At 49.3% G+C, this 141,970-nt stretch overlaps 3 protein-coding genes and 1 pseudogene across 6 annotated transcripts; 3 read left to right on the top strand and 1 right to left on the bottom strand.

Annotated features, from left to right (window-relative positions):
* The window catches only part of LOC101944150 (vitamin D3 hydroxylase-associated protein-like), a 21,598-nt pseudogene extending 5,633 nt beyond the window's left edge, over window positions 1–15,965 (bottom strand).
* Window positions 15,966–38,383: 22,418 nt separating this feature from the next.
* On the top strand, window positions 38,384–66,694 carry LOC101934035 (fatty-acid amide hydrolase 1-like). Of its 2 annotated transcripts, XM_005311746.4 has the most exons (15): window positions 38,388–38,609; window positions 41,340–41,453; window positions 43,293–43,436; window positions 44,704–44,837; window positions 45,348–45,554; window positions 46,939–46,979; window positions 48,318–48,442; window positions 49,581–49,706; window positions 51,309–51,406; window positions 52,034–52,133; window positions 55,187–55,227; window positions 56,500–56,539; window positions 58,964–59,072; window positions 60,408–60,553; window positions 61,153–61,393. In XM_005311746.4, exons 1-15 carry the CDS (start codon window positions 38,436–38,438, stop codon window positions 61,279–61,281), a joined length of 1,728 nt encoding a protein of 575 aa, XP_005311803.2. In that variant the 5' UTR covers window positions 38,388–38,435; the 3' UTR covers window positions 61,282–61,393. The 2 variants fall into 2 exon arrangements, with proteins under 2 accessions (XP_065409839.1, XP_005311803.2); XM_065553767.1 differs by lacking the exons at window positions 60,408–60,553; window positions 61,153–61,393 and adding an exon at window positions 66,462–66,694 and having other exon boundaries at window positions 38,384–38,609.
* Window positions 66,695–66,956: 262 nt separating this feature from the next.
* LOC135972070 (vitamin D3 hydroxylase-associated protein-like) lies at window positions 66,957–92,738 on the top strand. The gene is made up of 15 exons (XM_005311747.4): window positions 66,957–67,565; window positions 69,542–69,655; window positions 71,180–71,323; window positions 73,599–73,732; window positions 74,078–74,284; window positions 75,011–75,051; window positions 75,814–75,938; window positions 76,236–76,361; window positions 77,508–77,605; window positions 79,075–79,174; window positions 82,123–82,166; window positions 85,564–85,603; window positions 87,025–87,133; window positions 91,135–91,280; window positions 92,457–92,738. Exons 1-15 carry the CDS (start codon window positions 67,356–67,358, stop codon window positions 92,640–92,642), a joined length of 1,824 nt encoding a protein of 607 aa, XP_005311804.2. The 5' UTR covers window positions 66,957–67,355; the 3' UTR covers window positions 92,643–92,738.
* Window positions 92,739–104,004: 11,266 nt separating this feature from the next.
* LOC101934580 (vitamin D3 hydroxylase-associated protein-like) lies at window positions 104,005–139,039 on the top strand. Of its 3 annotated transcripts, none has more exons than XM_065553765.1 (16): window positions 104,005–104,360; window positions 106,056–106,169; window positions 109,855–109,998; window positions 112,803–112,936; window positions 115,138–115,344; window positions 118,836–118,876; window positions 120,971–121,095; window positions 123,632–123,757; window positions 125,965–126,062; window positions 127,246–127,345; window positions 129,702–129,745; window positions 131,908–131,947; window positions 134,049–134,157; window positions 135,228–135,373; window positions 135,699–135,841; window positions 138,912–139,039. In XM_065553765.1, the coding sequence occupies exons 1-15, from the start codon at window positions 104,151–104,153 to the stop codon at window positions 135,828–135,830; spliced, it is 1,770 nt and encodes a 589-aa protein (XP_065409837.1). In that variant the 5' UTR covers window positions 104,005–104,150; the 3' UTR covers window positions 135,831–135,841; window positions 138,912–139,039. The 3 variants fall into 3 exon arrangements, with proteins under 3 accessions (XP_065409837.1, XP_065409836.1, XP_023968113.2); XM_065553764.1 differs by lacking the exon at window positions 138,912–139,039 and adding an exon at window positions 136,227–136,337; XM_024112345.3 differs by lacking the exon at window positions 138,912–139,039 and having other exon boundaries at window positions 135,699–135,916.
* The last annotated feature ends 2,931 nt before the right edge of the window (window positions 139,040–141,970 follow it).

The following is a 141,970-nucleotide window of genomic DNA, read 5'->3' as shown; positions in this document are numbered from 1 at the left end:
GAAAAAGTCACATTACCATCAATGCAGCATGCAGCTCCGAGAATTCTTTCGGCGACCTAAAATTAGCCGGAAATAAGAAAATGACAGAGATTATTGAGTGAGCAGGTGACTGGTTCACTACCAAATTCGGACCCAGTGTCTCCATATGGGTGGTGTGTGAATGGATGAAATATCGATACAGCACAATGCAGTCGCCATCTGGTTTCTAACACACTGACACCCCCCTCTAGATACGCCAGCCAACATAACTCTCTTTTAACACAAAACACACTTCAAATATGTGGGAATCTGGAATGGGCCCAGGAGAATAACTGGGGTCCAAATTTCATAGCTGGCCCCTGTTTCTGCAGTGGCCTGAACCAAGACCCTTGATTCAGATAGCCCTGAAATTTGAAGGGGATAAAAAAAATGTGGCTCTGGATCAGAACTGTGTCGCTCCTGCGGAAATCTATTGGGTCCTTTAATTTCCAGGAAACTCAGTAGCACATCGACATTGCAGGGCTACAATTTTAAAATCATCACTCATCATCACCAGGGCCCCGATCCTGCAAGGAGCTCATAGCCTGCCCAGAGCGGCAGTGAAAGCAGAAGGGATCCATATAGGAGCAGGAGTCTACATGCATGGGGATCTGCTTACATATTTTGCTCTTCAACTCTGAGACCCTGAGCCTAGGATCTCTATCTGGCAAAGCACCTATGCACGTTGAACTTCAAGCATGTGCTTCAGGGCAAGTCCACACTACATAATTAAGTCTACCTAAGGCTATGTCTACACTAGAGACACTGGTGCTTCTGTCGGTGAAACTTCTGTCAGTCAGGGGATTGGTTTTTATCACACCCGTGACTGACAAAAGTGCTAGTGGCGACATAGCCTAAGTTACGTTGATGTATAGCCACCGCAGTCACTGAATTGCTTTTGCACGTCCACACTCTGCTTCTTGCGTCGGCAGCGCGCATTTTCACCAGGAGTTGCACTTGCACCGATTTCACTGTCAGTGTGGGGCATTGTGGGACGGCTTCTGAAAGGCAGCACCAGTCGATGTAAGCAACGCAGCGTCTACACTGACGCCGGGTCGACCTCACTGCATCGACCTAAGCACTACGCTTCTCGCGGAGGTGGAGCTATTCAGTCGGTGTAGTGGGCACGTTACATCGGTTGGAGCAGCATTTTAGGCCAACCTAACTCTGTAGCATAGACCAGGCTTTGGTCTCATTGACATAAGCCTGTGCGCAAATGCTTTGTTGAGCTGAAAGTGTCATTGAGACTGACCAGGTGAACACAGCCGCTGCTCACCGATTCTCAGCCAGGGTCTTTCTAGCCCACAGGAAGCTTCAGCCCTTATCAGACTCTTTCACCCAGACGTCATGGCGGCGCGGGGGAGGGGGGGGGGTCCATGTTTTCCCCTCACTGGAGTAGACATTCTGGACTAGTGCCCGCCTAGCTGCACTGACGTCAAGAGAGGTGTGCCTATTTACACAACAGAGCTGTCCTTCTGTCTGCCATGCGCTTTATAACACACACGCCGTACAAGGAACCGGTGTGGCCTTATTCACCAATGGGAGAGCTACACGGGGATAAGATTTGGTCCATTTTCTTTACACTCTTCTACCCCGTGGATTCCTTGGTTTTTAATTAGAAAACACGCCTCAAATCAGAAATGTCCCTATATTTGGCTTTGAGAATTTAATTTTTTTTCTCTCTGTTGAATTCCCCCCACACACCCAACCTTGCCTCAGTTTCTCTTCCAATCAACCCCCATCTTTTCTAGACTGCGTTGTGTGTTATGGCAGCTGCTTTTAACATTAACACGTCAATTCAGAATGAAGCCACAATAGGAACTTTGATGTGACGTAATTAACACCGATCCTAGAGTAATAACTGTTAGTTGTTTATACCGCCTCCCATCATGCCCTTCTGTGATGTTATGCAAATCAGCAATAATTGTTTACAGGACTATTCTTCCCAGCAGCGGATATTAGCAATTTCTATGTTTGCTCTAAGGATCACTTGCAATCTTTCAATTGTACCGACAGGTGGCACTAGCAACTTCTCAACTGGTTAAAAAGTATTTACAATCCATTCATCCATCCCTGTTGATTCTATGAAAGAACATATGTCACAATGCACGTCGATTTCTCAGGAACAATGCGATCAGATGTCTGCACAACAAAGTCATTCTGAAACAGGGAACTTATGCTGGAAAGATCTTTCCACTTCTACATGGCTATAAACTGTACTGTGAAATCACCATTTTCTATAGTTACTTGAACAGAATGCTGTTATTAAAGTTGAAAAAAAACGGCCTCTTACCACACTCCACACAGTGCATTCAAATAACTGGAGAATCGAGGGAACTGAAAAGAAACATAAAAACGTCAATGAGCATCACCATTGGGAAGCCAGAATCAGGTCAGATCGTCGAGAAAGGTTTTCAGAGGAAGGAGTTATGCGCAAACAGCTCCAGAGGCACTGATGTGGCACACGCCAGGATGCACATTTTATCAAGCAAGCACAGACACTGCAAGTGATCCGCTAACAAACTTACCATCGGCACAATCTTTTAGTGACAAAACCGAAGATTATAAATAGGGCCCTACCAAATTCACAGTCCAGTTTGGTCAATTTCCTGGCCATCGGATTTTAAAAATCATAAATTTCATGATTTCAGCTATTTAAATCTAAAATTTCACAGTGTTGTAATTATAGGGGTCCTGACCCAAAAAGGAGTTGTGGGAGGAAGGGGGGATCGCAAGGTTATTGTAGGGGGGGTTCTGCTACCCTCACTTCTGTGCTGCTGCTGGTGGAGGCACTGCCTTCAGAGCTGGGCAGCTGGAGAGCGGCAGCTGCTGGCCGGGAGACCAGATTTCACGGACCGTGATGTATTTTTCATGGCTGTGAATTTAATAGGGCCCTAATTATGAATGATCTAACTCCATGTATCTTTCCCAAACATTTAATTCTGCAAAATCAAAATACTAACACTGACATTCTGCTGTGCTTGCACAGCGTGTTACAGCTGAGGATCTCAATGTCAGCATGTATCGTTATCCCCACTTTGCTGATGGGGAAACTGAGGCACAGTGATCAGCTGCAGAACTGGGAATAATACTCAGGAATCCTGACTCCTACGTGCCTGCTCTAGCCACTAGAGAGACTCTCTTCCCTTAAGGCTGTGGCTTAGAAGAGAATGGGAAGCAGTTTACATCCTGCCTGATGGGTGAAATTCACCTTGTGCATAAGGCCAGCACAAACCCTATTACTCACATAAGTCGCACTTTAGCCCCGGGATAGCTTAGTGCGAGGCCTCTGCCCAAGGGCAGATTTGACCGTCTGAGTATTTAAACCAACCAGAAAAACAACATTAATGTTTAAAGAGCCTCACAAAGAGAGGAAGGCTAGCCCAGGGGCTTGGGATGTTGGAAGAGCTAAGTTCAAATCCCAGCTTGGTCACCAACTTGTAGCGTGTCCTTGAGCAAGTCACTTGTCTCAGCTGACCTACAATGGGGATCCCTGCTCTGCCTCCCAGGGGGTTGTGGGGAACTCAGATCTGAAGGTTATGGAGGCTATGCACAGTCCTATATGGGGAGAGGACCACTCCCAATGTTTAGATTTTCCAAGGAGTGTTCACTGGACTCCAAGGCCCCATGGATCCACCCCCGTGTCTCTCCCTAGTGTCCATGTGCTGACTTGCTCACCAACACTTTTGAGTTATTAGTTTGTTCCTAGGCGTCTCCTGCACTCAGTGTCTGGTGTGATGGTTCGTGGTTCACACTGATATTCAGGACTAACGCTGCAGTGAGCTAACTCGGGATGTAAGGTTACAAGCTGGGCTCTAAGCCGGGTTACCATGTTGACCCTTTCCTCAAGCAACTATCCCAAACTGTATCAATACACTACGTCTTACCCAGAAGGAGATGGTTATATTCTGGGGGCCTGCTTGCTTTTCACTCGCCCTGTGTAAATCAGGAGTAACTGCACTGAAGCCAGTGGAGTTGCACTGGTATAGAGCTAGTGGGAGTGGGAGCAGAACCAGACCTCAAAGGAATTTACATGCCTGACTCCCATTGATGTCAATGAGAATTAGGTGCCTAGCCCTTCTGAGGATCGGGGCCTAAGTCCCCCCCGAGCCAGCTGTGAGTGTGAAACGTGCCCTCTCTCCGGCACTGAAGGGAAGAAGATGTAACTTACCAGCGGTTTGGTGAGGAAAGCCAGAATCTTCTTCAGGAGAAAGGGGAGTCTGTAGCAATTGATCTGGGAGCAGGAGTTGGGATCCACAGTGTCCAGTTCACTGGGAAGGGAGACAGAAAGGAGGCAGTCAGGATGAGCCAGCTGTGCTGGGCCTACCCAGTGCTGATTCCCAGCCAGAAGATGTCTGACATTCATTACAGAGTACGGACCTCAGCTAGCCCCTTTCAGCCAAGGAGAGCAAACAAATAAATCTAAGACAGAGATCCCCTGGAGACCAGACCACGCTCCCCCAAAGAGGCAGTCACCAGATCAGCTGATTTGCAGTCCTGTGCGCTAGCCACTGCATAAGGCGCAAGAAATAACCCCTCCCCTGTTATAAAGCAAGAGGCTGGAAAAGCCTGCCTCCTAGCCTAGGTTGTCGTGTTACTCTTCTTCATGGCATCACTCAGTGGAACGAGCTGGCTTATGGGCTAGCCCCTTGCCTGGATAAATGCCTGGGTATCCCCACCAGGAACTGGCCTAGAGGCACCAGGCCAGTGGCAGCTGGTGCCCAGAACAAGAGGTGGGGCTCGAGCAGCAGAGGAAATGAGATTCGGCCCCATGCTCTGTGGCTGAACCCCAATAGCCCAGCTGAAGGCCGTATTCCCAGTTCAGTGCTTCCTTCCTCTGCCACTGGCAGACTAAGAGTGTGTCTACACTGCACACTAAGCCCAGGATCTGACTCCGGTTTGAGCACAAGCCCCACCTCCGGGCCTGGCCACTCAGAGCTCTGGCACCTCCGGGCCTGGCCACTCAGAGCCCCGGGACCTCCGGGCCTGGCCGCTCAGAGCCCCGGCACCTCCGGGCCTGGCAGCTCAGAGCTCTGGCACCTCCGGGCCCAAGTTCACCACGGCTATAAGCAGGCACGACTCCACGGAAGACAGCGCAGTCAGGCCCGCAGCACTGCTAGGCAATGATCCTGTTTCCCCGTAGCTCCTTCACTTCGCTGTGGAGACCCAGCCTGCTGTCGCTAGTTACACCCACCCCTCTGCGCCTGGCCGGCCTCGGTCACACTTACAATTTCTCAAGTAAAGCAGCGCCGCCATCGGCAAAGAGGCCCTTCATGAAGAGCTCGTTCATGACGTAGTCGATCCGCGGGGGGATGAACGGGATCAGCTGGGTGAAAGACGAGGTGGTTCAAAAACCAGGGGACAATACTTCATTGTGATTTCTTATATTCTGGTAGAATCCAGAGGCCCCACCTGAAATCGGCGCCCCGCTGTGCTCGGCGCTGTACGTACACTTGGTAAGAGCCAGTCCCTGCCCCAAAGGACTTGCAATCTAAAAGGTCCTAAGAGATTTAGGCAACCCAATCCTGTTGCAATGCAGCCCTTGCCCTTACAATCAAACTACACTCATTACTACAAACTAATGCGGGGAAGGAAGAGATCAGGTGATTTGCCTGGCAGAGCCAGGAATTAAACCCAGATCTCCGGAGTGTCACTGCAGTGCTTTCTTCACAAGACCATCCTACCTCCCTATAGCCAAGATCTGCAGGATAAACAGGACTCTCGCCCAACACCCATCTGCACCCGGGACTCTTCTGAGCGTGCAAGCTGCATAGTAGCCCATAATATTATCATCATTTAACTCCTGCTTAGGGTCATTTGTTGGAGACTGAGTGGCATGAACACACCAAGGAGTGTAATAACGCTCATCAGTGGTAGTGGGTTGGTTTTTTTTTTGAAGAGTTCCTGCATAATATGAATGTAAAGATACTTAGATCGGGGTAGGCAACCTATGGCACGGGTGCTGAAGGCTGCACGCGAGCTGATTTTCAGAGGCACTCACACTGCCCGGGTCCTGGCCACCAGTCCAGGGGGCTCTGCATTTTAATTTAATTTTAAATGAAGCTTCTTAAACATTTTAAAAACCTTATTTACTTGACATACAACAATAGTTTAGTTCTATATTATAGACTTATTGACAGAGACCTTCTAAAAACGTTAAAATGTATGTCGGGCACGCGAAACCTTAAATCAGAGTGAATAAATGAAGACTCGGCACACCACTTCTGAAAGGTTGCCGATCCCTGACTTAGATTTTAAAAGAAAGTTGAGAGGAGAGGGGAGAAAGCTTTTCCTGTTTTCTTGTATTCAATTTATCCTTTTCCTTTGACATTGACTTACTAAAAATAATACCATACAGTCATACTGTACAGCATCTTCTACAAAAGATCCAAAAGCACCCTCTAAAGGTATGATTAGCCTCTTTTTACAGCCGAGGCCCAAAAAACATAAGTGATTTGCCCGAAGTCACCTGGGAAGTCCACAGAGAATCAGGACTAGAACCAAAGTATCTGCACTCCCAGTTTCTTAGCCACTAAAACCATTTTGCCAAAGGGTAAAAGCAACACCAAACCACATAGGATCAGGTCCTTTGCTGGTGAAAATAAAACCAGCGTAGCTCCACGGAGGTCACCAGTTTACTTCACCTGGCCCACAGGTCCTACATAAATACTGCGTTTGTTTTTGTTTTTAAAATTAAGAGCAAAAGATACTGCAGACTTTAGTGGAGCCAGTTAACACAGAAGAATTACCGAGAGTGTCTATCTGTCCCCCAGAACAACTCATCTGGTTGTCTGAAACTGGATGAATAATTTACATGGGATAGAGAGACTACAAGACACAGATACGAGTACAGTAGAAATACCTAGACAGAGTCTTAAATACTAATGTGCAAGAGGCAGGCGGAGTGCTACCTCTGAATGGAAAGGAGACCAATTAGAGCAGACTGAAGATGTCTTTTTCCATCGGAAAAGGCCGTTTTATCGCAACTGAAATTCCCCAGGAACATGCCGATTTCAACCAAATTTTGCTTTTAAAACTATCAAAATGAAGCATTTCAATAATGCTGAAGTGTATTTTAAAATTAAAAAAAACACAAATACCAAAATGGAAACGAAACCGAAATTGAAAATTAAACAAAACACCAGTTGAGCTGAAGCAAAGTGTTCAAGAGTTTTGTTTCATGGAGATGTTGAAATTTTGGTTTTTCATTTTGATTCGGGACAAAATATTTTTCTGAAATGTTGGAATTTCCCATGGAACAAAAATTCCAGTTCCCAACGATCTCTAGTTGCAAGATCTTCTCGTTAGCTGATCCTCCTGTATTTGTGAAAGGCATTTTAATCATTATATGTTTCACCCCAGTCACAATCAAGGTAGTGTAATAACTAGGTACAAATATCTGGTTCTCTGTTGCTATCTGGCATGAGACCTGGTAGGCTTCAGAGGGTGAATGAACCTCTACCTTGCAGTCAGTCAGATTGCTTCTCCTTATCGCTTTGATTCATGTAGTCAGATCGCCCATGTGAATGAAGCTGGCTATGAACAAACACTGAACGTACCATGTGTCCAGCCTCCTGCAACAACGTCCTGGTTTCATGCACAGCCCGTCTCATGCAAGGAGGTAGCAGGAAATAGCCGTCTGTGTCGTAGTACCCGATCCGAAGGGGAGTGGAACTGGAGTACACCTGAAAGGAGACATATCTGCCCTTAATGTCTCTAGAACTGTGGGAATAATGGGATTAAACCACTATCAACCAGACTCTTCCCAGCTGGGACTAATGATGGGCAAACCTCCACCCTCAGCCCAACCCTATGAGGTCCTGATTCTGCTCCCTCCCATCTCCCAGCTCAAAGATTGTGCCCCCAGCCCTGTCCCCAGTGGCCTCTCTCTCCCAACAAGCCCTGTGGCTGTGATTCCATCATGGGAGCTCAGCTCTGTTATTTGCTCTGTCTCCGAGGTTCTAGCCAACAGCCTCCTTCAAGCCCCACACATTCCAGGGCCTCCCCATGTCAGAGGGATCCCAGAGGGTGTCCTCCCACGCCCTGACCTCAAGGATACCAGGTAGTGGGATGTGAAGACGTCGGCCAGCTCAGCCAACATCGTCATGGCTTTTTAGACCACAATGTACATTTCAGCAAAAGAAGGAGCCTAACCACTGTGACCATCTAACGTTCAGTGACCTACCTCCTCGTTGAAGGGCAGGGGTGGCACGGTGGGGTCCAGGTAGAACATGTCGTCACACAGGAGCGCTCTCATGCAGAGAGCCAGGCTATCCACGTCCCTCGCCATTGGCCCGACCATTCCTGTAACTGGAGTAAAAGAACACACATGTAGCTAACCACTAAGCCAAATGTTTGTGCTTCACCCTAGGTAGCCAGATGTATCAAGGCCAGGTATGCTTGTAGCATACACAACAGTCTCCATATCTGTCTACAGTTGTGATAATAGAGGGATAAACTCTTTTATTCTGAAGATCTAGAATGAACTGTGTAGCTCATGGAATAAGAAACTCCATTTATTTCTAAGTTTGACCTCCTCATCTGCACTCTGCCCATATACCATCTCTGATGGAACCACACACACACACACACACACACACACACACACACACACACACAAGCACTTCCTTTTTCCCCCCACCCCAAATGTGGATAAGGTCCAAGTTCAAGGTCCCAGAAGGCAGAGCTATCAGTAGTTAGCCTGGCATGAATAAAGGGCTTTCTTTGGTCTAATAAGGGGCTGTCACAAAACATGTCTGCCTGAGTGAGGACTGGAGAAATTGACCCACTGAGTCCGTCCCAGAGCTGAGGCAGGTTGGACACAGCAAGAAATCCCTGGGTCGGGGGGCAGAAAAGAGAGTGTATGGGAAGAGAAAGCCCTTCTTGAAGGGCTACGGCGCATGGATGGGAAGAGAGACTATTCCTAGGGACAGCAGAAGTTTTGGTGGATCCGATTCCCAGTCACTATATCCCGCCTTTGGCTGAAACTTGCATTTAAATGAGCATTTCCCAAATTTCACATCCAACTGAGTGGCTCACCATCGAGGTAGGACAGTTTCCATTATAACTAGTATTTCTTTGTATTACAGTAGAACCCAGAGCCTCAAGCAGAGCTCGGCTTTGTACAAGACGGACTGTAAACTCTTTGGGGCAGGGACTAAGAAGGCACGAGACAAAGGAAGGGTTATTACCTCCACTTTACAGATGGGGAACTGGGACACAGGGAGGTGAAGTGTCCTGCCCAAAGTCACCCAGGGATGGAACCCAAAACACCTGTGTCCCAGTCTAGTTCCTCTCTGAGACCCTCACCGTGGTTAATATCTGTTGCCAGAGGTTCAGACCGAAAAGGTTGTTGAAGAAAAGGCTCACCTGTTTGGACGTAACTGACAGGGCCGCTAACTCCGAAGGGACCGTGGGAGATAGAAATAAACAAACACATAAATACCGTGGATAACAATAGGAGGCATTTGAAGGGGGCAGAGGGGACAGGCAAGGGAAGTAGATTTAAGATTGGTCAACAGATCAACTGCCAGGTTTAGTGAGTGATAAGGGAGAAACCCGCCCAGGTGGGGGATGAATCAGCTTGCGGCTGACCCCGCACCTACTGAAATCAAGGGAAAGGCTCCCATGGATTTCACTGCTCACTGGATCACCTTTCATGAGGAAAGGCCATTCCCCTTTCTGCACAATCTGGAAACAGACGGTGCCCCTCTCAGCGAGGTAACCACTGAGAACGGAAGGGGAGGAGCTCAGCACCAGCCCCTCCCCCTAATCTGCAAGGGTCCTATTCTCCACCACAGGATACACATCTGAGTCCCAAATGAAGCCACTGGCAGTTACTCATACCCTGCAGGGCGGAATTAAGCCCCAGGGAGTTTAAAACAAGACCTGTCCATGCAGGCCCCAATCCAAAGCTCATTGAGATCACTTGGAGTCCTCCCAATGATTTCAATGGCATTTGGACACAGCCTTTCAAGATCTGTGATGATACTCAGAGAAGGGGCTGGGGTTTCAATGGGCTTGGATTTGATTCACAAGGCTGGGGACCAGGCTGGCTTTGGGCAATGGGTTTTCACCCCCGGCGGCAGCGATTCAGGGTGGTGGGTACTTGGTCTCAGCACATGCTGTGCCATGCAAGCTCCTTGTTACCTGTGAGGGGCTCTGGAGAAATCAACAAACAATCAATCCTTTGTCAGTGCTGCAGAAACCGACGCGGCCCTTGGGCAGGCTCGGCACCTACCTTAGCCTGTTGCCCGTCGGCTTGAGCCCGCACAACCCGCAGAAGCTGGACGGCAGGCGGATGCTCCCACCTATATCTGTCCCAAAGCCCAGGACGGACCCTCCTCCGGCGATCAGCGCCCCCTCCCCTCCGGAGGAGCCGCCGGGGCTTTTCTGGTGGTTCAGCGGATTCACCGTCTGGCCGAAGATCAAGTTGCTGCAGTCGTAGCTGAGTGAGACGGAAAGCAGCAATCAGTTAATGGAAGTGAGCTGCGTTCCCTACATCACATTCCCTTCCGTGTCCTTCAGCACCGTGGAGGCCTGCTTAACCTTTCACCTTACCGGGACACCTCACCTCACCTTATTATGGCACCCAAATCTCCACTCAAAAGACCAGTGAAGCCAACGGGCAGCAGAGCCCAGCAGATCAGCCAAGACCAAATGTGCTGACTCCTGCTTCAACAGTGATCTCAATAAAGGGGACAAGCATAGGCCGCTCGCTGCTAGTGAATAAGGCACAACACAGCTCACAACTGGAGAACAACGGCGGGCGGAGGAGGGGGGGGGTAGAAGGTTGGGTCTCCATGATGCCCCTGATTCACCTACAATAGAGTCCTTTACTGGTAGGGCCCTACCAAATTCATGGTCCATTCTGGTCAATTTCGCTACCATAGGATTTGAAAAATTAGTCCATTTCACATTTTCAGATGTTTACATCTGAAATGTCACAGTGTTGTAACCGACCCAAAAGGGGGGTTGCAAAGCTGTTGTAGAGGGTCACAGGATTGCCACTCTCATTTCTTGCAGCCCCGGAGCTTCCTGCAGCTGGAGGAGGTTCCCGGAGGTGGAGGTGGGTCTGATCTCCCCCTTGCTGCTGGGAGTGCCCCAGCCAGGGTCTCCTAGCTACTAGTCTTGGCCAGTGGTGGATTAACTGTGCCCAGGAGCTCTGGACAATTTGGGGGCGCCCCGAGCCCAGCTCCGGGGTTGCTGCAGCACAGAAGTGAGGGTGTACCACCCTCACTTCTGCACTGTCTCTGGAGGTGGGTCTGATCTCCCCACCGAGAGCAGTAGTGCAGGGGAAGGACAAGTCATGTCCCACCCCAGCTCGCCTGGACTAGCAGCTACGAGCCCCCAGCTGGGGCACTCCCAGCAGCACGGGGGAGATCGGATTTCATTGGGCAGGACTTATTTCACGGTCCGTGGCACGTTTATCACGGCGGTGAAATTGGTAGGGCCCTATTTATTGGAGAGCAGTAGACTCGGCATATTTCTCCTGCATAGGTGCCTGGACTACTGCGGCTCACGGAAAAGCAAGAGGACTGCATGGAAACTGCCTCCCAGTGGGAGCTGCCGGCGCCCTTGCTGCTGTCCTGTGTGAGCATTTCTGAGGTAAACGCAGGAAGGGGGAGCAGGACCTGAGCCGCCCCAAGTGCACAGAGTGACTCAGAGCCGCGTGGCTCTCGCTCACCCCTTTCCATCAGAGTTCCCAGCAGTGCTGGGAAGGCCCTCTCTGGTGGGGTGGGGAGCACCCTACACTGAGCACAGAAAGAAGGCTACATTAACTGCCACTGGATCTTGAATCGTCACGGTCCAGTTGGGACCGCCTTGCTGCTCAAAGTAATCCCGGTGAAGGTAATGGCCCAGGTCCTCAGAGATTATTAGGCGCCTAACTCCCATTGATTTCGACTGACGTTAGGTGCCTAAATACCTTTGGATCTGAGCCAACATGATTAGTCACACAGGCAAGGCGATGACAGTCTGGCCTCTGGTGTTTCTCTCTCTCACTAAGCACTGAGGGCCAGATTTGAAGGCTACCCAAGTCAATGGCTGTCTTTCCACCCTCCCACACTGATCGCCAGGGCAGGGGGTACGGAAAAGTAGCAATCCTTGTCACAAGGAGAACCGGCCAATTACTTGATCAAGCACTGGGAGATGTTGGTTTTCACAAACGGAATGGCCCCCTGCTTCTTCAGCACCTTCACTAAGACGCTGTCCTCTTGCTCCGGGTAGCCGAGGTACTGTCCCAAGCCACAGGTGGAGACATGACCCTTGGAATGGGGGCAGACATAGAGCATGTTAGATACATGGGACTGACGCCATGGTCACCACGGATGGAACCTCTGAGCCCTAACGTGAGGGGTGGAAACGGACAGGCAGCTGCCTCCCAGTGTCCTCTGGTACGTGGCCACTAATGATAATACAAGGGCTGGCAGCTCCATTGAAGGCCCTCCTCTCTCTCCTGGGGGTTATATTGCTGAGCGATTTCCGCCCCCATATCCTAACTGCTCTCCAGTCCCAGCCATGAGACGCCTTCTTACAGTCTGACACCCCCTTTTGCCCCAGCAGCCCTCTGCAAGCCACCCCCTTGATCTCTCCAAACCCCTCAAGGGAGCTGACTCAGTAGATCACAGGGATCTTTCTGCCAACCTGGCCATGACGCTGTTTCAGTGCAGCCTCATTGCACTCACACTCTGATGGCAGAGCCATAATCAAGCTCACCGATATTTCAGGGCTGAGCCAATACTTTTAATTAAGTTTAATGACACTGTAATGAATCCACAGCCACCTGGAACTTCACGGCATCAGTAGGGATAGAACTCAGACCCCCTGCTCCAAAAGCACAGCCCCCTATCAGTTGACTAAAGGAGAATCTCTGTTCACTGTCCGCAACATAGAGCTTTTGTCACATATGGACAGTTCCACTTCTATCCAGCAGAGGGCAGTGGTGCACAGACACACCAACTAGCACTTTTACCGTATCAATTCCTCTTTATACCTGTCAATACAGTGGTCCGTGTATTTTATTACCAACCCCAACGTATTGCACTCCCTTATCTCAACATTACATGCTTCTTTTAAAAAAAAGGAAATACAGAAACACCTCGTATCCAATGGGATCCTTGATACTGACGGGAACTCCATACAACAACCCTTTCTCCTTTTGTGTCCTCACTTCCTGGAGCAGGTGCACACACTCCTGAATAAAATCCGTCACACAGTTCACGTCCCGGTTCACTTCTAAGGCCTTGCCGAGGAAACACAGGAGGGAAAGAAAAGGTCATTCACCTCTTTAGACCTTTAATTCACCCTGCATCTGAGTTTATGCTTTATAACTAAGGAAGAAAAGCAAAACCTTTTACCCAGGTCTACACTTGAAAGTTGTTTCCGATTAAGGTAGGGTGTGAAGTTAAAGTGCAATAGCTATTCCTGATTAACTCCATGTGTGGACACACTTATTCTGAAACAAGAATGCCTTATTGTGTTTCATGGCATAGAAACAATGGAGTTAGATAAAAAAAAACATAAAATACTATTGCTGCAAGGTTACAATGTAACACAACTTTACTTCTCAGAATTCAGACCCATAACACACACACACACAAGAATGCAAAAAAAAAAAAAAAAACAGAGAGAGACAAAACAGGCTGCTCCCTAAGATATAAAGGCACAACTCACCCCACCTTACTCTAGCTGGCTAGCTGCAGACTGACTGCTGCTGCGTGCTAGGCAGGTCTTATGCTTCCCTACAGAGCACCCTGGTGTGCAAGGAGGATGAGGAAAACCTGAGAACTTAAAGTGATAGATCACAATTTTCACAGTTTTCAATACACGACAGAACAAGACATTATCTCTCCGCAATAAACATTTCCACCCAGGGACCTAATCAGGAACAACTTTCGTGTGTAGACAGACAAGCCCTAAGTGGCATTGCTCCAGGAAAAACTCCTAACAACTTTATGGGGGAAATTTGCCCTAGTGCAGAGGGCCAGCCCTAGATCTAAGCAACTCTGATAATTTACTTCAAAGAGAAATTTTAAGCAAACCATCCCAGTTTATCCTAAATCTAGCACCAGTTATTATTACTGTATCTGTTAGAGCAGGCCTGGAGGACCCAACCAAAATCAGGGCCACTCATTGTGCTAGGCGCTGTTCAGACACATAATGCATCAGTCCCTATCTGGAAGAGCTTACAAATAGCAAGTTAAAGGGAGCGTTATAATCCCCACTTTACAGTTGGTTAGCTGAGATCAAGGCAGATTAATTCACTTGCCCAAGGTCACACAGGGAGGTATGTGTCAGAGTCTACAATTGAAGCCAGATCACCTGAGTCCCAACCCAGTGCTTTAACCACATCCTTGCTGTCTTGAAGAAGGAATGACTTCCTCACCTTGTCCATGTACGTGTAGAGGACGCTCTCTGGTGACAGGGAACCTTCCTTCTGTTTCTTGACCAGCTCAACAAGCGGCAGAGAGAGGATGAGATTGGCCTGTACCTCCGGGTTCTGCAAGGTGTAGTAGATACATGGCAATTATTGTGTAGAGCACAGAGCTGGTTGGAAACTCTTGTGTGTATAATTAAAAAAAATCAGGTGAAAACTTTCAATCAGTTGTTTTCCTCCATAAATATTTCCCCCCGTTTTCTGACCAGCTCTCGCAAAGAATTGCCCCACAGTTACGGGGTCATCTTTTCTCCCTATCTTGTCTCTGGGTTTGCAAGACCTGGGTGAATGATTCCCATCGACATCTCAAGACCTGTGAATTCAAGACAGTTGCATTTCGTTGCAAAGATGGTCAAATTCCACCCCAGCCAAAAATAATAATAATAATCTGCAAGATTTACTGTTTTCGCTCCCAAACGGTTCTAATTTCTGAGCAAACAGCTGCTTCCCCCCCCCCTTCCCCCAAACTTGTCCAGGGAAATTTGGCTGAAAACACAAACCAAATCAGTTTTTACATCAATGCAGTATAGTGTTTATGACACATAGAAGATTATTTGCACGTCTCCATGCTGAATGTGGTCTGGACTCATTCCTAAGGATCTCCTGCTGCTACATTATTTGTAGCAGTCCTCTGCGTAGCTCTGAACTGTTAACTTGACATGCAGTCTGGTCTATGACACCATGCATTACATCAAATTCAGCCTGCTCCGCCCGTGCCATCTGCTACCGGCAGGATGCACGGTAAAGCCGAATTTCATGCAACACATATGACAAAAAAATGAGCTCACGGCCTCACCACGTGGTAGGTCACTGCGTAGACAGAGGATGGGGCTGTAGCTCAGACAACGTTCAAATGAATTCACTGATTCTGACGTACCAGGTTGCAACTCAGCTAAACAGTCTGGGGTTATGTGGGAGACTTGCAAATAATTTAGGGCCTGATCCTGTTGCCCTTAAGCTGAGCGGTTCCTTATTTCGTGAGTGGGGCTAGCAAACTTGGAGCCCTCCTGGGGTCCTGGATGATCAGGGACAAAGCAGATCTCACGTTGGGAGACAGGTCTGTGTGCTGGGGGGCGAGGTTGACAGCTAAGGCTCCGGTATACAGAGATTATAAAGGAAACTTTTGGCAGAAGTCACAAGACTTCAGGGATCATTCATTCTCCCAGCTCTGAGGGGACTTCTTTTTGCAGCTGGACCCATGACATATTTATTTGAGACTGTTAATGAGATGAGCGTGCACGATCCTTTCTGAGGACGAGAGGAATACCCGGGCGTGTCACCTCTTGTTTGAACTGCTGGACAGCTTCTTCCATCTGTCCCAGGGCGCGCACTCGGTTCCTCCTGGCCTCCCGCATCCTCTGCTGCACCAGCTTCTTCACCATCCACTTGAGCACCAGGAAGGCCACGGTGGAGCTGCAGAGCACGACGGAGATAACGCTGGGATCCAGCTCCACCTCCGGCAGCAGCTGCCGCATCTTCTCGGGGATCATAGTGAGACGGGCCTGGCCGGCTGCTAGGGCGCCCTGAAATCGACAGGGCAAGTAAGGAGGGGCCACTTCTGAGCCCTTCGAATACCAACCACGATCAGCCTCCACTACCGCTGGAGCTAAAGGAGGGTCAGAAAATGGAAGTGCTGGTTGTTGGTGCTTCTCCAGGGGTCTCGTTTTAAGGCCCTGATTTCCCAGAGGGTCTAGGTCCCGGCTATAGCGAGTGCATTGACATGCCTGCATGCTTGGTTTGCAGGCTGTGGGAGTGGGGACGTTTCGCAAGGCCCAGTGCCTGCTCCCTTCCTGCCAGGAGGAGCTCTGCAAGGTCCAGCCACGCGGCCGGTAGGATCCGTTCTCCTCACCCCACGCCCTGGTCTCCGGTCACTGCAGGATCTGAGCAGCCTCCATTGACACGGGCGGGAGCTACTGGTGGGAGAAGTAGGCCCCAGGCTGAGCAGCAAAGCAAAGGTCAGCCCATTGCATCAGGCTGGCTCATGTGGGTTGCTGGGGCAGACCCTAGGGGCCCAATCCCCTGGGGGTTTAACTCCCAGCGACGTCAGACAAAGACGAAGCAGGCGGGTATTCAAACCCTGCACCTTCCCATTCTTGCTCCTGCCCCGCACTCCCCCGTACATCCCCACCCCCATCCTTGTTCCTTCCCTGCATCCCATCCCCCCACACTGCACCCCACCCCTTCCTTCCCCACAGCCCCCCACACCCCACCTCCACCCTGTCTTCGCTCCTTCCCCAAACTCCCTCACACCCCATCCCCCTTCCTTCTCCCACCTCATCCTTCCCTGCACCCCATTCCCCACAGCCCCCCACACCCCACCTCCACCCCATCTTCACTCCTTCCCCAAACTCCCTCACACCCCATCCCCCTTCCTTCCCCCACCCCATCTTTCCCTGCACCCCATTCCCCACAGACCCCCACACCCACCCCATTCGATCCCCCCTCCTTCCCTGCACCCCCACACCATCCCCCTCCTTCCCTACAGCCCCCCACATCCCAACTCATCCCCCCTCCTTCCCCGCACCCCCCACTCCTCCAACCCATCTTCACTCCTTCCCCAAACTCCCTCACACCCCATTCCCCTTCCTTCCCTGCACAGCATTCCCCCACCGCCTCTCCTTCCCCATAGCCCCCCCACACCCCACACCCCTCCTTCCCCACACCCCCCACACCATCCCCCCTCCTTTCCCACAGCCCCCCACATCCCAACCCATCCCATCCCCCCTCCTTCCCCACAGGCCCCCACTCCTCCAACCCATTTTCACTCCTTCCCCAAACTCCCTCACACCCCATCCCCCTTCCTTCCCCGCACACCATTCCCCCACCCCCTCTCCTTCCCCACAGCCCCCCACACCCTACCCCATCCCATCCCCCCTCCTTCCCCACAGCCTCCACCTCCACCCCATCTTCGTTCCTTCCCCAAACTCCCTCACATCTCATCCCCCTTCCTTCCCCCACCCCATCCTTCCCTGCACCCCATTCCCCCACCCCCTCTCCTTCTCCACAGCCTCCCATCCCCCCACCCCATCCCCCTCCTTCCCCACAGCCCCCACACCCAACCCCATCCCATCCCTCTTCCTTCCCCACATCCCCCACACCATCCCCCTCCTTCCCCACAGCTCCCCACATCCCAACCCATCCCATCCCCCTTCCTTCCCCGCATCCCATTACCCAACCCCCTCCTTCCCCACAGCCCTCCACACCTCACCCCATCCCATCCCCCCTCCTTCTCCACATCCCCACACACCCAACCCCTTCCTCCTTCCTTCCCTTCACCCTCCATCCCCCCTCCCTGTGCCCCCATCTCAGAGCCAGGAGCAGCACATTGACCTCTCTGTTGGGGGGCGTTCCAGGCTCTCTCCCTATTTCGCCTCAGGCTAAGCCTTGCTTCTCTCTCTTCAGCTCATTTCCCCGCCCGCGCTCCCCAGACCCCGTCCCTCCCAAGCGCATCGCTCTGCTCCCTCATCGCTGCCTGGCCCCCCGTCCGTAGCGCAGGGGGACCCCGCCGCGCTGGGCGTTGTCTTCAGCCTCCCGCCAACTGCCCACTTCCAACTGCCATTCCCCTCGGGCGCGGAACCTCCCGCTGCCAGCCTCCTGCCCCTCGGCCAGGGGACCCGCTCGCACCATATCTATCCACTTACATCCAGCACACGGAGCAGCACTGGCTGGGGTGGAGAGACACGGGCTACGTCTACACTGGAAAAATAACAACCCCGTGGAAGTGAGTCTCGGAGCCCAGTCAACTGACTCCAGCTCGCACTACCCGGTTGAAAATAGCAGTGTAGGTATTCCCACTGAGGCGGGAGCCCGGGCTACAAGACCCACCCGCCTCACCAGGTTTCACAGGCCAGGCTCCAGGCCAAGCAGGAACACCAACACTGCTATTTGCAGCCCTGTAGCACAAGCCCGAGGTCTGATTCGCGGCTGTGGTTTGGTTTGGTTTTGCAGTGTAGACGTACCCTGTGAGATCAGTGACAAAGAGTCCTGTGGCACCTTATAGACCAACAGACGTATTGGAGCATAAGCTTTCGTGGGTGAATACCCCCTTCGTCAGACGCATGCGAGATCAGTGATTCAGCGCCAGGATGAAAGGAGCGGGGTGTGTTAATGAGGAAAGGCTGCTGGTTTTAAAACTTTAAATTGCTAAGAATAAGCCATCAGTCTATCGTCAGGAGCAAGTTTATTCCAGCAAGGATCTAAATCCACCATGGACAAGGCCCATATACAAGGCAACATCCTGCTTAAAACACTGCTTTGAATTTATTTATTTGGCTAACAGTGGTGTGTATCCAGTGTTAAACCATTACAGACAAAGCCAATGGAATGGGAGGAAAAAATGGAAGTTCAGACTTAGCCAGAATTGTAGGAACTCATTACTCAAAAATGTTGTGTTAGTGTCTCTCTTTCAACAGCTTCAATTTCCAGTTTGGGTGTTCCCCCCTTTAAAATTTGACAACCTTTAAAAATTTAGGGATTTTAAACTGAGCTGGATGGAAAATCGTCTCCCCCGCCCCACAGTTAATTATTTTTCATTTTTGTCAAAATTTTCCACTAAAATTGACGTTTTGGTGAAATTTCATCCAGAATAGATACTTTTTTTGACAAAATATTAGAATTTTCAGGCAAAAGCAGACAATTTTCATGATAAATTTTATTTCATCGGAAAAATTTCAACTAGGTCTATTTTTAAACCTCTAACAGCCACAGGTAGTCTTCATCTTATTAGCCTACTAACACCCATTGTGAACGAGTATTTGAAGATTAAAATAGTTGCTATCAAAATTGTCAAGCACAAAACCCTCACCTTACATTTGTTTTGTTCTAATTTCTAATATGGCCAGAGAGCTGCAATACAAATAAAACTGTAGCTTCTGTGCAGGGCCGGCTCTAACTTTTTTGCCGCCCCAGGCAAAAAAGAAGAGCGCCTCCCTGCCAAACCCCCCCGATGGCTGCTCTGGGCCGCCGAAACCCCCAGAACGCCATGCCGCCCAAACCCCCACCCCACCCCGAGCGCCGCACAGGCCCGCCCAAACCCCCCAGAGCACCTCGCCGGGCCGGCCAAACCCCCGCAATGCCTTGCCAGGCCGGCCAAACCTCCAGAGCACCACCCCCCCCAAGCACCGTGCCTCGCTGCGCCACCCAAACCCCCGGAGCTCCGGGCCGCGCCGCCGAATCCCCCACTCCCCCCAGCGCTGCGCCGCCGAAACACCCCCCGCGCTGCCCGGCCGAAACAAACACACAAAAAAAGCCCCTCGAACGCCGCCCCACCGAACAAAAACAAAAAAACCCACCGCGAGCGCCCCCCGTCACCCCAACATTGGCCGCCCCTTCTAAGGTGCCGCCCCAAGCACGTGCTTGGTCAGCTGGTGCCTGGAGCCGGCCCTGCTTCTGTGTTCCCAGCTATGTAAATTACCAGCAACTTAATAGGGTTTCAAGTATCAGAGGGGTAGCCGTGTTAGTCTGGATCTGTTAAAAGCAACAGAGGGTCCTGTGGCACCTTTAAGACTAACAGAAGTATTGGAGCATAAGCTTTCGTGGGTGAATGCCCACTTCGTCAGATGCATGTCATGGAAATTTCCAGAGGCAGGTATAAATATGCAGGCAGGAATCAGTCTGGCGGTGACGAGGTTAGTTCACCCATGAAAGCTCATGCTCCCATACATCTGTTAGTCTTAAAGGTGCCACAGGACCCTCTGTTGCTTAATAGGGTTTGGTTGGTTTCACAGTGGGGGAACCTCACTGTTAGTGCAGACTGGGCCGTCTCTTCCACAGAACCACTGTCCCACAGCAGGTCTCAGCACTTAGACCTGATTAGCCGTGATTTCAGCTGCAGTGGTCACTTCACAAAACAAAAGACTCTCTATGGAGCTTAATCAGCTCTGTCTTTAAACAGGGGAGAGGGGCAGGTCAAATAGTACCTCTGACTCAAGCAGACCATTAAGCAAAACACCTGTCCCCACCCTCGCTCTTGATCCCTCAATCAGCACAGGCTAAGGACAGTTCTACTGCCCTTTACTCACACAATAAGAATAACAACATTTCATTACCCCTCTCCCCCGCCGCCATATTCAAGTGATTTGTAACCCAACCCCAGCCAAAATCTATCACTTGGGCAACACCGCTCTGTTTGCTGGGTAGATTAGGTGTGAATGGAAATACAATCTGGTCCTGAAGCCTTCCCCAGCCCATCACTAGCTGTCAGGGAGAGCTCATTTAGACTTTGCTTACAAATCATCATTTGAAATTCTTAGGTTGGCCAACGTCACCGAAATGAATGCACTATGAATGTCATCAAAAACAACCGCTGTATAAGGAAGCCAGTCTATGTTCATACTTTTCAAATCTGTTATACCTTTTCAGATACATCTATATTATCATACACTTTATATGCTTTTAAAATGTGTATTAATGTTTCAATTTCAATTCAAAATTCAAGCATTAAATTGGCAACACTACACATAACTAGTTCACAAAACTGGGGGGGGGGCAATTCAAGGGGGTGTAGGGAAATCCCTGCCTCTTTCCAATTTAAGATCATTTTGAGGGGGATCAAAGTGTGGGACTCCCTGGAAATTCCGGGCGCTTGGTGCAACCTGGGCTTGTCAGCAGCGTTTTGCTCAGCTCCAGAGAGGCCGGAGGTAGTTGTCAGAGGAAACACCCCGTCCCTCCCTCTGGGGCTGCATTGCACAAGGACACACACACACACACACACACACACACATACACTTGATATATGCCCTCATGTGCCAGCAATGCCCCTCTGCCATGTACATTGGCCAAACCAGACAGTCTCGACGCAAAAGAATAAATCGACACAAATCAGACATCAGGAATCATAACATTCAAAAACCAGTCAGAGAACACGTCAATCTCCCAGGTGACCCAATAACAGACCTCAACGTGGCAATTCTTCAACAACAAAAAACTTGAAAAACAGCCTCCAATGTGAAGCTGCCGAACTGGAATTAATTTGCAAACTAGATTCCATTAGATTAGGCCTGAATAAAGCCTGGGAGTGGATGGGTAATTACAAACCTTAAGTATCAGGGGGTAGCCGTGTTAGCCGCATCCCCCACTCCTCCAACCCATCTTCACTCCTTCCCCAAACTCCCTCACACCCCATCCCCCTTCCTTCTCCCACCTCATCCTTCCCTACACCCCATTCCCCACACAACCCCACACCCACCCCATCCGATCCCCCCTCCTTCCCTGCACCCCCACACCATCCCCCCTCCTTCCCTACAGCCCCCCACATCCCAACCCATCCCCCCTCCTCCTCGCACCCCCCACTCCTCCAACCCATCTTCACTCCTTCCCCAAACTCCCTCAAACCCCATCCCCCTTCCTTTCCCCACCCCATCTTTCCCTGCACCCCATTCCCCACAGCCCGCCACACCCACCCATCCGATCCCCCCTCCTTCCCTGCACCCCCAACCCATCCCCCCTCCTCCGCGCACCCCCCACTCCTCCAACCCATCTTCACTCCTTCCCAAAACTCCATCACACCCCATCCCCCTTCCTTCCCCGCACAGCATTCTCCCACCCCCTCTCCTTCCCCACAGCCCCCCACACCTCACCCCATCCCATCCCCCCTCCTTCCCCATAGCCCCCACCTCCACCCCGTCTTCACTCCTTCCCCAAACTCCCTTACATCCCATCCCCCTTCCTTTCCCCACCTCATCCTTCCCTGCACCCCATTCCCCCACCCCCTCTCCTTCCCCACAGCCCCCCACAACCCACACCCCTCCTTCCCCACACCCCCCACACCATCCCCCCTCCTTCCCCACAGCTCCCCACATCCCAACCCATCCCATCCCCCTTCCTTCCCCGCACCCCATTACCCCACCCCCTCTCCTTCCCCACAGCCCCCCACACCTCACCCCATCCCATCCCCCCTCCTTCTCCACATCCCCACACACCCAACCCCTTCCTCCTTCCTTCCCTTCACCCTCCATCCCCCCTCCCTGTGCCCCCATCTCAGAGCCAGGAGCAGCACATTGACCTCTCTGTTGGGGGGCGTTCCAGGCTCTCTCCCTATTTCGCCTCAGGCTAAGCCTTGCTTCTCTCTCTTCAGTTCATTTCCCCGCCCGCGCTCCCCAGACCCCGTCCCTCCCAAGCGCATTGCTCTGCTCCCTCATCGCTGCCTGGCCCCCCGTCCGTAGCGCAGGGGGACCCCGCCGCGCTGGGCGTTGTCTTCAGCCTCCCGCCAACTGCCCACTACCAACTGCCATTCCCCTCGGGTGCGGAACCTCCCGCTGCCAGCCTCCTGCCCCTCGGCCAGGGGACCCGCTCGCACCATATCTATCCACTTACATCCAGCACACGGAGCAGCACTGGCTGGGGTGGAGAGACACGGGCTACGTCTACACTGGAAAAATAACAACCCCGTGGAAGTGAGTCTCGGAGCCCAGTCAACTGACTCCAGCTCGCACTACCGGGCTGAAAATAGCAGTGTAGGTATTCCCACTGAGGCGGGAGCCCGGGCTACAAGACCCACCCGCCTCACCAGGTTTCACAGGCCAGGCTCCAGGCCAAGCAGGAACACCAACACTGCTATTTTCAGCCCTGTAGCACAAACCCGAGGTCTGACTCGCGGCTGTGGTTTGGTTTGGTTTTGCAGTGTAGACGTACCCTGTGAGATCGTGTTGTCCCACAAACTTATACAGGATCGTTTTAGGGGTCAAGGCAAAGATGCCACATTTATTATTAATCTGTAACTATTAACAAATACCTCAATGCTTATACACATACAGTCACACACACACACACACACACCCCAAAATGTTCTGCAGCTGCTGGATAGTTACCAGTCCTGAGTGTAGTTTGAGTTCGCAGCTTGGGATCGTATCTCGTGACAGCTAACTGGCCAGGAGAGCTGAGCACGAGGGGGAGCCGGGTCTCTGTCGGGCGCGCACCGATGCTCCTTGATGTTGATAGCAGAACGTTACCCAAAGTCTCTCATCTTACCCTTCCTTTTTTATAGGAGTTTTTGGATTCAAAGTCTCTAGGTCTCGCTGTGTCACGCTGCCTCTGGGTTTGACTTGATCATCCATCAATTGCAGGCGTGACTGTCAGCCTGGGACCTGGCTTTGATCTTCCTTCTGTTGTTTCTTTTTAAGGTGGATGCTTCTTGCTTGAGTTAGGGCTGTTGTCTAGTTCTTCAGCCGTTGGTATTTGAACTTTATCTCATTAGGACGGGCTGGTGCTGGAGGTTGATTCTATCACCCATACATCCCTCATTCACACATCTTAACTAGACTAATAAAATTACAGCAGGGTTTGCAAAAATGAAGGTTGCAGCAAGCCCTTACAAAATGGAGTAAGCGTTTGAAAATGGGGTTTGAATTACAATATGGCACAAAGAAGAACAGGAGGACTTGTGGCACCTTAGAGACTAACAAATTTATTAGAGCATAAGCTTTCGTGGACTACAGCCCACTTCTTCGGATGCATATAGAATGGAACATATATTGAGGAGATATATATACACACATACAGAGAGCATAAACAGGTGGGAGTTGTCTTACCACCTCTGAGAGGCCAATTAATTAAGAGAAAACAAACTTTTGAAGTGATAATCAAGCTAGCTCAGTACAGACAGTTAGATAACAAGTGTGAGAATACTTACAAGGGGAGATTAGATTCAATGTTTGTAATGGCTCAGCCAGACTGGGAATGGCTGAGCCATTACAAACATTGAATCTATCTCCCCTTGTAAGTATTCTCACACTTGTTATCTAACTGTCTGTACTGGGCTAGCTTGATTATCACTTCAAAAGTTTGTTTTCTCTTAATTAATTGGCCTCTCAGAGGTGGTAAGACAACTCCCACCTGTTTATGCTCTCTGTATGTGTGTATATATATCTCCTCAATATATGTTCCATTCTATATGCATCCGAAGAAGTGGGCTGTAGTCCACGAAAGCTTATGCTCTAATAAATTTGTTAGTCTCTAAGGTGCCACAAGTCCTCCTGTTCTTCTTTTTGCGGATACAGACTAACACGGCTGCTACTCTGAAACTTTTCAATATGGCACAGAAGTTACAATGTAGGCAAAATGGCAAGTGTAATGAAAGTTACAATGTAGCAAAATGGCAAGTGTAATGAAAGTTACAATGTAGTAACAGAAGTTACAATGGTACAGTGGATAACTTAAAAACAATTTCATTCACATTGGTTCTGCATTGTCCCCCTTTTGACCCTTCAATCCAGGGGTATTGAATGGGTCACACTTTATGCAATTGTTTTAAGGCTATATATTGGGAAACAATGTGAGATTGTGGTTTTAGCTTAAAGTACAGTTTTTTCATTCAGCAGCACATACCACACATTATGATTAACATTAAGCTTATCAGAATAAAGAAAACAACAATTGGATGTAACATAATTGTTAAAGTTGAAGACCAGGATGGGGACCATCCTTTTAAAATATTATACCAATGGTGCATCATGATTTGCTTTGCTTGTGCAGATACTTTTAATATTTTAGATTTTTGATATAAAATAGCCAAACTGCGTGTTTGAACCTGGGTCCGTGTGGCTTTAGTTAGTTGGCTAATTTGTTTATTTTTCTGTATTAGTTTGTACAGACTTGTTTAATTGACTTCCAAAGTGAAGTTAAAGTTTAGAATATTACTGGTATTTAGCGTGTTAGTTTCTTTATCCTCATGAGTTGGGAAGTAATAGGTTAGGGTGGGAGTTTTTAACATAGTGATATTACACATACACTGTTTTACAGGCGGTTTTGAGATGTATTTGTTTTGCCATACAAGCCTCTTTAATTCAATGGCACAGGCACAACTTTTTTTATTAAAATACACTTTTGTGGTACCGTTATTAATTTATTCCAGTAACAAGTTGCCAAGCTTTTATGTTGTAAGGAGCAGGGCTCTTCTAATTTTGGTAAGGTGGGACATACCCATTGTTGTGCAGTCCACCTGGAACACAAGCGATGGTTTATGATTTTCCCTTGTTTATTTAAATACATTTCCACCAATTGAGGAGCCCAAAGATGTCTGCCCTGAAGAACTGGGAGGGCTATGAAGGGCCACAGAGTAACTTTATATTTGTGTGGTTGGACCCGTATTACTTGTATAGTGATGTGCCCCATGACGGTTGATGTATACACGTTTGATTTCAGGGCCTTGTACCATCCAGAAACATAAGGGAGGAAAAGGTTATTTTTATGTTTTGTTAGCAGAGGAGTTAAGACTGTCATATCTTTAGCTTGTACCCAGTCCATTTTCCTTTCTGTCAGCATAATAGCTAATATTTATTGTTTAGAACACCACAATGCTAATGCTGTTTTGTTTGTTATGTCCCTCATGGTGGCATATTGAGCCCAGAACGCCTGATTAACATGTTTCCAAGTATGCCATTGCAAGTTTATTGTGTTTACCCCAGTTTGCACCAATTCAGCAATTTGGTGCTCTTGTCCCTGGGCAATAGTACGATGCAATGTTTCCACCACACTGGCCTTATTTTTTAGTGCTTCTAGATCTACCGAATTTAGAATTCCGGTCCCTGCTCCTATACCTCCTAACAAGGTATCTGTTATCCCTCGTCGCTGACGAGGGAGGGGATGTTTTGGTTGTAAGGATTTGAACCATGCTTCAAAGAGGGGGGAGCTATAGCGTGCACATTCTGGCCGACTTAGAGTTAAATTATTTTTGGTCCAGTTTATTGAAAGGTGTAGGGTTACAATTAATGGCGCCACTTGTGCCTCTATGGGAGGCTGCATTTTAAGCAAATGAGGGCAGGGTATTTTTATGGGTTGTGGACCATTTAAAAACAGTACTGTTGTACTTTCTACTAATTTGGTTTTATTTACCCATACTGTTATTGTCCGGGTCTCTAGGGGTCCTGGTTTAAAGGGTGGGAATGTATGGTATCCAGGGAGGACGGGGTGACAATGATGATTGTGGTCCACTATAGGCTGGGTAGGTGAGCTAACCTCAAATATACAATTATGGTTATAAGGTGTGATATTTACCCAGACATGTAATGTAAGTAGTTCAAAGGGTCCATGTAACGTATGGTTAGATATTGGTACAATTTGGATTTGGTTTTCAGCGGTAAAATTGAACCACTGGATCCCCCAATGTGCATTGGATATCCCCAAAGTGAATAATTGTGTCAGAAATTCCCAAAATAGTAACATTTTTGCTTCCAGCGGAGTTTTTCTGTAAACGCTTGCGCAGTTTGTGAGAGGGAAATAAAATTGTTGATTAGTTTATAATACCAGTATTCCAGTTGGAGGCAATCAACTGAAGCACTCTAGATTTCTTATAAGGGATTCGATGCCAGTGATACCTACAAAGGGATGAAGCACATACTATTAAGAAAAGTTTTATCTGGGATACATGGACCCATTTAAGTTTACCATTTTTTTTAATGCGATATACCAGAGGACTGAGACGGTTAATTATGGAATATGGACCCACCCATTTAGACTTTAAGGTGTGATCCTTTTTACCCAATTTTAAATACATTACTTGATTTCCAACTTTCCATAAAGAGGGTTTATTGGTTTTTGTTTTTGCATTTTCTTATTTATATGTTTAATAGCCTGATTGATTCTGTACTGCAATGTGGTTTTATTCTCTTGTAATTGTTTTAGCCATTGGAAATAATTATTCTGGTTGGCTGTAGGATGATCCTCTGGGTGTACAGTAAAATGTTCAGGATCAATTATTAACTTTATTGGTTGCCCAAAAAGAATTTGGTATGGCTGGATTTTAGTTCTCAGCCTGTCACTACTGCGAATGGCAGCTAAGATCAGAGGTAGTTTCTCAGGCCAGGCCTTACCAGTATGGTTTACTACTTTTCGCAGCGCCTCTTTAATTGTGCGATTCATTCTTTCCACCTGGCCAGAGGACTGGGGTCGGTATGGAATGTGGAATTTTTGGGTGATTCCTAGGGCTTGTAACATTATTGTGAAAATTTGTCCCACAAATGCACTTTCATTATTTGAGTTTATGACCTCAGGGGTTTTATATTTGCACACCACTTCAGTGAAGAGCTTTTTAGCTGCAGTTTTAGCACTGTTATTCCTAGTGGGGAATGCTTCCACCCATTCTGAAAATGAATCTATAATAACCAGCAAATATTGGAATCCTTCTTTACTTTTAGGCAACTTATTAATAAAATTCATTTGTATTTTGTGCCATGGTCCCAACCGTCTCTGGTGCATTATTGGTTGCCAGTGCGGGGGACGGGCTTTGTCCTTTGCACAGCGCACACAATTTTGCACCCACGTTTTTACATCATTCTTCACCCCTTTTCAGTTTGCTACCTGCCTTAGCCTCCTTAAGGTCCCTTCTGTCCCCTCATGCATGAACTGATGTGCCACGCTGATTAGCTTCTGCCGTTCCGTCTTTCCCGGAGTCCGGCTGCAATAATTATCCACATCGCTAGATGGCAGCAGAGTGTCCGACATGCGCTCTCTAGCGCGGTTCTGACTCCTAGTTACAACTGCCACGTTTTGCTGCCGGGCGATGGCATCGGCTCGGCTGTTTCACGTGGCTTCAGCACTGAGCTTTCTGCTGTGCGCTTTAACGTGCCGGATTTTTAACTGATTGGGATTCCTTGTCACCCAAGCATGGATTCATTTCCATTTGTCTAGGTACGCTATTTTCTTTCCATCTGCTCCCTGCCAATTATTCCGTTGCCAGTCAAACATCCAATACTGTATGCCTTTCACACAAAAATCACTGTCTGCATAGATATAGATTGGTCTGGGAGAGGTTTTATATAACTTTAACACTTGATATATGGCATGGAGCTCCACATGTTGTGTTGAGCCATGATTTAAATACCCTTGAATCACTTCCTCCTCTAAGTTTATAGCAGCATACTTAATATACCGCTTCCCTTGAATTACTACCGAGCTGCCATTAGTAAACCAGATATGCTTTTTCTGTTCTACTGTGTCTAAATCCCTTAAGGGGGGTGCCTTCACCAGTGCAATTTTCTGTTTTAAAGTAATTTCGGGACATTCATGCTTAGTCCCTTTTTCAATTAAAGCATGAGTCAATAAATTAGGTTTAGATACTGTTTTAGTAACGACCCCTCTATTGACCAGGATGAGGGTCCATTGAGCCATGCGTGTATTGGAAACCTTACTCCCGATCAATTTGCCAGATAAGATATATTTGAGAGGAGTATGGGTACTTTGAATTGTGATAGGTGCTGTGCTTGTGAGAGGTTCAAAGGACTGGATTGCCCAAACGGCTGCTAAACATTCACGCTCACAAGGGTCAAAATTTAGCTCAGCACCTTGAAGTTTTTTAGACTCGTATGCTACAGGCACTAGTTTGCCTTCCTCATTGTTTTGTAAGAGAGTAGCTGCCAATGCAAACTTATTTGCAGCTAGTCTGATAACGAAGGGTTTTGATTTATCAGGGAAGCGTAAAGCCGGGGCTGAGACAGCCTTTTGTTTTAAGAAGAACAGGAATACTTGTGGCACCTTAGAGACTAACAAATTTATTAGAGCATAAGCTTTCGTGGACTACAGCCCACTTCTTCGGATGCATATAGGATGGAACATATATTGAGGAGATATATATACACACATACAGAGAGCATAAACAGGTGGGAGTTGTCTTACCACCTCTGAGAGGCCAATTAATTAAGAGAAAACAAACTTTTGAAGTGGTAATCAAGCTAGCCCAGTACAGACAGTTTGATAATAAGTGTGAGAATACTTACAAGGGGAGATAGAGTCAATGTTTGTAATGGCTCAGCCATTCCCAGTCCTTATTCAAACCGGAGTTGATTGTGTCTAGTTTGCATATCAATTCTAGCTCAGCAGTCTCTCTTTGGAGTCTGTTTTTGAAGTTTTTCTGACTCCAAAGAGAGACTGCTGAGCTAGAATTGATATGCAAACTAGACACAATCAACTCCGGTTTGAATAAGGACTGGGAATGGCTGAGCCATTACAAACATTGACTTTATCTCCCCTTGTAAGTACTCTCACACTTATTATCAAACTGTCTGTACTGGGCTAGCTTGATTACCACTTCAAAAGTTTTTTTTCTCTTAATTAATTGGCCTCTCAGAGTTGGTAAGACAACTCCCACCTGTTTATGCTCTCTGTATGTGTGTATATATATCTCCTCAATATATGTTCCATCCTATATGCATCTGAAGAAGTGGGCTGTAGTCCACGAAAGCTTATGCTCTAATAAATTTGTTAGTCTCTAAGGTGCCACAAGTATTCCTGTTCTTCTTTTTGTGGATACAGACTAACACGGCTGTTACTCTGAAACCTTTTGTTTTAAGGTATTTAAGGCGGACTCTTGTTCTGGTCCCCATTCCCATTGTGTCTTTTTCTTTAATAACTTCCATAAGGGAAGTGTGATCTCTGCATATTTATGGATATGTGGCCGTAGGAAATTGAACCCACCCAGCAGAACTCGTAAAGAGTGCACATCTGTAGGGGCAGGCATATCCAGTAATGCTTTCACCTTGTGCTGATCCACTTGCCTCCCCTCCTTCCCAATCACTATACCTAAGTAAGTGACCTGTGGTTGCACCAATTGTGCTTTTTTTAAGTTTACCTTAAACCCTGTTTCTTGGATTAATGCCAAAACATTTTTAGTAAGTTTTTGTACTTGTTTCCTGGTGTCCCCAAAAATCAGAATATCGTCAACATAGGAGAAGACAAATGATTTTTCGTGCTGGCTTAGATGATTCAACATATCTACCACATGTTTGTGTGCAATAGTGGGGGAATCTTGAAAACCCTGTGGTAGTCGGCAAAACGTAAATTGTTGGTGGTTTATGGTGAATGCAAACCTATCTTGGGACTTTGGGTGTAGGGGTATAGCAAAAAAGCAGTTAGCCAAATCGATCACTGAGAAGTATTTGGAGGTGGCTTGTACTTTTTGTATAACCTGTGTTATGTCTGCTACAATTGGGGCCATGGGTACAGACCCTTTATTAATTCTCCTATAGTCTATAGTTAACCGCCAGGACTTTCCGTCTGCCTTTAGAACTGGCCATACGGGAGAGTTAAAAGGAGAGTTAGTTTTTTTAATAACTTCCTGTTGTTCCAAGTCCTGTACAGTTTGTATCAGTTGGACTTCTGCTTCTTTTGGGTAGGGGTATTGTTTTTGAGGGGGTACTAGTTCACCTACGATCTTAACACAGGCATTGATCTTTCCACAGTCTGTTTTACTTTGAGTCCAGACTGTGGGGAATTTTAAGCGCCACTCCTCGGCTTGCTCTGTAGTGAGAGCAGCAGCGAGTTTACCTCCCCCTTTGGTTACAATGAGATCCTGCTTTTTCTGGTGAGAGCAGTTGGAGGGGATTTCTAATTTTCATAATATACCTTCAGGTAAATCGATTATTATGTTGTTTTGATACAGCCAATTTGCTCCTAAAATAATTTCGTCAGTTATGTTAGGGATCTGAATTAAGTTCCCTTTTGTTTTAAACCCTTGTATTGAGAATGGGACCTGTGCCCATTCCCAGCCTGTGCTTGGCTTTTCCTGAAAAGATTTTAAAGTGACTTGCTTTACTCTCTCCCCTGCCTGTGGAGCGGTTTTAATTAAAGAGACAGCAGCCCCAGTATCAATCAAAGCTAGTGCAGGAGCGCGGTTCTCCTGCTGGACATAAATGTGCGGTCTCCCTCCAGAGTCCCAGAACATTTTACCGATGAGCCCCCATTGCTGCGCTCCTGTATTATGTGGGGTGCTCATGTCCAGCAGGCCCCCCTAGTCCCGGTTGCTCGGGGGGGCATTTGTAGCTATGCTAGTTACATGCTCCTGATTTTCTTGTGCTTGTAGGGCTTTTTGGACTAGAGCTCGAGTTGGGGCTTTGTCCCAGTGCTCCCAATTACCTTCCTGTCACATTACTGCCCGCCAGGCCAATCGGCGGATCGTGGAGTCATAAGTATTTTCTCCCTCACCTTCAGCTCTTTGGAAATTATTTTTTTTTTTTAGAAGGGCGGGGGTTTGAGCCTGAATAATGTTCCCGGGGCTTATGATTTCCCCGTCCGCGGTAGCGACCTCGGGAGCCCCCTATTCCCATATTACCACTTTTATTGGAGTAAGTTATTTGCTCAAGTGCGGCCACAAAGGGAGCCCTTTTTTTTTTTATTTGGAGTGAGGGGCCAGAATGAGTGGTGATCTGTTTGATCAGATCTCGGAGCTCAGTCATGCTCGCGGGCTGGTTAAGTGCCCAGACGCTGAGCTTATTAGCATAGTAAGGGAGAAGAGTCGCAGCACAGTCCCTCAGGGCGTCTGTGCCATATGCTACAGTGTCAGGGTTATTTGCAGGGGCTCCTTGGGCATCTTCAGGGCGGGTGATGCCTGCCATGACCTGCATAAGTCCCCAGCGGGATAGGTACCCTTTGGGGTCTTTATTAGGTTCCTGCATCATGCTGGCCGCCTGTATCATTAGATGTCGGCGACCCATTTGTTCCCCTAGGCTTGCAAACAGGGGTAGGAAGGTATTGTTCTCCCTGTTTTCTCTTATCACCCGATCAATGACTTCCTGTAATTCGGGTGCTGCACAGGCGGTCATGAGGCGTTTAAGCTCAGGGACTGTTAAATCTTCTTTGCCTGCCAATTGCAGCGCACGCAGAGTCCATTTTGAAAATTTTTCCCAGTTAAGGGGTCCAAGCATCTTTGCCATTGCTTGGAGATCAGCTGCTGATACGGGGACGGTTGTAGTAGCTGTGCTAGTCCCTGCAGCTGTGTCTGTTCTTGTTACAGTAATTCTGTTAATGGCTGCAATCGGCCCCTGGGGCTCAGGATTGCTGCTCCGTAGCTCTCTTTCCCACACCTCGCTAGATTCCCTCGGGGCGTTTTCCCAGTCAGGGACGTCACTCTGGGGATTAAAGTCCCACTCTCCTGCCATCACCGCTGCTATCTGGCGGTTTGCGAATCCCAGCCTTTGTTTAAGGTGCTGGATAAGGGACTCGCATCGGCTGTGATTAGCGGGGAGAGCTTTACTTTGTTTTATGGTTAACCTCTTTACCATGCCTTGCAATACTTGATTCTCTTTTTCTATTTTTTCCTTTTCCCCGACCTGTTCCTCTAACTTCTTTTCTCTTTGTTTGCCCTCCCTGATTGCCTCCCAGAGAGGGTCTAACTGGCTTTGCACCCCTGTCGCTACCACTTTCCATCTTTCTGCCTTTTTTTCCATATGAGTGAGTTTTTCATGCAGGGAGGCATTCTCCTCCTGGCAGGATGCCAGGCGGGAGTATAAATCCCTGCATGCGTCCCACAAAAGCCAGATTGCTGCTGAATCCCTTTTAGTTGGAGTAGGCTTGTACAGAATTATATACCTTGCCAGCCTATCCTCCAAATCTGAAATAGTACACACATCTCCCAGCCCCCCTTCAGTCCACGGGCTGTGTCCAAACCTCTGTAGTACTTGTTTAAAGGGTGTGGGCTCTTGGACAAAAGACAGCGTTCCCTGTTTTTCTCTAAAGATGTTTTTAGACTGTGTCTTCCTAAACATTTTCCCTAACAAGTGTGCCATAGCCAAGTACAACACAGGAAACCAAGCTGATAAATATCAGAATACTATAACCTCCAATTCCTAAAGGAGTGACTTACAAATAGCAATTTTCCCTTTTTAACTCCTGAAGGAACAACTTAACCCTTTCTGGGCCAGAGGAAGAGACACCAAGTCTCCCTCTGTATTACTCTGTCTGCTACCACTGAGGGTTCATACACCAATTATACAAATCCTTCCCCGGATTAGATCCTTCCCCGGATCAGAGTGAGAAACACTAAGTTCTCCTCTTTAGCTCAGCCTTCCTACGGCTGAGGGTGTATGTACCTCTGCAACACAATTGAAACCTAAACTCCTATATCCTTCAGAGTTTGGTTAGATCCTTCCCCGGATCAGAGTGAGAAACACAATTTAAACCTAAACTCCTATATCCTTCAGAGTTTGGTTAATCAACTGAAAGTTTACGCTCTTTTTCCTATAGTGCCAGGCTTGCTAAAGCTGGCGGTGTGCACACCAGTTTTATAATAACTGTGGATTCTATGCTTGCTCCCCCTTTTGCATTCTCCACCAATAATGTTGTCCCACAAACTTATACAGGATCGTTTTAGGGGTCAAGGCAAAGATGCCACATTTATTATTAATCTGTAACTATTAACAAATACCTCAATGCTTATACACATACAGTCACACACACACACACACACACACACACACCAAAATGTTCTGCAGCTGCTGGATAGTTACCAGTCCTGAGTGTAGTTTGAGTTCGCAGCTTGGGATCGTATCTCGTGACAGCTAACTGGCCAGGAGAGCTGAGCACGAGGGGGAGCCGGGTCTCTGTCGGGCGCGCACCGATGCTCCTTGATGTTGATAGCAGAACGTTACCCAAAGTCTCTCATCTTACCCTTCCTTTTTTATAGGAGTTTTTGGATTCAAAGTCTCTAGGTCTCGCTGTGTCACGCCGCCTCTGGGTTTGACTTGATCACCCGTCAATTGCAGGCGTGACTGTCAGCCTGGGACCTGGCTTTGATCTTCCTTCTGTTGTTTCTTTTTAAGGTGGATGCTTCTTGCTTGAGTTAGGGCTGTTGTCTAGTTCTTCAGCCATTGGTATTTGAACTTTATCTCATTAGGACGGGCTGGTGCTGGAGGTTGATTCTATCACCCATACATCCCTCATTCACACATCTTAACTAGACTAATAAAATTACAGCAGGGTTTGCAAAAATGAAGGTTGCAGCAAGCCCTTACAAAATGGAGTAAGCGTTTGAAAATGGGGTTTGAATTACAATATGGCACAGAAGTTACAATGTAGGCAAAATGGCAAGTGTAATGAAAGTTACAATGTAGTAACAGAAGTTACAATGGTACAGTGGATAACTTAAAAACAATTTCATTCACATTGGTTCTACAATCGGTGACAAAGAGTCCTGTGGCACCTTATAGACCAACAGACGTATTGGAGCATAAGCTTTCGTAGGTGAATACCCCCTTCATCAGACGCATGCGAGATCAGTGATTCAGCGCCAGGATGAAAGGAGCGGGGTGTGTTAATGAGGAAAGGCTGCTGGTTTTAAATTGCTAAGAATAAGCCATCAGTCTATCGTCAGGAGCAAGTTTATTCCAGCAAGGATCTAAATCCACCACGGACAAGGCCCATATACAAGGCAACATCCTGCTTAAAACACTGCTTTGAACTTATTTATTTGGCTAACAGTGGTGTGTATCCAGTGTTCAACCATTACAGACAAAGCCAATGGAATGGGAGGAAAAAATGGAAGTTCAGACTTAGCCAGAATTGTAGGAACTCATTACTCAAAAATGTTGTGTTAGTATCTCTCTTTCAACAGCTTCAATTTCCAGTTTGGGTGTTCCCCCCTTTAAAATTTGACAACCTTTAAAAATCTAGGGATTTTAAACTGAGCTGGATGGAAAATCGTCTCCCCCGCCCCACAGTTAATTATTTTTCATTTTTGTCAAAATGTTCCACTAAAAAATTGATGTTTTGGTGAAATTTCATCCAGAATAGATACTTTTTTTGACAAAATATTAGAATTTTCAGGCAAAAGCAGACAATTTTCATGATAAATTTTATTTCATCGGAAAAATTTCAACTAGCTCTACTTTTAAACCTCTAACAGCCACAGGTAGTCTTCATCTTATTAGCCTACTAACACCCATTGTGAACGAGTATTTGAAGATTAAAATAGTTGCTATCAAAATTGTCAAGCACAAAACCCTCACCTTACATTTGTTTTGTTCTGATTTCTAATATGGCCAGAGAGCTGCAATACAAATAAAACTGTAGCTTCTGTGCAGGGCCGGCTCTAACTTTTTTGCCGCCTCAAACCCCCCCGAGCGCCGCGCTGGGCCGCCGAAACCCCCCCCCCCCCCCGCAGCGCCTCGCCGAGCCACCCAAACCCCCAGAGCGCTGCGCCGGCCAAACCCTCGCCCCCCCCCCCCCCCCGAGCGCTGCACTGAGCCACCCCCCCCCCCCGAGAGCTGCGCCGGGCCGCCCAAACCCCCGTCTCCCCCCCGAGCGCCTCGCCGGGCCGCCCAAATTCCCAAGTGCCGTGCCTCACCAGGCCACCCAAACCCCCCCGGAGCGCCTCGCCAGGCCACCCAACCCTCTCCCCCCCCCCCCGAGTACCACGCCGGGCCGCCCAAACCCCCATCCCCCCCGAGCGCCTCGCCGGGCCGGCCAAACCCCCGGAGCGCCTCCCCCCCAAGCACCGTGCCTCGCCGCACCACCCAAACCCCCGGAGCTCCGGGCCGCGCCGCCGAATCCCCCGCTCCCCCCAGCGCCGCGCCGAAACACCCCCCGCGCTGCCCGGCCCAAACAAACAAACAAACAAAAAAGCCCCTCGAGCGCCGCCCCACCGAACAAAAACAAAAAAACCTACCGCGAGCGCCCCCCGTCACCCCAACATTGGCCGCCCCTTCTAAGGTGCCGCCCCAAGCACGTGCTTGGTCAGCTGGTGCCTGGAGCCGGCCCTGCTTCTGTGTTCCCAGCTATGTAAATTACCAGCAACTTAATAGGGTTTCAAGTATCAGAGGGGTAGCCGTGTTAGTCTGGATCTGTTAAAAGCAACAGAGAGTCCTGTGGCACCTTTAAGACTAACAGATGTATTGAAGCATAAGCTTTCGTGGGTGAATGCCCACTTCGTCAGATGCATGTCATGGAAATTTCCAGAGGCAGGTATAAATATGCAGGCAGGAATCAGTCTGGCGGTGACGAGGTTAGTTCACCCACGAAAGCTTATGCTCCCATACATCTGTTAGTCTTAAAGGTGCCACAGGACCCTCTGTTGCTTAATAGGGTTTGGTTGGTTTCACAGTGGGGGAACCTCACTGTTAGTGCAGACTGGGCCGTCTCTTCCACAGAACCACTGTCCCACAGCAGGTCTCAGCACTTAGATCTGATTAGCCGTGATTTCAGCTGCAGTGGTCACTTCACAAAACAAAAGACTCTCTATGGAGCTTAATCAGCTCTGTCTTTAAACAGGGGAGAGGGGCAGGTCAAATAGTACCTCTGACTCAAGCAGACCATTAAGCAAAACACCTGTCCCCACCCTCGCTCTTGATCCCTCAATCAGCACAGGCTAAGTACAGTTCTACTGCCCTTTACTCACACAATAAGAATAACAACATTTCATTACCCCTCTCCCCCGCCGCCATATTCAAATGATTTGTAACCCAACCCCAGCCAAAATCTATCACTTGGGCAACACCGCTCTGTTTGCTGGGTACCTAGGTAGATTAGGTGTGAATGGAAATACAATCTGGTCCTGAAGCCTTCCCCAGCCCATCACTAGCTGTCAGGGAGAGCTCATTTAGATTTTGCTTACAAATCATCGTTTGAAATTCTTAGGTTGGCCAACGTCACTGAAATGAATGCACTATGAATGTCAACAAAAACAACCGCTGTATAAGGAAGCTGGTCTATGTTCATACTTTCAAATCTGTTATACCTTTTCAGATACATCTATATTATCATATACTTTATATGCTTTTAAAATATGTATTAATGTTTCAATTCAAAATTCAAGCATTAAATTGGCAACACTACACATAACTAGTTCACAAAACTGGGGTGGGGGGTGGGGAAATTCAAGGGGGTGTAGAGAAATCCCTGCCTCTTTCCAATTTAAGATCATTTTGAGGGGGATCAAAGTGTGGGACTCCCTGGAAATTCCGGGCGCTTGGTGCAACCTGGGCTTGTCAGCAGCGTTTTGCTCAGCTCCAGAGAGGCCAGAGGTAGTTGTCAGAGGAAACACCCCATCCTTCCCTCGGGGGCTGCATTGCACAAGGACACACACACACACACATACACTTGATATATGCCATCATGTGCCAGCAATGCCCCTCTGCCATGTACATTGGCCAAACCGGACAGTCTCTACACAAAAGAATAAATCGACACAAATCAGACATCAGGAATCATAACATTCAAAAACCAGTCGGAGAACACTTCAATCTCCCAGGTGACCCAATAACAGACCTCAACGTGGCAATTCTTCAACAACAAAACACTTGAAAAACAGACTCCAATGTGAAGCTGCCGAACTGGAATTAATTTGCAAACTAGATTCCATCAGATTAGGTGTGAATAAAGCCTGGGAGTGGTTGGGTCATTACAAAACCTAAACTTAATTTCCCCAATACTCATTTCTCCCTACTGTTACTCATACCTTCTTGTCAACTGTCTTTCATGGGCCACTCTCTTACCACATCAAAAGTTATTTCTCCTCCCTTGGTATCCTGCTGTTAATTGATTTATCTCATTAGACTGACCTAACACTTGGTAAAGCAACCCCCAGCCTTTCATGTATTTCTACCTACTCCTGTATTTTTCACTTCATACATCTCATCTTTTTGGGAGGGGGGGGGGGGGGGTTAAGGTCAGGCTTGACAAAGCCCTGGCTGGGATGATTTAGTTGGGGATTGGTCCTGCGTTGAGCAGGGAGTTGGACTAGATGGGGAGGGATAGCTCAGTGGTTTGAGCATTAGCCTGCTAAACCTAGGGTTATGAGTTCAATCCTTGAGGGGCCACTTAAGGATATGGGGCAAAAATCAGTAGTTGGTCCTGCTAGTGAAGGCAGGGGGCTCGACTCAATGACCTTTCAAGGTCCCTTCTAGCTCTAGGAGATGGGATATCTCCATTTATTTATTATCTCCTGAGGTCCCTTCCACCCCTGATAGTCTATGATTAGCCCAGAAAGCTTCTGCCCAGATACATTTGTTAGTCCCTAAGGTGCCACAAGGACGCCTGGCTATTTGTACTGCTTTCCTGCCCACCGCTGAAGTGACACGTTTTTCAGGCCAAGCAGTTACAGCCCGTCTCGCTGTCTGCCCCGGGGACACCCCGGCACCGACCGGTCGGGAATCCAGCCCTGGTTTTCCAGCCGGGGCGTTCACACGCGGGGCTGGGCTACGCCTGACGTGGCGGAGCGGCGCCCGCCCAGCTGCGCCTGGCGCTCCGGAGCGCTGCGGGAGCCGCTCACTCGCCCGCCGCGATGGGAGCCGGCGCCTCGGCGATCTCCGCCCTGCTGTGCGGCGCGGCCGCGGCCGCCCTGCTGCTGCGCTGGCGCGGGAGGAGCGGGCTCCGCCGGGAGCTGGCCGAGGCTGGCCGGCGGCGGCAGCTGGCGCTGGGGCGGATGGAAAAGGCCGCCGCGCGGTTTCGGGAGCAGGTGGGCGCCCCGATGCTGCTGCTGCTCCGGGCTGAGTTCCAGGCTTGACTCCGCCGGGCCGGACCCCCGGGCTCCAGGCGCCTTCCCCAGCCGCGCTGGAGATGCCCCGGTGCCTGCTGCGTGCGGCCGGCGGACATTCAGAGATCGCGGTGCTTAGCTGCCGCCGGGCGGCGGGGCAGGGATGGGTGGTAGCGACTGTCCGAAAGAGAGACCCCCCCCCCCCCCAGGGCCCTGTCGCAAGGCAATAGGGCAAAGTTAGAGACCCTCTGAGCCGCACACGATAATCTTCAGAAGTTCCAGAGCTGGGCGCGCCGGGGGGGGGTGTCAGCCCTGTGGGGAGGGCGCCCGCTGGGGCTTGGGGCTTCAGCCCTGTTCCTGATCAAGCCCCAAGCCCTGGCAGGTGCCTCCCGTAGGGCTGAAGTTCCGAGTTCCCCCCTGCCCCAGGCTGGTAGGTGGAGAATTGGGGAGGGGGGGGGCTCTGTCAGCTGCACTTTAAGTGTGAAAGAGCTGCATGTGGTTTGCCCACCCCCCTAATAGGGTTTAGTGGAGATGATCCCAAGCCCCTGTGGAACTTGTTCCATAGAGAACTCTACCGCAGGGGAACGGATTCTCTGCTGAGTTCTATGGGACTTTTCCAGATGCGGGGGGTATGGGCAATGCACTAAGAGTGAATTGAACATTAACCGCCAACTCTCTGGCTTTCCAGCATTGTGTCTTTGTTCATATTGTGCTTTGTTCATAATGAGCTGTGGCCAATGTGTGTTTCAATTCCCCCTGCACCAGCAAGACGCAAAGCAAGAAAGGAGAGGCTGGATCACCTTGCAGGCATAATGTCCTGGAATTTGGCTCCTCTGTCCAGTCCCTGTTTGTTTGCCCACGCTGGCCATAGTTTAATCACAAGGCTAATCAGTGATTAGTTTGGTTGGTGAGCAACCCACATGCACAGAGTAATCTGTTGCATCACGTGGTAGCATAAAACTGGAGAGAGCAGATTTCTTCAGGTTCTTTTAAATGCCTGAAGTCTCAAAGGTTGCATCCCAATTGTAGCCACATCTTGCATCACCTCTGCCCACTTTAACTCTGTGATGTGAAAGCACCAGTGCTAGAGTCTCACTAGTATATTTCACCAGGATGAATAGAGTCAGAAATAAAGGCATATAGTTCATCAGGTGTAGTAGGCCCCTGCTGTTTAGGAAGGCAGTGCGGTCTACTAGATAGAGCTATGGGTGGGGAGTCAAGAGACCTAGCCTGCTGGAGGACCGTGGACGAGTTGCTGTGCCGGTGTGCCTCAGTTTCCCCATCTGTAAAATGGCGATAAATATTCTACCCTCCTTTGTAAAGCTCTCTGAGATCTACTGATGAAGAGTGCTGTGTAAGAGTTACGTCTCCTTATTACCTGGATAATATTCGGGCTGCAGCATGTAGTTAGAGAAATGAGATTTGGATCGATTCAGATTTCAGTGCTAGTGATATATGGCAAGGGAAAAGAGGGGGTTTCATTGCACATGGACCCAAATGCAGTTCTGGTGTGTTCAGCTCCGGGGGGGTTGCTTCAAAGCCAGTTCTCATTGTGAGATGAACAAGGTTCTACTCTGTAACTTGTGCCACCGGGGAATCTCTGAACCTAGAGAAGGGAAGCGTGGACGAGTTCCAGAGATACCTCGTACCCTGCTCCCATAACCACTCTTGTGTATGTTTGTAAATTAACCTACAGGCGTCAGTGTTGGAGCCAAATGCTCACTCCTGCAGGCTGCTGCGTTCTGTACTTTGTCCCTGGTCCAGTTTTGCACTCAGGCGTGTTATTAAACTAGCGGCTTCAGCTGAGACTACTGAACGTTGAGGTTGCGAGGACATGTTTCAAGTGCTTGGCTGGGTCAGGGTCAGAGGCGCTCAGCTGCCTGCAGGATTGACCCCGAGTTTGTTTCTGGAGGAGGCTGGAAAGTTAAAGGAGGGGCTGGGGAAAGCGGGAAGGTCTGGACTGAAATAAAAGCAGGTCTGTTGAGATGAAAGGGCCTAAGGGCACTTCTGTTTTTATTTGCTTTTTTCCATCGTGCCTGAGAGTTTCTCCTGGTCTTTGAGAGAGGCCTGGGGGCCGTTTAGCTCTCTGACCTCCCCAGAGCTACCCCAGATGTGACCTTTGAGTCAGCTGTTACTTTTCTGTTTTTTACACTTGTTCTGCCCCATCCAAGGAGCATGGCCCCAATCCTGCCATTTGACCCTTACACCACATGGCGTCCCCCGACACCAAATGGCAGAACTGGGGTCTCTCTCAGTGTCAAGATTCACTGTTTGGTCCTTTTTCGCTGTAGCAAGACTTAAAAAAAAGTGGTTTTAGAATTATTATTTTTTTAATACAGGGCAGGAAATGGTGCTGGTTTTGCCCCTTCCATCATCCAAAAACCAGAAGAAATGATTTTGTTTGAACTTTTAAAAAGTCCTTTAGGCAGACAGCAAGCATGGGGAAAGTCAGTCCAGAGGCGGCTGGTTTTGTAAGGTTATGAGCGTATGACAACCAGAGAGTCATCGCTGTTCTGCAGCCTTAACTATGCACTTTTAAGGATCTGGGGGGGGTTTATTTAACACAGGTTATACACAGGGATTGCCTCACCTGTTGCCAAAATAAATCCATCTCTGGGGCAGATTGCAGTAGCCATTTGAGAGCTCAGTAACATTCCCCAGGGCTTCACAAGTATAGACGTGTATGGATTCCATGTGTAATTCCTCCCTCAGAATCCTGATGTAGATGCGGACTCCATCCTCTCTCTCTCCTTGGTGGAGCTCTCCGAGAAACTCCGGGACGGTTCTCTTTCTCCAGACTGGGTCTTCTATACCTACATAGACAAGGTGAGGAACGCATGTGATGTATTTCCAAGGCTTGCTGCTAATCAAACTGTGTGTGATTTTGGGCTTGGAGGTCTGAAAAGAGAGCCTTGCTCAGTGCCCTCAGAAGGGGGGAGGGATAGCTCAGTGGTTTAAGCATTGGTTTGCTAAACCCCAGGTTGTGAGTTCAGTCCTGCAGGGAACCATTTAGGGATCTGGGGCAAAAATCTGTCTGGGGATTGGTCCTACTTTGAGTAGGGGGTTGGACTAGATGACCTCCTCAGGTCCCTTCCAACCCTGATATTCTGTGATCAGCTTAATACTTGTATATCCATGTGCCACAAAATGTTTTTTTGGGGGGGAGGGATAGCTCAGTGGTTTGCACACTGGCATACTAAACCCAGGGTTGAGAGTTCAATCCTTGAAGGGGCTACTTAAGGATCTGGGGCAAAATCAGTACTTGGTCCTGTTAGTGAAGGTAGGGGGCTGGATTCAATGACCTTTCAAGGTCCCTTCCAGTTCTAGGAGATGGGATATCTCCATTAATTATTTTATTTTATTTATTAATATGTGGTTGGGGCCGAAGGCTCAAGCCTTTCCAAACAATTCACAGCGAAACAAAGGGGATGCTCAGAATTCCTCAGAATTCGAGATGACTACAAAGAAAAGCTATTATTGGGGTAGTGTCTAGGCTCTGATCAGTGTCACATTGTGCTGTACACGCATTTCAATGAAAAGACCATCTGTGTCCTAAAAGAGTTTATGAAGCAAGCTAACATTCCTTAAAGTGTGTATCCTTAACCACGTCACGACCTGACTCTGAAAAAGCCGGATTTGCTAACAAAGTCCTGCACTTCCCCAAGCTAGGAAAACCGCTGTGGAGTATTCTGCAACTCGGGTTAAGGGAAATAACAAACAATAAAGCCCCAGTTGCACAAAGGGACTTATATGGGTTGATGCTTGTGTGGCAGTGAAATCAACGAGGCCCCACGCTGTCACTCCATCTGCCTAGGTGGATTCGGGCATGGTAGTTTCTGCCTTCCAAAAATCAATACGTCCATTTGACCAACTTATTTTTATGGGCAAATAAAGCAACAAGCTTTTCATTGTCCTCCGTCACCGTGTCTAAGGTTAAGATTTTGGCACAAGGTCTTTTATTAAAATTCACGGGCAGGACACGGACAATAAACAATGAACCACGGAAGGTCTGCTAAAATCACGGAATCATATCCTTAATCATGACTGGTAAACTTTGACATGTACTTAGAATTGACTTTATTTAAAAAAAAATAGTTAATGACCAACACGTTATTTTTAAAATATAATCACAGAAATATCTCCAAATAAGTTGAAACACTGTTCACTGTACCGGGTCCTCAGCTGGGGTCGATGAGGGTAACCCCTCTGGAATACATCAGTGTAAAAGCTGGTCTGCACTAGAAAATTAGAGTGGCCCATCTACATGGCACAGGGGTGTGAAAAATCAACACCCTGGAGGGACTTAGGTAAGCCGACCTAAGTCACCATGTAGACTGTGCTAGGTTGACAGAAGAATTCTGACATCAACCTAGCTACCACCTCTTGGGGAGGTGAATTGATGGAAGAACCCCATCTAATTGAGGGGTTCTCCCGTCAGTTCATTAATCCACCATCCCCATCTGAGGTTGTGGCTTGGTGTCTTTCCCTAATGCTCATTTTGCACACACCCAGAAATAATTGTCCTCAGACAAAGCTGCCTGAGTGGGGAAAAGAATGGTCAGAACTACTTTCTGCTCTGATGTCGGCAGCTTCAGAACACAGCCTGGTTGTGGGGTTCTCTCTGGAGTGACTGTCTCCCTCACTGGCTTTGTCTGCTTTCCAAAGGCCCTGCAAGTGACCAAGGAAATCAACTGTGTGACTGATTACCTCCAGGAGTCTGAATCCCAGCTTCGACAAGTGAAAAGGCAGGAGAAGAAGGACTTGCTGTATGGGGTCCCAGTCAGTATAAAGGACTCCATTAACTGTCAGGTACAGCACACCTCTGCTAATTGCTTGAGAGCTGCAGGATTATAAGCCTAATGGAAAGTTGTGAGCAAAACACTTCCTTATTCGCTTATCTTCAGCTGTTTATATCTTCATGATTTGTAATGTCAGTAGCAGACTCTGGGTCAGGCATATTCTGTCAATTAATGGCTGGATGGGTTAAGACAGGTGCTCGCAAACATTTCCACAGTGTAGGCAACCTCTTAATAGAGAAATCATTTCACGGACACCTCCCTCTCAGGAACAATTGCAGCCCAGCCCTGTGAATTGCTTACATGGGAAAACAATATTAGGAATAAGAACAGGAGTACTTGTGGCACCTTAGAGACTAACAAATTTATTAGAGCATATTTGTTAGTCTCTAAGGTGCCACAAGTACTCCTGTTCTTTTTGCGGATACAGACTAACACGGCTGCTACTCTGAAACCTAATATTAGGAATGTATTTAGCTGTGAGTAGGCTTGGCAGAATTCAGGTGGTTTTTTTTATCATTTTGATGGATAATATCAGTGTTTGTTGATTTTTTTTTTAAAGCATTTTTTTTTATTTTTATCAAATACAGTTTTCATAGTTGCAGGAAATTATGGGGGGATCAGACAATGTGGGGTTCAGACAGCCATTAATGATAGCAGCTGTTGAGATTCAAAAAGTTAAAGCTTTATAAGCCTTAAAACACAAATTGTCAACATCACGTGTCAAAATATACAAAGCAAATATCCTTAAATCAAACTCTTACGTTCTCAAACCGCGTTGCTTTTGTTTTTTTGTTTTTACTTTGCCTATCTATACATTTCAATTATTGTTGGAATTTTTTTCCCCTAGTTTTGTGTGTGTACAGTGAAATCAACATAACTGAAATTTACCAGTTTAAAAATCGAATCCTTCCAGGTTTAGCTATGAGGTGATGCTAGTATCGCTCCTTGTGACCTGATACTCTCCTGTTAACCCCTCCTCCCCCTCTTTGTATTTGTTTGGGGGCTTCAGTCAGGCATCATTCTGCATGGCCATGGGTCTCCCCAAGCCAGTTTGAAATGTTCTTCTAAAGTAAGTGTGTGTGTGTGTGTGTGTGTGTGTGTGTACACATGAACACGCACACTGTTATTCATGCAGACATACACACACACACGTAGCTTCATAAAGTAAACTGTGCCAAACACTGCTGCTTAATCCTGAGAAAATTGCAATCCTCCATTTGGAAGTTTGAATCTACCGTCTCTTTTCCTTCGATTTTTTTTTTTTTTTTCCCCCTCAGGGCCACGATTCCACCCTGGGGTTTGCGAAGCGTCTCAATCAGCCGGCTGCTGAGGACTGCGTGCTGGTGCAAGTGTTAAAGAGACGGGGGGCGCTTCCATTTGTGAAGACCAACGTTCCCCAGTCCCTGTTAAGGTAACTGGAATCCCTTTATGGGAGCTGACCCATTTTCGTTGCCGTAGCGTGTTTATACGTCACTAGAGTTGGTTGAAATGTCAATGAAAAAACATTGACAGCGTTTCTAATTTGAATGAAAAATGGTGCAGGGGGGCAAAATCTAATGATTCCCTCTCCCAGTTTCCCCCTACGTTTTCTGCCGGTTTTAGAGCGGTTCAAAATAGAATTAATTTAAATTTCTACAAATAAGTGGGCTTTTAAAAAATTTAATATTATTTCCCCTCTCCCCCCCCTCCACTTATTTATAAACGTAACTAGAAAAGATCATGTTAATTACAGTGTATTTAGCTAAGGAGGAGGGGGGAGGAAAATCTACTGTAACAAATGACTACACATTACACTATAAGGCCTGATGCAAAGCCCATTGAAGTTGATGGACAGACTGCCATTGACTTCAATGGACGTTGGATCAGGTTTTAAGTGAGCCCTATGTGTACCCGATGTCCTTTCTCTTCTGATCCCCTTTAGCTACGACTGCAGTAATTTAATCTTTGGCCAGACAGTGAACCCTCTGGACCACACCAAAACGCCTGGCGGCTCCTCCGGAGGAGAAGGGGCGTTGATTAGCAGCGGCGGATCCATCCTGGGCATTGGGACGGACGTAGGAGGAAGCCTCCGTATTCCAGCTGCCTTCTGTGGGATTTGTTCGCTCAAAGCCACTGGGGGCAGACTGAGGTACTGTGTATCGCTGGGTCTTGCTGCCTCGTAGTAACTCATCCTTCAATTAAAACCGTTCCGGGGTGGAAATCCTGACCCACTGACGTCAGTGGGTGTTTTGCCATTGACTTCAGTGGGACCGGGATGTTGCCCATGTGTCTAAAGTATATGACACCGTGTAACAACTTCACCGTGCCAGCATGTTGAGTGGGCACCTCTTCAACCATGCGCAATGATCATGCAAATCTGAGAAAAGGTTTAGAAACCTGACCTACGTGGAAAGGTTACAAAAACGGGACATGTTTAGTCTTGAGACGAGATGACTGTGCGGGGGTCATGATAACAGTCTTCAAATACGTTAAGGGCTGTTATAATGAGGACGGTGATCACTTCTTCTCCATGTCCACTGAAGGCAGGACAAGAAGGTTTCATCTGCAGCAAGGAAGCTTTAGGTTAGATATTAGGAAAAACTTTCTAATGACAAGCTCCGGAACGAGCTACCAACGGAGGTTGTGGAATCCCCATCAGTGGCGGTTTTTAAGAGCAGGTTGGACGAACACCTGTCAGGGTTGGGCTGTGTTACTTAGTCCTTCCTTGGTGCAGCGGGGTGGGCTGGATGGCCTCTCGAGTTCCCTTCCACCCCGACATTTCTACAATTCTATGTTGGCATTTGACAGACAAGTTTTTCACAACTCCACAAACGCCTCCTTTCATCGCAAAAGCAAAACCCATGAGAATCACTCTTACAGCGCAGTCCCTCCCCCGCCACGTGTAGCCCTCCCATAAAGAGAGAGGCTGGGAGTCCAAAGTCACTGAAGGGCATTAGGTACTCCTCTCTCATTTTAGTGGGAGAGGGCTACCTAATTAACACTACCTAACTCTCTTTCATCAGTAGATTCCAAGCACTTTCCTGAAGCGCAGTATCGTTATCCCCATTTTAGAGATGGGGAAGCTGAGGCACAGAGAGTGACTTGCCCCAGGTCGCCCAGCAGACCAGTGGCAGAACTAGAACCCAGGTTTTCTGTGTCCGGGTTTGTCCACATGCAAATTCTCCTTTGGGCAGAGACTTAACTCCGCGAAGCTTCAGCCCAAAGTGTGAATGCTTTGGAAGGTCATGACCGTGGTCGTGAGCGAATGGAATCTTCCATAAGCTTGGCTTCAGCATTCACGACCAAGTGGAAGCGGGAAGAAAGCAAGCAGATCCTTCCAGAATAGACCCGATTCCTTTTATCTCAGGAACTCCTAGTTGTTTTCAAGTGCTGTTGGGGTCCAGCTCATATCAAGGAAGAGCAATTCACAGGAAGGTGGCTGAGAATCTCTGCTGGTTCTCCACGTTGCTTAATATCACCCACGATCTTAAAACAAATCTTCTCCGTTGTCTGTCTTTATATTCTCCCCACAGCAAGAAAGGAGTGCTCTCCAGTATTCCTGGGCAGAAATCAGGTAGGATTTTATCTTTTGATTATTGGGGAATCTTTCTTTCTTGGGTTTTGGCTCCTCTTAAACGAGATCCACATGGTTGGGGATCTGCGAAGCGATGTAGTGTCCCTTTAGGGGCTCAAGAGAAGAACCTAGCCAGAGTGAGAGAACCCCACCCTGAGATGTTCTCTGGAGATGAGCTGGGAGGTTGTATTCAGGTCAAGAGGTTGGGCTTGCTAGACACGTGAACTTGGTGGCCTGCCCGTTAACGCAGCCAGAGGCACATAATCTGCTGCTCTTGCATGGGAGGTGGGGTGTGGAAGGTAACAGAAAGCTGTAGACCCTGGGATAGTATGGTTATGCGGGATTGATAAATGCCTAGATAGAGCATCTTGCATGCAGGACAAGTGGCTGGTGAAGATGTACTTCTGCTTGGACTCTTCTATTTTGCATTCTGCACTTTGGTGCTGAAGGGAGCACCTGACCCATGATTCTGGATAAAGGGTGCTTTGATGTTCTTTTTTCATGGGTTGTTCTGGTAAAGGCCAAATGAAAACCCTGAGTTTTCAGCCACAGCCTGGTCTATCTGGTGTCCATTCTTACTGAAGGACAGATCCCGATTCCTAATCTAGTCACAAGGGCCAGCCATAAAAACATCTGAAGGTTTCCTGAGATTGCTGGCGCTTCCCTTTCCAAAATCCCTTAGCTGTCTTATTAGGCACCAGTTTGCATGTCCTGTTCCAGGTCTGAACTGTGGAGTGTTGCGCCTCTCACTGGAGTGCGGAGGCATAGCAAGAGATTTGGCAGCAGGCCGGAGCTTGGACCAACTCTTCCTGGAATTCTTCAGAGTTCCCTGCCTCTTTTCCAGCGCAGGCCGTCGCCACTTGTGATAGAGCTGTGGGGGTTCTTGTTAAGCCGTAAAAGAAACCCAACAACAAAACTCAACAGTTTGGCAATTTTTTTGATTAGAAATTAAATAAGTATCAGAGATACCTGGATGACTTCTACATTTATACGGCGAATGAGAACATCCAGAGTTGCTATAGTAAGAATTGAAGGAGTGGGAAAGAGTTCTGGCAGGGATATGAACCCTCATGCTTCAGGGCACAAGTCAACCTCTGATTGTTGGGGTCAGGCAGAAACATTCCCTGGGGACAGATTATCCCATCTTCACCTGCTGCAGGATTTCTAGCACGTTCCTCAGCTGCAGCTGGTACTGGCCACTGTCAGAGGCAGGATCCTGGAGTAGGAGGACCCCAATCTAATTCTGTATGGCAATTCCTATGTAAGCTATGCCCCCTGAAAATGCCCACAAGGTCCATATGTTTGACTGCATGAACGTTCTCTCTTTTTTTGTTCCAGCTCTAGTAGGGGTAGGGCCAATGGCGAGGGACGTGGACAGCCTGGCTCTGTGCATGAGAGCGCTCCTGTGTGACGACATGTTCCACCTGGACCCCACCGTGCTGCCGGTGCCCTTCAACGAGGAGGTAAAGAACCAGACAGTTTCCAAGAGCATCCCACTGATGGACAGCTCATTATCCTTTACCTTTGAAAATAGAACAATAACAGTCACTTGCATTCTGCTGGGGGATCTCAAAGCACTTTTAACAAATTCAATCTCCCCAACTCCCTTCCCTCCTGAGGTTAATATAGCATAATCTCCATTTTACCAGTGGGGAAACTGAGGCATGCAGCAGGGGAGTGACTTGCTTGGGGCATGCAGTACAATCAATGGCCGAGTCAGAGGAGACCCAGGTTCTGCAGGTCTCTGGCTTTACCTGCAAGACCATCCGTTATATGAACTTTAACTCATATCCGAACGTGCATGAACTATATCCATCTTCGCATAAGCCTTTGGTGCTGAGACCTCGCCAGGGCCAAGCTCTTCTCGGCCCTGGTGCGGTCTCATCTGGAAAACTGTGTCCAGTTCTGGGCGCCACTCTTTAGGAAGGATGTGAATTCATTGAAGAGAGTCCAGAGGAAATCAACAAAAATGATCAAAGGTTTAGAAAACCTGACCTGGAAAGGTTTAAAAAAACTGGGCCTGTTTAATCTTGAGAACAGAAGACTGAGGGCGGACCTGGTAATAGTTTTCAAATATGTCAAGGGCTGTTATGAAGAGGACGGTGATCAATTGTTCTCCATGTCCACTGAAATTAGACCAAGAAGCAATGGGCTTAATTTGCAGCAAGGGAGATTTAGGTTAGATATTAAGATAACTATCCTGAGAGTTAGAAAATTTAAGCTCTGGAATAAGTTTCCAAGGGAGGTTGTGGAATCCCCGTCATTGGAGGTTTTTAAGAACAGGTTGGACAAACAACTGTCCGGGATGATCTAGGTTTACTTGGTCCCACACCGGTGCAGGGAGCTGGACTTGCTGACATCTCGAGGTCCCTTGCAGCCCTACGTTTCTATGATCTGGACCCATCGGTATACGGGCAGAGGGAGGATGTGAAAGCTGGCACACGGGGACCTACAAGTCTCGCCCAGTGGGATTGATTTAATAGATGTATGTTCCTGGCTTTAAAGCCTCAAATGTGACTGTCGTTCTTGGTAGAAGCTTCACTTTCGTCCTTACTACCACCACCATCACCAACAACCTTCCCTTAAAACCCTTTCTTCCAGGTGTTCTCCAGCTCACGGCCCCTCCGTGTAGGATATTATGACACTGATTCTTTTACGATGCCAGGTCCTTCCATGAGACGGGCAGTTCTGGAGACCAAGCAGCTGCTGGAGAATGCAGGCCATACGGTACTGATAACAATCATACACTTGTGTGTATTGCGGTAGCATTTCTGAGCCCTAGTTGGAGACCAGGCCCAATGTTCCCTCTCCCTTTTTACATCCGTGTGCGGAATGAATTTTGTTATGTGCACCAATATGGAGGTGATGTGTGGCGGGGGTGGGGCCGAGGGGTTCAAAGTGTGGGAGGGAGCTCAGGGCTGGGGCAGAGGGTTGGTGTGTGTGTAGAGGGGGTGAGGGCTCTGGCTGGGGGTGCAGGCTCTGGGGTGGGGCCGAGGATGGGTTTGGAGGCGGGAGGGGGCTCAGGGCTGGGGCAGAGGGTTGGGATGCGGGGGGTGAGTGCTCTGAGGTAGAGCTGGGGATGAGAGATTGGGGGTGCAGGCTGCCCCGGGGTTGCGGCAGGAAGAGAGGACTCCCGCCAGCTCTCTCCGGGGTCAGGGACGGGGGAGAGGCGCTTCTCCCTAGCCGCAGTCCAGGCCCCTGTGGCTGCGCGCCTGCGTGGCCCTTGATAGCCTGCTGCGCGGCCGCACAGCTTAGAGGGAACTTAGACCAGGACCCCATTGTGCTAGGCGCTGTACAAACACAGAACTAAAAGACAGGCCTTGCCTAACTGTTGTCGGTGTACATATCAGCCTTCCCCACTTCTTTCATGCCTCAGCCCGCGTCCCACCCAAAGAGCATGCACCAGGGCTTCCCTGTGCAAAGCCTGCTCTAAACACTTCACATCAAGCCCCCAGTGAAGTCCGTGGGAATTTTGCCATTGACTTAAATGGAGTCAGGACTTCTCCCTTGGGCTCCAGTATATAGCTATCCCGAAAGCAGCCTCCATGACATTAGAGTACACTTACTGCAAGAAATAAATGGTCAGTTGTCCGATAACTTGAGCATCTTGGGTTTTTTATTTTTTTAATTGAGAAATGCAACATTTCAGTAACTTGTTTAAAATTCTCCAATTCCTTGTGAAAGGGGCCTATTGAATGCAATAGAAAATAACAACATTAAAACCACCCTATAGAATTCAATAGACGACTATATCCCTGGACTAGAATTGTATAGAAAGGTTCAAAAAACCTACAGAGAGGCTCTTTCTCTATTCAATTCTGTAGGATTTTAATTTCTTTAGGGACCCTATTAAATTCCTAGGGGTCCCCACTGTTTGGGGGATCCCTTTTGAGCACTGCAGACATAATAGTGTAAGAAATCAGGTCTGTTTCTCCAGTTTCCATCATGATTCGGAACAGGGGCTGTATACAGAGTGAGCAGCGCAGTTGCGGGCCGCAGATCTGCTTTTCATTGGGTCAAACTCTTTGTGGGTGTAAGTTTACACAGCTGCTCCATCACTATGTGCTCAAGTGCTCTAAGCAGACTCGGGCTCACCGCCACCCAGTGCAGGAATAGCAACTTTCTTTGTCCTTCGGGGGGGTTTTAGGTTTGGGGGCTGGAACATCAGCATCAGATATTCCTTGTGAACCCTGGTGAACAGGGTGTGAGTGAATTGTGCTAATGTACAGATGCAGAAGCCCTTAACCGGGCCCCCATCCCAGTTCTGTACCACTCCCTGTATTGCATCACTAAAGCATCTCATACCCCACTGTCGTTTGTCCTTTTTAGCTGGTGCCGTTCAAACCCTGTCGTATTGAATACTTTATGTTTGATATTTCGGTAAGAGGATTGTTTGCAGACGGGTGCGCCACCTTTTTGGACCGCTTGTAAGTATCATCTCGAGCAACTGTTTGTATGTGCATCTGTATTTCTAGGAATTAAAAAATGTGCATCTGGGTCTCATTAAAAAATGCAAATGGGAATGAAGGATAGTCTGTTGGGTAAGGCCAAGTGACAAAGAGGGGTGAAGGACAAACTATTGGTTAAGCTGCTGGACGGGGACTCCGAAGACCTCGGGTCAGTGCTTTGCCACAGACTCTGCGTGAGACCTTGGGCAAGTCACTTAACCTCTCTATGCCTCAGTTTCCTGTTTGTAAATGAGTGATAATTCTTTCCTGTCTCACAGGGCTATTGTGAGGATAAAACCATTAATGATTGTGAGGTGCTCAGATAATGTAATGATGGGGAAGGGGGCGGGGGAGTAGCTAGATAGAAAAGCAGATCTGATGGATATTGAGGGTAGCTGACACCCGCTGATATCAGTAGTGTTGGCAGCCTAAGAACATAAATTTTGAGTTGAATCCTAGGTTGGCTGCTCTGCTCAGGAATGTTAGAATTCCAGCTTTCAGGAGAACCCAGTGGAGTATTTCATGGAGTTCAGCGTTAACATGCCATGCAGGGGAGTTGATGGTATGAGACCTGAGCTACTTAAGGCCTATATTGTTCTCTTTCAGCAAAGGGGAGCAAGAAGATCCCAACATTAAACAATTACTTCTGTTGTGTAAAGCACCAGGCTGGCTAAGAACCCTCTTGTCCTGGATTGTCAAACCAATAGTAAGGTTCATTTATTGCTAACCTCCTTAGAATGTATTGAACAGCTGGTGACTAAGGGGAGCACTGAGGGCCTGATTCTCAAGTTGCACCGAGACCCCCTTACACCGCTCCACAAGTGTAAAGAGGGCCTAACGTCGGCATAAATTATTTGCTGCTTTAAGGCCCCTTTGTGCTGCCAGAGTGGTTTAAGCCAAAACTTGGCCCTGAAAAGTTTAGCAGGGTTTGGGGGAGGAGACAGCTGACAGCCCATGGGCAAGGGAACCCCCTGCATGTGCCTCTTTCTAGCTGCAAAAAATATCGTGCCTAGAATGGTTCAGTGGTTTGAGTGCTGGCGTAAGACTTAGCGGTTCAATTCCCTGTGTGACCTTGGGCAAGTTGCATAGCCTCTCTGGGCCTCAGATCCCCAGCTCTACAATAGGGATAAGAGCATTTCCTAGCTGAGAATAAATACACTGACGATTCTACCGTCGTGGGGGGCCAGCGAAGTCCCTAAGGTAGAAACATTTTTGTCTTTAATCAGCCGTTTCCAGTCCACTGCGTCTCTCTTTAAGCACCACTTCCTTTGATTTTTGCACCGTGCCCGTCCAAGCGACTCCCACGTGCTCCTTTGCAGCCACCTCGGGGCCACCGCTTGCTGTACATATTTATTCAGATAATTTAAATAGGTGGCCCACAGTACACCGCTCATCTTTGTATGGAGATTATTACTGTTTATCTGTATTCCGGCAGTGTCCACAGTCTGCCTGGGCATTTGCCATAGACGTAGGAAGACCCCATTTCTGCCTCAAAGAGCTTGCAGCTTGCTTGACTAGATGGGGAGGGATAGCTCAGTGGTTTGAGCATTGGCCTGCTAAACCCAGGGTTGTGAGTTCAATCCTTGAGGGGGCCACTTGGGGATCTGGAGCAAAATGAGTACTTGGTCCTGCTAGTGAAGGCAGGGGGCTGGACTCAATGACCTTTCAAGGTCCCTTCCAGTTCTAGGAGATAGGATATCTCCATTTAAAAAAAAAAAAAAAAAAAAAAACAGGCAATATACACAGGGGGAGAGAAATTGCAATCATAGAATATCAGGGTTGGAAGGGACCTCAGGAGGTCATCTAGTCCAACCCCCTGCTCAAAGCAAGACCAACACCAACTACCGTATGTACTTATTCATTAGCTCATTTGTTTATAAGCCAACCCCCCCAAGATGGATAAGTAAAAATAGCAAAAACTGTATGACCCTTTCATAAGCCGACCCTATATTTCAGGGGTTGGAAAACTTTGGCTCCCAGCCCGTCAGGGTAAGCCGCAGGCGGGTCGGGACGTTTTGTTTACCTGGAGCGTCTGTAGGCACGGAGCCCCTCAGCTCCCTGTGGCCGCGGTTCGCCTTTCCCAGCCAATGGGAGATGTGGAACGGCGAACCCGCAGCTCCCATTGGCTGGGAACGGCGAACCGCGGCCACAGGGAGCTGAGGGGCTCCGTGCCTGCAGATACTCCAGGTAAACAAAACAGCAATGTATTAGATATTCAATTCAATGATTCCATAGAGTTTAAAATCATCAAATTTTGGTGTAGACCCCGTTTATAAGCCGACCCCCGCTCTTCGATGCATCGCTTTTTTACCAAAAATATTTGGCTTATGAACAAGTATATACGGTAAATCATCCCAGCCAGGGCTTTGTCAAGCCTGACCTTAAAACCTCTAAGGATGGAGATTCCACCACCTCCCTAGGGAACCCATTCCACCCTCCTAGTGAAAAAGTTTTTCCTAATATCCAACCTAAACCTCCCGCAATGATCTGCAGATGGCCGGTTCAGTGTGGAGTTCCTCATGAAAGGCGTTTCAGCCAAGCTGTATCCACAGCAGAGAGGAGCCCACATCACCACATGTGTCATTTGGCTCAGTTGGCAATCTCTGGATGGGAGCCCCCTTCTCACTCCTTAAGAAGCCTGGCTCCATCCGGTCCACACAGCAGCACAGAGGTGCTAAAAGTGGCAGCACGGCCATGGCGTCTCAGACGGCAGTTCGGGATAGGTACATCCTGAGATCGCTAGCCTGTTAGCAACACTAGGTCAAGCCAAGCTAGTGTGTACACGTCTGCCCAGATGGGGAAGTGCACCCCCCAGCCGCAGTGTAGCCGTACCATGAGTGAGAGAAGGGATGTGGTCTGGGGCTTGCCTCTCTTCCAAGTGGGCAGGGAATGGCAGTTTCTCCCACTTTGCCATGACCTTGAACTAGAGCCGAGCGAAATGTTCACTGTTGGAGCTGGTCACACAGGGAGGTGAATGATTTGTTGATAGACGGGTGGGTGGGAATTACGGGTAACTTACTGGACAAATTGTATTCACCCATCTGCAGAGCTGGCTGGATAATGCCCCAGTGTGCTCCCAGGTACTTCGTTTATCACTGGGGGGCGTGGAGGGGGATACTTGGCTGAACTTTTCAGGAATATTATTCACCCAGCGCTGTTTATTCCTAGTCAAATCAGGCTCAATTTATGCAGCGTGGGATTTCCGTACAAAAGCAAAACTCAGTCCAGCTTTGTCAGAACTTGGGTCCAAACCCGGGCCTGGTCACAGATCTGTCGGTTGGTTAGTTGTATTACACTGACATCTGGGGCACATTGCGCTAGGTGCGGTACATACGAATAGTAAGGATGTATTTAAACGTGAGCTGGAAATTACACCTCCATCCTGAGTGTGGATGGACCCGAAGAGAAGTGCTCTAAAGGGACATGGCAGACAAAGGGTGAGAGCAATGAAGTGGTGGTATCCCCGTTTTGAGGGTGACCCGTCCAAGGTCACACAAGCAAGAAGTGACTTCAGGAGTCCTCACCCCCGGTCCCGTCCTCTAAGCATTATCTTACACTATTTCCCAGAGTTGGGAATGGAACCCAGGAGTCCTGACTCCCAGCCCCCTGCTCAAACCACTAGACGTGCACATTTCATCTTTAATTTCCCAAATGTACATTTGTTGTAGCCAGAGTCATCTGAGCCGTTAGACGTATCTTTAAACAAACAAACAACCTGTATTCCATGTCCGTTTTCTTTCCTCCTTTTTTCCCCTCTAGGTGCCTAGATTAGCAAACGTCCTGAGAAACATGAACGAGAGGTAAATAATTCTGAGTCTGAACAAATACATCAGGACTTTGCTCTACTTTTCTGTGTTTTTACCATTTTGAGTTTAAAAATTAACCTCATAATGTTATGCCTCAACAATAAAATGCTCCCTCTGAAGCACCTGCCATTGGCTACAGCCAGAGGACAGGATACTAGACGGACTGTTGGTCTGACTCAATATGGCCGTTCTTATGTTCTAACCTTCCCAGGCTGCCCTGTGGGCCACAGCTCCTGAATCTCTGTAGCACTGCACACTGGGGCCCTGCCTCGGACACACCCTTCCTGCCCCCACGCCCCCGGCTGGCTCCTAACCCAGGACTTTTAGGGACACTTTACACGGCTCCAGCCCTTTTACATGATGCAAAGGGACCAGAGCAGGGTGAGAATCTCGCCCAACATCTGCCCTGAAATGACAGTTCCCTCTGGAAGGAATACGCCTGATCTCCTCTGTAACTAGGCTTGGCAGAATTCAAGCCAGATGGGTGATATCGATGTTTTAAAGAATTTTTCTTTGTCTCGATTTGAAATTTTCATACTTGCCGGAAATTATGGGGTGAGGGGTCAGACAATACTTATTTAATCAGAGTAGACATCGAGATGTAAAAGTTAAAGCTTCAGCCGCATTGTCAACGTCCCATGTCAAAATATGCAAAGTAAATAGCCTTAAATTAAACTCTTAAGTTCTCAAGCAGCGTTTTTCTAGCTTCGCCTATCTGTACATTTCAGATATCACCTATGGAAGTTTTTTTTTTTTCCCCATCAGTTTGTGTGGGTTCGGTGAAATCATTTACCAACATTTACTGATTCAAAATCGAATCTTTCCAAGCCTATGTCTAACACAGGCCATAGAACTTCCCCAAAATCAATCGTGCAGCAGAACGTTTAGAAAACCCTCCAAGCTTGATTTTAAAATGATGGAGAATCCACCTTGCAGGTGTCACCGAACCATTGTCCGGAATGTGCTAGCTGTCTTTTGATGGTGCCTCCCCATGACAGGCTGTGTCCTGCCACGGCCCAATACTGAAATCCTTACTTGTAATATAGAATGGATGAAATTCTGGCCTCACTGAAGTCGATGGCAAAACTCCCATTGACCTGTATTTCACCCTATGTCTTCAGCCAACCTCAGTCAAGTCGTAACCACTCCCCCCACTTTCTCAGTTGCACACTATGACAGCAGATTGTGGGATGCGAAAGCCACTTCTTTTTAATTGTCTCTTGCAATTGAGTTTAATTCTTTCCAATTTCTTTCTGACATCTGTAGGTCGGTGAAAGAACTCTGGAAACTTCATTGTGAGATTGAGGTAAAGCACCAACCGGAACAGTTGGTTCTGCTCTTTAATCCTCTTTTGTCAGGCCTGATTCAGTGCTCATTGACATCAGCAGAAAGGCTACCAGTTACTTGGGTCTGGCCCTAAACATTTGTAGGGTAAACCAGGATAAAGTCCAATATATTTGCTCAGCTCATTTATTTTGGCAGCTCTGAAATATCTCCTTGGAAGCTAGGATTGAATTGGGGGTGTCCTTCCAGGTCGGCTCCACTAAACAAGGAGAAATTCTTTCAAAGACAATAAAAAGCTTGGAAGTCATTGGTATGATAGAACCTAGAGGCCCCAGCCAACATCAGGGGCTTGTCTACACTTAAAATACTACGCGAGAAGTTCTCCCATTGGCGTAGGGATTCCACCTTTCCGAGGAGTGGCAGCTAGGTTAACGGGAGAATTCTCCGTCGGCCTAGCGCAGTCTACAGTGGGGGATAGGTCGGTTTAACTGCGTGGCTCAGGGGTGTGGATTTTTCACACCCCTAAACGATGTAGTTCTACCCACCTAATTTCCTAGTGTAGACCAGGCCTAGGATTCCACTGTGCTCGGTGCTGTACGCACATGGTAAGAAACTATTCATATCCCAAAGAGCTTACTCTCTAGACAATGAATAAGAGGGGAAACTGAGGCACAGAGAGACACGACTTACTTGGGGTCACCTAGCAGGTTGCTGGTAGAGTTTGGAATACTGGATTGAGACCTGGATTCTGTCCTCTAGACCACATTGCCTCTGGATAATTCTGTGAGTTTTGCAGTGTGTAACCTGCTGTCCAGTGTAGGAAAACAAGGCGTTCCCAGGAGCTCCTCTCCTGCGTATTCTAATCAGGGTCTCTGCTCCATAGCTTTACTGTTGGCAAATACAGAGGATACACTCTGCTCCCTGGGCCTTCTAACTGAGAGTGATGGCAAATTAAACAGAGGCGTTGGGATCTGCTCCTTTCCCGAGGAGTGTTTTGGCCGACACTTTCAAATCCCGGTGTCTAAAGCTGGGGACCCTAAATGCATAATTAGGCTCCTAAATAGAAGTGGTGTAATTTTCAGAGATACTGAGCACCTGCAGTTCCTAAAGTGACTTAACTAGGGTTGCAAATTCTCAGCAGCTCTGAAAATCAGGCCACTTTTATTCAGGACCCTAAATAGGCAGTTAAGAGCCTAACTTTAGTTTTGGTAGCTAAAGCTGGTCGGGAATCTTTTTTTGACACTGTTTTCTGGTCAAAACCAGAGAGAGAGACTCTCCCTCTGGGTTGTGAGAAATCCAGGTTTACACAGAGTTACGAACTGACCGGTCAACCGACGCACCTCATTTGAAACAGGAAGTACACAATCAGGCAGCGGCAGAGACTAAAAAAATAAAAGCAAATACAGTACAGTGCTGTGCTAAATGCAAATTACTAAAACCAAAAAAGAATGGGAAAGCTTAAAAAGAGTTTTGACAGGGTAAGGAAACTGTTTCTGCGCTTGTTTCATTCAAATTAAGAGAGTTAAAAGCAGCATTTTTCTTCTGCCTAGTAAAGTTTCAAAGCTGTATTAAATCAATATTCAGTTGTAAACTTTTGAAAGAACCACCGGAACGTTTTGTTCAGAGTTATGAACAACCTCCATTCCCGAGGGGTTCGTAACTCTGAGGTGCTACTGTACCTGGGATCTGAAGCAGGGACTTGAATTCCTGAGTGTTCTCATCACCAGGCTCTTCTGTTGGAGCTGATCCACTTTGTCTAAATAATATCCATTAGCCAGAGAGAGAGAGAGACGCAGAACGAAACCAAATTCTGAATCCTCAAAATGTTTCCCAAAACAGAATTCTTGCTTTCCAGCCAGCCCTGTTAAAACACTGTCTTGTGTGAGAACAGTCATAGGTTGTGTTTTATCTTCAGCAATTCACCAGTGGGAGGAAGTGAATAGGGCAGACAGGGGATCCGGGTTCTAGTCCTGACTCTTCCGTTGGCTTGCTGCATGACCTTGGGCAAGTCATTTGATTGCTGAGTGCCTCAGTTTCCCAGGGGTGTTGGTGTTTACCCATCATTGGAAAGCACTTTGAGTTGGGCGGTTGAAAGGTGCCAAATACTGTGGTTTATTATGTATAGGCTTTGAGAAAAGACTGGAAAACTGTTTGCTCTTCTGAAATCATAACAGCTGGGAGCCTTGTCAGGAGGAGAGATGTCCTGGCAAACTCCCAACGCCAAGAACACTTAAAAAGCTGTTTAATGGTGGAGCCCCACTGTCGATCCTGCTAACCTGGAGCCTGACCCACAGACCATTGAAGCCAGTGGGAAAGGTTTTTTGTTTCATTGACTTCAGCAGGAATTTGGATCTGGCCCCGGGTTTATTATTTTAAGTCTGTTCTTGGTAGGATCATTTTCATGATTTTATCGACGCTGAACTCCAAGTGTGTGTTTGCTCCTTAGGAGTATCGCCGAGAATTCATCGCCGAATGGAGGAAGCTGGACCTAGATGTGATGCTGTGTCCGGTTGTGGGCCCTGCGTTTCAGATTGGATTTCCTGGGAAGCTCTCAGGTAGAACTCCTTGGGAACTTCTAGAGTCGGGCCCATCTCAACTCTTTGGGTTGTTCAAGGAACTCTGACTCGTCCGTTCTTACTCTGCTTAATAGCCCTCGCAGTCTGCTGTGAAATGGCTGGAGGTTAGCCTACCTCAGGATCTCCTGTCCTTCTAGCTTGGATCTATCTAGGACCCAGCTAGGACATTTAGCAACATGGAAAGACCAGGGTGGTCGCAGCCCCCAGGCTCAAAAGCCCTGCACTAGGGTATATCCTAGCACCAAGAGATTTCTCTCCCTGGAAAGCCCTGCCAATGCTCGGAAGTTGAACCATTGCTGAAAATGGGTTAGTTCTAATGTAGATTGGACCAAACCATCTTCAATATTGTTTTGGAAAGCGTGACTGAGGCTTCGTTCCACGCCGAGAGCGGTTTTGTCCTGTCTACGCTGGTAACAACCAGTTTTGATACCAGTTCAGGAGGCACTTGTTAAAAATTCCTTTCAACGTTGGTCCAGTTTCCGAGCATTAATGCCGGAGGGTTTAATGTTGTCTCAGTGCAGTGGTTTCTTTGCAGAATTCTCTGATTTTGATGACACTTGTTCACCTGTAAGTCAGACCACAGCCACAGGACACGTAGCAAAGGATGCCCGATAACATTTTCAAAAGCACCTACATCCCATTTTCAAAAATAACTTAGACCAAGGCTCCTTGAAAGTCAATGAGACCTAGCCACATAGGTCTACATCCTCAAAGATATTTGAGCGCCTAACTCCTTTTGAAGTCAGTGGGACTTAGGCACCTAAATACCTTTGAGGATTTGGGCCTAAGTCACTTCTGAAAATGGCATGGAGGCTCTTAAGTCGCTTGCACACTTTTGAAAATTTTACCCCCAATGTTTTGTTAATATCCTCCCCGGCACAGCCTGAAGTTTTCGCAGGACAGTGGCTCTTACAGAGAGTTGCGTAGTCTGTGTATGGAATAAACTTGGGAGCAGATACCGTGGTGATGGACGTGGGATAAGCCCCTGAATAGAGAAGGGTAGCTGGCAGGCATTTGAGCAATGTCTGCTGGAAAAGAGGTATTCTTGGATGGAGTGACCTCCAAAAGAGAAGACAGACGTAGAGAGGCTGTCAGGCCTTTTATGGTCCAATGTTCCTACCATGCTGCATGTGAGGAACCAGCAGTGAAATCTTCTCTAAGCTAACAATGTTCGTGCCTCCCTCACAAAGGGAGTCGATCACCAATGAAAAATCTTTGCTCTTGGTGTCATAGCTGAAATAGAAGGAGGCTCTTCCGTTAGAACTGGGTACAGTTGGTAACCTGACTGCGACACCTCTTTGTTCTCTCTCGCAGTGGCAGCGAGTTACACTATTTTGTATAACTACTTGGACTTCCCCGCCGGGGTTGTGCCTGTCACCACGGTGACGAAGGAGGATGAGGAAGAGCTGAAGACCTACAGAGGACACTATAACGATTGGTGGGACAAGGTCTTTGTAAAGGTCAGTTGCTAACCGCTCTCAGGAGACTTGTGTAGTAGGAAGAGCGCCTGAGAGAGAAGGCCTTGTATCAGAGGCCTGGTATGAGGCCTGAGCTAAAGTAGTGGGCAAGCTTTGCTGATATAAAGCAAAGTTAGCCAAAGTCAGGCTGCGAGCAAGCGTCAGGCTTTGCCTGCAAGTTCACCGAATCTGGCAAGAACAGGGCTGATATTGCAGAAATACACGTTCCTAAGAAGTGCTAGGCACAAAGCACTCATGCAAACACATCCCGATATCAAGTGGTACCAGAACATCCCGATATCAAGGATGGTATAAAAACATTCCCCATGGATAACAGGAACACACTGACCCCTCCTAAAAGATAAGGTCAGGATCACAGTGTAATAAGTAGAAATGTTTTGATCGAACGGCTCAAGATCTTAACGGATCTGGTGGTCATTGGGCAGTTCGCGCGAGGTCTCCTGTGCCGGCTGTCTGCGCGGAGCTGGGGCAGCACAGAGGGAGAACGCCCACACGCAGCTGAACATCTAACCCCAAGTTGTGTCGCCCTCGGCGGCTTCCCCTGGACTTCGGGCGTCAGTCTGTTTCCCTCTCTCTGTCAGGCTATCCGGGGAGGCGTGGGGCTGCCCATGGCGGTGCAGTGCGTGGCTCTGCCGTGGCAGGAGGAGCTGTGCCTGCGGTTCATGAAGGAGGTGGAGACGCTGACCCAGAGGAAGCAAAGAAACCTTTGAACGACGGGCAGGATAGAACGCTGCTGGGTTACAATGCTGCGCCAGCCAGCCATCTGCATCAAGCAGTGATGTTAATGGCACAACCTTTGTTTAATTAAAGAACTTGATGGTGCTTTCTGTTCTCCGGCTAATCGCTGTATCCTGCCCCTTCCAGGCGGCGGGAGGGGGAGGCGTGCCCAGCTGTGGTGGGGCTTGCATCAGCACTGACATTCCAGTACAATACCTGGCACTGCCATAGTCTCATTCGAGGATCTCTGAGCTCTTTGCAAGCATTCGCTAACTACGGCTATGTCGACGCTACCGCGGCACAGCTGTATGCTTCCTGCGGCAACGCAAGGCGTTTGTTTCCATTCCTGTAGTTGATCCACCTCTCTGAGAGGAATTAGCTACGTTAATGGAAGGATTCTTCTGTCAACCTCGCTGCGGCTATACTGGGGGTTAGGTCGACCTAACCATGGCGACTGGGGGCAAAACGTTTCACCGCCCTGAGCGGCAGAGCTGGGTCGATCTAATCTTTGAGTGTAGACCAGGCCTAAGGCTCACACCACGGTCCTGGGAAGTATTGTTTTCCCCATATTCTAGGCAGAGAAACCGAGGCACAGAGCTGTTCGTAAGTCGGTCCAGGCCTCGTAGGGTCTGTCTTCACTGCAAAGTTAACTGTTACTCAGACGTTGCCTGTAGCCTCCCTCCCGTCCACACGCACAACCCTCTCCCCTGAGTTTGGTACTTCACGCCCAGGCTAGCTGGCCTGGCCCAGGGCGCAGGGTAGAGCGTGGGTACTGCTTTCACTCGGGCTGGTAACCCCCCCACTTTGCAGTGAGGGTGCAGATTACATCACTCCAGTGCTGCTAGTCCTCCAGTGCCATCCCACAGTCCCCCTGCGGGCCCAGACGAGTTCTCCCACAATTCAGCTGAGTGCAGCACAGAGAACCCTGGGATGTGACACCTGCAGTCCCAGCGACACACACACACACTGGGAGGGCGGCACCCGTGAGGACACAGTAACTCGAGTAAGGCTTTGCACTGTGGCCCTCGCACCCGGGCTAGGCTAACCTGGGCGCTCAGATCCGGCTGCCGATCACCTGCCTTAACTCCGCAGCGAAGACTGACCCATAGCATGTGCAGGACGGGCCGTGGTAAGCGCTGCCTGAGGAGCTTCAGACCCTCCATCTGCCCTGGTTGGGGGCCCAGGGGGCGGGACCATGGGCTGGGAGCTGCTCTCAGGCCCCGCCCACCCCAGGCAGATGGAAGGTTCATGGCTCCCCAGTTTGGCCGGGGAGCAGAGCCTTGGGGGGAAGGGGAGGAGCAAGGGGCAGGACCTGTGGTGAAAAGTGGGAGGGTCCTGGCCCCCTCCCCATTCCGGCACCCCACCTCGTGGTTCTCTCTCCCCTTTTGGTCCCAGATGGCCAGTTGTCCTTCAGTTTCCACTCTTTCCCGGTGCCTTGTCACGGATCCTTCCCCTGCGGGCTCGATTTCTTCCTAAGTCTGGTTGTCCAAGACAACTTTGTCTTCTCAAATGCTATTCAGGGTTGAAATCTGCACTTCCAGCCCGCGTATCTTCTCCTCCGGTATGTCCGTCGGCTTGCACCAGGAATCTCTAATGTCCCTTGGCAGAAACGAAAACCTAGCACATCCAAGACAGGTCACGTCACTTGCTCCCTCATCATTCATATCTGCTGTGGAGGTAGTTGTCACGGGGTGCTCCACTCACAGCAGGTATGGCTTCTCCTCCTGGCCGTTCTGGGAATAGCTCACCAGCTCGATGCCCCTTTCTGCAGTTGTGCACTGTCCCGCCGCCTCTCTCTGCAGCCCCTCTCTCACCCCAGGTGTGCGGCGGCCCCCTTGTGACTCAGGTCACTATTGTGGTTTCCCCTTCGCGGGGGGTAGGAAAGTCTCTCCTCACACACAGGCTCCAACAGTTTCCTTACTCACTGTCCCTCTGGTACCACTTCCCCAGTGGCTGGTTGGAGAACCTGGGCCCACCCTCTACTCTGCATTCTGGCTCAGGGACCCTCTAGTCAGCAGTCTAGGCCTGTTCCACTCCAGACCTTGCTGCATTTCCCTGAGCCCTTTCCTAACTTTCTGACCCTTCCTTCTCTGCATGGGCTGCAGGTGAATGTGCCATTGCAGGAGGCTACCCCCAGCGCTTTCCCCTCTGCTCCTCCCCTTCTGTCCCCCCTTGCTCACCGGAGACTGGAGCGCTCGCCCGCACACACACACACACACCCGCATGTCCTCGGCACACTGGGAGAGCAGGGAATTGAACCCACATCTTCCAAGACCCAGACGAGCAATCCAACGACCACTACAATCCTATTTGGCAGTGATGTAAATATACCCGTTTACGATCCACTCACCTGTTCGGACTGTCGGGCGGCGCGTTGAAATTCATGTGACCGTACTAGGAGCAATGTGGAGAGCCCGCTCTTAAGGTAATTACGGAAAAGGGAAATCGTTTCTGCAAAGCCAGTTAGAAAGTTCTTGGGCCTGACTCCGCCCTGGGTGAATCTGGAGTAACTCCTCTGATTTCAGTGGAGTTTCTCCAGGTTTAAGCTTGAGTAACAAAGGGCCTGATGTAAACCCATGGAAAGCTAAGGAAGACTGTTCTCTGGATCTTACACACGTTTTTTCTGGGGGTGGTTGTTTGGACTGTTTGCATTGGCCTGTGATTGTGGAATTTGCTATAAAGTTTTTAAAAAGTTGAATTCTGTAGGGTTTTGAATATGGTGAGAACACTTTGCACATCCCTGCTGCCCTCTGCTGGTCAAAACATTGCAGGGGGAAAGGAGAGAAATTACCCATATAACTATTGATCTGTGATGATCTTAGCCAAGATTTTCTTAGGCAACTATTGAGTTGCCCAGCTTGGGATACTTTAAAGATCCCGATTCACAGATAGGGCCGAGCATCCATCCTCTGAAAATCGGACCACCTTAAGGCACCTAAATTGGGTTCCCAAAAATGGAGGCACCCATAAGCAGAAGTCGTTTTTGAAACTCTTGGCCTGATGATTCTAGCGCCACGTCCTAGAATGGAGATCCATTGCGGTTGAGTATGCTCGGGGCCTTCATGCAGCCGCAGGCGGCTTCTCTCAGATGTGTGCTCTGTGTCCCGTGACGGCTGGACTAAAGACGAGCAGCTGCCGGGAAGGGATCAAGGCAGTTGGTGACAAAAACATAGGCTGGATCTTCACTGCGCAGTTAGCCCAGGTGGTCAGCCCCCTGGTCTGAGTACATAGTTTAGCCTAACTGGTGTGAGCAGCCCCCGGCGAAGTCTCACCTGCGTTTCTGTGCCCTCATGGTTTCTGCATTAACCCCCAGGAGACTCAGGGGGGCACGTTCCTTGGTTCTTCGGGCTGAGATGCTCCGAGTCTTTCCCAGTCCACTGGGTGACTTGCAGGAGAACTCGTCTGTCCTCAGCGGGCCATTGTGGGAAGGCTCTGGGGGACTGTCAGCATTGGAGTGGCTTAGCCTGCGTCCTCACTGCAAACTGAGCGCGTTCCAGCATGAGTGACAGCAGAGCCCGGGCTACCTCCATGCCAGGCTAGCTCATCGGGGCAGAGAGCACCTCGGACCCGAGCAGTGCTCAGTGTGCCAGGAGCCTGAGGGGGGCTTCTCTGATCAGCTGCTTTCCCCATCGCCCTGCCGTCAGAAAGCAGGCAGAGTTCTTTCCCCTTCCCCTCCGGAGCTGACAGCTTTCTCGCTGGGGGGTGCAAAACTGATGGCGGGCAGAACAGACGTGGGTAGAACTGATGGGAGGTCTCGGCTCTAAGCAAGAGGATGGGCACATCTGGGGCTGGTGATAGACCCCATCCTCCACAGACACTTTTTTTTCTCAGACCACTGTAAGCATCGAAACCCAGGTCCAAGGTTTTTGTGTCTGGAAGGTGGGGGGAAAAGTTGGGCTGGAAGGTGGGGGGAAGGGTTGGGCTAGAACCCGGATAGGAGGCCAGGTTAATGGTGTAGTGAAGACACACCAAGAGAGGCAAAAAGAAAAAACCCAAAATCGCTTGCAGAGATCGACGGGTTAAACTTGGTTGCATTGTAACCAGGGTAAGAGAAAACATCTACTCCTGCTGTAACCTTTAGTTAGTGGGGTTAGTTACTATATTAATTATTGCTAGACGTGGGTCTAAGCCACACAGTTCAGAGCTGGATTTTGAGCGCTTTACGCTCAGGGTTGGTCAGAGGTCGGTCTATTATATAAAGAGGAAAGACTGCCCAGTGGTTAGGACACTAAACGTAGGACTTGGGAACCTAGGTTCAAGTCCCTTCTCAGCCAGAGACTTCCCATGTGACCCTTGGGTAAGTCAATCTCTCTGTGCCTCAGTTTCCCATCTGCGCAATGGGGATAATACCCCAGCCCAGCCTCTCAGGGGTGTTAAGGATAAAAGAATCAGAGTGTGAAGTGCTCTGAGACCACAGTGATGAGGTACAGATAAGCGCCTTTGAGATGGGTCAATCGTGAAAGTTACGGGGGGAGGGAAAAGGGTTTTCCCTCTCAACCCATCCTGTCCCCAAAGCTCTGGGATTTTAGATGGGTCCCATCTCGACCGCTCCCTTTTTTGGATTATGAGCTAGTTACCACGAGTGCTGTATTCTGGATCTCTCTATTTGTGACAATCACAGAGTCTGATGGAGACGTCCTTCAGCTTGCCCCAGGTGGAGTGCCACTGCCCTTTGCCCCATCTCTACATCTTGGGATAAGTGTGGGGGTGCTCTTTGATAATGATTGATACTGGTCTCTGGATCTGGCACTAGCCTGGTGTGTCTGTCAGGAGAGTTTTGATTAAATGCTTCTGTCTAGGGTGCTCCAGGCAAGGAGGCCACTTCTAAGTCACCGAGCCACTTCCACGTAAGGGTCAGTAGAAGACCTTGCCAGAGCCAGTGGTCTTAACAGCCCTGGGCCTGTCTCCTGGGCAGCCCCCCAACCTGGCTTGATAGGGTGGGTCAGGACCCACGTACACTTGGGAGAACCCAGGGGACAAGGGGAGAGAAGGTGAGGTTGATGGGCTGGAAGGAGAACTGCAGGGCCTACAGCCAGCTCGGGGTGGGTCCCAGGACGACCCAGGCTGCAGTGTTTAAAGCACCGCCTGGGAGAAAAAACCCTGACTGGCGGCTTTTCTCCTTTGTCCGCGGAGGTCAGCCGCTCATCACTCCTGTGTGCTTCCCAGCAATGCCTGGCAGCGGGAGAGGGGAGCCCGCTGCTGCCCCCGGGCCTCGGAGTGGGGCGTGAAGAACCCCAGGAGGAGCAGAAGTGGGGCTCTGGGGGTAGAATTGATGGGGGGACAGGATTGACTTGGGGGTTGGGTGCAGAATTAACCAGGACGGGCAGACGGGGGAGTGCTGCTTTCTTTCAGGCCCCTTTAAGCACTGCTGGGCTGGCTAGGAGAACGTGACTTGGTTTGGTTCTGCCCGTTAGATAGGGCGAAATAAACACGGAGGGTTTGATATGTTTTCCAAACCCTTTTTCCTCTGATGCTTTGTTCCAGCCACTCAATAAAAACACTTTGTTGCAAGGAAGCGGAGGGTCGCTATATCATGGGCTCCAGGTCCCCGAAGGGAGGAAACGCAGGGGCCCAAACCCAGCTGGAGCTGCAGGGGGATAAGTGGTTGGTACGCAGGGCAGTGTGCCAGGGTCCTGGTCTGAGAGTGGAAGAATTTTGGGGGAATCTCACGAGACAGGGTCAGGCAAGAGGGTGATCCGTGGAGAGGGGGCCTCAGGGAGACCAAACCAGGGACAGAGGTGCTGATTGTCTTGTACTCCTGAGGCTCTCATTGGTTCCCGTTGACGTTCAACATCTCATTCCAAACGGGACGGCCTCTTGGCCTTCTCAGAGGAGAAATGAAGTCCCCGCTCGGCTATCGCTGACGGGGCAAAGGTTCAGTGCCAGAGTGAAGTCCAGGGTTTAGGACGCCCAGCTCTGGAGTTTTATGCTCTCCTGTTTCAGAACTGGTCTCTAGCTGACTGCGCGCTGCAGGCGGTTAAGTAGCACCAGCCTTCGCCTGTCCTTTCCTGCTGCGCGCCCGAGCCCAGCGTATCAGCAGGCGTGAAGGCTGGGAGACGGTCCCGCTATGATCCAGGCAGATTGGAGGCTGCTCCTGCCTGAGGGCAAGGTCGATCCTCGCGCCGTGGTAGCCCTGCTCTGCGCCTCAGCCGCTGCGGTGCTGGCGCTGAGATGGGTGGCGCAGAGACGGATCCAGGAGAAGATGGAACAGGCAAGGAGGATGCGGGATCTCAGTCTAGAACGAATGGAGAAGGTGGCTCGGCGGTTTAAACAGCAGGTAACTTTTACCTTCTGGCCGGGGGTGGATTTGTGTCGCCTTAAACAAGTGGGTGGAGATTGTTCATTCCCTAAACGATCATTTGGGGCAAGATCATGCCGAGCAGCGGCCCACCTCAAGGGGGAGCTCCCTTCCGAATACAGTGATGTACCCCCTTTATCAGGTGCAGCCTGCTGCACCCCCATTCTCCATGGCCTCAGCCCTTCCTTTCCCTTTGGAGAGCCATGGGCCCTTGGTGTAACGCCCAGGCAAAGGGACTTTATTTCTGCTTAACTTTTGCAGACGAATGAGCAGAAGGGGTTTTGGCACACACTGCTGCAGTGTGTGTGTAGCTCTTAGATTGTAAGGTCCTTGGAGCGGAGAGTGTATAAACTGACAGTTATCGCTAGTTGCAAATTGCGGGCAGAAGAATGTGAAAATGTTTGGTTCTTTTTCCATCTAAATATTACCTTTTGAAAATGGTGACTGCGTCTCAGCTGAAAAATCAAGGCACTGACTAGACAAAGAGAAGGCTGTACAGAAAAGTAATGCAAGTATGTCACACGACTCAAAACGCTGAGGTTGCTGCAGCTCCTTGGACAAAGAGGTCATTAGTGGGTTTTCTGCATGAGAAGACGCTGTATTATTAACAGGAACTTGGCTGTCAGTTCTTCCTCCTCCTGCATGGTCTGTTGCATTGCAAGGCTACCTCTTTTAAAGTGCAACAGAGGGTCCTGTGGCACCTTTGAGACTAACAGAAGTATTGGGAGCATAAGCTTTCGTGGGTAAGAACCTCACTTCTTCAGATGCAAGTAATGGAAATCTCCAGAGGCAGGTATAAATCAGTGTGGAGATAACGAAGTTAGTTCAATCGGGGAGGGTGAGGTGCTCTGCTAGACTAACACAGCTACCCCTCTGATACTCTTTTAAAGTGAACATCTTGACAAAGCCCTGGCTGGGATGATTTAGTTGGGATTGGTCCTGCTTTGAGCAGGGGGTTGGACTAGATGACCTCCTGAGGTCCCTTCCAACCCTGAGATTCTATGATCTTTAAAAATCCCCTGTTGGAGGTGATTAGCAGAGCTAGGCAGAAATCATCCAGCAAAGTGATCGCTGATCAAAAATGGCAAAACAATTTCATAGGGAAACTGCTGCAAAGTTGCCTTTTACAAGACTCAAAATGGAACTCTCTTCTGGCTTGTTTCCTGCAAAATTTACCGTGATTCTTCTGTTGTTCCTAAACGTTTTTCTCTGCATCACTTTGTAAATCATTATCAGAATTTGTAAAATAAAATTTCTGCAGCTATTTCCCGCTCCCCTAATTTGCCCCGACACAGCTAACTCGATTATCTTACTCAGGGCCGGCTCCAGGCACCAGCCTGGCAAGCAGGTGCTTGGGGCGGCCGCTCCGGAGAGGGGCGGCACGTCCAGGTATTCGGCGGCAATTCGGCGGACGGTCCCTCACTCCCGCTGGGAGCAAAGGACCTCCCGCCGAATTGCCGCCGCAGATCAAGATCGTGGCTTTTTTTTTTTTTTTTTGGCTGCTTGGGGCGGCCAAAACCCTGGTGCCGGCCCTGATCTTACTAACTTATTTTGGCAGACCACCTGCTTGAGTGCTCTCGCTGAAATCCACCAACGTTGTTCTTTTTCGATAAGTCTCTGCTTTGTCCCATAATGTAACCAGAAGATAAGCGCCAATGCTGTAAGGAGCTTCACCTGGGCGGACTCACACAGAGTCCAGGAGAACGGACTCTACCATGTTGGTTGGGGATATATCTATTGAGGAGGAGGAGGAGCGTGGACTTAGGTAGGAGGAGCATGAAGAAATCAACACCAAGAGGTTTTTAATATTCCTGGGTGGTGTTTATAAGCTCACCCAGGGAGACAAGCTCATCCCTGCTGAAACTCTGAGTTACTCCCGGAGTGTAATTGATCCACTGTGTGTAGTATCTTTTCTGTAAACCTTCCCGGTGTAACAATGCCTCTACACCTTGTAGAACCCAGGGATACAGGCTGGTCACATCCTCTCCTTGCCACTTGTGGAGCTGGCTGAGAAACTGAAGGAAGGTTCCCTCTCTCCAGAGAGCGTCCTCTACACGTACATAGATCAGGTGAGTACAACAAGGTGTATTGGCCCTGTAAAGTTAGGAGGGGAAGCCTCTGTGTTTCTGCTGGGTAATGTAGTCTCGGGTGGAAAGAGAGGGAAATTACCACAGCGATGCTCAGATGTTCTGGTAATGGGGGGCAGTATGAAGCCCTAGGAAATTGCATGCAACGCACTGGAATTTTTAGCAGTGGAGAATGGGTACTGCACATGTCCTCTTAGGTGGGGTGTTTGCAGAAGAGACTGAAGTAGAAAAGCGAGCCGTAAATGTAACGTCGTCAGTAGACCCGCTCAGGAATTTTTTCAGCGAAAGGTTTTTTTTTTTTCATCGGAAAATGCCGATTGGTGGAAACAGAAACTTTTGGTGGGAAAGGGTTGGTTTGGATGAATTTTTTGACTTGACCATAGTTGAATTTTTTTCAATTGGCCAAATAGATGTTTCAATATTTTCTAAATGAAAAATTCTGGTTTCCCAGTTTGAAATGGCTTTTTGTTTCAAAATGTAAGCTAATGGCAGTTTAAAAAAAAATTAAGAAAGGGTTAATATCTAAATAAAATGTTGCAATTGACCCAAATCCCTTTTTTTCCTTTGGATTTTCAGTTCATGAAAATTTCAACTTTGTTCCATTTAGGATGAGAAAAAAATTTATGGGACAAGAAAATCATTCCCCACCCACCACTAGTCATTGGAAGTGGGGATAAAACCCAGGACCTTTGGATCTAAAAGTGGGTGCCACTTTGCATGAGCTAAAACCTCTTTTAGCTCCTCTTACCCAAGCCTGTAGAAGACTCATCATTTATGCATGGCCCAGCCACTAGAGGGTGACAGAGCACCACACAAACATGAGCTACGTTCTCCAGGTGCATTCTGGGAAGTTGGGTATCTTGGCAGAGTGGGGGGGATTTGGTAAGGAGAGATGTAGTCTGGCACCTCTATCTCACCAATTGGAATTTGGCGCAGACTCATAGAACCTCAGTATTGCCAAGTCATGAGTCAAGTGCTAAAAATCAAGAGATTGGCTGGCTTAAAAATCCTAAGAATTAAATAAACATTGGGGTTCATTTTATTTGCCTTCTGGTATCTGAGCCCTTCTGATTGACATGCTCAAGCTTTTCTCTGCAACCACCAGGTATTATTTTTTAAAAATGAAAGTTGAGAGTCTCAAGTCATCACATGACTCCAGGAGCTGGGACTTTAAAAAAAACCCACCCTGTACGTTGCAAGAGTTGGCAACATTGGAGACCAAAAGTCATCACCATCTTAATAGCTGTTCGGTGGCCTATGTCAGATGAATAGGACAAGTGCTCAGAGCACAAAATTGTCCTAACAACTGATCACAATGAGCATACTTCTTAGCATACTCTCTCTATAGAAAGGCCAAGGACTGAATCTAAAGTCTGAACAATGAAGCCCCGAAGGTTTGGCAAGGTCTCTCTTTTCAACCTCAAATATACTGTCTTTATTCATTGTTATACCCCCTTCCCTTCTCGGTGTGTTTGCCCTGCTACTGTTCTCCGTGTCAACGGAAAGGCCTTGGAGGTGACCCGGGAGGTGAACTGTGTGACAGATTTTATGCAAGGCTGCGAGGAGCAACTGCGGGAAGTGCGAAGGCAGAAGGAGAGAGGGTTACTGTATGGGGTTCCCATCAGCCTCAAGGATCACATTGGCTGCAAGGTTGGCACGGTATTTTCTATAAACTGCTGGTCTGTTGACTACCTTGTACCATTCTAAGTAAGCACAGATGTTCATAAAAACCTGAGAGTTTAGACCAGGGGTCGGCAACCTACGGCACGCGGGCCAAACACGGCACGCGGGCCGATTCTGAGTGGCACGCGGCCTGCCCGGTGAGAGGAGGAGGGGCCAGAAAGCGCCACGCTGGGGGAAGAAGGGGGGGGGAGCTTGGCTGCTGCAGGACCAAGCTTCTGCCTCCTGCCCCCGCAGGGGAGAGTGGTGTGGGGGGGTCCCGGCCCCCAGCCCCACTCAGCCCCCCGCCCACCGCTCTCCCCTGTGGGGGCAGGAGGCAGAAGCTTGGTCCTGCAGCAGCCAAGCTTCCCCCCTCCCCCGCTTCTTCCCACAGCGTGGTGCGTTCCGGCCCCTCCCCCTCACGCTCCCCCTCCCTGCCGGCGATGGCCCTAGCGAGGTGACGGGGAAGAGCGGCAGCGTGCACACAGCTCCGTAGAGCGGGCAGAGAGAGGTAGGGACGGAGCCTGGGGGAAGGGGGCGGAACAGGGCATATCCCTCCCAGCCCCCTGCCATGAGCCGCTCAGTGCATAATTCTACATTTGTAAGTTCAACTTTCATGATAAAGAGTTTGCACTACACTACTTGTATTAGGTGAATTGAAAAATACTATTGCTTTTTTACAGTGCAAATATTTGTAATAAAAAGAAATATAAAGTGAGCACTGTACACTTTGTGTTCTGTGTTGTAATTGAAATCAATATATTTGAAAATGTAGAAAACACCCAAAAATATTTAAATAAATGGTATTCTCTTATTGTTTAACAGCGCAATTAATTGCGATAATTTTTTTTAATCGCTTGACAGCCCTACTAATAAGATTTCTAATGCACGGCCTCAACCTTTGAACGGCTTTCGATGAGACTCTTTAACAGACTCCGGGGTATCACCCATCTCTTCGCTCTGTGAAAACTGGCCAAATCCTTAGCTCATGTAAATCAGGCAGTTCCGCTGAACTGGGAGCTTTGCATCAACTGCAGATCTGGCCCTTCATGTCTAGCCCTTTCCGAAGGAAGGGAAGTTTAACTTAAATGCTCGACTGATCCCACCACCATGTCGCCTAATTTATAGCATCAAAGAGATGGGCCGGATGCGTGGGACCTGTGGACATACCTTGCTTTGCAATGGACACTGCAATAAGACACCTGCAGCTGCCCATGTCCGCTGGCTTGGTTTCACAGGGCTCAGGCTGGGGCTAGAGAATTGCATGGTAGGCATCCGGGCGTGGGCTGGAACCTGGACACTGTAGCCTCTCCCCTTGCAGAGAACCAGAGCCTGGGCTCCAGCCCAAGTCCAGATGTCTACACTGCAGTTTTATAGCCCCACAGTCCAAGCCCTGTGAATGGGAGTCACCTGACATGGGCCAGCTGTAGGTGTTCTATTGTAGTGTAGACATACCCTCCGAGACACGGACATAACTGGTGGTTTCTAGCTGCCCTGAACGTATTGTAGAGGCCTCATCATCCAGCTAACAGCACAGAAGCCAGCCACACTCTGGCCTGGTCAATATGGGAGAACAGAACATCAGAAAGAAATGGAAACTCTTTGAGGACAGTGTGTTATCCTGGAACTGGGGAGTCGCAAGCCATGAAAATGAGCCATGGAGAAGAACCAAGGATTGGTGAAGAACCCTTGGGGTGGATAGTATCATGGATAGTATCATGGATGCCACAATGCTCAAAGAAGGTCTTCAGTGCTGTATACACGCAGATGTAATAACAGAATCGAAATATGGACAGGTTCCAAGAAGAGGCTAAAATCTGGACAAATGACACATGGTGAAAATGTGTATGACGCTTGATAGCTCATGAAAATCATCTTGAAGATGGTAAAGCTGCAGAGACCATGTACTGACTGGCCATGTAGCAAGAAGAGGGATGGAGGATGAGCTAGACTTATAGTGAAAAGTTTAGCAGTAGGCAACAGGTGCAACAATATACGCCCTTGGGGAGGAAGGTGAATGCTATCTGGTTACCTTTGCAGGTCCATTTTGTTCAGTTCTGATGATGCTTGGTGGCCGAGTGGGGAGACCACTTTCCTCCAGCTGTTCCTTGTGACAAAGAGCCTCAGAATTAAAGAGTGGGGGGGTCTTCTATTTTCTTTTTACCAATAGGGCTGACATGTCTCGCTCCTGGGGGGGAAAATCTACCAGCTCCCAACCACGTCAGCCCAGCATGTCTAATGAGCTTTGTTTCCCACTCCCCCAAAGGGTCACGTCTCCACCGGTGGCTTGGTGCAATTTCTCGGCCGAGCGGAGGAAGAGGACAGCGTGATAGTCCAGGTTTTGAAGAGGCAGGGGGCGATTCCGTTTGTGAAAACCAACGTCCCGCAGAGCATGATAAAGTAATAGCTTGTTCTCTGTATTACAGCTGTCCCCGGCCCCCCATGCCTCCTTCATTCGGCTCCTTAAAGAAATCGGGCAAGTGAGACGTTGGCTTGGCTCTCTTCTCCCTTTCGGCACTTCTCCTGCAGAATCCATTCCTCCCACCTCCAGCGCAGGAGAAAAGTTACCTGCTCTCCAGCTTCTTATCACCACGCCACCTTCACTCCCCTCCTTCAGTCCAGCATCATCCGCAAACCTTTCCCACATTGATATCCCGCACTGGCCCGTCTCCGCACCCTGAACTCTCGTTATGTGTGAGGAGATAGAAATAATTAACAACCAACCCGCTCCTTTCCTCTCTCCAGCTACGATTGCAGCAACTTGATCTTCGGCCAGACGGTGAATCCGCTGAACCACCAGAAAAGCCCCGGCGGCTCCTCCGGAGGGGAGGGGGCGCTGATTGCCGGAGGAGGCTCCGTCCTGGGCTTTGGGTCAGATGTCGCCGGAAGCATCCGCCTGCCGTCCAGCTTCTGTGGGCTGTGCGGGCTCAAGCCAACGGGCAACAGGCTGAGGTACGCGCTGAAGTAGAAAACGACCATGTGACAACTCGTGAAATCTGTTTTACTAGTCAGTGAAGCCAGGCATCGGGTGTCCCCAAGGCACGGTTGTGCCCTGCATAACCATTGTGTTATGGCTGCTTCCCTGCCCAGAGGCAACAAGCAGTGATGCGTAGGTGCTAACTTGGGAATAATTGAGTCAGGGGAGTTGCTCCATTCATGGCAGCCTGACAGGTGGGGCTGCTAGAAATTGATGTTGGACCTCCTTGTCTCTGGGCCTGGACGGTATTTTGTATTTCCTGATTTTCAAAGGGTGAAGTTTAGCCACCCTTCCCGTCCTGGAAGGGTACAAGGCACCACTGAGCAACTGTAACTCTTTGTTAACTAAATTTGGGGGCGTTTAATAGAGACAAGCATTCACCTGCCCTTTTCAAAGGGTGTGGACTATCCTTTGCAGAGGAAGCTTAGATTATATCCACGAGGGACGATATAGGCCAATTTATCCTGTACCCATCTTTGGATCCACTTACCTCAGCTCTGTCCTCCCACGTTGCTCCTGCTTTAATAAGACCCTTTGCTATAGACCAGATACAGGGCTGCGCATGTTGGTAACACACGTACCAAGTAGCACCTGTAGTCCTGTTTCGGTAGCAAGTGCGGTATCTACAACTCAGGCAGAGCTATCCCTTCCGAATACAGTTAACTGTTGCTCATTTTTCTCCCATTTTATATATTTCATAGCACTCTTGGTCTCACCAGTCCGATAACCGGCATGAAATCAGGTGAGTCCGTCCAGGTTAGAAAATAGAACCCGGTTACCTGGAGGATAACATATGGATGCTAGTTAAAGACACGGTTGGTTGATAACAAGTTCTGAGCAGGGAAAATTGGAAGAGGTGGTTAGCCAGATCCTGGCCCCTGCTGCAGCCCCTTTGTGCTGTCACTTTCCATTTTTATTAGTGGTGAGTAGGTATTTTAAGAAATACGACACTGTCCCTTTAAATTTCACACTTCATGCTGTACAGAAGAGGATCTTGACAGTCCTGATTCTTTTGATGACTAAGCACAAGATTGTCTGCTATGTCCAGCTGTCTCTGGGTGCAGCGCAGAGGGGTGTGTTGTTGGGGAGCTGGGTAATGGCATTCTGATTCTCTGCCTGGCCTGGCCCCAGATACAAGTTAGAGCAGCCTGGGGATTGCCCTAACCTGCGCCAGCTGGCGTGGGGTCCCTAAGACCAGTCGGAGATTGCCAGAGCAGGTTGCACTCTGGCCATCCCTCTGGTCTGGGGAACGGCAGGTGGCTCTGGGGTCTCCTCCCTGCTGGGGCGATCCCCAACAGGGAGATTACAGACATCTTCTGCGCCTTTTGCTCTGCCTGCTGCAAAGGAAACAGAGTAGGATCGAGGATCTGGCCCCAAGCGTTTGACCCACCATGCCCTGTGTTGTGGAACAGCCTTCCCTGCGTTAGCCAAGAGATGGACTATGTAACGGGGCACCTCTGCATTCCATCTTCGGTGACGGGCGTCCTTGCGTTTCTGGTTGCAGTTACAGGAACGGTCGGGCCAATGGCGAGGGACGTGGACAGCCTGGCTCTGTGCATGAGAGCACTCCTATGTGACGACATGTTCCGCCTGGACCCCACCGTGCCACCCCTGCCCTTCAACGAGGAGGTAACAGACCCAGACTGCTCCTCCATGAGGGAGCCTCCATGAGAGATGGTGCCATGGATGAAAACATCCTAGTCTTTGCAAACCTATGATCTGTATTCTGGAAATAGCCCCATTGAACCAACTATGGGCAGACCATCTTAGAACATGGTTTATTGTTGGACAGAACCTCAAGTCACCCACAGCTGAGCCACCTGGCAGTGACCACTGTCCAAGACAGGATACTGGGCTAGATGGACCTTGGGTCTGACCCAGTCTGGCCGTTCCCCCATTCCTAAGCGAAAGCTCCTCTGCTTCCAGGTGTACTCCAGTTCAGCCCCTCTTCGGATCGGGTATTACGACGGAGACGGCTATTTCCAGCCCTCACCCAGCATGAGACGGGCTGTCCAGGAAACCAAAAAGCTTCTCCAGGAGGCAGGGCATACGGTACGTTTCTTGGGCTGAGTGCTGGCCTGAGGGCCAGGGATTGCCAGAGTTCTAATCCCAGTAGTAACATAAAACATGATGCATGTGTAGTTTGATAGCACCTAGGAACCCCAGGCAGAGACTAGGGCCCTATTACGCTAGGTGCTGCACGAACACCGGACAGTAAACAGTCCCTGATCCAAAGAGCGTATCATCTAAATAGACAAGAGAGAGACAGCCTGGAGGGAGGGGTAGAACGTACAAGTTAGCAGGAACAATGTGATGGTGGCAAACATCATGTTAATTCCACAGGGGTTTTTTAGGGAGGTGGATTTACTTAAGTGGTGATCAGTTAAATAGAAAGAAGGGAAGGGAGGGGGACGAGGCAGGGGAGAAAAGCGTTAGAGGGTCAGGTGGCTTTGGACAAATCATGTAGTTCTCCACTTGCCTGGCCCCTCCATCTGCCAAATGGAGATAATGCTTATTCACTAACCTGTTGTGAAGATTAGAAAGTGAAAAGCTTCATTCAATAGTCTTTGTTCCCAGCCTCCACTCTCTCACTAGCCTCGTGGGCCCACTGGTCTGACTTTGACGTCTCAAAATCATCGTCAAGTCGAAATTCTTTCCATATCTCCAACCATGGCTCGGGCTTCCAAACAGCCGTGGGTGCCAGTTCCCCATAATATTGCTTATGCTTCTGTCCCAACGAATATCAAGACATCTGAACCTCTATGGCTCCCTGGTCTCGCTGTCCCTTAATCCAGCTCATGTTTGCCAGGCAAAAGGGCAACTCTCTTCAGGGGACACAAGTCAGAGGTCGGGGCAAGTTTTGATATCATCAGGGAGACCCAGGTTAATGAGAGTTTGAACCTGGGACAATCAGTACCAAAGCCCCTCTACCACTTGAGTAAAGGAGTCATTTCATTAGCTACCGGAAGTAGTAGGCTGTTATCCATTCTGGACCAGCCACTAGAGGGGGCAGTGACACACACTTTGCAGATGTGTTCCACCATTAGTGTTTAGGGAAAATGCATCTGGGCCCCCGCGGCTAATCTGAATTTGGAACAAGCTGAGGCCCCTTGTTTGCTTCTCTAGCAAGGTTTTCACAAACATATATTTTTGTCTGATGTCTTTGCCTCCTCTTGTGCCACGATGGTTTTCATGCAGCTCATCCCTTTTACCCCCCCTCGGATTGATTACGTGGTGGACGAGCTTTTCACCAGAGGCCTCTTTTCTGACGGAGCTGCAAATCTGTTGGACAAATTGTAAGTAAATCCCGTCGTCTTTGAACAGGGCTGGCGGCTGATTGCTTTGGCTCAATGGGTCGTGCAGGCAAGGGGGCGTGAGGAGGAACCGGCAGACAGGTTCCTTCTGCAAGGAGGCCGGGTTTGGTTCGCCTGGAATTAACATGGAGGATGGGTTGTCTCTGCGTGTCCTGTTGTCCTGCTGAGACTCTTCTGAGAAATGCCATTAAGAAACTAAGATTGTGGCTTCCTGGTCCATACTAGTTTGGGATAATTTACAGGATGCTAAACCGAGAGTAAGCTCTGTCGGTCCCATTATTTTCACTTCTAGTGGGTGCTGAGTTTCAATTGTTTAGGCTAATCAACCTGCCTGTTATACTTGTATATCATCGTCTGCCACATCACGCTAACCTGAATTATATTCGTCCACACTCTCAACGGGTCCGGTGCTGTAGCATCAAAGCACCATTGAGACCATTAGGAATCGCATCATTTCTGTGGGGTAGGACTATATTCTCCACTTCTTCATCATCTGCACCGCTGTGGTTGTTCTTGGTCTTCTGTCTCCATGACTGCTGGCCGTTCTGCTCTTGTGGTTCGATGGAGAAGGCTTCTCAAAGAGAAGAGTCTGAAAGGGATTGAAGCTCATTCTAATCCCTGGTGGTAGGGAATTGCATGGCTGAGGGTCCTTCACTGACTGTGTCTAGCCCCAGTGAGTTTCATGGTGGGCTCCATCCGCTGCGGCATCCTGCCTGATCACAGCTGTCAAGATAGGTTTCGGAGAGTGATGTGGTCTCTGAGATATCTGGGCCCCACCCCACTTTACACAGCGGCATCCGAATTCCAAAGCAAAATATGCTGCCGGATGTATGCAGTACTCTGCATCTCAGAGCATCTCCCCAAACCAGCACAATCCATGTACAAACGGGGAAAGGCCAGGAAAGAAGGACAATGGTCTTGTGGCTGAGGCGCTAGACTGGGACTCGTGATTCCTGGTTCTGGCACAGACTCCTCACGTGACCCTACCCATGTCATTTAATCTCCGAGTGCTTCAGTTGCTCCAGCTGCAACAGGGGGAGGATAAGAACAGGATTGCGTGAGGTTACGTTGACTCATGGTGGAAGTGCTCAGAACTAGGGTGCGGGGACATGTAGGTAGAAGGCCAGCAGAGTGAAGGCAAGTCCCAAGGGGTGTAAAAACAAAACAAAAAATCCCGCAAAAATGGAAAATACTCCATAGTCTACCCAAAAATGCAAATAAATATAGGAAATGATGCATTCATGTCATGTTGCAAAGAGTTATTCTGGAGCATCTACCCTTACACACTAAGCAATGACTTCTGTTATGCTCAGGGGTTCAGAATTTGATACCTTGGGTTGGTGCCTGGGTGAGTTGTCGTTTTACTATTTAAAGATGCTAAAATGTCGGTTGGGAAGTGGCACTCTACAACTGGATTGGCCTGACTGCCTCCTTTCTCCCTCACTTCTCAGCAAAGGGGACATTGTGGATCCGACCCTGAAATCGCAGATCAACTGTTACCGTCTTCCCATTCTGGTGAAGAAGATTCTGGCCCTCATCTTAAAGCCTGTGGTAAGTCACCTCGATGTGTATCCTCTTCGCACGCTTATTGCGGTGGGAGATGCTCAAACGTCTACAGGCTGGGAGGGTTCCCACAGATGGAGAAGGAAGACCCTCTACCTTGACACCTTGGGATGCATTAGGCGAGGTATATCTAGTAGGGATAAGGAGGTCCTGCTTCCGTTGTACAAGGCGCTGGTGAGACCTCATTTGGAGTACTGTGTGCAGTTCTGGTCTCCCATGTTTAAAAAAGATGAACTCAAACTGGAACGGGTGCAGAGAAGGGCCACTAGGATGATCAGAGGAATGGAAAACCTGTCGTATGAAAGGAGACTAGAGGAGCTTGGGTTGTTTAGTCTGACAAAGCGAAGGCTGAGAGGGGATATGATTGCTATCTTTAAATATATTAGAGGGATTAATACAAGGGAGGGAGAAGAATTATTCCAGCTTAGTACTAACGTAGATACAAGAACGAATGGATATAAACTGGCCGTGGGGAAGTTCAGGCTTGAAATTAGACGAAGGTTTCTGACCGTCAGAGGGGTGAAATATTGGAACGGCCTTCCGAGGGAAATGGTGGGGGCGAGGGACCTGTCTGGTTTTAAGATTAAGTTAGATAAGTTTATGGAGGGAATGGTTTAATGGTAAAACATAGAAGTCAAGGAAAACCAAGCAATGGTAGGTAAATAGCATAATGGCTAAAAGGGGTCAGGATGGAGACTCTTGCCTATATGCTCGGGGTCTTACTGATCGCCATATTTGGGGTTGGGAAGGAATTTTCCTCCAGGGCAGATTGGCTGAGCCTCTGGAGGTTTTTCGCCTTCCTCCGCAGCATGGGGCAGGGATCTCTAGCAGGAGGGTCTCTGCCGATTGAAGTCACTAATAACAGGATTGGGGACTTCAGCAGCAGAGTCCAGGGAAGGGGTAGGGACGGTTTTATGGCCTGCAGCATGCAGGGGGTCAGACCAGATGATCATAATGGTCCCTTCTGACCTTAAAGTCTATGAGTCTATGAGTCTATGACACTTCTTTTCTGCTTAGTGTTAGTTTTGGGCCTAGATTCTCCAAGGTGGTACCTGGGAGTTAGGCCACTAAATACTTTTGATGATCTGGGTGTTAGTGCCCAGTAGGCGTAAAGGGTGAAATTCAATGACATGCAGAGGTCTACATACTACTAGAGACCTCAAAGACAGGTCGAGGTGGGTCTGAAGTTGCATAAGAGCCTCTTGCTGGCCTTCTGCACCACTTGTGAATGAGCCTATAGTATGTTCCCCTTCCATGGTTCTATGGCCAATATACCTTGTACAGAAAGAGCTCTTTGAAACCAGTTGTGTTGCCCTTAGCCATACGCCGGCAGGGAAGGGATAATATTTTTGATGGAAGGTGTCTCTGTACAGCCCCATTCAGGTAATCTCCCAGAAAGAACTGAGCAGGGATGCATGGCTCCCATTGGCTGTGTACTGAATTCCTGATTGTTTTTCCCCCCCTCCTCATTGGAAAATGAGATTGCGAACAAGTATCCAAAGAGCATCTATACAGCAAGCATTGGTGGTCAAGTCCCGGACCCTATTTGCCGTGTTCCGCTGTTGCGATATAAATCAGTCTGAAGCAATTCTGGAGTCTTGGTGTAAAACCAAAGCTATTTACTCCAATTTGATTTGAATGAGAACTTGTATTTAGGACCATTTCCCTTACGGCAATCATTGTGTCAAGAAGATGGTTCTCCTCCTTCTGTCCTAAACCCTCGCCTAGTGGGTCCAACAGGTGAATCACAATAAAACTATGCGCTTCTTGCTTCATGCAGTGGCCTTATCACAGAGCAGAACAGGTCATTCAGGACAGTAATAATCACAAACCTTACGGAACTGGCGGTAGGTTACCATTTCTTCCTGCTGATGATCAGATTTAGAGCTTAGCTATAAACAGTTAAATCCCAAAGGTGGGAGCAATCCTCAGCATTTTGCTATGAAATTTTTCTCTAGCAACTCATGGTGGACAGTTCTGGATCCCAGTCGCAGATATCCTAAGGCCTTGGGAGTGTTTGGATCTGGGTTTTTCGTTTGGATCGCTCTCTAATAAATATGCATAGCGTTTCATCATTTTAACGATTGCTCGTTACAGTATTTCCTTGCATTGTTTTAAGGGCACCGTCCGGTGTGTCTGCTTATTCAGAGCCACTTCACTTACACTCAGGTCTTGTCTGAATCAACAGTTAGTCCATGACAAACGGGGGTGTGAATCTACCATACAATGAACTGTCCATGTGGATCCTGCTGATGCACACTAACAGTTCCGTAGTGTGCTCTGATCTAATACCCATTCACAGTGGGACTAGATGAACGCACACTAAGGCACTGTTAGTGTGCGTCAGCAGGATCCATGCAGACAGTTAGTGCGTGGCAGGCTAGTGCAGGGTAGATTCACACCCTATCTTGCTGCAGACTCACTGTTCATGTAGGCAAGCCCTTAGTAACTCCAATGATGGGTGCAGATTAAAAAACGTCATTGAATCTGGAAGTTACAAAGCCTGGGGAAATGGGTACATGTGACAGGCAAAGCAATGCAAAAGCACGTTCCTGTTTTCTGGCGTTGATGTGTATTTTAGGGTGTCTCATGAACACTTCTGCTTATACTGTTGTTCTGCAAAGGGCAGCTGTTGGGTTTTATCTTGGGGAAACTGTTCATGAAATACGGTACAGTAAAAAAGGGTACTCTCTGAGAAGCACATATGTTCACTATGGCATTGCTGATTGTTCACAAGCCAATGCACTATTTATATTGCTTTAATGGAAGACTGGAGAGCAGACAGACTTCATTACACAGGCCTGCTTTGGTTGGGCCTTGGCAGCATTTGGTTTTCATGGAAGGCTGAAGCAGACTAGCTGATTTCTTCTGAACAATGCCGCTTTTGACTGCCCTGCCCTGTGACCCACTCATTCCAAATGTTGTTTCTCTCCAAGTATCCACGAATCGCCAGAGATCTGAACGCGCTGTGCGGAGTGGGGTAAGTGGCTCTGTAAAAAGCACCTGTGCACCATCAAATGAAGGTATGTAGAAAGGGGGCCTTTGTCGTGGTATCAGAAGTGGAAAGGAAGCCAGTATCTCCTGAGGAGACTAGATGTATTTTAACACCTTCCTTATACGGATCAAGGCTGGACAGCTCATTTTTATTTATACTGGAGGCCTGATATGACCTCCGGGAATGTAGAGCTCCCTGTTCTTGCTTGGGTTTTGGTCTGTGCTCTGTGCTCTGCTTCTTCTGCGCCAGACTAGACTGCTGTCTCCTAGCGGGGCAAAATACACATCCCTGGCCCGGGGAATCCCTGCTTTAGCTCACAAAGGTACTTGGATAGCAGTCCATGAGGTATGAATTGTAAATCGCAGTTGGATGCTGGTCTGTACCCAGACTGCGCTTCCACTTCCAGCTCGTAGCTGGTGTCTGAGCTTGTGAAACATACTGAAGAGTTTGTGTGTTGTGTTGCATGTGAAAGTCCATTGGGAACATACTTTGCAAGCCAGGAGCTGGACCCAAAGCTCATTGAAGCCAATGGAAAGGGTCCCATTAACTTCAGATCATAGAATATCAGGGTTGGAAGGGACCTCAGGAGGTCATCTAGTCCAACCCCCTGCTCAAAGCAGGACCAATCCCTAGACAGATTTTTGCCCCAAATCCCTAAATGGCCCCCTCAAGGATTGAACTCACAACCCTGGGTTTAGGAGGCCAATGCTCAAACCACTGAGCTATCCATCCTTCCCAGGATTCCAGAATGCTTCCCCGTGTGTAAAGCCTGATGGAGCTCCATTGAACTGTGTTGAGGTCTTTTCCATTTGCCCTAATGTAAATTAGATCATGCCATTAAGCCTTTGCACTTTTATTCTGTATGTGTTGAATGGAACTGCCCCAGCTTGTATATCACATAGAAATAGCAAAAAAAAAAAAAAACAAGGCATCCTTGTGGCACCTTAGAGTCTAACAAATTTATTTGGGCATAAGCTTTCGTGGGCCAGAACCCACTTCATCGGATGTATCAAGTGAAAAATAGCAGGTAACGTTTCTTTTCCCTGAATCCCATTCTGAGGGCAATATGCTAATCTAATAATCTCTAGCTGTTCTCACCCTCAGATCTCCAAGTGCTTTACCAAGGAGGTCAGTGTCATTATCCCCCATTTTACAGTTGGGGAAACTGAGGCAGGGAAGTGCCAAGAGCCAGGAATAGAACCTAGATCTTCTGAGCCTCAAGGGCCATGAAATCATTCAGTAAATAATGGAAATCCTTACATTTGTGTGTATATGACTAATGAGGACGTCTTCTTTTTCAATTTTCTTTCTATTATTCCACTGAAAAACAGTAATTACAAAATTAGCCATGATTCCCAGAAAAAAGATAAATAGGTGGGATTTTATACATATAAAATGATGGGGTCTAAATTAGCTGTTACCACTCAAGAAAGAGAACTTGGAGTCACTATGGATAGTTCTCTGAAAACATCCACTCAATGTGCAGCGGCAGTCAAAAAAAGTGATCAGAATGCTGGGAATCATTAGGAAAGGGGTAGATAACAAGACAGAAAATATCATATTGCCGCTATATAAATCCATGGTACGCCCACATCTTGAATACTGCATGCAGATGTGGTCGCCCCATCTCAGAAAAGATGTATTGGAATTGGAAAAGGTATAGAAAAGGGCAACAAAAATGATGAGGGGTATGGAACGGCTTCTGTATGAGGAGAGATTAATAAGACTGGGACTTTTCAGCTTGGAAAAGAGACGACTAAGGGGGGATATGATAGAGGTCTATAAAATCATGACTGGTGTGGAGAAAGTAAACAAGGAAGTGTTATTTACTCCTCATAACACAAGAACTAGGGGTCAGCTAATGAAATTAATAGGCAGCAGGTTTAAAACAAAGAAAAGGAAGTATTTCTTCACACAGTGCACAGTCATCCTGTGGAACTCCTTGCCAGTGGGTGTTGTGAAGCCAAAAGTCTAACTGGGCTCAAAAAAGTATTAGACAAGTTCATGGAGGATAGGTCCATCAATGGCTATTAGCCAGGATGGGCAGGGACGCAGCCCCATGCTCTGATTGTCCATAGCCTCTAATTGCCAAAAAACTGGGAGTGGACAACAGGGGATAGATAACTCAATAATCGCCCTGTTCTGTTCATTCCCTCTGAAGCACCTGGCATTGGCCACTGTCAGAGGCAGGATACTGGATGGACCATTGGTCTGACCCAGTATGGCCGTTCTTATGATTTCACTACATGTACGTATCTGTGGGAGTATTGACTCACCACAGTCACTCCCCCTTGTGGCTGGGCATGGTAAGGCAGACTTCCTCCTCTGACGCCCCCTGGGGATGGTCACCGCAGTCCCATGGTGGTCTGCCTCTTCTCGTCACTCGGCCCTCCAGCCAGGTCATCTTGTTTCCACCCCTTCCCGGCTCCCTAGGGTCTGTTAACAGATCCAACGGAAATATAAAGACAACTGAGTCTTCAGAACCGACTGGGCTTATCTGGCTGCAACCCAGTGACTTCGCATCAGTGTCTGGCACCTGTGTCTCGTTCCACCACACAGTGTACAGCTGGTGCAATTCTCCGGCTTCCCTTGGGCTTCAGGTTCACCTCAGGAGCAGCCGCTTCCCTGAAAGAGGGAGCTCACTACATCCTCTCCCCTGGGTCTCCTCCCAACAGAATGCAGAAAACTCCAAACAAACCCAGCTAAAGGAACCTCCGCCCATCCAGGCTCGAGCTGTTAGTCCTGGTGGGTTCTCCCCAGCTGTTAGTCCTGTTGTGGAACACTGACCCCTAGGGCTACTTCCCTGGACCCTTGCCCAGCTCCTCTTCTATAACTTCCCTGTGGTTCCTGTCCCAGAGTGAGGGGCCGCTAACCTTCTCCCTCCTGGGATTCTCTGTCCTGTCCTGGGTCTCCTCCTAGCTTTCACTTCCTTCTTTTATAGAGAAGACCCAGCTCCTCCCCAGATGGGTCTGATAACAAACCAAGCCTGACACACACCTCCAGGTGCAATAAAGTGGGCTGATTGTGTGCCGACTCCAGTTAACCTTTTTGCCCACCTGGGTGGGATTCACACCCCAGCACAATATCACAATGAGGCTAGGTGGGAATGGATTTACGTGAATTTATTGTGAATTTTGTCCATATGGCTGAGTGAAAAGAAATGTGATGACACCCTTTTAAAATAAATACTGAAAGGCTCTTTAAATGCATTCCTAGACATATTTAGCTCGTATCTTGTATGATTGCTTGATCTATATCATTGTCATATCGGTGGTCATTTGTGTTCTGTAATAATGACACTCATCATTTTAACGGCACTTTTATCTGCATTTTATTTATGTGATGTACTGACAACGACTAATTAATCCTGTCAATTTTCCAGATCAGCAAAAAACCTTTGGAAGCATCATGCTGCAGTGGCGGTAATGTTATTTTCTCACTAAGACCAATCATCAAGATTTCATATTGATATTTAAATGGTCATTTCAGCTACACAGTCAGTGCAATACTGAAACTGATCACGTGAACATAAATCAGACATACCTCGCTTTGAGAAACACGCATTCTAGAATAGGTGATGAGTGGACAGACAGAGCTTATATGCACAGAGGCTTCTATTCACTCAGGGGAGAGATGATCCTTCAGCCTGCTTTCTCCAAGCAGACATAGCACAAGAAGAACTTGTAATGAACAATTTCATGTATTTCCTCTTGAAGCAAATCCATAGCTTCAAACACTGGATACCCTTATTGCTAGTTAAACCACATGTAGCGGTATTGAGGCTAGAACCCAGAACCTAAGGATTCAAATACACAGATGGTCAGTACTTGAGTTCAGGGAGAATCTGCATGAGAGTTTGTGGCCTCTGTTGTACAGCTGGTTGGGAATTTTTGGACTAACTGTTTTCCCATTGGAAATGCCAATTAGTTGAAACTTCTCACAGCAACGTTATTGGTTTCAATGGAACATTCATCAGTTCCAAGATGGCTAGCCAATAGCCCAGTGGTTAGGTCATTCACCTAGGATGTAGGGTCTCTAGGGTCAAACCTCTGTTGTGCCTAATTTGGAGCAGGGATGTGATCCTGGCTCTCTCTCATATTAGGCAAGTGTCCTAACCACTGGCTATTCTGCAGTGTGTGTTGGTGTCTCACTCGTGATTTTTTTGTGAAAAAATTCTAAAGATCTCGCTTTTATTCCAGTGGGCAACAAAAACAAATGTCAGAACTTCAATTTTTTTTGCAAAACAGAATTCTTGGAGGCTTCAGCCACTAGTTGAAGATATATTCGTGCTTAAGCAAGTCTGATAGTCCACCCAGCAGAAGGCAGTCGTCCACATGTAAACCGGTACATTAGTAGAGGTGGCTGAAATTTTTCAAAACCACCTTTTTTCGAACCGCAAAATATTTTGTGAAAAATTGTCAGCGTCACAGACATGTTTTTTGTTGAGAAACACAACATTTTGAATGACATGGATAGTCAAAAATTTGAGTTTCCCAAACCCCCACTTTTCAGGAAAGAACAAATTTCAACATTTTGAAATTATTATTCCAATAGTTATTGACATGCTTTGTTGACCAAAATCTTGGTTTTCAGTGAACAAAAGATTTTTGATGAAAATAAAGAAAAAATGGGCCCACTTTGAACCCAGTGAATTGGAAATTACTTTGCAGTTCTGAAATTTTGGCCAAATTTTCATCTTTTGATCAGCTCCGTATGTTATGCTGTAGTCTTCCAGGAAGCACAAAGATGGGTGAAACAAAACCCCCAAGTTTTCAAAGAAAAGACAGATTGGCTACAACTGTAGCTTAGTTGCAACTGTCTCTCTCTCTCTCTTTCTTCCTAGGCTTACCGTACAGAATTCATTGCTAAATGGAGGGAGCTGGAGCTGGAGGTTATGTTGTGTCCTGCTTTGGGTCCAGCGTTTAACAAGGGCTATCCTGGGAAGCTATTGGGTAATCCCCGGCTATGTCTAACTCTTGCAATTCAGGCTGGTATGGTTGAGGTACTACCAGAAATGGAAGCAAGCTTTTCAAGGTTGAAAAACCTACTCAAAGAGTAGTTATCAATCATAGATCTGTAGGGCTGGAAGGGACCTTGAGAAGTCAAGTCCAACCCCCTGTGCTGTGCTAGGATCAAGGAAACCTAGACCATCACGACAGGTGTTTGTCCAATTTGTTTTCAATGATGGGGACTCCACAGCCTCCCTTGGAAGCCTGTTCCAGAGCTTAACTACCCCGAGAGTTAGCAAGTTTTCCCTAAGATCTAACCTAAATTTCCCTTGCTGCTGATTAAGCCCATTATTTCTTGTCCTACCTTTTGTGAACATGGAGAACAATTAATCACTGTCCTCTTTATAACAGCCCTTAACATATTTGAAGACTGTTACCAGTCACCCTTCAGTCTTCTTTTCTCAAGACTAAACATGCCCAGTTTTTTCAACCTCATAGGTCAGGTTTTCTAACCCTTTAATCATTTTTGTTGCTCTCCTCTGGACTTTTTCCACTTTAGTCACATCCTTCCTAAATTGTGGTGCCCAGTACTGGACACATTACTCCAGCTGGGGCCTCACCAGTGCCGAGTAGAATGGGACGGTTAACGCCTGTGTCTTACATACAACACTCTCGTTAATACACCCCAGAATCACATGAGCCTCTTTGCAGTTGCCTCACATTGATGACTCGTATTCAGTTTGTGAGTCACTGTAACCCCCAGGCCCTTTTCAGCAGCACTACCACAGATAATTATTCCCCATTTTGTAGTTGTGCATTTAACTTTTCCTGCCTAAGTGACGTCCTTTGCACTTGTCTTTATTTAATGGTTCACTGGCAAACTGGGCGGACGGATCTAGTGTGATCCCGCAGGCAGGGCCGGCTCCAGCATTTCTGCCACCCCAAGCAAAAAAAAAAAAAGCCGCGATTGGCGGCGGCAGTTCGGCGGCGGGTCCTTCGCTCCTAGAGGGAGTGAGGGACCTGCCGCCCCCGAATTGCCACAGGTGCCGCCCCTCTCCCTTGGCCGCCCCAAGCACCTGCTTGTTAAGCTGGTGCCTGGAGCCGGCCCTGCCCGCAGGGGTCTGTCCTAGGGCTGGTGCTACTCAATACTTTCACAAATGACTTGGATAATAGAGTGGAGAGTAGGCTTATAAAAACTTGCAAGATGACACCAAGCTCAGAGGAGTTGCAGGCACTTTGGAGGTAAAAGTGAGTTGGGTAAAAATGCCCTGACAGAAAGGACAGGCGAAGGTTTGTGGCTAGTGGATTATTATTGTGCAACAGTTTATAGAGCATTTGTTCAAAGCACAACTCAAGAGGCTTCCTTAGGGTGACCAGATGTCCCGATTTTATAGGGACAGTCCTGATTTTTGGGTCTTTTTCTTATATAGACTCCTGTTACCCCCCACCCCCTGTCCCGATTTTTCACACTTGCTGTCCGGCCACTGTAGGCTTCCTCAGCATTAGCAGATGAGTTAAGAAAGAAGACAGAAACCAATGAGCAATATCTGAAGTGAGCCTTGACATATTAATTGCACCATTGTGATCTGACTGTAAATCTAGCTACCGAGCAAGTGTTGTAGCTGCAAGGATGATATTGTTCTTCCAAATAGCCCAATCTCATTGTTCTTGCAAAGAGGGCTACAAAGTTTCTGCGGCTAAATACACCATGCAGATGTGGCAATCTCCTTCATGGGTCATCTTCAGAAATTGAACCTGACAGCTTCGGCAAAGATCTCTACCGCTTGAGCTAAAGGAATAACTCCTTTAGCTAGAAACAATAGTAGGCTGTTATCCTCTATGTGGACCAGCCACCTGAGGCAGACGCAGCATACGCTGTGTGTACACGTTACATAGACCGCTTGGCTTAGCAGAGAAGCTTAGTCTATTTAGACATGATTATTTTTAAATGTTTGTCTTCTAGCTTTGGCTAAGGAGGCATATGGCTCTGGTGGGGATAACCTTGGAATAAAGGAGGGATGTCTCCTCGGAGCTAGAAAGATGGTGACTAATTCATGGGCAATTGGATAAGAGAAACAAACATGACTATGGGGTTGGAGGGTTTGAATTAGGAGGAGTAATTGAGAGCCTACTCCAACGGGAAAGAGTCCCGTTGATTTCAATGGACTTGCATCAGTTCCTAAAAGAGCAAATGAGTCAGATCCTCAGCTGGTGCAAACAGATGTAGCTTCATCGATTTCAACAGTACTACGCTGATTTCCACAAGCTGAGAATCCGGTCCAATGTGTTCAGCTTGGCTAAATGTCCAGGAATGAGTCTGCCATTGTGCCGACAAGTGCAATACGTGCAGCATATGCTGGTTGGGGAGAAAGGGGAAAGGTAATGGGATGAAACGGAGCAAAATAAAACTTAGGCTGAATACCAAGAAATATTTGGCTGTGGAATAATGTCTCCAGGGAAATGATGGAGGTCCCAGCACTAGGCTAGCCTGGGCAAAGCTCTGGATGCTAATCTCCAGTATTGAACAATCCCTGGCTGGTAAGTGGATGTGATCTGGGAGGTTTTACCCATCTCCAGTATTCATGGATAACTATCTGAAGTTAATGGAGCGACACCTCCATTTAATACAAGCTGAGCTTTGTTCAGCTCCGTGTGAGAATGAGGAAGAGGTTATTGATTGCTGAGTCTTGAGCTTCTGTGGCATTATTCACAACGTCTGAGTAAATTGCACTGATTCATTGGATGAGGGCAGAATTCATTCAGTTATCAGGAGGGTCGGTGTGGACGCTAAAGCTGAATTGGCAGGAGGCCTCAGCCCAAGGCTGGGAGACTTCTGACTGCCACCGTCTTATAGAAATGTCCTGGAAAAGGTCATTGTCCAATGTCTCGTGGCCGCTGATCATTCATCACGAGTGAAGACTGAACCGTCCAGCAAATCCTCTGAGCGTTCTATTCCTTGGAGTAAGGACTTTGCCCAGAGCTGGGGTTCCAGATGCCAAGTGTGGCTCGACAGACTTCACAAAACTAAGTGATTGGGTAACAAAATGGCAAATTAAATTGAATGTGGATAAATGTAAAGTAATGCACATTGGGAAAAATAACCCCAACTATACATACAATATGATGGGGGCTAATTTAGCTACAACTAATGAGGAAAGAGAACTTGGAGTCATCGTGGATAGTTCTCTGAAGACATCCATGCAGTGTGCAGAGGCGGTCAAAAAAGCAAACAGGATGTTAGGAATCATTTAAAAGGGGATAGAGAATAAGACGGAGAGTATCGTATTGCCCTTATATAAATCCATGGTACGCCCACATCTTGAATACTGTGTACAGATGTGGTCTCCTCATCTCTAAAAAGATATACTGGCATTAGAAAAGGTTCAGAGAAGGGCAACTAAAATGATTAGGGGTTTGGAACGGGTCCCATATGAGGAGAGATTAAAGAGGCTAGGACTTTTCAGCTTGGAATAGAGGAGACTAAGGGGGGATATGATAGAGGTATATAAAATCATGAGTGGTGTGGAGAAAGTGAATAAGGAAAAGTTATTTACTTGTTCCCATAATATAAGAACTAGGGGCCACCAAATGAAATTAATGGGCAGCAGGTTTAAAACAAATAAAAGGAAGTTCTTCTTCACACAGCGCACAGTCAACTTGTGGAACTCTTTGCCTGAGGAGGTTGTGAGGGCCAGGACTATAACAGGGTTTAAAAGAGAACTAGATAAATTCATGGAGGTGAAGTCCATTATTGGCTATTAGCCAGGCTGGGTAAGGAATGGTGTCCCTAGCCTCTGTTTGTCAGAGGGAGGAGATGGATGGCAGGAGAGAGATCACTTGATCATTGCCTGTTAGGTTCACTCCCTGTGGGGCACCTGGCATTGGCCACTGTCGGAAGACAGGATACTGGGCTGGATGGACCTTTGGTCTGACCCAGTATGGCCGTTCTTATGTTCTTAATTGGAGACCTGATGATCAGAGCTCTTTCTGTTGTCTTTTCCCAGCTGCTACCTCCTACACCAATTTATACAACGTCTTGAACTTCCCGGCTGGGGTTGTGCCGGTCACCGCCGTCACGGAGGCTGACGAAGAAGAGCTGAAGAATTACAAAGGGCACTACGGCGACCCCTGGGATAAGAGGCTGAGAGAGGTTAGCTGACGTTACAGAGGGCGATTTCCAGATCAATACTAAGGGAAGCCTACCCTGCCAATCTGATTTCCCTCGGCGTGGTCGGGTGGGGAGAATTTCTCACACTCCTTAGCGATGAGGCTGCATTACAGGACAGGGTGAGGCAGAGGGCTGGGGAAGGGATGGGAGGCAGATAAGGTAACTTCGTTAACACTGAGCACATCGTAAAGCAGAACTCCATTGATTTCAGTGTCGCTCCCCTGATCTCCACCAGCTGAGGATCTGGCACCCCGTATCTCTACGCCTGTCTGCTAGCAGTGCTATTGACTTCAGGATGATTTAGTTGGGGATTGGTCCTGCTTTGAGCCGGGGGTTGGACTAGAGCAGTGGTTCTCAAACTAGGGCCGCTGCTTGTGCAGGGAAAGCCCCTGGCGGGATGGGCAGGTTTGTTTACCTGCCACGTCTGCAGGTTCGGCCGGATGCAGCTCCCAGTGCCCGTGGTTCGCTGCTGCAGGCCAATGGGGGCTGCGGGAAGCAGCGGCCAGTACATCCCTCGGCCTGCACCGCTTCCCGCAGCCTGCATTGGCCTGGAGCGGTGAACCGCGGCCACTGGGAGCTGCGATCGGCCGAACCTGCGGACACAGCAGGGAAACAAACCAGCCCGGCCCGCCAGGGGCTTTCCCTGCACAAGCGACGGCCCTAGTTTGAGAACCACTGGACTAGATGACCTCCTGAGGTCCCTTCCTCCCCTGATATTCTATGATTCTATGACTGCTCTAGATAGGCGACTCGTGGGAGGGACACAAAGGAGGGCACTAACTAAAGGGGGGACACGTGACCACCTCATGTGATGCCCCGCGCTCTCCCCATCCCATGTGGGGTTCTGCCCTCCTGCTGAGCCAGCTCCCCCTGGCATTTTCGGCTGCTCTTCCTCGCAGCCAGGCCCCAGAGCCACTCCCGGATGCTGCCCGGTGCACCAGGCAGCATGGCTGGAAGACCAGAGGCTCTGACCCCACCTCTTCCCTTCTGGCTCTGGCCTTGCCCCTTCTTCTCCCCACCCGGGCCGCTGGGGGCACTTGACCCTGGGGAGGGTCACTTGACCCTTTGTGCCCCTCCCACCCGTTGGTATGTGTTTCTGACTGTGCCGTCAGCGCCCGCGGGCCCTGGGTGACATTAGGACGCTTGTCTCCTCTGCAGGCTGTGGAAGGAGCCGTGGGGCTGCCTGTCGCCGTTCAGTGCGTGGCTCTGGCTTGGCAGGAGGAGCTGTGTCTGCGGTTCATGAAGGAGGTGGAGACGCTCGCCCGAGGGAGGAAGAGGAAAGTGGGACCCACTGATGATGATGACACTGACACGGACACTGACACTGACGATTTGAACTTATAAACCGAGTCACCTTCCTACTAAGACATGAAATAATGTGAGGACACCCCTGTGAATCGGACGGTTTCCCTTAGTGGTTAATAAACCTTTTCAAAAGCCCCTTCTCCTCGTTAACAATTCAGCCAAAGCCTGACTCTGTGCAATCAGTGCTTCATTTGCCTGTGTTCAATTTTTAACCAAAGGGTGGGAGAAGAGCAAAAAAGGATCAAACTCTCTCTGAAGGATCAATGAGCAGCAGGAAAACAAATTAAAAAAAAAAAAAACGTTCTAGGGAACACATCCATTCCCCAGTTTGCTCATTACTGCACCTGGGAGCCTGTGATTTTATATCACTGTCCGCATTTGCGATCAATATCTGCCAATGATTTGTTGCGTCTGGGACCCTCCCTCGCCGTAAACTTGTTGGTGAGAAGCAGGAAGGGGTGTGAGAGCAGCGGAGGCGGCTGAAAGGGGTTGATTAGTTGGTGTTCTTGGAGAATTGTTTGAAGTAGTCACACAGCTCTAATAACCAACCATGGAAAAGAGACGGCTAAGGGGAGATATGACTGAGGTCTATAAAATCATGACTGGTGTAGAGAAGTAGATAAGGAAGTGTTGTTTACTCCTTCTCATAACACAAGAACTAGGGGTCACCAAATGAAATTAGTAGGCAGCAGGTTTAAAACAAATAAAAGGAAGTATTTCTTCACACAACGCACAGTCAACCTGTGGAACTCCTTGCCAAAGGATGTTGTGAAGGACAAGACTATAACAGGGTTCAAAAAAGAACTAGATAAATTCATCGAGGATAGGTCCAGCAATGGCGATTAGCCAGGATGGGCAGGGATGGTGTCCCCAGTCTCTGTTTTCCAGAAGCTGGGAATGGGCAACAGGGGATGGATCACTTGATGATTCCCTGTTCTGTTCATTCCCTCTGGGGCACCTGGCACTAGCCACTGTCGGAAGACAAGATACTGGGCTAGATGGACCCTTGGTCTGACCCAGTAGGGCCATTCTTATGTTTTTATGTTATGTTCATTTCTTCTCCAAGGTCTGAAGACACTTCACCCACATAGAGCAAGGGGTAGAGCAGGAGGAGGGTGTGAAAATGACAAAATACATTTTTTTAAAAATCAGTCAACGCTTGCAGGGGGTCTGCCAGAACATCCTGTCTCATCAGTATCTGCCTTTAGATTATAAGTAATTTGGGGCAGGGACTGTCTATTTGTTCCATGTACACAGCCAAGAACATAGCTGGTGTTTAATAATAAATCTGGCACCGGCCCAAGGGGCAAGAGCAGAGAATAAAGAACCGCCTGGTAAATGTTCTTGCTCCCAAACAAAATGCAACGTTCTCCATTTGGGAGGGCAGGCTCCGCAAAGGGTCTTACATCCTTCAGTTGGTTAGTGGCAAACCCAGGAAGCTACGTGCTGCAGAAGGGTTTGACGGGTGGACTTTGAGATACTGAAGTTCCCTGCTCAGAGGGCCCTTTGATAAATCTGCACTGGAACTCTTCAGAATCATTGCAGTGGAGAACGTGGGGCTATGGGGGGATCTTGGGGCGATGGGGGACAACAATTTCAGTGGAATCTCTGGGAAAGCAGGTTGGCCTCCCAACCTCATTGCTCAGCTGGAGGAGTCGAAGAGACAAGCGATCGACCACTCTGAGATCTGGACATGGAAAGCAGATTAAAACTAAGAGCAACTCGTCCCTGTGCTGGGGCTCCCAGTCCTGGTTGACCAGACTGATCCACAGATTAGCCAATAGCAGCAAAGCTCTTGGTGCCCAGTAACTAGTTCAGTGCAATGGACAGACTTGGCTGTGATACCACTTGGGGTCTGGTGTTCAGCTCTTCATCTACAATAGAATGTGAGCGCTGGAGCTGGTTGGATGTTCTACAGCCACATTTTTTAAAAAAGGGGAATTTTTTTGTCAAAAATGTTCTGTTCTGTTTGATTCAGCCACAGAAAATGGGAAAACAAAAAAACGTTTTGGTTTAAAATGTTTGTTTGGCTTTCAAAAACTGATTTTTTTTTTAAGGAAGACTCCATTTTTTTTAAAACTAAAAATGATCTTAGAAAACCAACCTTTTTTCGGTCTCAGGTTTGCGTTGAAAAAAATTGGAAAAACTTTTGCAGGACATTTTGAAAAAAAAACCCACAACAACATTCCCTTCAATTCCCATCAAAGATATTGGCGCTCTTTGGAGCCGCTCTCGTTGGTACCATCTTATTCCAGCTTCCGCTAGAATTCACCAGTCACGGGGAGCAAAGCAGGCCCAGCTGTTCTGCTGGCCAGACTGGCTGTTGAAGTCAATGGGAATCTTTCTGCTGATTTCACTAGGCCCAGTAAAACCAAAGGCTGCAGCCTAGAGCCAGGGTATGGCTGTAAGGAAAAGTAGTGAGGTTTTGCCTTGTCGGTGGATCCCCCAACTCATTCACCTAGGAGGGTTCCATGCTCTGAGCATTTGCCTACAATCTCTCCCTGGTACTTCTATAATCCAGGGAGGGGGTATTCACCCCCACACTAGCCCTGAGTGGACTAATGTGGGCCAGAAAGGGCCCATTCATCTTATATGTTGCACCTGGAGGGCAGTGAGCGGTTGATAAAGATTAATTGCAGCTGAAGCCAAGATGGGGCAGGAGGGAGGCTAGGATTATAAAGCCAGGAAGTGAGAACTGGAGAAGGGCTCTGCAGTTACTCTCTGGAGGAAAGGGAGTTGGTCAGGGATAAGGAGGACATCCGGGGGCGGAGTAAGTTCTGTGCCTCCTGTCCTGGCCTAGGGAGATTGGCAAGAGGCATGAAGTAGGCATGGGGAATAGACCGTGGTAAACCCAGACATAGACCAGGAGCTCGGAACAGCCCAGGGAACGGGACTGAGCAGGCCTGGGTTGTAGTGATAGGGTCCCTGGGCTGGAACCAGGAGTGGCGGGTGGGCCCGGGTTCCCCTACCACCCACTGGGAAGTGGCACAGGATCCAGAAGTGGGACAGAGACTGTCCAAGGTGGCATCCAGACACCTTGTCCAGTGGCACATTGATACCTCAGACGCTGGAAGGGGGGCCCCAAGTCCCAGTGAGGGAGCACTTTGAGTCATGAAGAGAGAGAGACCACGGCAGGGCAAGATCCAGCCAGGAGGAAGTGCAACTGGCCCTTTACAGACACCATCACCATAATATCTGAGCACCTCCCAATCATTAATGTCGTCATCCTCACGACACCCGTGTGAGACCTGGCAGTGCTATTATTATTATTATTAGGGGGAGGGATAACTCAGTGGTTTGAGCATTAGCCTGCTAAACCCAGGGTTGTGAGCCCAATCCTTGAGGGGGCCACTTAGGGATCTGGGGCAAAAACAGTACTTGGTCCTGCTAGTGAAGGTAGGGGGCTGGACTTGATGACCTTTTAAGGTCCCTTCCAGTTCTAAGAGATAGGATATCTCCATTAATTTACATTTATATTTTAAATGTATCCCCATTGTACAGAGGGGAAACTGAGGCAAACAGAGGCTACGTGACTTGCCCACAGTCACATAGGAAGTCTGTGCCAAGGCAGGGCACTGAATTTGGGCCTCCCACATGCTTAGGGTAGTGTGCTAATCACTGCCCCATCCTTCCTCTCAACCCTGGGAACAGAGGGTGGATGACTTGATCCCTCCACAACAGCTGTGCCCTGTGAAGCAGTGACCCCAAGTTCCCTGACCCAAATCTGTCTCCCCACTTCCCTCCCAGACCATGATACGCACACAGTAAAGCCAGAGGCAGTGTGTGAAAATGATCCCAGCTTTATGCCTTGCCCAACGGGATCTCTCACTGGCCAAATCCTGAGCCCAGCGCCCCGTGGTAGCAGGGCTGCTAGAGCAGGTCCATGAGATCTGGGGCTAGGACGTCCCGGTAGAGTTTCTGCACAGGTAAGGGACTTCCTGTGCCATTAGCTCATGGGATACCCTGGGGGCAGGGGGCAGAGAGTGCTGAGGGACTCCTCCATGTAGCAAGGTTGGACCGAGCTGGGAGGAATCTCTGCCGTGATGTGGTTGGAATCATTGCTATGACTCGCGTGGAACTGGTGTGTTTGCAATGGTGCTGGCAACCCTTGGGTAAGGGTAGGAGCATGTGAGTGTGTGGCTGGGGAGTGAGTGGAAAGGGGAGCAGGCGCTCAAGGTTCCCACCGCCGGTGATGGTCACTGCTGCTTTCTCTGCCACTGAGGGGCCAAAGAAAAGTGCTGGCCAGGACACATCACAGAGATCAAATCGCTTGGTTTCTTTGTCTCTTAAGGTGCAGGATAAAGATGGAGTCTCTCTCTCCTCATTAATTTAACTGGGGTCAATACACCCTTCCCTTCAAACACAGCACTGGATTGGTTTATAGATAAAGGTAGAGATGGTTATAAGCAAATAAAAAGTGAAAACACACGTCTAATAGCCTAAAACTTGTAGCCATCGCTACCTTGGTCTTTTTTACTTGGTGTCACTTTATCCATGTGCTCCTGTGAACAAACCTGTTTAACTTTTATTACAAACCAATCCAGTGCTGTGTTTGAAGGGAAGGATGTATCTCCCCCTCTCCCCACCCCGTCAGTTAAATTAATAAGCTGTGATGCACTGATTCTTTAACAGAGCAGCAAACTGAGTATCTTCTGTGAATGCTGATGGTAGAGGCTGTGCATGGCAGGGAAACATCCCTGAGGAGCTCGGGGGCTGGAGTTCACGGATTGTTACCTGCGAGGCGAGGGCTGGGCCGGGAGAGCCTGGAGGCGTTAGCCGGTGAGGAAGACAGATGGGTGTGGCAGTGTAGTCTGAGGCTTTGGACCACTGCTGGATTGGCTACCAGTCTTGGACGTGTTTTCACTTGTATTTGCTTGCAACCAAAACCGTACTCAGCTTTTGGGGGGCTCTGGACCAGGCCCTCAATTTGAGACAATATACAGAATCTCCTCTTTTTACCTTCAATTGGTTTCATTACTGTGATTGAAAAAAGAGAAGGTAAGCTTAGTTTGTAATGCCCACACCCCGGATGGAATCCCAGCCCTACTGAAGGCAACAGGAGTTTTTGCCATTGACTTCAGTAGGGCCAACATTTCACTCCCCTCTTTGCTACCTCTTGAGCAATCCTTGGGCTTTTCCTCACAGCCGGTACCTTTCACTCCCCCTCCAGTTGATTATGTGGTGAGAAGCCCTTCGCAAAGGCCTGTACTGACGGAACCTTCCCTTTATTGGAGGAGTTGTAAGTCAACAGCGCACTGTGGGATGTGTTCTGGAAAGAACCCTGGGCAGGTGCATTTTGGATCCAAAATGACTGTTCAGATCCCAAGTGAAATAGGCCTCACAGTCCTGCCTTATTTAACTCACAGGAATGGAAGAACCAATGCCCGCGTTTCTAGCCAGGAAGCAGATTCTTTAGCCGGAAGAGCTAAGATCAGCCGGGAATGGCCAGGGAGGATGGATTGAGTCAGCCAGCTTTATCCACCCATCCCACTGAGATGTATTCATGGATCACTGTTAGGACACTGGTTTGGTCTGGCAGGGGATAATAGAAAGGGAATTACACGTAGGTTATGCATTCCCAGTCCCTTCGGACTCAGCGTGCTAAGTACCGAGCACCTGGGCTGTGCAGAGACAGCTGGTCTGAAGAATCCAGCCTGCTGTGGGACATGGTGATTGCATTGAGTGCAATTATTTTTCCATTATCCACATCCAATCAAGGTCTGGATAGGAACCAGCACTGCTTAGTGTAGGTATCAAACAGCTGGATTGCCCGAACTGCCTCCTTTCTCTCTTACCTCCCAGTGAAGGAGATGTTATGGATGCCATGTTGAAATCCAACAGATCCATTGTTCCAGCCTGCCAGTTTCGGTGCGGAGGAGTTGGGCTCTGATCTTAAACCCCATGGTGAGTCATCTAGACGTGCATCTTTCTCATTCCCTCACATTGTCGTGGCAAATGCTCAGAGATCTGCAGTAAGACAAAGGGTCCAGCAGATGGAGATAGGGGAAGAATTGTCTAGTGGTTAAGTTACTGGCCTAGGATTCAACAGGTGTGGACTGAGCTGGGGCAAGTCACTTAATCTCTCTGTGCCTCATTTCCCATCTGTAAAACAGGGATAACAATCCGGCCTTTCTCCCACTCCTATTTTGATTATAAACTCTTCAGGGCAAGGACTGCCTTTTACCATGTGTACAGCACGACGGGGCCCTGAATTTTGGTTTGGACCTCTCCACACTATTGTAACACACCTAATAATAAATTTCTTTGGCTTCATCGTGTTAGCTTTGTCAAGTATTTTAATGCGCCATGGGCATCGAATGTACTTTCTTTACGGGGAGAACCTGAGTGCATCCCTGTATTTTGTTAAAATAAACACTATCTTTCAACGACAGTGAACATGTACAACACGCTGGCTGATTAGCGGGCCAGCTGTTGCATTTTCGTGCTGATTGCTTTAGGGACGCTTTAGGAATGACTGCCAGGAATAAATCAGCGAGGCTGCTTGGGGAAATGTAAAGACCGCGTTTTACATTTGAAAATTTGATCTCTCAATAGTTTCCTAAATACATCTTATACGGCAAGTGTTTGCCTCCGTATTTGCATTGATGGCTGTTGTGAGATGTAAATGGATAAGCACTTCTGGATCTTCAGAAATGCATGCCATTTCCCCCAACCGGTATTACATTATGAATTTATATTTGTGATCATTTCCCTCATGCACCGTCTGAAAATGACTCGTCTGCTCCGAGCCCTACTGGGTCAAGCTCGCTAACTGAAATCAAGCTACAATAGGACAATAATAATCATCATAAACTTTATGGAGTCAGTGTTGGGTTTCCATGTCCTGCCTGTTGATGATCAAATTCTGGGCTCAATAACGCAGCTAAAAACATAGTTAAGGCACAGAGGTGAGAATGTCCTTTGTTGTTTGGAGTGGAATTTTTTCTGTAACAATCTGCATTCCATCTTCATATCCCTGACTGGTTCTCTGTGGTTTGGTATATCAGTGTGTGCCCTTTGTTATCTCTATGCAAAGCAGCTGGCACTCACCCTTGGTGCCGCCCCTAGACAAACAGTTCCCGGTAATGCATCTAGGCCGATAGCTCGAGCTGGGAATGAGATAGACTTAGAAGAAGGGGTACATGTGAGTAGCAAAGAGAGGAGAAACACATCCGTTTTAAATTCTCATTGCGGTAGATCCTCCGCTGGCGTAAATCCACATAACTGCACTGAAATCAAATGAGCTAAGGAGCTGGCCCCTCGTTCTTGAAAATTCAAAAGAGAGCAGTGAACCATCCACCGGGAAAATCATATTGCTGCTGAATAAATGGACCTCGGGTCTGATCCAGAGTCCGGCAATTGCTATGATTGCTCTGTTACCGGGCTAATTTAAAATCGAATTTCCTCTTAGTTTCTCTGAACTACCAGCGATCGGAATGACCTGTGTGGAGTAGAGTAAGAGGCTTTTATTTCAGACTTCAGTGCCAGTCTCACATTCAAACAGCTGTACTGAAATGGGGTATCTGTGTAAGGAATAGTAAGAAAGGGCAGACCGTTCATTAGCTTAGAACATACCACGGTTGGATATATAGCCCTGATCTGGGTAAAGCACCCTTCATTTCAGATGCTGCTTGTTAGGGCAGGATGGGATATGAAATAGGAATTCAGAAGCCAAATGGGACGCTGGGTTTCCATTTGTATATCGGTATCCAGGTTACTGTTGTAGCTCACAGCTCTGCTGGTGTCCCAGCTCCGGGAGCGCACACTAAGTTACGCGTGTATTTTTCAAGGTAGATTTACAGCAGGATTTCCACACTGGTCCTCTAGACCTTTATTCTACACGTGTTTTGACAGGGCCGGCTCTAGCGTTTTTCCCGCCCCAAGCAGCAAAAAAAAAAAAAAGCCGCGATCGCGATCGGCGGCAATTCAGCGGCAGCTCTATCGCCACTTCATTCTACTGCGGCAATTCGGCGGCAGGTCCTTCGCTCCGAGAGGGACTGAGGGACCCGCCACCGAATTGCCACTGAAGAGCCGGACGTGCCGCCCCTCTTCATTGGCTGCCCTAGGCACCTGCTTGCTATGCTGATGCCTGGAGCCGGCCCTGTGTTTTGATTGGCTTTGGCCTGGGGCCAGCAGAGCACCTCTGCAGGTGCTTAACTATAAGCACTTGCTTAGTCCCAGTGACTTCAGTGGGACAACTCAGGTGTTTAAAGTTAAGCGGGTACTTAAGTGTCTGCTGGGCTGAGACCTGCGGGTACTATGTAGAGGTTGCAAATGTCTGCAGGTTTTCACGCCCTTTTAAAATAGGGGTGGAAGAATAACATGGAGATTGTAGTCCCTGGTCTGAAATTTGCCCCATTTAAGTTTGAGGGTGTTAGTGAGACCTGAGTAATGCATAAGCCTTGTGCTACTCTTCTACACAGGGGTAATTTCATCCTGGATGAAGCTCTTGCAACGATCCGTGGCCAGACTCTGCGGCCAACAGATGGCAGCAAAACAAGGACTAGGACTAGAACTCAAGACATGTGGCTTGAAATACATAAGCCTCTGCCCAGGGAGCAAAGGGAGAGCTGTCATTATAGTAAACTGATATATTCCAGCCATCCAATAGAGGTGGGGTTGCCAATTTTGGTTGGATGTATTCCTGGAGGTTTCATCACATGACATATGTTTAATTAAAGATTAATCTTCGATTCCCGGAGACGCCAGGACAATCTTGGAGGGTTGGCATAGAGGGGAGCAATACAGATCAGTTAATTTACACATTGTCTTTATATCAGAGGGGTAGCCATGTTAGTCTGGATCTGTAAAAAGCAACAAAGAGTCCTGTGGCACCTTATAGACTAACAGATGTATTGGAGCATAAGCTTTCGTGGGTGAATACCCACTATAGAAATTAAAGAGCTTAACACACAAACATCTATTCAACTAATGCGTGCTAAGGAGACTAGAGGACAGAAGGCGCTACCATAAAGGTTCATTGTAAATTGTGCCATGGAGAAAGATGAGTGAAAATGTTTACAAAGTGACCCAATCAAGACAAAACATACAGTTGTGTTCCTGGTCCTTGTTACTAACGTCGTGCTAGGTTTCCGAAAGCCAAAAATGTCTGGAAAGAAAAGCTGGTCAGGAATTTTTTTCACAAAATGATTTTTCATCACAAAATGCTAATTCGTCAAAACTGAAACTTATTGGGTCAGTTTAGATGAACATTTGGTCGGGAAAGTTTTTTCAGGGCCGGGCTGGAGTTCCTGAGAGAGACCGAGACCAACCCACTGCTCCCAAGCTTGGTAAGTCACCTGAGATGGGGATACTCAGCGTCAAGTCGCTGGTTTGAAGGAGGCAGAGCAAGGATTTGAACCTGGATCTCCTACACCCCCATTGAGTGCCCTAAGGGCTGGGCTATAAAGTCAGTGTAGGGCTGGCTCTGTCCAATGAATATTTAATTATTTATACCACGTGGAACACCTCCAACACGAGAGATCCTATAGCACAAGGTTTTACACTTGGGTCTCCCACATTGCAGTGGCCATTCTGGGGTAGAGCTCCCTGGTGTCTTCTTCCTGTTTGTGGAGCAAAAACAACTGTCAAACTCCAGTTTTTGGCAGAAGAGAATTCTTGTTTGCTAGCCAGCCCTACGTGAAAGTGTCCTTTCCTTTTCTTTGTTCGTGCTCTTTGTTTACTTTGTGCCTCCGAGGCACCATTCTAGTGAGCACTTGTGCCAGGAAGTAACTTGACATACATGAGTAATCCTACTGAGTTCAATGGGAGGACTCACATGTGTAAAATTATTCACGTGCACGTGTGTGCCGGATCAGTGCTTCCATTTGCACTCCCGTGCTTGAAGTTCGGCATGTGCTTAAGCATCTTGCTGGCTCAGGGCCTTAGGTGCTGATGCAATGTGCTTCGAGGGTTTGATTTAGTTGTGGTTGGTCCTGCTTTGAGCAGGGGGTTGGACTGGATGACCTCCTGAGGTCCCTTCCAACCCTGATATTCTATGATTCTATGAAGGTCAGTGAGAGCCTATCCCTTGACTTGAATGGGCACTGGGTCACCTGGAGGACTGAGCCCAGAGTTGGGGGTCAGGAGGGCGTTGGCTCTTATTCTGACTCTGCTACTGACTTGCTATTTGGCCTTGGGCAAGTCCCTGCACATCTCTGCCTCAGTTTCCCCATCTGTGAAATCAATAAGGATAATAATACTTGCCACTCACTTCCCAGGGATGTTGGGAGGATGAATTAGTTAATGTCTGTCCTGTGCTCTAGGCATGGGAACAGCAGTATAAATTCGAGGTATTACTTGTTTGACTGTGTTCTGTGAACTTTCCGGGTCAGTGAAAAACCTCTGGGAGCAGAACATGGCCCTGACAGCAATTGCATTTTCTCCTTGTGAGGTGGGGGTGGGCAGGGGGAATCAGCAGATAATGAAGACTTTCAATGGGGGTTGATGTTTCACCGCCACTTTGCTTACACAGCCGCTTCTGTGCTGAAATGGATCATATTAAAATAAAGCAGATACGTTTCTCCCTGGGAATTAGGCAGGTCCAGAAAGGCTAATGCATGGGGTGGGGGGAAAGGTTGCATTGTCCTTCATCCTTGGAAGGGAAGCCTTTAAATGTACCTGAATGGGGGGAGGGGGATATTGAGAGGGAAGTGGGGGGTTGTGCTTTGCCTTAGGCTGTATTTTGTAGCTGTTGGCAATTCTGGGTTAGGCAGAGCCGCCTGAGTGACCCAGTTAAGCACCAGCTAATGCTGTGCGCTCCCTCCTCCCCCAGGTGGCGTGTGTGTATTTGGGGAGGGGGCTGAGCGTTAGCCATGAGTGGGGATCCCATGGGAGCAGGGCTCCTGAGGAAGCCGTGGGAGAGAAGTTGGCTCAGGACGTTGGCTGGGGATACTGGGCTCCTATGTGCATAGACTTGCCCTCTGCTTCTGTTCTTCCCTGATCCCCTCCCAACGTGGGGGGAAATCCATGAGTGGGGTCGTACCGTTTCCAGCAGGATCTGATCCTTTCCATGGACTCCTCTAAGGCCACAAAGAGGGACTGGGTGTCAGCACTGGGATGAGAATGCAGAAACTCCTGTTGCCTAGATCCGCGGCCTCAGCCCACTCGACAGCCTCACCCCAGGGATAAAAGTCTCCCCAATGCAACAGGCCAGCACCAACTTATGTGCCACTTACATCCGCCTCTTCAGCAACTAGGTTCATAGGTCCTGTGCGGGACCCTGCCCGGGGGTGAAGTTCATTCTCCATGTCGCGGGCAATCATTTCCTAAGCCACAAGGACTACGCAGATGTCAGCTTTGAACTTTCAACCCGTTTTGGAGCTATGCAAGAGCAGAAAAAGCATCTGAATGAATCTCAACGCTTGGAAACACGGGGGGGGGGGGGTTGCCCTCGCCCTGCCTGTGGGTTTCATTTTCAGCCGCTCCGGGTTGGCGGATGCTGCGTGGGGTTAAAGTGCCCTGCCTCTGCCTTGCTTTGGCATAGCATCTGAGTAGCCTGGAATTATAGCAGCTGCTCCAGGGTCACAGCGCCAAGCGGGTCTCACTATGACCCTAGATACGCTGAGGCAGCTGCTACCTGAGGTGGAGGTGGGTCCTCGCCTAGTCTCAGCCCTGCTCGGCAGCTCGGCTGCAGCCATCCTGGTACTGAAATGGATGGGGCAGAGACGGACGCAGAAGAAGATGGAAGAGGCGAGGAGAAGGAGAGAGCTGGGTTTGGGGCAAATGGAAAAGGCTGTTCAGCAATTTAAACAGCAGGTAACTTTCCCCAAGCAGGGATTCAAGTCAGTCTTGAGGCGTGGGTCTAAACTGGTGGTTCGTAACCTTTACTGCCGCCTGCACCCCTTTGGGTCTCAAAATATGTTCTCGCACCCCTCAAACTTAGATATATTTTTGTTTGTGTATTACAGTCATTGTTTAAAAATGTAGAATGTTAATAAATACACAGGTTTGATGAAACAAAGTAGTTGCACTTTATGGGCCTGTGCTTAGTTTGTGTTTTCAACGATTTACTATCTAAAAAAATCTGGCATGTCTCGCACCCCCAAAAAGGGCACCTCGCACCCGCAGGGGGTGGGTGCACCCCAGTTTAAGAACCACTGGTCTAAATTGTCCCTAAACTCCTTCTAGAGATCAGTATTCCTCCTCTCCAAATGCCCAGAAAAATCCACTCCGTGAGTTATTAATTATTCTTTTATTATGATTTATTATTTGTATGCCTATAGTGCCTAGTAGACCCAGGCACCCCCTTGTGCTAGGCGCTGTGCAAACATAGAACAAAAAAGTCCCTGTCCCAAAGAAATTACAATCAAAGTAGAAGAGAAGATAGAGCTGGGGTAGCAGTCAGGAGATCTGAATTCAATCGCCTGATTTACAATAGACTCCCTATGTGACCTTGGGTAAATCTCATGAGCTTCAGTTCCCATCAGTAAAATGGGAGTAATGAAACTTCCTTTCTGCCACCCTTTGTCTGTCTTGTCTATTAACATTAGAAGGTCTTTGGGCTACTGAATGTCACTCAGTGTTCGTACAGCGCCTAACACAATGGGGCTCTGATTAGACCCGGTTGGGAATTTTTCAGCAAAATGCTTTTCCATCCACAAATGCCCATTTGTCAAAACCAAAAGGTTTAATGGGAAAGAATCTGTTTCAGGGAATTTCCCACTTCCAAAAACTTTTTTGCGGAGTGGGGGGAGAAATGTTTTGAAATTGTTGAAACGTCCTGTTCTGACATTTTCTAAACCAAAGGTTCTGTCTTTCGGGTCAAATCCCATTTTCACTGCAAAATTTAAGTTAATTTATAGTACAAAAATTAAAGAAATTAAGTCAAAAGGTCAAAATGAAATATTTTGATCAACCGGAACGGAAATTCTTTTGGATCATCGGTTGGTGACAATTTTTGCAATTTCAACTTTTTGTCCTGACTCGAGATGGGACATTTTTTGCAAATCTTGCATGTTTTCCTAGGATGGGGAAATTGTTTCTGACCCAATTCTAGCCCTTTTCTCCATAGAGAAATAGTAATAAGTTACCTCCCTGAGCTATTTCTCTGTATTTATTTCACCACCCAGCAACCATTCTCACATATAACTTATCTGGAGAGTAAATAGACCTGGTTTGTATTTGCAGGTCGAGAAATATGTATTTGTGTTTTATTTAAAATCCAGTTAATAAAAACACAACAAAAGTGGGCAGGGCTGCAAAACTGAGGGCTCATCCCGGCTCCGCTGAATCGTCCTGTTGGCCTCAACTGGACTACTTGCAGATGCAAAGGTTGGACCTCGGAATATTTAAACCAGTTTTGGCTGGCCCCTGTACTTGTAGACACTTAACAGCTTATCCCTTCTTAGATGGGCTCAGGACCATTGCTATATGGAAGAGAGGCCACTGGGTGGCTGGAGCATCCCTCTCTCATCCTCTTCATAATGACTATAAGGCTTCTTCCCCTTGCAGAACCCAGGGATACAGGCCAGTCACATCCTCTCCCTGTCGCTTGTGGAGCTGGCTGAGAAACTGAAGGAAGGTTCCCTCTCTCCAGAGAGCGTCCTCTACACGTACATGGACAAGGTGAGCAGCACGGGTAAAGAACTAAGTGTGATTTGCTTGACTTTAATCTTGCGTTCTCTGCCTGAAGTCATCCTCGTAGCCCTGTAGCACCCTGGACCTCAGAAACTGCTCAGACATCACCGGTGATCAGCGTGGTGTGAGACAGATAGAAAGATACCCACCCAAAGCTGTATGCTTTGAGATTCCCATGGGGTTGGGGGGGAACGACTCCATGTAAATCCAAAAGTCCATTATTTACTTGTTTATGGACCACAAAGGATTCAGGACTGTCGAGGAACATTTTAAGGGAGATTCCATAATCAGTCCATTGAAAGAGAACAGAAGACTGATGGCCTGTCGCCCTGTCCCAGGGAATAAAACAGTGCCCTGCCTGAGCCTGCTTCAGGCCCGTTTTCTCAGGGCTTCAACTTTATTTCCTCCACATAACATGAATTCAGCACATCAACCATCCCTTCCACCCTAACCCAAGGTCTTCTGCAGGGGGCCACTTAAACCTTACAGGTCCTTCTCTACTGGTCGCTGGCCTGGGTCACACCTAGCTCAGAGCCTGCTGCAGGAGCCAACCTGCTTCCTGTAGCTCTCCAAATACTTGTATTTAAAGGGGAACAGGCTGGTCCAAAAAAGGAGCAGGCCACCCTCTTACCCAACCCCCGTTTCCTGGGTCTGGAGTGTAGCTGTGGCGCATCACACTTCTCTCCTTCTTACCAGGCAGGGGAGCAGGGCAGAGGACAATTCCAGGGTTCTTCACCCTCCTTTCTCCCTTCCCAAGCCTGGCACTGCTCAGGGGAGGATCAGAGAACAGACTGAGGAATTTGTCACACTGCCTTGATTGCCTGCAGGGGGGATAGAAGCAGAAGTGGGGGGCCGACACAGGCTAACGGGGTTCAGAGGATGTAGGCTGGGTGGGAGGCAGGGAAAGAAAGGTCTTTAACCACTCAGCCCACTGCCTTTCAGACCCTGGAATAGAACCCCTGAGACTTACCATCCCTGTGTGAAGCCCATTGGCAAAGTGTGTGACTCATCCCCCTTTAGTGCTGGTGGACACATCAAGGATGACAACCTACTACTGCTATTAGTTACTCCATTAGCTTAAGTAGCAGACGTCTGAGTGATGGATTTAAAGGGTCTACCTCTGCAGATGACCCATGTGGGTGGCAATCTGATACCACATGATGGAATTTGCTTTGGTTTTTTTTAGTTCGCGGTCTGAAAAACCTAGGAAATTACATACATACATGCACACAAAAACTACCTTAAGAACATGAAGGTTCTTGCCTTAATTTTGGCATTTCCTGACTTTTGAATGCTTCGCTTTGCCACCTTCACGTTCTTTTAGCAGAAGTTTTTTTTAATGTAATAATGTATATTTTTATTATTACTTGTATAATAAAGTGTCTAGGGGCCCCAACTGAGTTTACAAGCTAAGTAGACGCAGGGTGGGAGGGGAAACCGAGATACAGTGAGAGGAAATGACTTGCCCAAGCTTCCTGACATTAAGTGCCCTAACCATTGGTCATACTGTCTCCTCAATAGAGTGATATACACAGGCCATAAGAGATGGGCGTGGGGGAATATAAATTCAGCCTGACCCCTGAGCTGAGTTCCTTCTATTTACTTATTCCCAGTCTCCTGATTTCCTGTCCCTCCTCTAAGTTAACTGAGATCTGTGTGTAGTTGGGGTTACTTCGAACACAGTAAGGTTTAGTGCACTAGCCATGGACTCAGTCCCTTTGGCAGTTTGACATGGCCAAGCCAGATAGCCTTTTATTTCCTCCTCTTAGTCAGCAAGTAACAAGGTGGCTGCCTGGTCAGGGGTTGTGGCCGGTTTACAGATTACGTAGAAATCATAGCGATGTAGGGTTGGATGAGACCTCAAGAGGTCATCTAGTCATCCCCTCGTGCTGAGGCAGATTTAAGTCTACCTAGACCATCCCTGCCAGATGTTCATTCTGCAAGAGGGAAAGGCAGGACAACCTAGCTAAAAAGCAAATATTAACCTACCAATATATTTCCCCCCTATTGGAGTGTATGCAAATATTAGTAAGATGAGACATCAGCTGGGAAGAATCCAGGATTCGTTCCCAAGGCACTGAGCTGGGACTGAAGAGATCAGGGTTCCGTGCCCAGTTCTGCCATAGACTTTGGGCAAACCACTTCATTTCTCTTTCTGCCTTGGTTTCCCCATCTGTAAAATGGGGATAATAACCCTTCCTTTTTCTCACCCTTTGCCTGCCTTTCCTATTTAGATTGTGGGATTTGGAGGCAGGGACCATCTCTGTGTGTACAGTGCCTAGTCCATCAATGGCTATTAGCCAAGATGGTCAGGAACCCAACCCCATGCTCTGGTGTCCCTAGCCTCTGACTGCCAGGAGCTGGGAATGGGTGACATGGGATGGATCACTGGATGATTGCCTGTTCTGTTCATTCCCTCTGAAACACCTGGCATTGGCCACTGTTGGAAGACAGGATACTGGGCTAGATGGACCTTTGGTCTGACCCAGTATGGCTGTTCTTATGTTCTAGCACGGGGTGGGCAAACTTTTTGGCCTGAGGGCCACATCGGGTTTCGTAAATAGTATGGAGGGCCAGTTAGGGAGGGGGTCGTGGCCCGGCCCCCACCTCCTATCTGCCCCCCCCCGGGACTCCTGCCCCATCCACACACCCCCGCTCCCTGTCCCTGACTGCCCCCGGACCCTTGCCGCCCCATCCAACCCCTCCTCTCATTCCTGATGGCCTCCCAGGACCCCTGCCCCATCCAACCATCCCTTCTCCCTGCCCCTGACTGCCTCCAGAACCCCTGCCCCTGACTTCCCCCTGCCACCCCATCCAACCCCTCCTCCTTCCTGACTGCCCCCGGGGACCCCTACCCTATCCAACCACCCCTTCTCCCTGTCCCCTGACTGCTCCCGGACCTCCGCCACCCCATCCAACCCTTCCTCTCATTCCTGACGGTCCCCCACAGGACCCCTGCCCAATCCAACCATCCCTCCTCCCTGTCCCCTGACTGCTCCCGGAACCCCTGCCCCTGACTGCCCCCTGCCACCCCATCCAACCCCCCCTCCTTCCTGACTGCCCCCCGGGACCCCTGCCCCCATTCAACCTCGTTCCCCCCCGACCGCCCTGCCCCCTATCCACACCCTTGCCCTCTGACCCCACCCCGAACTCCCCTGCCCTCTATCCAACCTCCCCTGCTCCCTGCCCCCTTACCGCGCTGCCTGGAGCACCAGTGGCTGGCGGCACTACAGCCGGGCCACGCCGCCGCCACCACCACCACGCAGCACAGAGCACCGGGTCGGGCTGGCTCTGCAGCTGCGCTGCCCCAGGAGCTCACAGCCCCACTGCCCAGAGCATTGCGCCTGCGGCGGGGCGAGCTGAGGCTGCGGGGGAGGGAGAACAACAGAGGAGGGGCTGGGGGCGAGCCTCCCAGGCCAGGAGCTGGGGGGCCGAGCTCCTGCGGGCCGGATGTGGCCCACGGGCCGTAGTTTGCCCACCTCTGTTCTAGCTTGATGACACCTGGCCTCTGTTGAAGGCTCTAGGAGTCTGGAATAGCAATAATTAGGTTTCTTGTTGATTGGTTAGTTACTCTTTGCACAGCCTGTTGAAGGTATAAGGCACTGTGGAAATGCCGTGTATCTAATTTTGCGATTATTCCTTAATGCCCCGTTCCCGGTCTTTCCACGGAAAGGCCTTGGAGGTGACCCGGGAGGTGAACTGCCTGAGACATTTTATTCCGGAGTGTGAGGAGCAGCTACAGGAAGTGCGAAGGCAGAAGGAGAGAGGGTTATTGTATGGCGTTCCTGTCAGCATCAAGGATCACATTGGCTATAAGGTGTGTCCTTTACCATTTATTAAATAGCCCATCACGAGATGGGGGGGGGCCGTTGAGTGAATAAGTAGGTGCAGAGGACAAGGCGTGGGCTCAGTTCACCTCTCACATCGGTGAAAGGATCTCCTCTGAGGTCAGTGGAGTCCAGCTTATAGGCGTAGTTTGACTGCTGTATTGGGGGGGGGGGCAAGGGGCTTAATACTATTAATAATAGGTATAGGTCTGTAATGGTGCGGGACTCGCCCCTGCGGCGCCTCCTGCTGGTCGTTGGGAATTAGCTCTTTTCCAGCCTGGGCGCCCTCTGCAGGCTAGTGTTCCGCTTGTAGCTGGCCCCGTGTCCCTCCCGGACCCCGGTGCCCCTTTACCCTGGGGCTGCCCCCTGGCAATACCCCACCAGTCTCTATGGGTCTCCCCTCTCTGGGAAACCCCCCAACCCTCTAACCCCCACCTTGCCTCAGTCTGGGCTACTGCCCGTCACACCAAGCCCCCGCTCCCTGGGGCAGACTGCAGTGTAAAAGCCGCTCATCATAGGCGAGGGGGTTCGGACCTGCTGCCTTCCTCTGCCTCCCCGTGCCTCTGTGGGCCTTGGACCAGGCCCTGCAGCCTCAGGAGTTGCCAGCCTGGAGCTCCCCTGCTCCCCTGGCTCTCCCCAGCCCTGCTTCACTCCCAGTGCCCTTTCTGCAGGCAAATACAATTTATTAAACAGCAACTAATTTAAAAAAATAAGTTAAAAATGGGGAAGGTGAACGGAAAACCCGTCACCCCGCTCTGTGGCACGTCACAGGAACGTAAGGGAAGTTCATTCTGTTCCTCACACGTCCCAGGCCCCTGCCCCGGCCCTGGCTGTGCTGCAGGGATGCTGCGGGTCAGACACTTGCTCTGGCAGTGGCCACACGCCTCTTCATGCGCTAGGTGGCAGGAACCTTCTTCCCAGCGATCCCCCTCCAAGTCTGCAGGGCCTCTTGGCAGGGGGCATCTCCCTGTGCTGGGCCTGCTGCCCAGGGTCCCCCCTTGTTCTCCTCAGCTGCTCACCGCACCTGGCTCCAGACTGCTCCCATCCCAGCTCCACTTCCGGTTCCGGTCTGTGCCCTGGTCTGTCCGTGTCCCCGGCTCGCCGCCCGGGGCAGGATGTTGGCAGCAGCGCTGGCGCTGGCCCAGGCTGGCCTTAAAGCCGCTGCACACCCTGCAGTGCTGGTGCAAGCTCGTTTTGAGGGGAGCTCCACAACAGAGACCCATCCCACCGTTCAACCAAAGGATGAAGTGGCCCAGAACCAGCTATGTGCTTTTGGAGAGGATGTGGCTGAAATTCTGCCCAAGTACATCCAGCAAGTCCAGGCGACCTGCTTCAGGGAATTGGAGATATTTATCCATCCTGATGGGGTTGTTCCAATTCTGACTTTTCTTCGAGATCACACCAATGCCCAATTTAAATCCTCATCCCTGCGGCTGCTCTGCCTCCAGCTCCCTGGGCTGTTTCTCCGGTTCTCTCTGGCTGGCCCGGCTCTGCTCCCCAGCTCAGCTCGGGCCCCTGCTCTCTCCTTAGCTCGGCCCCACTCTGTTCCAGGCAATTCCAGCTCACACGGAGAAAGGGACCCCCCGGCCTCCTGACTCCCTCATTAGCCTGCCCGCCCTGTCAATCAGGCTGACCTCTCCCCATTGTTCCTGGGGACTGTCAGTCTCAGGGTCCTGATTTCCCATCCACGCTACCTCTTCATTTTGGTACTGGGAGCTAGCCAACCAAAACGCCCGCACGGAGTGTTAGTAAGGGGCCAGCAGTCCCCTTACTCATGGATGCCAGTGGAGTCAGCCGCCAGATCACCTTGCCTTATCCTGGATTGGGGTCATTAGCGTCATCTGAAAGTGGATCCCTCTGTTCTACTCACTCCCTATCTCTAAGGCAGTGGTCCTCAAACTGTGGGGCGCACCCCCTTAGGAGGAGCAGAGGAACATTCAGGGGGGGCGGTGAGACCCAGGAGAGCCGCCACGGGGCGGGAAGGGAGCGTCACCCAGTCCCATTCTGCCCCCAGCTCCGCTCCAGCTCCAGCCCTAGACCCGCCCCCTGGCTGAGGCCCTGGCTTCAGCTCCCAGCCCTGACCGAGGCCTGGCCCTGGCTCTGCTCCTGGGTAGGGTTGCCAGGCAGCCGGTTTTGGACCAGAACGCCCGGTCGAAAAGGGACCCTGGCGGCTCCGGTCGGCACCGCTGACTGGGCTGTTAAAAGTCTGGTCGTGGCGCGGCATGGCCCGGGGTAAGGCAGGCTCCCTGCCTGCCCTAGCGCCACGTGGCTCCCAGAAGCGGCCGCCAGATCCCTGCGGCCCTTAGGCACCTGGGCGGCCAGGGAAGCTCCGTGTGCTTCCCGTGTCCTGAGTGCTGGCTAAGCAGCTCCCATTGGCCAGGAACCGCAACCAATGGGAGTTGCGGGGGCGGCGTCTGCAGACACGGAGGCAGCGCGCGGCGCCTCACTGGCCGCCCGTGCGCATAGAGGCCGCAGGGATCTCGTGGCCGCTTCCGGGAGCCGTGGTAAGTGCCTTAGCCTGGTGATAGTGAGTGAGGGTGGGGGGAGAGCGAGTGATGGAGGGAGGGAGGATGGAGCGAGCGGGGGGCAGGGTCTCAGGGTAGGGGTGTTCGGTTTTGTGCGATTAGAAAGCTGGCAACCCAACTCCCAGGTGCGGGGGGTCATGGACTGATTACATTTCGGGTAACGAGGCTCGTGATATAAAAAGTTTGGGGACCACTGCAATGTTTCTGGCTGACTGGAAAGGTAAGAGTTTGAAATGCGTGAACCCTTTTTGTGTTTCTCCGCCCCTCAGGGCCACCTCTCCACTTGCGGCTTTGTGCAACTCCTCGGCAGGCTGGAGCAAGAGGACAGCGTGATGGTCAAGGTCTTGAAGAGACAGGGGGCCATTCCGTTTGTACTAACCAATGTCCCACAGTCCTTATTCAAGTAATGTATTATTACAAATATTATCTGGGACACTTCTCTCCCTACTCAATAAGATAAAAGCCCGGGTCTAAATTAATCCTGGGAGATAATTGATGGGCTCTGCTGTGCTCCTTGAGCTTTTCCCTAAGCAATTCACGTTCCATCAGCTATGTATGGTCTCTAGACACAAAGCAAAACTACATCTACTCTCTGTCTAAAGTGGCTTCTGTCTGGGATTAAGGGAAGCAGCAAGAAAGAAAATAGAAATAGGTCTCTGGGAGAGAGAGCACTGTGTGAGTGTCTCCTGTAGTACAATCTGCAGCCGCTCTGAGAACAAAATGTCTCCACACACAAGGCCTAGAGGCTCAGATCTTTAAGGTACTCAGGTGCCTATCTGCCTCTTTAAGCATCTAACTCCACCATTTATGGGCTACTGACATTTTCAAAGCCACTGCTCCACTGCCACCTAACCTCGCAGATGCCTACATTTCTGCTCTTCAGCATTTTCAAAGGCACCAAAGCCCGGATGCCACCCCACAGCTAACGAGCTGCTCAGAGCCCTTGCTCAAGCCGAAGCCCCAGGGGAAACATAGGGTGAGTGTGCGAGAGGTATTGAGTGTGAGCAGGAGACGGCGTTTTGGCTGCTGGGGCATGGGCTACCTAAGCACATGTGACCTGGCTGAAGTGCCTAACTCCAGGAGAGGGTTCGCAGTTGAGGATTCTGAGCAGAAGGAGGCACCTATCTCTGGACTGTCAGCTGGGTGCACCAGGTAGCCACTTGGGCACCTGTGATGGACATGTCAATTTCCTGCAATATCTATAGGAGATCGGAATGTATCGGGTTTGTGTATCATTGGGGGCCAGGCATTGTATGTGATTCTGTGTGGGAGGAGCACCACAGTTCCTCCAGGGACTAAGAATGGTGGTGGTGGGGGGTGATTAGGCGGTAGTGCCTCCGGAGAGGTCCCACCACCTGGAGAGGATCGCCTAGACTGGTTCAAAGTGGTTTCTTCAGATACCAGACAAAGAAAGGACTTCTGGATAAATAGCCTGAGTTTAAACTGCCTCAGCACCTGCTTTCTGCTTCAGCCAACGGATAGGGCCTTCTGTCCAAGGAGACCCCAGTCCTTCCTGGGAAGGGTGGGAAGGATTTTTGGCCTATGGAGGCCCCGTAAGACTGATGGGTGACCTCAGGTGAGCGGTTAGCATGCACGTAGGGGCTTTTATATGTTTTCTCTGTAATGCTTTTACCTTAAGAATAAATGGGCTTGCTTAAAAAGAGCTGCGTGGGAACTCATAACTGCCGGCAGTTACGCTGTTCGTAAGCCTTTGAAGAGGCAGCAAAGCGCAGATGGTGGCCAGTTTAAGCAGTCTGGCTTGTGGGGGATATCCCAGTGTAGGCAGGGAATGTCGCCCGACTCTAGAACTTCCTACGGAGATGAGCTTACCTCCGTTCCTACCCATTTGTCTGGAGGGAAGTTCCCTGCTGTTGCTGCTATTATTTATTCCACCTGCGCATCCTGGGGAAAAACCCAGTCAGGAGAGAGAGAGACGCAGGTCTCTGCCCAAGAGAGGGAGTGACTGGGGAGCCTGGAGCCTTGAGTGGGTGCCCTTGGTGGACCACAGAGGAGGGATACACCCGCAGTTGTCCTGAATTGTGACAGCGGCTACACGCCTCTTCTCTTCTCCCCCTCCCCTTGGCTTTTCACGCCTGGCTGGGCTTGGCAGGTCCTTGCTTGGCTGGCCGGCTTCTGAAAATCCCATCTTCAGGCCCCTGGCTCTGCCCAGCTCCATCTTGGAGCTGCAGATTCCCTGGGGCAGCAGACCACCTGGGGGTTAGGCACTGCAACACAGAGCCCAGCAATGCCTAAGCCCCTTTAAAGATCTGGGCCTGAGTGACTTCAGATTGTCAGTGACAGTCCAGTGGTTGGGGTGCTGGCCTGGGGCTTGGGAATCCCGGGGCCAATTCCTTGCTGTGTCCTAGACCTTGGGCAAGTCAGAGAGTCCACCTGGGCTTCAGATTTGTTCTCCGGCATTGTGAGGAGACATACATTAAAAACTGAGGCGCTCGCATTCTAGAGGGATGGGGGCCAGATCATTATGTTGGGCAGAAAGAAAAATGTCCAGCAAACTTCCGGGTTACTCCTCCCTCCTGGCAAGGATGTGAAGTAGAGATGTGACTGTCCCCCCCAGTGTCCGACCCGCTCCTTTCCTCTCTCCAGCTACGACTGCAGCAACTCGATCTTCGGCCAGACGGTGAATCCGCTGAACCACCAGAAAAGCCCCGGCGGCTCCTCCGGAGGGGAGGGGGCGCTGATCGCCGGAGGAGGGTCCATCCTGGGCTTTGGGACAGATATAGGTGGGAGCATCCGCCTGCCGTCCAGCTTCTGCGGGCTGTGCGGGCTCAAGCCAACGGGCAACAGGCTGAGGTAGGTGCAGAGACCTGCCCCCAGCCTGCTGAAGGGCTGCACTCCGTGGTAGGAGACCTGCGAGTGATGGTGGCTTTATTGATTCAGATGGAGCCCCTCTCCGTTTCAAGGCGTATGCGGTTCTGAAATCACATTAGTGATTCAGGGGGGCAAAAAGGCAATGGCTGTCTGGTCACTCCAAAAAGCATTGCCCCTTTAGATCACAGGCCTTGTGCTTTTAGTACCAAATGTCGGGGGTTCCCCCGGGACCTCTTCCACTCGGAACCCCAAGAATTCAGTCCTCTCCTGTCTCATCACCCAGGTTCCGTTCTCTGGCAGACAGCAATGCTACGCTGAGTTGATCAGATTCAAGCGTAAGGGGTGGGTCTGGGGCATGCCACACCTCCAAAGTTACACAGCAAACCTCTTCCTTTATATACACGTACATGTTACATGGCATTTACTCTGCATTGCATCACACGTTTTGGGATTGGCTTGATCACTTCGTAAGAACCAATCCCCGTACAGCACACCCTCTCCATGCGTGACCTAGGCCTGGTCTACACTACAGAGTTAGGTTGATGCAAGGCAGCTTACCTTGGAAGTGGCTACACTTAAATTTCACTCCCAACAAAGTCACCGCCCCACTAGGCCAACTTAATAACTCCGCCTCCCCGAGTGGCGTAGAGTCAAGGTTGAGGTGGGTAGGCCGACGCGGTGTCAGTGTAGACCAGAGGTGGGCAAACTACGGCCTGTGGGCCACATCCGGCCCGTGGGACTGTCCTGCCCGGCCCTTGAGCTCCTGGCTGGGGAGGCTAGCCACGGCCCCTCCCCTGCTGTCCCCCCTCCCCTGCAGCCTCAGCTCACCATGCTGCCAGTGCTCTGGGCAGCGGGGCTGTGAGCTCCTGCTGGGCAGCACGGCTGCGAAAGCCGCCGGCCTGCCCCGGTGCTCTAGACTGCGCGGCAACATGGCTGGCTCCGGCCGGGCGGCGCGGCTGCCAGTCCTACTGCTCTGAGCGGCATGGTTAGGGGGCGGGGAGCGGGGGGGTTGGATAGGGTTACCATATTTCAGCAAGCAAAAAAGAGGACGGGAGGAGCCCCGCCCTAGCCCCGCCCCTGCCCCTCCCACTTCCCGCCCCCCCAAACCCCCAACCCTCCCCCCGTTCCTTGTCCCCTGACTGCCCCCTCCTGGGACCCCTGCCCCTAACTTCCCCCCAGGACTCCACTCCCTATCTAAGCCTCCCTGCCTCTTGTCCCCTGACTGCCCCAACCCTTATCCACCCCCCCACCCCCAGACAGACCCCTGGGACTCCCACGCCCCATCCAACCACTCCCCACCCCCTGACAGCCCCCCCCCAGAACTCCCAACCCATCTAAACCCCTCTGCTCCCTGTCCCCTGACTGCTCCGATCCCTCTCCGCACTCCTGCCCCCTGACAGCCCCCCCAGAACTCCCAACCCATCTAAACCCCTCTGCTCCCTGTCCCCTGACTGCTCCGATCCCTCTCCCCACTCCTGCCCCCTGACAGCTACCCCCCAGAACTCCCAGCCCCCCCACCCCCCCGCTCCTTGTCCCCTGACTGCCCCCTCCTGGGACCCCTGCTCCTAACTGCCCTCCAGAACCCCACCCCCTACCTAAGACTCCCTGTTCCTTGTCCCCTGACTGCCCCCTCCTGGGACCCCTGCTCCTAACTGCCCCCCAGGACCCTACCCCCTACCTGTACCCTGACTGCCCAAAACTTTCTCCACTCCCCTCCAAAAGCCCCCCCCGTTTCTTGACTGCCCCCTCCAGAACCTCCCTGCCCCTTCTCCTGCCCCCTGGCCCCCTTACCCTGCTGCTCAGAACAGGGTGTTGGGCTCTGTGCGAGCCGGACACGTGGCTAAGCTCCCCAGCACAACAAAACCCGGTCCCTGGCCCTGCACAGTGCTGCCGGACCGGGCTGCAGGGGAGAGCTGCCCTTGTATCAGCACAAAGTGCTCTTGCTCCCGTTTTGCTACGCTGCATGGCAGAAACCGCTCCCAGTTGCAAAAGGGGAGGGCTGCACTTTGTGCTGATACACTTGCTCAGAATGCAGGGCGGATCCGGCTCCTCTACAGCTGCTCCGGAGTCCAGCCCGGGACTTTCCTGCAGCCCTCCCAGCCGCTCGCTCTGCTCTGCCGGGGGAGGGGGGAAATCCCGGACATTGTGAGTGCTTTACAAATTCCCCCCGGACGCTATTTTTAGCACAAAAAGGAGGACATGTCCGGGTAAATCCGGACGAATGGTAACCCTAGGGTTGGATAAGGGGCAGGAAGTCCCAGGGGGCAGTCAGGGGACAAGGAGCAGGGGGGGTTGGATAAGCGTGGGAGTCCCATGGGGCCTGTCAGGGGGCAATGGTGTGGATAGGGCGCAGGGCAGTCAGGGGACAGGGAGCGGGGGGGGGTTGGATAGGGGATGAGGTCCCGGGGGGGCGGTTAGGGGCAAGGGTCCCAGGAGGGGGCGGTCGGGAAACAAGGAGCAGTGGGGGTTGGATGGGGCGGGGATTCTGAGGGGGGCAGTCAGGGGGCGGGAAGTGGGAGGGGGCAGATAGAGGGTGGGGTCCAGGCTGTTTGGGGAGGCACAGCCTTCCCTACCTCCGTACAGTTTCGGAACCCCAATGTGGCCTTCGGGCCAAAACGTTTGCCCACCCCTGGTGTAGACACTGCATTGCTTATGTCGACTGTTACTAGATTTCAGGAGCCTTCCCACAATGCCCCACGCTGACAGTACGAACGTTACAAGCGCTCCTGGTGAGGATGCGCACTGTCGGCAGAAGGAGCAAAGTATAGACACACGAGCAATGTAATTACTGCGACAGCTGTGTGCCAACCTGTTCGGTCGCCTAAATTTTCTAGTGCAGATACGTCCTCACTCTTTATCTCTTCTTCGGATCCAGGCTTATTTTATCCATTGTTACCTTGTCCATTGTAAATGGGTCCCTTGGTGTTTGCCTTTATTTTAGCTAGTACAGAGACATTCTGTCTACAGCCTGCTGATCCCTTTACCTCCCTAATCCTGTCTCCTAAGAAATGTAATTACTCATGTCAAGCCAGGCCTACACCAAACACCCAGAATTCAAACCCCACTGATAGTTTTGAAGCAGCCAGATTTTGCTACATTCTTATCTGGGGAGAGATACAATTCATAGAATCATAGAATCTCAGGGTTGGAAGGGACCTCAGGAGGTCATCTAGTCCAATCCCCTGCTCAAAGCAGGACCAATCCCCAACTAATTGATGGATTTCTCAGGATGTATCTTTCTGTGGTAATAATAATAATAATTAATACTAATTAATAATAACAGAACTTCTCTAGCTCAAAAATAAGTTGTGGGCTTGATGGAGGAATTGCAGGGCGAAGTTCTCTGTCTTGTGCTCTGCAGGAATTCAAATTACATGACCCTAAAGCTTGAAATCTATGAAATTCTGAATAATCTTGGGTGAACCGCTCCCTTTTAGCAATGTGACATGTTGTTCTATTTCTTCCTTTCACAGTCTCTCTGGAATTAGCGGCCCTATTGATGGGATCCTATCAGGAACATGAATTTTAAGTAACTTCCTCTTAAATATTGTGATGAACAAGAACATTAGGAATGAATCTTGATTAAACAGAAGACATCCTACTTCCAGGGCAGGGCTCTCAGCTGGAGAGTGCAGTGTGGTGGATGATTGTTTAATGGAATTTCTAACAAGAAGAATTTTTCAGAAGCTGTAAGTTCTTCCTAGAACTGAGTGAATTGGGGATGGTGGGTTTGGGTTGTTTTTTTGTTTGTTTGGTTTTTGGCGGGGGGAGGGCGTTATTTATTTATTTATTTATTTGGGATCAGCACTGAAACACCTGGGAAAAAATAGTTTTTTGGGTCAACCTGAAAGGATAATTTTTCAGTTTTTCTCACCTAAGAACCAGAAGAAAAAAAATCATTGCGGGTCAAACGAAATACTTCTTTTCTGTGTGTTTTTTACACTTTGTTTGTTTTTTTAATTTAAATCAACCTAAATTTCTAAACAAAACGTCAAAACATTTTCTTCTGAAAGGATCGAAACGAAACATTCAGACTTTTTCGGAAACTTGTTTCCCCATTTCTCCCCCCTCCAAATAAAACGATGTGTTGAATAGGACCCAAATTCGGGACCGGTTTCGGTTGACCCCAAACTGCATTTTTCAGCAAATAAACTATGTGCTGAAAAAATGCCACTCAACTTTAGAACTGCCAGCAGAGATGAGCTTGCCTCAATTCCTACGCATTTGGCTGGAGAGACGCTCGCTGCTGTTGTTGCTACACCGCTACCCTAATATAATGCGACTTGATATAACACGAATTCGGATATAACGTGGTAAAGCAGCACTCTGGGGGGGGCAGGACTGCACACTCCGGTGGATCAAAGCAAATTTGATATAACGCGGTTTCACCTATAACGCGGTAAGATTTTTTTGGCTCCCGAGGACAGTGTTCTATCAGGGTAGAGGTGTATTTATTATTTGGATTGAAATAGCCCTAAGGGGCACGTCTACACAGCCTGTGGACGTGAGCCTCCAAGCCTGGGTTGACAGACTCAGGGTGAAGTTGCACTTTGAAATTGCATCTTGGTCTGGAGCCCACCTCCCTCATAGAATCTCAGGGTTGGAAGGGACCTCAGGAAGTCATCTAGTCCAACCCCCTGCTCAAAGCAGGACCAACCCCAACTAAATCATCCCGGCCAGGGCTTTGTCAAGGTGGGCCTTAAAAACCTCTAAGGATGGAGATTCCACCACCTCCTTAGGTAACCCATTCCAGTGCTTCACCACCCTCCTTAGACTTCCTTTCTGTTCTCCCACCTGGCTCGTTTGTTTAGACTGTGTGCCCTCTGTGGGGGGACTCTCTCTTACCACACGTGTATATAGTGCCTAGCGCAACATGATCCCATAATAGTTGGGACTCCTAGATCCTAGAATAGCGTAGCTGAAGTCGACGTATCTTAGATCGATTTACCTCGGGTCCTCACGGTGTGGGATCGACGGCCGCGGCTCCCCGTCGACTCTGCTACCGCCTCTCGCTCTGGTGGAGTTCCAGAGTCGACGGGGAGCGCGTTCTGGGATCAATTTATCGCGTCTAGACGTGACACGATAAATCGATCCCCAATAGATCGATCGTTATCCGCCTATCCGGCGGGTAGTGAAGACGTACCCTAAGTGTGGAGATTCCACCACCTCCCTAGGTAACCCATTCCAGTGCTTCACCACCCTCCCAGTGAAATAGTGTTTCCTAATATCCAACCTAGACCTCCCCCACTGCAACTTGAGACCATTGCTTCTTGTTCTGTCATATACATATATGTTTTTAGTCTCACAGCAAATAAGTTAATAATTTACTTAATTGGTTAATAACATAGTAAAAGCATCCTGACTGGTTAACAACTTAGATTGCAGTATATGATATTAAAACACAGTGTGATTTCATTATTAATCAAGGAGCTGCACTAAAGAGCCACTTGTGGCTCTCGAGTCCCTATCTGAGTATCACTGATTTAGTACATCCCGGGTCGGAGCAGGATTGTTCCCTCCAGAGTTCAATCTCTAGGCGAAAATCGTTTTTTTTGCCACCTCAAATCCCATTGGTTAAATTATACACGTTCTTCCATATTGATGCCAGTTACAGGAGCGGTAGGACCAATGGCGAGGGACGTGGACAGCCTGGCTCTGTGCATGAGAGCGCTCCTGTGTGACGACATGTTCCGCCTGGACCCCACCGTGCCGCCCCTGGCCTTCAACGAGGAGGTAGGTCTTTGGAGAGTGAAGTAGCACTGCTTTCCTCAAGCTGTTGCTGATAGGATCTTCTCAGAGACCCGGCTCTTGAGGGTCTGTTGGAGGCAGGCAGTTGTTCCTATCTTGCAGCCCGGAGCAAGCTTTAAATCCCCGTCTCTGTGCATTGAAACGGGCGCTCACCGTCCAGCACGAGTTCCCTCCTGAACAAAGCTTTCCAGGGAGAGGGACAAAGAACATTGGGGGTGATGGGAAATCTGCCCCAAAGGGCTTCCCGTTCCGGTGCACAAAGGCAAAAGCCGCCTGCAGAGATGGCCTGCAGCGTTCTCTCCTGGCTGTACAAAATGGCTGCACTTTCTCACACTGCCCGCTTTAAACTTCCCCTCCTGGGAGGAAGGATTGGGCTGAAAGGAGGAAGCAGGAACATGGGAAGTGGAGAAGGTGGGGGGGAAGGAATGAAAAGGAGACCTCCACTAAGAAACCCAACTGAACAAACGGGAGTGTTGCCAGCTCTTGGGACTGCATCATGACGAATGCCATTTCGGCCCTGGCTGCAGGCAGTCCGGCGAGGGCATGAAAAATTCCAGCCGTCCTCCGATTTATTGAGAGCGCTTCCACAACACCCTGCCGCTCAGGTGTGACATTGGAGACTGGGAGTTCTCGTCCTGGCTCTTCCATTGACATATTCATCTTTCCAGGCCCCTTGTAACCCTTATTATTAAACAAGCCTCCAAACAGCTCCCTTAGGGGAGGTAACAGCCATTCACCCATTTCACACGTAAGATAACGGAGCACTTGCACAAGGGAACCATGGGTATGTCTCCCCTTCAACATAAGTCAGTGTTTGAGGCTGGGCTCAAGCCTAACCCCCCTTGCATTTAGTCTACACTGCAATTGCACTAACCCAGGGCTTGCACCCAAGCTCCCAGAACCCTGCAGGGCTGGTGGGTCCAAGCTCGAGTTAAGCTATGACCCAGGGTCCTCGTCCTATTGCTTTGCAGTGTGGACACAGCCCCGCTTGACTCCCAGGAGTCAGCCGGATGTATCCCACAATTCCCTGGGACAACTTCCTTAGTCCTCTCTATCCCAGCAATCTGCCATCCACTCCACTCCCACCCTTTGTGTGTCTCCCATTCCACCCTTTGCCCTCCCATTTGCCCCATGCCAAGGGCTCTGTAGGCTCCCCATTCCCCTCTTCCCCCATGCTAAAGGTTTGGTGTGCCCCCATTCTCCCCGGCACCAGCAGTGCTGAGTGCCCCCCAATCCCATCTTCTCCCATGCCAAGGGTTCTGTGTGCCCCCTATGCCCCCCACCAGCAGTGCTGTGTGCTCCCCAATACCCTCTTCCCTCCTGCCACAAGCTCAGTGTGTACCCCATTCCCCTCCCACCCATGCTAAGGGTTCTGAGTGCTAGCCAATCTCCTCTTCTCCCAGGCCATGGACTCTGTGTGCCCCCCATTCCTCTCCCCTTCCCATGCCATGGGCTCTGTGCCCCCCATTGCCCTCTCCCCATGCCACGCCCTTTATGTGCCCCCCATTTGACCCTTTCCCATCCATATCAAGGACCCCCATTCTTCCTTCCTGCCAGGGGCTCTGTGTGCCCCCCCCCATCTCCCCAATCCACTCTGATATCATTTCTTTCTGTCAGGGGGAGGAGGGGATAGGTCCAGGGGTCAACATTTTGTAACTGTCCCAGCTCCATGGGCAATGTGGAGATATTAAGCTTTGTTTTGCTGTTGTGTTTGTCATGTTTGTATGTTGGGGACTGGGAATCGCTCCTTTAAGAACAGGGCCCAGTGGACTGAGAGCGCGTTTGAGATGGAGGCAGGGGGGCGCATTTGGCCTGTGTGGCTAAAGAATGTCAGAGCCTGCCTGCATGAGATTCAGACAGTTGCCTCCTTCTCAAAGGGGCAACGTTAGTATTCTTGGGGGCTGGATGCCTGGGGGTCGCTACTCAGCGACAGACCATTTCACCTGGCCATCACCAGTTTGAATCCTGGCTGGCCTGGCTCAGGAGAGGTTAAAAATTAGCTGTTCCCATCAAATGAGCTGAGTTTGGTGAGACCAGTATCAGCAGCTAGGTCACAGACTAAGGGAAACAGAGGAGTACACAGATTCCCTGGCACAGGGCAAACTGGGGGCAGAGACTTGGCATAGATGGCAAGCAAAGATTGTCTGTTCTGTGTTTGTACAATGAGAGAACTCGTCTATTGAGAGCTTGTGTGGCCAGGGCTGAAATGTCCTTACACTGCACGTTTGCAAGAAATGTTCCCCGCACACACTGGGAATGGGCAGGGGGAGTTTTCAATCAAATGCTAACCCCCCATCCCCCAAATATGATTAAGGGTCTTTATAAAATCTCAGGCTTTGGGGCGAATCTCATGATTTTGGGGGTCTGACTCCTGGTGTTTTTTTTCACGTTTGGGACTGGTAAAAACGTTTCCCCAAAACCTTTTGAGGTCCACCCAAGTCTGGGAAAAGTCTGATCTATGTTCTAATCCCAATACACGCCCAGCTTGAACTGTTTTAAAAGAAGGCTCCCTTCACTTCAGGTGTACTCCAGCTCTGCCCCTCTTCGGATCGGGTACTACGACACAGACGGCTATTTCCTGCTACCTCCCTGCATGAGACGGGCTGTGCATGAAACCAAGGAGATTCTCCAGAAAGCTGGACACACAGTGAGCTCGGCCACTCCAACCTCTTGTTCTGAGCCTGTTTCTTTGACCTGGCCCATAAAAGTGAAATTGCTCTCCAGATGATTCTCTGTGTTTCTATAGCACAAGAAACCATCCAGCAATGGCTGGTGGAGTGGAGCATGGAGGGGGGCAGGACAAATGACTTAGATGGCAGTAGCAGGTCTCTTAGCCTGTGTGTGGAACCAGTCACTGGAGGGCAAAAGATCACTCATTCATATACACCAGTGGTCCCCAAGCTTTTCAGGGTCGTGCCCCCCGTTACCCCTGTCTGCACCCTGCCCACCCGGGGCCTGGAGCAGGGCTGTGGCTCTGAGGGGTGGGACGCAGACAGGAGTAAGGGAGCTGAGTCTGGGGGCAGGGATGGGGCCAGGAGTGAAGTCCTGGCTGGGGGCCAGAGTCTTAGGTGCAGGATCGGCAGCCAAGGATGGGAATGGGAGCAGAGCTGGGTGGCACTCCTTCTCCGCCCCTTATAGGGGATGGCCCGGGTCCCAGCTGTGCCCCCCAAGGGAGGTGCACCCCACAGTTTGTGCGTGGGTGTATATCAGAGGTCCCCAGAGCCAGTATGCTACAGAACTGTTCTGTTCCCTGCCATAGCAGAGGGAGCCCCCTAGTGGAGCAGCAGCACAGGGCAAATACTCTTGCTGCGGGATAACGAAAGGGGCCGGGCGTGGGGAACCGGTCACCCCTCTGTGGCATGTTCTTCTGATTTTAGCAGAAGGGTTGACAGGACGCAAAGGTTGAGCACAGACGGGCCCGTGTGGGGCCAAGTGCTCTTGTTTATTACTGGATCCCAGGTTTAGCAGCACCACTAGGGGGGTCCATAAGCGAGCCAGCAAACGCTCAAACTCTTCCGACGGTGGACACGGCACCTGTCTTGCTCCAGGGAGACGCTTCTCCCCAGAACAAGGGAAGCAGGGCAGAGAGGGCCGGGCCCTTTAATTAGTGCTACAGGGTGACCATGTTCTCTTGGGGACCCACCTCTTAGCAGGTGTCCGTCCTGCTGGGCCGTTCTAAAGGAGTTCTGCTGACTCGCTGTTGGCATTGTGGTTCATCACTAAGGCTACGTTTTAGTCACGGGTATTTTTAGTAAAAGTCACGGACAGGTCACGGGGAGTAAACAAAAATTCATGGCCCGTGACCTGTCCACAACTTGTACTATATACCCCTCACTAAATCTTGGGCCAGGGGATGCTGCAGGTGTTTGTGGGGAGGGGCAGCCTGGGGGTGCTGCAGGTGCTCATGTAGGGGCACCATGGGGGTGCAACCGATGTTTGTGGGGGGCAGCCTGGGAGGCGCCATGGGTGCTTGGGGGGGAGCAGCCCAGGACCCCCGCTGATGCTGGGGGGGTGGCCCGTGGCCCGAAACTCCTGCAGGTGCTGGGGTGGGGGGATTGGCGGCTCCCCGGAAGTGGCGACATGTCCCTCCCTCAGCTCCTAGCTCCATGTGCTGTCCCCGCCCCAAGTGCCAGTTACGCAGCTCCCATTGGCCGTGAACCATGGCCAATGGGAGCTGCGGGGGCGGTGCCTGTGAGCAGAGGCAGCACGTGGAGCGAGGTGCTGAGGGAGGGACATGTCGCCACTTCCAGGGAGCCTCCCAAGGTAAGCACTGCCCAGAGCCCTCACCCCCTCCTGCACCTAGCTGTGGCCGGTGCAGCTGGCCCCGGGGGCTGCCCGAGCTGCTCAGGTAGCCCCCTAGCCAGCCGCCCCGGCTGCTGCAGAAGTCCCTGAAAGTCCCGGAATCCATGACTTCCGTGACAAACTCGCAGCCTTACTCATCAACTCTGCCCAGGACGGAATGGAAGTAGGAATGGCTCTGGGAGGAGAGAGGATCTAAGGTCTGGGCTGAGCAGTCCCGAGGGAGGAGCAGCCACACCTACACAGAAGGCTTGAGCTGGAATCTGCTATATTATTAAATTCTAGGCAAATATAGCCATACCCCAGGAAGGGGGTGAGCTCTGAACCTGTACAGAGAGAGCGTGTCTTGGAGTGGGCTGCAAAAGCCACCAGCTTCTACGTTTATTCCCAAGCACGGTGCTTATTCCTGGGAGAATTCCCATTGAAACGAGGGGGGAAGCCACAGCAGTGAGCGATAAGCCTGGTGATGCGTGTTTGCAGGATCCAGGCCCTGAGCTATTAGTTACATTCCATGGAGCCCGGCTGCTAGTCGAATAACCTTTTGCTCTCATGTAGCTGGTGCCCTTTGCTCCTCCTCGGCCTGACTACGTCATGAATGAGCTTTTTGTGAAAGGTCTTTTTGCTGATGGAGGCTCCACTTTACTGGGCATGTTGTAAGTATAAACCCTCTGTCCTTCTGGTGGGAGTTAAACTGTCCCCGGCGAGCTCGTGTGTGACAGCCCATTAGCACCACCAGCAGCTCTATGTCAGGGCAGCAGGGTGTCTCCATGCGGGGCGGGGACGGAGGATGGGTTGGCAGAGCGGAAAGAGGTGGAACGCGGGTCTGAGACTAGAGACGAAGTGACCTTTCCTCCTAGCCTCGCCGGACTCACAGACATTCAAAGCAGTCGTTGCCCATAATGGAGGGCAGATGACGTGCTGCTTCTAAGAGAGAAGCCACGGGGACTGGAGGGGTTCTGGCCAATAAACGAGTGACTTGACTGGAAATTTACAACGGAGGCTGATAATGTCTGCAAGTGGGCGGGTAAAACTGGCCCCGGTGAGGTGATCAGAGTCAATATGCATCGATGGATAAATGCCAGACAGCACCTGGCACGCAAATCAACACCCTGCCTGCCACGGAGATGCCACTATTTATAGGCCATTAAATCAAAGCAAGACACTACCTGCCCCACAGTGCCTCCCTGAGTCAATCAAGTACAGCCTAAGGGCCAGCAGCTCTCTGCAGAAGTTGTGGACACCACAGGTGGATTGGTACACGTGGTACTGAAGCTTTAGGCCCAAGTTATACCACTTTCCAAACCTGCTCCAGGGAGTGTATCTGGGCCAACAGACGTGGTTGCCCCGAGTTAGGCACCTAAATGCAGTCAGGCCTCCAGACTTACCGTGGCGCGAATCTGGAGAATAAGGGCCAGAACTGGCGCTCGGTGGCTTATGCCAACTCACGCTAGAGGCCAAAACCCTGCAGTGCAATTCCAGAGTGACTCCAAGGAAGGCAACAGAGCTCCCCAGAAATCACACCCTCTGGATCTGCTCTTCCTCTCATTTCCAGGGGCGTCACCCCAGGGTGACTCCACTGATTTCAGCAGAGTTACTCCCAACCTCCGGTGGTGGAAGCTGGAGTAGAATCCGGCCCGTGGGCATTCTGCAGTGCAGTTTGCACCCATGCGTCGGCTGCTGCCTGCATCCCTAGCTGCGGGAGACGAATGCCATGTTTTATAGCAGAGGGAGTTTGTTTCCAGGCATTGAGACAGCAAAATTCTGGTTAGGTGTCAGCCAGCTGTTAGGTGTAAAGCAACTGGCTTCTGCCCACCCTCTCCCTCTGTTCCCTCCCAGTGCAGGGGACGTTGTGGATCCAGGCCTGGAACCCCAGGTGAATTGTTACAGGATTCCAACACTGGTGAAAAAAATGCTGGCTCTTACGGTTCGACCTCTGGTGAGTCTCATCTTCTTATCTCAATGCTGGCTTGCGCCCCAATGGCCCCAGCTCACATTCCGGGGGCTGGTGTCCATGGGAAGCTGGTGGAGTTTGTAGCACAATGACTGAGGTGAGGCCTCTTAAGATGAAGGAAAGTGCTGCTACTTTTCAAACTCTCTTCATCTCACTTGCCTAGTTTTTCCCCTAGACCCACCCCAGTTAGGTTTGTCGATGGCTATTGTTGGAAATTTGGGGAGGATGCAGAAAAGAGCCGCAAAATGATCCAAGGGCTGGAGAAAATGCACTACGCCAGGGGTCCTCAACCTTTTTCTTTCTGAGCTCTCCCTCCCCCCCGCCCCCAACATGCTATAAAAACTCCATGGCCCACCTCTGCCACAACAACTGGTTTTATGCTTATAAAAGCCAGGGCTGGCATTAGGGCGTAGCAAGCAGGGTAATTGTCTGGGGCCCCACGCCACAGGGGCCCCCACGAAGCTAAGTTGCTCGGGCTTTGGCTTCAGCCCCCAGTGGTGGGACTCGGGGCCCTGGGCTTCAGCCTCATGCAGTGGGGCTTCAGCTTTCTGCCCTGGGCTCCAGTGAGTCTAACATTGGCCCTGCTTGGCAGACCCCCTGAAACCCCTTTTGAGGCCCCCCAGGGGGCCCCTGCCCCCTGGTTGAGAACCACTGCCCTACAGTGAGAGACTTAAGGGGCTGTGTTCAGGTTATTAAAAAGCAGATTGAGAGGTGACTTAATAGTGGGTGTATAAGTACCTTCCCCGGGGGTGGGGGACCAGGTACTAAAGAGCTCTTTAATCTAGTGGAGAAAGGCAGAGCGAGAACCAATGGCTAGAAGCTGCAGCTAGCCAAATGCAAATTAGAAAGAAGGCCCCAGTTTTTAACAGTGAGGGTGATGAACCAGTCAACCAAACTCCCAAGGGAAGTGGTGGATCCTCCATCTCCTCATGTCTTCAAATCCAGCCTTGGATGCCTTTCTGGAAGAGATGTGTTAGCCATTGCACTCACGACAAGGGGAGCAGGGCGAAATCAATCCCGTGTTATGCAGGAGGTCAGACTAGATGATCGAAAAGTCCTTTCTGGCCTAAAAATCGATGAATCTCTGATCTCAGTTACAAGCTTTGGTTTGAATTTCCTTTCCCAGTGATTTACTCCATATGTTTATTACTCTCGGCCTGAAGTAATTTTATCTCCTCAGGTTGAACCATTTAATTTCTCTGTGTTCATTTTTCCCATCTGTAAAATGGGGATAGCGCTGACCGACCTGTCAGGGGTATTATGGGGGTGAATGAGGTCCTGTTTGTGCAGTGCTAGCACCGGATGTTATAATGGTAATGTTAAAGAACACACAGGCGTTGTTGTAAAAGGGGGGCAGGGGTGTCCTTGGCCCAGAATCAGTGGGTGGCGTTGTCATGTGCACTGGTTTGTTCCGCACCCTAGAAGTGGCTGCATCTCAGTGCTATGTTTTTCGTTTGTAAAGGGCTTTGTGTCTCTGGGCAGGAGCTAAAGCCCGTCAAAGAAGCCCATTGACTTCACTGGGCTTGGATCATGTGCTATATAAATTATTAATTATTAGTCTCAGCAATCTCTATGAAGTGCCATCCAAAGATAACCAGGGGGCTATTGACTAAAAAGTCAGAGCCTCAGGGATGGTGGGAATCCAACTCCTTCCATTGTGACATAAGAACATAAGAGCGGCCATACTGGGTCAGACCAATGGTCCATCCAGCCACTATCCTGCCTTCCGACAGTGTCCAATGCCAGGTGCTTCAGAGGGAACGAACAGAACAGGCAATCATCCAGTAATCCATGCCCTGTCGCCCATTCCCAGCTTCTGGCAAACAGAGACTAGGGACACCATCCCTGCCCATCCTGGCGAATAGCCCTTGAAGGACCTAGCCTCCATGCATTTATCTAGTTCTTTTTTGAATCCTGTTAGTGCAGTGGTTCTCAAACTTTTGTACTGGTGACCCCTTTCACACAGCAAGCCTCTGAGTGCGACTCCCCTTATGAATTAAAAACACTTTTAAAATATTTAACACTATTATAAATGCTGGAGGCGAAGCGGGGTTTGGGGTGAAGGCTGACAGCTCGCAACCCCCCAGGTCATAACCTCGTGACCCCCTGAAGGGTCCTGACCCCCAGTTTGAGAACCCCTGTGGTAGTGTCTTAGTCTTCACAACATCCTCTGGCAAGGAGTTCCACAGGTTGACTGTGTGTTGTGTGAAGAAATACTTCCTTTTGTTTGTTTTAAACCTGCTGCCTGTTAATTTCATTGGGTGACCATTTCCTGCAGGCTAGACAAGACTCTGGGTGCCCAGTTCTGATCCCAACTGAAATGTAATTTGCCTCTTTTCAGTTTCCGCGCCTGGCGGGTTATTTGGCTGCGCTGTGTGGAGTGAGGTAAGAGAGAGCGTCGCATTCGAATAACCGCATGGACACGGTGCATTTGCACAGCATGAGTTGTAGGGCAAAGGAAAGGTGGGCGTGTCCTGACCCTCTGGCTTTCACTTTCCTTCTGACATCGGCCCAGATCCTCGGTTGCTGCAAATCAGTGTAGCGGTGTTGACATTGGCAGCGCTCTGCTGATTTACATGAGCTGTAGTTCTGTCCCATCAGCTCGAACTTTTGCACGTCCTTTCACGCTGCTACCGGTAAAGTGCCATGAATTGTAACATCTGCTGCTTGCCAGAGTCCCACGAGCAGAGGCGAATGGATTGTAACCATGTAAATGGAATGGACTGTAACTGTGTTTAGGGAGTGGGCTGCAACTGTGTTAATCCATAGAGCGCACACGTTACGTGTGGGGAAATGGAGACCAGGGCTGACCAAGTGACTTACCCAAGGTCTCACGCTGAGTCAGTGGCTGAGCCGGCAATAAAGTCTTGAGTCCCATCCACCTGTTCTCACCACATTAGAGGCCACTTACCTAATGTTTTGGGACAAATCTTGAAGTTCCCAAGATTCTCCCTGTGCCATCAAGAGGAACTTTGACTAATTAAGGACTGAGAAAATACCCATCGTGTCCTGAGCCCTCTATTCTGTAGGAAGACGGAGCTAGAGAAGAGTATCTACAGCGGCCACCATCATCCTAGTATTGGAGTACCTCAAAATATAGGAACCCAGAACATAGAGTGGAAGGCACCACCTGGGTCCTCGTGTCCAGTTCCCCTGCTGTCGCTGGCCATCCCATCATATAATCCCATTCATAATCTTATCAAGTTCCACCTTCAGATGAATGAGGTTATTTGTACCCACAACTCTTACTGGGAGGCAGTTCCAGGACTTCCCTCCTCTGATGGTTGGAAACTTTCTAATTTCTAGCCTGAATTCCTTCCTGGCCAGTTTAGTCCCATTTGTTCTGGTGCTAGCGTTGCCCTTTGGCTTGAATAACTCTTCCCCCTCCCTGGTGTTTACCCCGAGAGTGGTCAGATCCCCTGTCAGCCTATGTTTTGCTAGGCTAAACAAGCCAAGCTCCCTCAGTCTCCTCTCAGAAGATGGGCCATCCATTAATGAATTTAGCCTCACAGCTCCTGTGGTGAGGTAGGCAACTTTTATTGCCCTCCCTGCACGGACGAGGAGCAGAGAGATGAAGTGACTTGCCCAAGCCACACTGGGAGTCTGTAGTGTTGGCATCCGTGTAGTGCTCTCTCCATATGCTGTCCCAGCCCTGCGCACTTAGGTGGTTCAGCAGACTTCAATAGTACTGCCCAGAAAGAAAGACCATTGGCACGGTGCAGTGACAAAGGCACTCAGCCAGGTTTATCGTCCTTAAGTCGCAGTACTAGTGCTCTGACTCTGTGGTTAGAGGTTCATTGACACATGATGCAAGGAGCGGCTCCATCAGCAGTAGGAGGATCTGCTGTCCCCTAGGCCACACAAAGGGTTAAGGCGAAGTACCCTGTCATTTATAGACTGAGACAAACAACTTACATATTTCGTGACATCTACTTGTTACCTCCCCTTGGATCTTGCTCCAGGGCAAAACATCTCTACGCATCACTTCTGTCAAAGTCTCTTATCTGGTGTTAGGTCAGGGCATACCTGGCTAATCATCTGGAGTGTGTTGATACACATACCCCAGTATCTGTTGCTTCTTTGGAGTACTTGTGTTTTAGCAACGCTAGCAATACCTTTGCCAAGGTCACGTATCGGACAGTGAACTTGTTAGCATCTGCTATAATACATGGCCTAACTTTGCTGACTACACGCCTCAGCTCTTACACCAAGCCCAGCTCAGGCTCTCTCTCTCTCTCTCTCCAACATGTGGAAGAGCTGAAAACTCAACCCAGATCTCCTGAGGCCCAACCTAGTACCTTAACAATTGGACCACCTTTCCCCTTTTTGAGGACTTCACTGTTCATTTGCTCGGAGGAGAGAGTAAAACTATTTATCTAAACTGGAAACAGAATCCATTGTTCCTTCTTTGTAAAATGATTGGTAAAATAACGGTGTCTTATACCAGTAGCATCTCATCAATGGAGAGGGGGGTATTCAATCACCTGTTCTGCAGTATTTTAGTCTTATTAACTGCAGTCGTTTTAACATGTTCAATTACATTTCAGGTCCGAGAAACTTCTGTGGAAGCAGCACGCCCAAGTGATGGTAAATGTGATTTTTCTCACTGCAAAGAGGAAAGCGAAAGCAAAGCGCCACCCCTAAAAACGAAGTGCAATCATGAAGCTTCATTACTCAGCAGTGCCCACCTCCAAAGTCCAAAAATCAGAGTTGTGCCCCCCAAAATCACGAGATTGGCCTAAAAATCACGAGATGCTAAGAAGTTATCAACTTGGGGTTCTTTTTATTTGCCTTCTAGTTTCTGAGTCTTTGGGGATGCTCCGGAGTTATATTTTCATGCTTTTCTCGGCAACTGAGAGGGCTAGAAATGTCCTCAGAGAAATGAGAGTGGAGATTTGCATGAATTCACATGACTCCAGGAGCTCAAATACCAGTTGTCGTGTGAATAGCAATAACATCACAAGAGTTGGCAACACAGCGTGATTGTAATTGCCTCTCAGCAGAGCCCCTCGTTTGTTCTGTTTGCTGCAGTTCTTTGGATCAGCGCATTGAGCTAAAGTGACGGTTACCCTTGTCTTACACACAAGACATTGGCTATTTGTGAAGGATCAGGTTGACTTTGTCAGCCCTGTTGGCCTTTAGAGCCCTAAATGTGTGCTAGCCAAGGCTGATCAAAACTCAACTGCTTTTCCTGCTCAAGACAAACCTTCCCTTGCAAGGGCTGAGGACAGAAATGAGGTGAGATTTGGGCAGAGAATGGGGCGGGAGGGGGGGTCTGTCTTCACTGTAGAGTTATCCCAGCTCTTACTCGGGGGTCAGTCTAATCCTCACTCCCATCCACACACACAAACTTCTGACCTGAGTTTAGTGATGATTTCAGCCTGGGCTACCTGGCCCATCCTGGGGTCCCTGCTAAAACCTGAGTGCTGCCTTCACTCACGCTGGAACCTGCCCACAATCCCCCCCCGGCCACCCAGAAGGGCAGACAAATTCTACCATTATTCACTGGAAAGGAATCAGAGCTTAGTGCAACCCAGAGAACCCTGGGATGTGCCCCCAGGAGTCCTAGCAACAGACACAGGGGAGTACGGCCTCATGAGGATACAGTAACTTGGGAAGGGCTTTGCATTGTGGCTGCTTGTACCCACGGGCGATCGCCCCGGGTAACCCTGCAGCGAAGACATAGCTTGGGAATGTCTTAGGCGATGTGCGGTGCTGATGAGATGCTTAACTACTCATGTCCCTCCTTCAGCATCCCTCCTGCTGGAAATAAGTTGGCATCCCTGATCCTGCATCTTGGTTGACCAGCACTTCTTCCCATGCATTTATACACTCAATACGCTGCACAAGCACGGGGCTCCATCCAGCTTGCTGGAGACCCCAGCTATCCATCAGAGCAAGCAGTCCTGGGCTGTCGTGGGCTCTAGCGGGTGATGTTCATTCCCTCTCTCCCCACTTTTAGGATCCACTTTGAAACCTTCCCCGCTGCCCCATAGGTAATTCTATTATGACCACTGCTACTTGCATATATTTAGACCAGGGGCTGGAGCATGCTCATTGAGGATGGACTCTTCCGAGATTTTAGCTGCTAAAGTCTAAGAAGTCTCCGCTGAGCATGTGCCAACTGAGATTTGTTCAAAGACTTATAAGTTGGCCAAAGTTGTGATAGCAAAGGGCACGTCCCTGACACACAGCCCCGCCTCCTACCACATTTCCAGCCCCTGCTCCCAATCACAGGGGTGGCAGGACTTTCCGCAGAAAAAGGTTGCCAGGATGTTTTAATATGGGCAAAACCATGTATTTTTCCTGAGCCTTGTTCTCAGAAAGGACTGGGCTGAAATCGTCCCCCCAAAAATTCAGACTGAGGCAGACTCCCAGCATGGAAAATTTCTGCCTGAACGATTCAAGTTTGGCAAAATATCAGACAGCTTTAATAATAGATGGTGCTACCAGCTCCGCCTATAATAATCCTCTATCGGGAGAGGCAGAAACTCTGCCTTGGCCTGGATAAAGCAACTGCTAGATCCTGTCTGCCATTGCTTTCTGGAATGCCATTCATAGGGGTATCTGTCTAGCTCCTTTCCCAACACACACGTGGCTCTGTCTGCTGTTAGGCCACACAGCCATGCTAGGGCTGGGTCTAGAACCCTGGATATAACAGGGCTTCCGTCTTGCGTTCTCCACCCAGGCTTACCGCATGGAGTTCATCGCCGCATGGAGGAAACTCAAGCTGGATGTCGTGCTGTGTCCGGTTCTAGGTCCTGCCTTCACGGTCGGCTATCCTGGGAAGTTATTCGGTAACCTGGCACTGGCTGGTTCCGTGATGTGGCAGCCATGAATCTCACCCTCACGGCCCTTCTGTTTGCACAGAAATGGCGCAGCTCTGAGAATCAACCTGCTAGAATTGTTAATACTGATATTTACTGCCAGGGATATCACTACCCGCCTCAGGAGACAGTGTGGTCTAGTGGGCAGGACAATGGCCTCAAAAACAGGGGGTCTGAATCCTAGGTCTAGTCTAATCTAACCATTGGTGTGGACTTTGAGATGTCCTTTTGGTTGAGTTTCCCCTCCCACCTCTTGTCTATTTTGACTGTGATCTCTTTCTGCCGATACGTTTGCATATCAGGACTGGATCAGGCTCAGAGCCACTAGACGCTCCCGTAATGCTAACAACGAAACTGCTTTTTTCCCCCCTTTAAACTAGCTAGCTCACCCAGCTACAATTTGTTTCTCCATCCCTGGCTCAGCAGGGAAGTTTAATTCCAGAATTCATGTAATTAAAACAATAGATATAACTTAGAGAATTTTTCACTTGACCAGAGCTCAAAGACTTGTGATTATCTCAGCCCTGTACAAGTGTTAACTATCAAAAGTTCCCAACACCCAATAATGTCGATAGGGATAAATAAGCTCCATTTTGCAGCTGGAGAAACAGGGACACAAATGTTAAATGATCTGCCCAAGGGCTTTGGAGGACGTCAGTGTCAGAGGTGGATCTAGACTCCAGTGTCAGAGGTGGATCTAGACTGCCAGAGATTCTGCCTTCCCAGTCTGTGCTGAGGACTTTCGACCACACTCTCTCCACCCCGTGGTGTAAACAGAAAAAGGTGCAGATCATTGCTGGTGCGAATCATTTTGCGTGAGTGCGGGGCAGACGGCTGTGTGAACGACAGTCCCTGTTACCGATTTGCAGGGTTTGAGGGACGGCCCAGAGGGTGATTCTCAGAGTAGAGTGCAACGTGTCTTGTGTTCGCAAAGCGGATGCACGCGACGTCCCTTGCGCACTGTCGAGATCCAGAACCCCACGGCTGGCGCTGCCTCGCTGGATTCCCACTGGTAATATTCTGTGTTTTGCTCCTCCCAGCTGCTGTTTCCTCTACCATGTTGTACAACGTCTTAAACTTCCCCGCGGGGGTTGTGCCGGTCACCACCGTTACGGAGGCTGATGAGGAAGATCTGAAGCATTACACAGGGCACTACGGTGACCCCTGGGATAGGACACTGAGGCAGGTCAGCAGACATGAAGAAGAGGGGGTCATGGATGGAGTGGGGGACTGCTGGTGCATGAGATTAATCTGTTGCTACACTATGAGAATATCCCCCCCCCTCGCTCTCCTTATTAGAGCAGGAACTAATTGAACATGAGAGAGGCCCGAACTCTGCACTTCAGCTTCAGCTTTCCCCCACATTTGGGGGGCATTGGGATCTGGTATTTGGGTTCACCCCATTGTCAGGATGGGTCCAGCTAGGAAGTTCAGACCAGGATTCCAAAGGCTATTTGGATCCAGAGCCTGACATCCCAGGTAACATCCCGCGGCTTGTCTCTCCTCTGCAGGCTGTGGAAGGAGCCGTGGGGCTGCCTGTCGCCGTTCAGTGCGTGGCTCTGCCGTGGCAGGAGGAGCTGTGTCTGCGGTTCATGAAGGAAGTGGAGACGCTCGCCCGAGGGAGGAAGAGGAGAAAAGTGTGACCTCTCAGGGGGTATGTGTCTCTAAGGAATCCAGCTATTCCTTCCCAGCCAATAAAAGGATTGCAAAAGTCCTTTCAGCAAAACAATGCAAGGTTTCTCTCAAGTATTTACTTGGTGTCTAAAGTGCAGGATGAGAGCGTAAGAATCAATGTATAGCCAGAAACCAGCAACCAACCAACCCAGAATATCACCCAGCAAAACCAGGAGGGTGTGGGAAAGAGGAATTCCCCTGTCAGATCAGACATGTACAAACTGTTCTGGGTCATTTCTCCAACGCGAGTGGGGGAAGAAAAGCTCCGGTCTCTTCTCCCCTCAGTGTAAATGCAAATGATTCCAATTATTGATGTCCTACATAATTTATACCTTGGATGTTCTTTGCACCACCACCATCTTTAGGTCGCTCGGTAAAATACACTCGGCGCATCTGACACAAGGGAAGCTGTGTGGTCCCTTTAATAAAAAGGGACAGGACAATGTTTCAGGGCTTGAGGCAGACTTAAGATCAGACTTCAGCCCCGGGGAAGTTTTCAGTCTGATCCAGGAGGTTATGTGATTGCAGTGAAGCCAAAAGAGAAGAGAAAATGCTTTTAAAGGAGCCACAACCATCTGATTGGTGTCAGAGCCAGAGTCCTCAAAAAGAAAACGGGGACAAGAGACGGCATGAGGTCTTGTCCTGTCTTTAAAGTGAAGCTCTGCTCCCAAAATGGGACTGTAGCTCCTTTTTACTGGTCATCACTGAACTAGGAATCACAAGATCTGGGCTTTGTTCCCAGCTCTTCCAGTGTCTTGCTGGGTGAACTTGGGCAAGTCACTTCATCTCCGTGACTTGGTTTCCCTATATGTAAAATAGTGAGGCAGGGATGGGAGGGGAGCAGAATTGATGTGGGGTCTCTGGAAGGAGAACTGATGTTGGGGCGGTGGGTGAGAACTGGCATCTTGGAAAACTGATGATGAGACTTGGAGGGGGCAGAACGTATGTGAGGACAGAACATTGTTTTGGAGGATTGAGCATGATCAGGGGCATAGACCATTCTTGTATGTGGGGGCGAGAGTTAAAAATAAAAAATAATCAAATGAAAAATTGTAGACGGTTCAGAGAAGAGCCACGAGAATGATTAAAGGGTTAATAGTGATAGACAAAAGGAGCTCAATCTATTCCTCTTAACAAAGAAGGCTAAGGGGTGGCTTGTTTACAGTCTAAATATCTGTATGGGAAACAAATAGTTAATAATGGCTTCTTGAGTCCAGCAGAGAAAGGTCTAACATGATCCAATGGCTGGATGTTGAAGCTGACCAATTCAGACTGGAACTAAGACGTACACTTTTAACAGCGAGAGCCATTAACCATGGGAACAATTTACCAAGGGCTGTAGATTCTCCATCATAGACAATTTTTCAATCAAGATTGGATGTTTTTTTCTATAAGATTTGTTAGAGGGCTTTCCCTCAACCCCCCCCCCCCCGGTTCTTGTCATACAGACGGCAAGCAGCAAAAGACCAGAAGTTCAAAGTGCAGACAATGCGATGTTTATTGGGGTTAATGTCCAAGCAAGCATATTCCGAATCCCTTCACACCAGTCGGGCTTATCTCTATACGCCGATAGAATCTGTTCCCAGCTCTGACGCCTCAGAGCATTTACCCCACGTCCCCCTTCCCAGTTGACGCCGTACAGCCTTGCCTGTGTCCCTGTTCCCCGTTCCCTATTCCCGTTCCTCCCCCCCCTTAGCAAGCATGATTCCAATTTCCCTTCCATTTCCTGTTTGATCCCAGTTTATATAGTAATATTCTCAGCTATACCTTAACCAATCATTTTACTGAAATGTAACTAAACAATCCTAACATATTGTAACATAATTCTCTAACCAATTATATCCCACCACCCTAATTAACGTACACCCAGCATAATTAATTATACAGCAGACAGAAATAATTGGAGAACCAGACCGATTAACAATAGAAAAGTGGGGGCCATAAAGATAAAACAATACAGAAATGAGGGTTTCACAACCACAACCATTGATAAGTGATTTCTTGCCAGACAGGATGCCATCAAACTAAGTTTTCTTTAACCATCTTAAGATCTGTCTCTTTCTCTGGTGGCAATGGGCATTATCGGGACAGGATTGTCTTCCTAACAGCCCAACAGCACCTCATTTCAGTGTGACTGGTTTGGGAGGTGAGGATGTGGCTGTAGGCTTCCCAGCATATGGTTGCCCCTGCTGCTTAGCCAAAGGTCTTAACCTAAGAACAAGGCCTCAGACTAGCCAAGTGAGATAAGGCCCATACTCGGGCCGACTGTGACTTTGATTCTTTTGGCTGGTCCACACTAACCCCCCACTTCGAACTAAGATACGCAACTTCAGCTATGTGAATAATAGGCAGGCAGGCTCCCCCGTCGACTCCGCGTACTCCTCTCGCGGAGCAGGAGTACCGGCGTCGACGGCGAGCACTTCCGGGATCGATTTATCGCATCTAGACAAGACGCGATAAATCGATCCCAGAAGATCGATTGCTTACCGCCGGACCCGGAGATAAGTATAGACGTACCCTTTGTTTTTATACCCCTATAACTAGCTAAGTGATAAAAATACACCTAAGTTCTTAAAGTACAGGCTTTACAGGCAGGCCTGAATATCTATATTCTAACAAGATTATTTGGGGAAGTTCTCTGGTCTGTGTTATACGGGAGGTCAGACTAGATGATTCCAATGGTCCCTTCTGGCCTTGGAATCTATAAATAGCTGTTGAATATCCCTTTAATGAGTTTTGTACCAGACAAAATAGCTGTTCCAAACTCACTGTTTCCTTCGTTAATGCAATCCCTACCTTTTGGGGGGAGCAAGCTGCCAGTTGTTTACATGCATGATGCTGCATACGCATAACGGGGCTGAATTAAAGTTGCACAGATGATTTTAATTCTGGGATTTCCTAACTCTTGAGTGCTTGACTCTGCAACCTTAATAATGGGCTTTTAATGTTGTTTTGTTTGTAATTTCTTAGATTTTTTTTAAAAAGCAAAACTAAAAAAAAACAAATTCCATCATGTAGCTTCATTTTGACACCTACATGCTCATCAGCAGGGTTGGAGCCATCATACCGAACTCTACCACTTGAACTAATGCAGTAACTGATAGAGGATAACAACCTACTACTGCTATGTGGACCAGCACTGGAGGAAGGGGGATGAGACACCACTTGCCCAGTGTGTTTTCATAGATTTGCTGATAGAGTAATAGTGAGACATCAATAGTCAGGCATCTTGGGTTCCGTTCCAGGCTCTGGAGGGGAGTGTGCTTTGGTGGGCACAGACTCGTCTGCCCATTTTCCCCAAGCTTGACCCCTGCTGTCCCATTCCCTGCAGCCCATCCCTGGCTCCTTCTCCCAGGCTTCTCATCCCAGTCCCAGTCTCCTTGCACAGCCAGTCCTAGTTCTCCTGCTCTGAGCTTGCTGTCCAAGTCCCAATCTCCCCCTCTCCACACTCATTCCTGGTCTCCTTGCTGTATCTAGACTTCACGCAAAAGTAGTGAGCCAGCAGCCAAAAACAGGTGGAAAGTGCTTTCAAATGCACATACTAATGAAGCTTAAACAAATAAGATTTTTTTTGTTAGTTTCTGAATAAATACAATAAATTCACAATGGGGTTTGTGCCTTTTTAAAGCTTTTTTTTTCTAAAATACAACGTACAGCCAGAAACTCTCAAAAATATGAATTCTGTACAACTCTGTAGATCACCCATAAAAAGGATGTTTTCTCCCTTATATAGAATGTCAACTTATGAACATGACATGAAGTCAACATCTCTTACTGCCATTCACAAAAATCCCTCTGAATTTCATAAAAATATAACATACAAATACAAAATACCCCTCACCTACCCCACAACGCCTGCTGTCTCAGAGTGGGTCCAGGAGAGTTCTGCTCCTCTTAAGCCTTGGCTCTGCAGGTTGGCTTGCCATTGGAGGGGAAATCATTGACGAGGAGTCTGGGTATGTTTTTAGTGCAAATGCTTTGCATACACACCAGTCCTGGAACAGGGGTGGTCAGCAACTGCATGCAGGTGAAATGTAGCCAAGTCAGCTGATTAGAAGTAACATTTGGCTTGTCCGTGTGGCGTTGGGTGGATGTTTTCAGGCAGTTGCGGCCTATGGTTTTTCCACTTGTCACTGAAGTACATTCCCCCCTCCCTTGACCAGAGCCCTGCGGCATTTTTTGCAGCATGGAGTCATGATGCAAACCCCACCCAGCCTCGTGATGTTTGGATGCAAATTCCCACCCAGTGTCATGACACCTGGATGCAAACCCCGCCCCGATTTTTTGGGCTGGCTTTTCCATGTTTTGGGGGCCAATAACACTGGGTTTAGGGCAGTTTTCTAGCAAACCCTAGGCTGGTTTCCGGGATAGCAGCTCCGCCCTAAGGATTGACTCTAAGGGTATGTCTACACTACCCGCCGGCAGGTAGTGATCGATCTATCGGGGATTGATGTATCACGTCTTGCGATACATCAATCCCCGAACGCGTTCCCCATCGACTCCGGAACTCCACCAGGGCAAGAGGCAGAAGCAGAGTCGACGGGGGAGTGGCGGCCATCGATCCCGCACCACGAGGATGCAAAGTAAGTCAATCTAAGATACGTAGACTTCAGCTACGCTATTCTCGTAGCTGAAGTTGCGTATCTTAGATCGATCCCCCACCCTAGTGTAGACCACGCCTAATTAGCGAGATTAAAACAGATCAAACTCCCTTGCTGCTCACTACAGCTCTCCCCAAGGAATCCTCTACACCAAACTAAAAGCAGCACAGTGATTTCTTCCAGCAGTGAAATAGAACTTGCCTAACAGCACCATCTAGTGGCTCCCCAGCCCTCATAACTGTATTCATTGTCTATGTCCAAAGACACCTAGCATTTGCTAGAGGGGTTGAGCTAGAACTAGAGTCCTTAATGCCAACCTGCTATTGGTCAAATAGGAACACAAGAGACTTGTTCCATGAAGTTATGGGTGAAACTCATCTTGTTGAAGGCCAACGCAAGGCCTCTGCCCCACTTGAGTCCCATTGTTTTAAAGGCGTAAGTGGGGCATAGGAATGAACTCCAGCCCCCATCGCCATGTTCCCATGGAATTGTTTCTGCCTGACAAGCTTTTTAGTGTTTCCATCATTCTTCTGCACAATGCATTGTAAAGACTGACTCTTCAGGTCCAACCTGTGTAACTTAATTATTTAAATGTAGCTTCTAATTGACTGGCTGGTTCCCTTTCAATTTAGAGGACTTATTGAAATAGACTAGACAAACATAGGGCCCAGCCCCATTCTCCGTCTAAACCCCCAGGGTGTACATAGTCAGCTCCCACCACTGGGATGAAGTTACCATCCCCATGGGAACTGGCTCCACCCTCCATAAGATGCATGGGCCCCTCTTTAGCCTCCACCCCAAGCATGATGCATGGTCAGACGGTGTTGGGACATGACCCAGGCTCTGCCCACACTCTGTTTGCCTTCATCCCCCATAACAGCTCCCCCGCCATGTGGCAAAGCCCTAGAGAATTCAGTACAGCTGTATATCCCTTTGGTAAGATTCTCTGTTCCATTCCAGAGGGAGATGGAATCATTTCTCCAGAACCCTATGACATTTCTTTAAAATCCTGATCTTTTCATCCCTATTAAGATTTCCAGAACTTTTCCATGAAGGCCTGCAGCTCAAGAGAAACTTATGCAGAGGTTCAAAGTTCCAGCATTCCCACGTGTTCCATGTTCCCTCAAATCACAGATACCATGTTCTATAGTCAGCCACTTTGTCACCTGGTAAAAATGTAATTGCTAATTGTAGCTGATGCTAATATACACAGGCTAACCTATATCCATGTTATGCTGCCAATACTACCTGTCACACATATTCCAAGTAGTTAAGTATTGTATATAGATTATTAAGCATTAATACAGCAGTTATATAGCCCCAAATTGGCCTGTACCTTTGTTATAATCCTGTACACGTACGCTACGTACCCCATAACACCTTGCATTATCTGAAGTAAGCCTTGGCTTGAGTAGATAGGAAAACTGTCAGTCTCAGAGCATATGATTATTTCCTCATGGCAACAGGAAAGGAGTTACCCATACAGACCTAGGTGTCTTCATACCTCT

Source organism: Chrysemys picta, chromosome 8 (genome assembly GCF_011386835.1).
Source record: "Chrysemys picta bellii isolate R12L10 chromosome 8, ASM1138683v2, whole genome shotgun sequence".
NCBI classification, from domain to species: domain Eukaryota; kingdom Metazoa; phylum Chordata; order Testudines; family Emydidae; genus Chrysemys; species Chrysemys picta.
The sequence above is the reverse complement of the archived record's forward strand: the minus strand, read 5'-3'. Positions and strand labels throughout refer to the sequence as shown.

Bases quoted from the DNA above. Each gene is read 5' to 3' on its own strand.
- LOC101934035 (XM_005311746.4), top strand. From the start codon at position 38,436: ATGGGAGCCGGCGCCTCGGCGATCTCCGCCCTGCTGTGCGGCGCGGCC. The intron at 45,555-46,938 runs GTACTGTGTATC...TTCTCCCCACAG, and splicing joins GCCACTGGGGGCAGACTGAG to CAAGAAAGGAGTGCTCTCCA. The intron at 49,707-51,308 runs GTACTGATAACA...TGTCCTTTTTAG, and splicing joins TGGAGAATGCAGGCCATACG to CTGGTGCCGTTCAAACCCTG.
- LOC135972070 (XM_005311747.4), top strand. From the start codon at position 67,356: ATGATCCAGGCAGATTGGAGGCTGCTCCTGCCTGAGGGCAAGGTCGAT. The intron at 75,939-76,235 runs GTAACAGACCCA...CTCTGCTTCCAG, and splicing joins CCCTGCCCTTCAACGAGGAG to GTGTACTCCAGTTCAGCCCC. The intron at 79,175-82,122 runs GTAAGTCACCTC...TTTCTCTCCAAG, and splicing joins CCCTCATCTTAAAGCCTGTG to TATCCACGAATCGCCAGAGA.
- LOC101934580 (XM_065553765.1), top strand. From the start codon at position 104,151: ATGACCCTAGATACGCTGAGGCAGCTGCTACCTGAGGTGGAGGTGGGT. The intron at 118,877-120,970 runs GAACATGAATTT...TATTGATGCCAG, and splicing joins TATTGATGGGATCCTATCAG to TTACAGGAGCGGTAGGACCA. The intron at 127,346-129,701 runs GTGAGTCTCATC...GCCTCTTTTCAG, and splicing joins CTCTTACGGTTCGACCTCTG to TTTCCGCGCCTGGCGGGTTA.